The sequence below is a fragment of the Arachis hypogaea genome, chromosome 2 (assembly GCF_003086295.3).
Source record: "Arachis hypogaea cultivar Tifrunner chromosome 2, arahy.Tifrunner.gnm2.J5K5, whole genome shotgun sequence".
Classification (NCBI taxonomy): domain Eukaryota; kingdom Viridiplantae; phylum Streptophyta; class Magnoliopsida; order Fabales; family Fabaceae; genus Arachis; species Arachis hypogaea.
The window spans coordinates 66,366,689-66,510,867 of record NC_092037.1 but is presented as its reverse complement, the minus strand read 5'-3'; the positions used below and the strand labels follow the sequence as shown (position 1 = coordinate 66,510,867).

The 144,179-nt window shown below is 34.5% G+C and overlaps 4 protein-coding genes, 1 long non-coding RNA gene, 1 other non-coding gene and 2 pseudogenes across 10 annotated transcripts; 4 read left to right on the top strand and 4 right to left on the bottom strand.

Moving 5' to 3' along the window:
* The first annotated feature begins 11,621 nt into the window (after positions 1-11,621).
* Positions 11,622-23,007, top strand: LOC112746630 (bZIP transcription factor TGA10). 3 transcript variants are annotated; one of them, XM_025794958.2, is made up of 11 exons: positions 11,622-12,021; positions 12,131-12,231; positions 12,903-12,994; positions 13,334-13,456; positions 13,641-13,709; positions 13,823-13,882; positions 14,768-14,845; positions 14,990-15,065; positions 15,990-16,261; positions 17,945-18,184; positions 22,705-23,007. In XM_025794958.2, exons 1-11 carry the CDS (start codon positions 11,771-11,773, stop codon positions 22,852-22,854), a joined length of 1,512 nt encoding a protein of 503 aa, XP_025650743.1. In that variant the 5' UTR covers positions 11,622-11,770; the 3' UTR covers positions 22,855-23,007. The 3 variants fall into 3 exon arrangements, with proteins under 3 accessions (XP_025650743.1, XP_025650746.1, XP_025650742.1); XM_025794961.3 differs by having other exon boundaries at positions 12,900-12,994; positions 22,709-23,007; XM_025794957.2 differs by having other exon boundaries at positions 12,900-12,994.
* A 14,172-nt stretch (positions 23,008-37,179) lies between these two features.
* On the top strand, positions 37,180-42,596 carry LOC112746676 (uncharacterized). Of its 3 annotated transcripts, none has more exons than XM_025794963.3 (8): positions 37,180-37,583; positions 37,695-37,966; positions 39,228-39,310; positions 40,920-41,021; positions 41,112-41,175; positions 41,496-41,592; positions 41,753-41,854; positions 42,228-42,596. In XM_025794963.3, exons 3-7 carry the CDS (start codon positions 39,236-39,238, stop codon positions 41,754-41,756), a joined length of 342 nt encoding a protein of 113 aa, XP_025650748.1. In that variant the 5' UTR covers positions 37,180-37,583; positions 37,695-37,966; positions 39,228-39,235; the 3' UTR covers positions 41,757-41,854; positions 42,228-42,596. The 3 variants fall into 3 exon arrangements, 2 of the variants coding, with proteins under 2 accessions (XP_025650748.1, XP_072074484.1); XR_011872971.1 differs by having other exon boundaries at positions 37,250-37,583; positions 40,671-41,021; XM_072218383.1 differs by having other exon boundaries at positions 41,496-41,854.
* A 21,762-nt stretch (positions 42,597-64,358) lies between these two features.
* On the bottom strand, positions 64,359-68,256 carry LOC112746614 (FT-interacting protein 1). Its single transcript, XM_025794956.3, has 3 exons — positions 67,950-68,256; positions 67,209-67,857; positions 64,359-66,473 (listed from the first exon to the last, which is right to left on the bottom strand). The coding sequence occupies exons 2-3, from the start codon at positions 67,716-67,718 to the stop codon at positions 64,605-64,607; spliced, it is 2,379 nt and encodes a 792-aa protein (XP_025650741.1). The 5' UTR covers positions 67,719-67,857; positions 67,950-68,256; the 3' UTR covers positions 64,359-64,604.
* Positions 68,257-70,763: 2,507 nt separating this feature from the next.
* Positions 70,764-80,489, top strand: LOC112726418 (uncharacterized). Its single transcript, XM_025775801.1, has 5 exons — positions 70,764-71,732; positions 71,817-72,332; positions 72,449-72,522; positions 72,629-72,927; positions 80,482-80,489. The coding sequence occupies exons 1-5, from the start codon at positions 70,764-70,766 to the stop codon at positions 80,487-80,489; spliced, it is 1,866 nt and encodes a 621-aa protein (XP_025631586.1).
* Positions 80,490-93,848: 13,359 nt separating this feature from the next.
* LOC140177891 (uncharacterized) lies at positions 93,849-94,915 on the bottom strand. Its single transcript, XR_011869468.1, has 2 exons — positions 94,356-94,915; positions 93,849-94,266 (listed from the first exon to the last, which is right to left on the bottom strand). It is a non-coding gene; the product is annotated as an uncharacterized lncRNA (long non-coding RNA).
* A 9,372-nt stretch (positions 94,916-104,287) lies between these two features.
* Positions 104,288-107,415, top strand: LOC112726408 (LRR receptor-like serine/threonine-protein kinase ERECTA; annotated as a pseudogene).
* A 5,096-nt stretch (positions 107,416-112,511) lies between these two features.
* LOC112746595 (3,9-dihydroxypterocarpan 6A-monooxygenase-like) lies at positions 112,512-116,156 on the bottom strand (annotated as a pseudogene).
* A 4,845-nt stretch (positions 116,157-121,001) lies between these two features.
* Positions 121,002-121,105, bottom strand: LOC112763663 (small nucleolar RNA R71). The gene has a single exon (XR_003182915.1). It is a non-coding gene; the product is annotated as a small nucleolar RNA R71 (small nucleolar RNA).
* Positions 121,106-144,179: the final 23,074 nt, after the last annotated feature.

Below are 144,179 nucleotides of genomic sequence, written 5' to 3'. Positions count from 1 at the left end.
TTCAGCCAGAATTTACCTGAAATCACAGAAAAACACACAAACTCATAGTAAAGTCCAGAAATGTGAATTTAACATAAAAACTAATGAAAACATCCCTAAAAGTAGCTCAAACTTACTGAAAACCATATAAAAACAATGCCAAAAAGCGTATAAATTATCCGCTCATCACAACACCAAACTTAAATTGTTGCTTGTCCCCAAGCAACTGAAAATCAAATAGGATAAAAGAAGAGAATATACTATAAATTCCAGAATATCAATGAATATTAATTATAATTAGATGAGCGGGACTTATAGCTTTTTGCTTCTGAATAGTTTTGGCATCTCACTTTTTCCTTTGAAGTTCAGAGTGATTAGCGTCTCTGGGAACTCAGAATTTCGGATAGTGTTATTGACTTTCCTAGTTAAGCATGTTGATTCTTGAACACAGCTACTTATGAGTCTTGGCCGTGGCCTAAGCACTTTGTTTTCCAGTATTACCACCGGATACATCAATGCCACAGACACATAACTGGGTGAACCTTTTCAGATTGTGACTCAGCTTTGCTAGAGTCCCCAGTTAGTGGTGTCCAGAGCTCTTAAGCACACTCTTTTGCCTTGGATCACGACTTTAACCACTTAGTCTCAAGCTTTTCACTTGGACCTTCATGACACAAGCACATGGTTAGGGACGGCTTGATTTAGCCGCTTAGGCCTGGATTTTATTTCCTTGGGCCCTCCTATCCATTGATGCTCAAAGCCTTGGATCCTTTTTACCCTTGCCTTTTGGTTTTAAGGGCTATTGGCTTTTTCTACTGCTCCTTCTTTTTCTTTCTATTTTTTTTTCGCCACTTTTTTTTTCGCAAGCTTCCTTTTTCACTGCTTTTTCTTGCTTCAAGAATCAATTTCATGATTTTTCAGTCATCAATAACATTTCTCTTTGTTCATCATTCTTTCAAGAGCCAACAATTTTAACACTCATAAACAACAAGATAAAAAATATGCACTGTTCAAGCATTCATTCAGAAAACAAAAAGTATTGCCACCACATCAATATAATTAAATTAAATTCAAGGATAAATTCGAAATTCATGTACTTCTTGTTCTTTTGAATTAAAACATTTTTCATTTAAGAGAGGTGAAGGATTAATGGATTTTATTCATAGCTTTAAGGCATGGTTACATACTAATGATCATGAAATAAAGACACAAAACATAAATAAACACAATACTAAAAACCGAAAACAGAAAGAAATAAAGAACAAGGAATAAATCCACCTGAGTGAGGGTGGCGCCTTCTTGAAGGTCCAATGGTGCTTTTTGAGCTCCTCTATGTCTCTTCCTTGCTTCTGTTGAATGATTCCTAGTAATTTTGGTGTTTCTACCCTTAGTTGCTTCCAATATTTGTGTGGAGGACAACGTATCCCCTGAGGTATCTCAGGGATCTCTTGATTTGCAGCCACATGTTATACCACTGAGCTATGACGGCTTATATGAGTCTTTCCATCTCCCAAGACTCAGAGGTGGAAGCTTTTGTCTTCCCTTTGAGGTTTCTCTGGCCTTGGGTGCCATTAATGGTAATGGAAAAGCAAAAAAGCTATGCTTTTACCACACTAAACTTAAAATATTGCTCGCCCTCGAGCAAGAGAAGAAAGAAGAGAAGAAGAAGAAGAAGAAGAAAAATGGAGGTGAGTGAGGGGAGATGGATTCGGCTATATGGGTGGGATTGGGTGGGAAAAAAAGAAGTTGAATTGTAAAGGTAGGTGGGGTGTATGGGGGAGAGTGGGTAGATGTAGGTGGTGAATGAAAAACAGAAGGGATGACCATGAGTGGAAAGAGAGAGGGCGAGGTAAGTGGGGATCCTGTGAGGTCCACAGATCCTGAGGTGTCAAGGAATTCCATCCCTGTACCAAATAGGCATATAAAATGCCTTGGCACACCATTCTGGCGTTTAAACGCCCATTGGTGCACATTCTAGGCGTTCAACGCCCATGTAAAGCATGTTTCTGGCGTTGAACGCCAGTTTCATGCTTGTTACTGGCGTTCAGCGCCAGTTTTTCCTCTCTGGGCACATTTCTGGCGTTCAGCGCCAGGATGTTGCTTGTTTTTGGCGTTCAGCGCCAGAATGGTGCTCTGTTCTGGCGTTGAACGCCGGCCAGATGCACCTTACTGGCGTTGAACGCCAGCCCGTGCGTCCTCCAGGGTGAAAAATTTTTTTCTTCTGTTTTTGACTCTGTTTTTAATTAATTTTTTTTTATTTTTTCGTGACTCCTCATGATCATGTACCTAATAAAACACAAAATAACAATAAAATAAAAATTAGATAATTAAAATTGGGTTGCCTCCCAACAAGCGCTTCTTTAATGTCAATAGCTTGACAGTGGCTCTCATGGAGCCACAAGGTGATCAGGTCAATGTTAGTGTAGTCCCAACACCAAACTTAGAGTTTGGATATGGGGTCTGAACACCAAACTTAGAGTTTGGTTGTGGCCTCACAACACCAAAATTAGAGTTTGACTGTGTGGGCTCTTCTTGACTCTGAACTGAGAGAAGCTCTTCCTGCTTACTCTCTTTTGTCACAGAGGGATGGCCATGTGCTTTAAACACAAGGTAGTCCCCATTCAATTGAAGGACTAATTCTCCTCTGTTGACATCTATCACAGCTCCTGCTGTGGCTAGGAAAGGTCTTCCTAGGATGATGCATTCATCATCTTCCTTCCTAGTGTCTAGGATTATAAAATCAGCAGGGATGTAAAGGCCTTCAACCTTTACTAGCACGTCCTCTACTATTCCATAAGCTTGTCTCAATGACTTATCTGCCAATTGCAATGAGAACAAGGCAGGTTGTACCTCAATGATCCCCAGCTTCTCCATTACAGAGAGTGGCATAAGATTTATCCCTGACCCCAGATCACATAGAGCTTTTTCAAAGCTCATGGTGCCAATGGTACAAGGTATTAAGAACTTGCCAGGATCTTGTTTCTTTTGAGGTAGAGTTTTCTGAATCCAAGTATCTAGTTCACTAATGAGCAAGGGAGGTTCACTTTCCCAAGTCTCATTACCAAACAGCTTGGCATTCAGCTTCATGATAGCTCCTAAATATTGAGCAACTTGCTCTCAAGTCACATCTTCATCCTCTTCAGAGGAAGAATAGTCTTCAGAGCTCATGAATGGCAGAAGGAGATTTAATGGAATCTCTATGGTCTCTAGATGAGCCTCAGATTCCTCTGGATCCTTAATAGGAAACTCCTTCTTGCTTGAAGGACGTCCCAGGAGGTCTTCTTCACTAGGATTTTCGTCCTCCTCCTCCCTAGTGCATTCGGCCACTTTGATCAAATCAATGGCCTTGCACTCTCCTTTTGGATTCTCTTCTGTATTGGTTGGGAGAATACTGGGAGGAGTTTCAATGACTTTCTTACTCAGCTGGCCCACTTGTGCCTCCAAATTTCTAATGGAGGATCTTGTTTCATTCATGAAACTGAAAGTGGCTTTTGACAGATCAGAGACAATATTGGCTAAATTAGAAGTGTTTTGTTCTGAATTCTCTGTCTGTTGCTGAGAAGATGATGGATATGGCTTACTATTGCTCAGCCTATTGCGTCCACCATTGTTAAAGCCTTGTTGAGGCTTTTGTTGATCCTTCCAGGAGAAATTTGGATGATTTCTCCATGATGGGTTATAGGTGTTTCTATAAGGTTCACCCATGTAATTAACCTCTGCCATGGCAGGGTTCTCAGGATCATAAGCTTCTTCAGAAGCTACCTCTCTAGTACTGTTGGATGCATGTTGCAATCCATTCAGATTTTGAGAGATTATGTTGACCTGTTGAGTCAACATTTTGTTCTGAGCCAATATGGCATTCAGAGCATCAATTTCAAGAACTTCTTTTTCTGAGGTATTCCATTATTCACGGAATTCCTCTCAGAGGTGTACATGAATTGGTTGTTTGCAACCATGTCAATGAGTTCTTGAGCCTCTTCAGGCGTTTTCTTCAGGTGAATAGATCCACCTGCAGAATGGTCCAATGACATTTTCGAAAATTCAGAGAGACCATAATAGAATATATCTAATAGGGTCCATTCTGAAAACATGTCAGATGGACATCTTTTGGTCAGCTGCTTGTATCTTTCCCAAGCTTCATAGAGGGATTCACCATCTTTTTGTTTGAAGGTTTGAACATCCACTCTCAGCTTGCTCAGCTTTTGAGGAGGAAAGAATTTATCTAAGAAAGCAGTGACCAGCTTATCCCAGGAGTCCAGGCTATCCTTAGGTTGTGAATCCAACCATATTCTAGCTCTGTCTCTTACAGCAAAAGGGAAAAGCATGAGTCTGTAGACTTCAGGATCAACTCCATTCGTCTTTACAGTCTCACAGATCTGCAAGAACTCAGTTAAAAACGGATAAGGATCTTCAGATGGAAGTCCATAAAACTTGCAGTTTTGTTGCATTAATGCAACAAGTTGAGGCTTAAGCTCAAAGTTATTGGCTCCAATGGCAGGAATGGAAATGCTTCTTCCATCAAACTTGGACGTTGGCTTTGTGAAGTCACCAAGCATTCTCCTTGCATTATTATTATTATTTTCGGCTGCCATCTCCTTCTCTTGTTCGAAAATTTCTGAAAGGTTGTTTCTGGATTGTTGTAATTTAGCTTCTCTTAATTTTCTCTTCAGAGTCCTTTCAGGTTTTGGATCAATTTCAACAAGAGTGCCTTTTTCCCTGTTCCTGCTCATATGAAAGAGAAGAAAACAAGAAAAGAAAGAGGAATCCTCTATGTCACAGTATAGAGATTCCTTTATGTTAGTAGAAGAAGAAGGGGGTAGAAGAATGAAGAAGGATGAATTCGGATTTTTGGATGAAGAGAGGTGAAGAGAAGTGTTAGTAATTAAATAATTAAATAAAAGAAGAAAAGAGAAGAGAAATTTTCGAAAATAATTTTTAAAAAAGAGGTTAGTAATTTTCGAAAATCAAAGACAAAATATAATTAAAATTAAAATTTAAAACAAAAAGAATTTTTGAAAAAGAGAGGGAGAATTTTCGAAAATTAGAGAGGAAAAAGTAGTTAGGTGGTTTTGAAAAAGATAAGAAACAAACAAAAAGTTAGTTAGTTGATTGAAAAAGATTTGAAATCAAATTTTGAAAAAGATAAGAGGATAAGAAGTTAGATATGATATTTTGAAATCAAATTTTGAAAAAGATAAAATTTTTGAAAAAGATAAGATAAAAGATAAAAAGATAAGATAAAAATTTTAATAAAAAGATATTTTGAAAAAGATTTAATTTTTAAAAAGACTCAACTAACAAGAAACTACAAGATAAGATTCTAGAACTTAAAGATTGAACCTTTCTTAACAAGAAAGTAACAAACTTCAAATTTTTGAACCAATCACATTAATTGTTAGCTAATTTTCGAAAATTTGATATAAAGATAAGCAAAAGATTTTGAAAATATTTTGAAAAAGATTTTTGTAATTTTCGAAATTTATAAAAAAAATGAAAAGGATATGATTTTTGAAAAAGATTTTGAAAAGATAAGATTTTTAAAATTGAAATTTTGACTTGACTTGTAAGAAACAACTAATTTTAAAAAATTTTTGACCAAGTCAACCCAAAATTTCGAAATTTTGGAGGGAAATAAGGAAAAGATATTTTTTTGATTTTTGAATTTTTAAAGAAAAACACAAAAATGACCCAAAACATGAAAATTTTGGATCAAGACACAAGATGCATGCAAGAATGCTATGAATGTCAAGATGAACACCAAGAACACTTTGAAGATCATGATGAACATCAAGAATATAATTTTGAAAAATTTTTGATGCAAAGAAAACATGCAAGACACCAAACTTAGAAATCTTTAATGCATGGAAAATATGAATGCAAAAGTGCACATGAAAAACAACAAAAGACACAAAACAAGAAATCATCAAGATCAAACAAGAAGACTTGTCAAGAACAACTTGAAGATCATGAAGAACACTATGAATGCATGAAATTTTCGAAAAAATGCAAGAAAAATTTTAAAAGCATGCAATTGACACCAAACTTAAAAATTAACACAAGACTCAAACAAGAAACACAAAATATTTTTGGTTTTTATGATTTTATGATTTTTTTGTATTTTTATTAAATTTTTTTCGAAAAACATTTTTTTGGAAAAACAAAAGAGAAAAGAAAAATTTTGAAAAAGATTTTTGAAAAGAAAATTACCTAATCTGAGCAACAAGATGAACCGTCAGTTGTCCATACTCGAACAATCCCCGGCAACGGCGCCAAAAACTTGGTGGACGAAATTGTGATCACTATTCTTTAAGTTGTATGAAATTATTATTGTGGCACCAGTTGAATTCACAACTCCGTTCAACTAACCAGCAAGTGTACTGGGTCGTCCAAGTAATAAACCTTACGTGAGTAAGGGTCGATCCCACAGAGATTGTTGGTATGAAGCAAGCTATGGTCATCTTGTAGATCTCAGTTAGTGAGTGGAATCATAGAGTCAAATGGAATTAAATTGGATAAATAAAATAAATAAAAGGGATAGAGTACTCATGTAGATTCATTGGTGGGAATTTCAGATAAGCGAATGGAGATACTGTATGGCTCAAGGACGCCTGCTCTCCCACTGCTTCAACTCAATCCTTCTTACTCCTTTCCATGGCAAGCTGTATGTAGGGCATCACCGTTGTCAATGGCTACATCCCATCCTCTCAGTGAAAACGTTCCTATGCTCTGTCACAGCACGGCTAATCATCTGTCGGTTCTCAATCAGGTTGGAATAGAATCCCTTGATTCTTTTGCGCTTGTCATCACGCCCAGCCTTCAGGAGTTTGAAGCTCGTCACAGTCATTCAATCCCAGAATCCTACTCGGAATACCACAGACAAGGTTTAGACTTTCCGGATCCTCATGAATGCCGCCATCTATCTAACTTATACCACGAAGATTCTGTTGGGGAATCTAAGAGATACACATTCAAGCTCGGTTGCATGTAGAATAGAAGTGGTTGTCAATCACGTGCGTTCATAAGTGAGAATGATAATAAGGGTTACTTATCATCACATTCATCATGTTCTTGGGTACGAATGAATATCTTGGAATAAGAATAAGAGAGATTTGAATAAAAGACAATGGAATTGCATTAATACTTGAGGTACAGCAGAGCTCCACACCCTTAATCTATGGTGTGCAGAAACTCCACCGTTGAAAATACATAAGCAAAAGGTTCAGGCATGGCCGAATGGCCAGCCCTCTCCATGATCAAGTGACCAATTGATCAAAGACTTAAAGTGGTCAAAAGATGTCTAATACAATAGTTAAATGTTCTATTTATAATAAACTAGCTCCTAGGGTTTACATGAGTAAGTAATTGATGCATAAATCCACTTCCGGGGCCCACTTGGTGTATGTTTGGGCTGAGCTTGATCAATTCACGAGCTGAGGCTTCTCTTGGAGTTGAACTCCGAGTTATGACGTGTTTTGGGCGTTCAACTCCGGATCATGACGTTTTTCTGGCGTTTAACTCCAGACAGCAGCATGAACTTGGCGTTCAACGCCAAGTTACGTCGTCAATCTCCGAATAAAGTATGGACTATTATTTATTGCTGGAAAGCCCTGGATGTCTACTTTCCAACGCCGTTGAGAACGCGCCAATTGGAGTTCTGTAGCTCCAGAAAATCCATTTCGAGTGCAGGGAGGTCAGATTCCAACAGCATCAGCAGTCCTTTTGTCAGCCTTCTTCAGAGTTTTGCTCAAATCCCTCAATTTCAGCCAGAATTTACCTGAAATCACAGAAAAACACACAAACTCATAGTAAAGTCCAGAAATGTGAATTTAACATAAAAACTAATGAAAACATCCCTAAAAGTAGCTCAAACTTACTGAAAACCATATAAAAACAATGCCAAAAAGCGTATAAATTATCCGCTCATCACATTTATATTTCCTTCCTGAAATTATTACATGGTTGAAAACTGCTTTCTAGAGACTTTTTAATTATGCATTTTAGTTCTCCTTTATCCCATTCGATGACGTGATCTGTGTGTTAAGTGTTTCAGGCTTTATAGGGCATAGATGAGTTGGAGATTAGGAAGGAAGCTAGCAAAAATGGAAGGAACACAAGAAATTGAGGAGGTAGTCAGCGAGAAGCGACGCGGCCGCATGGCTTACGCGACCGCGCAGATTGGAAAAGCACAAGTGACGCGGAGGCGTGGACGACGCGAACGCGTGGCATGGAAAAACGCGAACGACGCGTCCGCATGGACGACGCGATCGCGTGACGTGCGCGATCTGCAGAATCTGCAGATTCCGCTGGGGGCGATTTTGGGCCCTATTTTGACTCAGTTCTTGGCCCAGAACAGCAGACTAGAACCAGAGAACATGCAGAAACCAGAGACAACATTCATTCTACACAGTTTTAGTTTTTAGATCTAGTTTTTCTTTATACTTCTCCTCTAGGTTTTTTTCTCTACACATTGATAGTTTTTAGGATTTGATTTTTCTACCACTTTTTGCATTAGGATATTGAGTAGAGTTATTACCTCATCAAGACTTCGTCATTATAGTTCGTTTTCTTTACTTGGCTTTACTCTTCGATGTCCTTTGTTTTGTTAATTTTACCATTGGAATATTATTAGGATTTATTTAATACAAGGATTACTTTTATTTTTATTTAATTATTTTGATTTTATTTACAATGTCTTTCTTTAATTCCTTTTCATATGTTATGAATTTTACATTCACAATGAGCGAGTAGTTCCCCAAACTTGATGGGGAGTTGATTGAAAGGAACCAATTGAGTTGGAAAGCTTGAAAGAAAGATTGTAATTGGGTTATTGTTGCCATTTAGTCACTAACATCAATCCCTTTTAATTAAGTGGATTGCAACTTGTGAATAGGCATAGCATCCCAACTTGTTTAACTTTCCCTTACCTAGTAAGAGATAACTAAACAGGATAACCTTTAATTATCAATTAATCCAGAGAGTAATCCAACAACAGCGAGACTTCCAACTAATCAACTCCCAATCAAGGCTTTTATTTACATTATTCAAATTCTCCAATTTTATTTCCTGTTTACGCAACTCAAACCTTTTTTAAAATATTTGATTAATAAAATAGCACACTTTTCTGCAACTCGTTGGGAGACGACCTGGGATTCATACTCCCAGTATTTTAAAATTTAAATTTCTGTGACACCTTTCTAAATTGATAAGTGGATTTCTGGTGAGTTAAGAACTATACTTGCAACGTACACATTTTAATAATTTTTAATTCACCAATTTCTGCCTCATCACTAACTTTAAAGAAAGATAGAAAGAAAGAAGAAGAAGCCCAACGGAAGAAGAAGAAGAAAAAGGAGGTATTGTTTACAAGATTTGGGAGGGATAAAAAATGTTAGGGTTAAATAGAGAGGGAGGAACTAAATTGGTCCAATTTCACAATTTTGTTAATTAAATTAATCATTACACATTAATATAGCGTGATATATGATAACCACGTCAACACTGAAACAGCTGAGTCATCACAGAAAAAATGCTCATTATCCAAAGATTATTATGATATCCAAAGCTCAATCTGAAGGACCATTATAATAAAATTAAAATTTCGAAGACTAAATTGAATAATTTCATAAATATTATAGACTATTATAAAAAATTACTCAAAATATTTATGACTTTGGTACTTTGGTATCAATAATTTAAGAAAATTTGTTTTTTAGTCTTATATACAAAAGTATAGAGAACTTTTTTTTCAATATTATATAACTAAATATGCTCTTACCTTCTTAAAAAGAGAAGCAAATAGTGCATTATATTAAATTTCACGATATATAGACAACAAACTCTAAATCTTAATACTTATCAAAATCATGGGTTTACCAAACATTTTTATTTTTGATATTTCACCAAAACACAATAAGAGCGGAACCCAATATGAGGGCAACACAAGAAACCTAAGTCTTGTTTCCCATTATTACTCTCTACTCTTCAATGCAAAAGTGGTTTTTCAAATTAAAGTCATTTTTCTCTTCTCTCTTCTTCAATTCTATGGTTGTTTTTTTCCTTAACGGAGAAAGAGAAAGAAATTAAATCAAATACAGAGAATTAATGAGAAGAGCAGAGGATATCTTCATTGAACCGCTTTATCCATATCAAAAAGAACCAAAAAAACAAAAGAAAAAGAAAAAAAAGGTCTTAGTTAGGACTTAGAAAAAAAAAGTCATATATAAGGCACAACAATGATGAGAGAGAAAGTAGAAGGAGGAGAGAATAAGAGATATAAATATATTAAACAAACAGCATAAATTATTAAAATAGTATTTAAAAATTTATATTATTAATAAATATAATTTTAAATAGGATGAAGATCTTCTAGAATAAAAATACAGTGAAATTACAAAATGAGAAGTTAATTATGTTTAAATTAAAATGATGAGACTCACATAGAAATTACAAATTTAATGATAATTAATTTTTTATTTTATCATTTTACTAATTTTTTTCATTTTAGAAGATCTAACTTATTTTAAATGATATGAATAATAAATAAGTTTAAATTTTTTTTTTAAAATGACTATATATTTTTATATTAAATTATTTTTAAATTTAATTATTTTATTATTCTTTATAATTTTATCAAATTTTTTATTATATATTTATAGTTTAAAAATGTATCATTAAGTTTCTATATTATTAAAATAAAACTTTTAATTAGATATATTTTTAATTATTTTTTTTTAAAATATAATTTTATTTTGAAATATTTGTTTTTATGTTTGATGTAAAATAAATTATAAAATATTTCAAAAAATAAATATTTTAGAATTACTGCATGTTTTTTTCTCGAAAAATAAAAAATAATGTAAATCTAATTATAAATTTTTGTCTAATATAAATGTCTAATTTTAATATTTTAAATTGTAAATACCTAATTAAAATTTTGGTAAAACTATAAGAACTAATAGAATAATTAATAAAAAACTACTAAAATAGTATCCGAAAGTTCACATCGCTGATAAAAATAATTCCAAAAGATTCTAACAACAATAAATCTCCGAAAAGCTAAAAAAAATGCGATAAAAAATTATATATTAAATATATATTTTAAAAAAAAGATTTTAGAGATCATATTTTAATAAAATTATTTGTAAACATTATTAAAAAATAAAATCTTTTTATTTTTAAAATTTGATAATTTTATGTAAAGTGAATTTTTTTAAATTTTTTATTGTGAATGACTATATTCTTTTGAAAAATAAAAACTTTTAGAGATCAAATTTTAGTCTGAATTTTTTATATATTTTTTAAATATTTATTCAAATATTGTCACAAAAATTCAGATCAAATGGATAAATTATTTGTTAAATAAAAAAAAATTTTATCACTTATAAAAAGTATAATATTTATTTATTAAAAACTGTTTTATCAATAATATGTTAGGTACATTTTTGTCGGTATTTAAATTTTTCGAATACTAAATTAATAACTAGTACAATAATTAAACTTTATTTTATCATATTTTTAAACTTTTAAAATCTATTATTAATTTTTAAAATTATTTTTGTCAGTAATATAAATTTTTGACTTGATTGTTTTATATTAAAAAAGGCATTTGTCATTTTGTAATTTTCTTTCTCCCCTCCTTTGCATTCAATTCCATTTTCTCTCCTTCATAACCGACTCTCTCTCTCCCCTCTCTTCTCTCATCTTTCTTTCTTTTCTCTCGTTGCGTGTGGAGAGAGGAAATATGATTTTAAGTGCAACAAACAGCACAAGATAGAAGGCGGTTTCACCATTAATGGGATTCTCTATAGCTATTCAAGAACAAACACCACAAGAGGATCAAGAAGCAAAGCCTTTCATGGCTTCAAATAGTGGTAGTTTTAAGAGCATCAACTCAAGTACTACACCTACTCAACTTGAACCACTCCATCTTCATCATAATCATCATCATCATCATCATAATCAAATACAAGAGCAACAACAACACCAAATTTCCTTCGGAATGATGCCATCTTCTTCTTCTTCATCTATCCCAGGAAACTATCTGTGAGTATTAGTAGTAGTCAGCAGTTAGTTTCACTCATCATCGTTCATGATCATACACTTTTAGTTTTTTTATTTATTTGTTGATAATAATAATGAATTTATAATACAGAAACAGAGATTCCGGAGCTTATGATTTGGGTGAACTGGATCAAGCCTTTTTCATGTATCTTGATGGCCAACCTGACCCCTCCACTCTTCAAGACCAAAGACGTGAGCTTCTAGAATTTTCTTTTTCTTTCAAAAACAGCTGGTTTTTACTTCTAACAATTTGGTTGAAATTTTGAGAAAGCGAAGAAAACTTTTCTTCCTTGCTTTTTATTTAAGTTTTGGAGCGTCCTTTTTTTTTTTTTCAAATTTCTCATTCCACGGCGACTTAGATATTGTTTACTATCAAAATCGTTAACCTTTTTCTTATTTTCTGGCTTGTAAATACGTAGATGGATGTGAGAATATCTATATTCGGTTTTACGGGAGAATCTGAGAGGGGATATGGGTTGTTTATGGTTTGTTTTTGTTACAATAAAAACATGATCAGTAGAAGATACACACATATCATATCTGCCGTATTAGTACCTTCTTTGACCAGATCCCTCATGAAGAAGAATAAAACAAAAATAAAAATAAAAATTAAAGGTCCTTTTTTGCAATATGAATTTTACACACCTGCTCCCCTTGGCCTCACACCTCTCTTGCTTAGCTTCTTGCTTTGTGTCCTTTATTTCTCCATTAACTTTTAACATTATTATTAATAACATAAATATTAAGTACTATCAAGACATTTTAGTATAGTAAGTTGCTATTGTTAAAGTTAAATTTGATATATATTATAATTGATCATGCTGAACTCCTTATAATATATATTATTACATACGTCTCAGCAGAGAACTCATCATCTTCAGGAATGAGGCCACCAACTCTCAACATTTTCCCCTCTCAGCCTATGCACGTAGACCCCCCGCCATCCAATTCCAAGGTATAAAATATTCATATACTTATTAATTACTTCGCTTTAAAATATTTGTTTCAAAATGTTAAAAATACATTTTTTTTTTGAAATAAACCGTCTTTTGTATTTAATATCAAGACAGCATTAATCAATTTTTTTTTAAAATTCGTTAATTATATAGATGATTTTAAAAATGTACAATATTTAAATATTTATTTTTTGAGAGAACTACTAATTAGCAATAATTAATTAATTGTATATATATGATTCCATTTGCTAGAAAGCAGGTAAAAAGGTAATAGTAAATTAATGTAATTATGAACATTTAATTAATAAAGTGTATTTGTTTGTATTTGGAAAACACAGGCTACAACGGAATTGGTTTCTGCCCAAACCAATGGTTCCAAGAGACCATCAGAGCCGTCCATGGAATCAACCAACCCGCGAAATAATGCCGCTTCTGCTCCTGAACCACCCAAACCTATAAAGGTACTTTAATTTTAATTATTTGTTTTTATATACTTTATAGTTTATCTAAGCTCAATTATAATCTATGATTTTTCAATTAGTTAGAACAAGAAGCGGAGTTGGTAGTAGCATATTTGAAACCTGTTATTTTATTATGTATTTCACTTATTAATATTGTGGTGAATGTGCACGTGTCATGGTATAGCGAGAGAACAACCGCAAGGGCACAACTTCAAGTTCTGAACAAGAGGGACCAAAAACACCAGATCCTAAGGTTAACCATAAACTATTATTTTATTTATTTTCTCTTATCACTTCTGATGCTTTTTCTTCTAAATTTGAGTGAGAATTAATGGAGAGTATTTGCTTTTGAAACGTTATGCACAGACACTAAGAAGACTTGCCCAGAATAGAGAGGCAGCAAGGAAAAGCAGGCTGAGGAAAAAGGTGCAGTGAATTCCCTTTGATGATAGTTTTTATCTCAATTCTCAATTTCTATTGTTTTGCACATTTCTGGAAACATTTCTCAAACCGCACTCTATCTTATGAGAAACCTTTCACAAGTACTATGATCTCATTCTTTCATTTTACATATTTTTAAATGTTATAATTATTAAAAATATAGTTATTCATATAAACTTTTAATAGAAATAATTTTATAATATTATCTCGAATTTTTTATGATTAAAAATTTGAAATTCAATCCTTATTATTCCAAATAAATAATAAATAAATAAACCAACATTAAGATTATTTCTAAAGATAAGTTAAATATAATTTTAAAAAACATACCAACTAAACTTCTCCTATGTTTATTTGAAATATTTGCATACTATACTGAAATATTTTATGAATGTATGCTCCAAGAACAATTATATTGTTATTATTATTCATTCTCAATATATACTATTTTATGCAAACTTCACTGCTAATAAATTATCAATTATATCTCATATTCTTTTCTTCTCTTTCTTCATTAACTAAAGCTAGCTTATTTAGTAATATTATCTTTAAATTACTCTTTCTACTTTTAATAAGAATAATTATGTATTTAAATAATGTGAAATAAAAGACCGAGCATTTATCTATCCCAAAAAAAATAGGTATACAAATTTTTTTAATCAAGTGATCAATAACATGAATTTTATTCTTCAATAACACAATTTACTAATTAAAACTTAATTACGTATATACGATTTATAAATACATATTAGAGATATAATCATTAACATACTTTCTCTTATTAATTTAACTTTTTAAAAGAAGGGATATCATAACAAAACAATATAGGAGGGTCGTAAATTTACTAATTTGTTTATTTGTTCTGGTCAGGCGTATGTTCAGCAGCTAGAAACAAGTAGGATTAAGCTGAATCAGTTGGAACAAGAGTTACAGAGAGCCAGAGCTCAAGTAAGGAAGCAACCTCTTATTTATGGAATGGATCCACTTAATTACTTATTCATTGATGTAACACAATATGGGCACGACCACTGCTTTGGTTTAATATCATTTTGTAACGCTTGCATTGCAATTAATGCTTCTTTCTACTTTTAGGGCATTTTCATGGGTGGAAATGCACTTTTGGGAGGAGAACAAGGCCTTCCTCTTCCTATGACTACTATTACCTCAGGTCTCTCTCTTCTTCTTCTTATTATTTATTATTACTATACTTTACTCCTCACAACTCGCATGTACCTTCACACACACCAACCTTTTCGTTCTTTTCATTTTCATCATTTTTTATTTTTTTATTCGTTAGTTAGAAGAAAAACTAATGTCAACTTAATAAAAAAAGAAATTGGGTGTGCATTGTATATTTACCAAGTGTATGTAACGTAGTTTTCAACTTATCATAGACGTTAAAAGAAATTTTCGTGGAAGTTGAAAGATGCCATTTTCGGAATATAAATATTGGATGACAAATTTGAAAAAGGGGATATTTAATTTATATATGATATAAATTATTACTACGATTAATTATTATTATGTGATTGGAATCATCATTATTCCCTTCATTCTAAAATAATCATAAATTATATATGAATATAAATAATTTGAAAAAAGTTATATTTATATATGCACATAAATTATTAATATTATTATTTAATTAGAATCATCGTTATTATTGTTCCCTCTATTCTAAAATAATTAACACTTTGTCTAAATATATACTTTATAAGATAATAATGTAGCTACTGCATATATAGACAGATTGATTTTTTTAAATGAACGTATTTAGTCAAACCAATAATTATATATTTTGAATAAAGAGAGTATACATATACTACACGTATATCATACTATATTATATTAATACTACAACAATAAAAAAAAGTCTAACCTCATCAGTTAAATGACTTTTAATAAATGTTGAATAGAATTCCATGCATGGTTTACTTTATTTTATTTTCAAAGTCAAATACAATTATGTATTATGTCATCAGCACGTGTGTGTTATTACAATTAACTGTGTGAATAGATGGATTGTTATTTGCTAATTAATTATTTCCAATTGTTAATTATTAAAAAATAAATAATTAGTAAATAATTTCAGAGGCAGCAATGTTTGACATGGAATATGGAAGGTGGTTAGAGGAGCACCACCGTCTAGTGTGCGAACTAAGAGCAGCGGTGCAGGAACACCTGCAGGAGAACGAGCTAAGAATGTACGTTGAAAATTGCTTGGGTCATTATGACCAAGTGATGAATCTGAAGAGCATTGTGGCCAAAACAGACGCATTTCATATTGTTTTTGGAATGTGGAAAACACCAGCTGAACGCTGTTTCATGTGGATCGGTGGCTTCAGGCCTTCTGAACTCATTAAGGTACATTTCCTACTTAGGGTTTTAAATAATATTCTTTTTATGTTTACTATATATATTTTTGTTCATATATAATTTTTATATTTATAGCAGATACAATTGCAAATTCAAATGATTTCACTAATTACATATTTAAATTTTTCTGTTATAAATTTAAATTAAATTTTAAATTCAACCTATTATTTTATAATTACTTTAAATATATTTGTATTTGAGTTATATATATATATATTTAATAATTTTTTTAACCAAAAAAATTCGAACCCACAACCACTTACGTAAATATTTACGTAATTTCATATTGGAATGCATTAACTAAAACTGCTATTTAAAAGTACGATATGAATATAATAATAGTCCTATATATATATATATATATATATATATATATATATATATATATATATATATATATATATAATTTCCCAATTAACATTTTGTGCTATATATACTAAATAAACACCAAGATATAAACATATAGAATGGGTAAGAAAGGACTAATTAATAAGACTTTTCATAACTCATTAAGCTCTTGATATTTATTTATTAATCATCTTCATCATCAATCGTCAAAAGTTTAATTTTCATACTATATATGTGAATTTAAAATCCTTTTACATTATAATAATCAGGTATTGTCATATAGATAAAATTTTTATTTTAAATATTTTTTATGAACTTATTAGAGATAGTAGCATCTAATTAAATATAAGTATATGAATTATCTCACAATATACAGGAATTTTTATAAATTTATTACATCATTAACGCATAAGAACTCAAGTACATAGAATTAAAATTTGTCAAGATGTCCTTGGTAGCTAGGCCTATAATTTCTTATTAATTTTTATGAGAAACATTTTCTCCCTATTTTTCAAATTGAAATTTTTTCTTTTCTCCTATAGTATAAATTCAACGCCGAAAAGGGGGAGGATAACAAGGGAGAGTTATACAATTTTGTATTTAAAAGGAGTTGATAAAATAAATGCATTGACTCAGTAACTTTTGTCGGTGGGGCTACCAAAGATTTTTTTTTTTTTTTTTTGAGGGAAAATGTATGAATTTAATGTGATGAATGAATTAAGGAAGATGATAGAGGGTTTCCGGTATTGGGTATAGTTAGGCTTCATTCCCTTAAAGCCATACCTTTCACTTCAATTTTTGGTATATTGGAATCAAAATGTGGCCTAAGGAACCATGCATGAAAGAGAAACAAAGTGGCACGGGTCTCTTTCTTTCATTGTCTTATTTCCTTATGTTGTTTGATGGGAATAAAGTTTCTTCCTCCATACCCACCTCTCTTCCTTGTACTCTAGTTAATCAATAAACAACCTCTCAATAACCCTAAAACTTGTGTAACATACATATGACAAGAAAAACCTAATTCCTATCTACACCATGACCTAATCATTATATGCATGCCATGCACACTTATACAAAAAATATGCTTTAATTTTATCTATATATCCATCGTACATAATTTAATTTTGTTCGCATATCCTACGTGTATTATATGAAAACAAGCATAGAAATTAAAACAATATTTGATATAAAAAACATTCAATATAAATAATAACATAGAAAAAATTGTATAGAATATTGAAAATTTCAAATATCAACTAGATAGATCTATTATTGAGAACAAAGTTATTATTATTAAATATTAATGTATGTGCGTTGAATTAGGTTATTATGGGTCAAATTGAGCCTCTTACGGAGCAACAAATATTAGGGATATGTGGGTTGCAACAAACAACACGTGAGGCAGAAGAAGCTCTATCCCAAGGGCTTGAAGCTCTCAATCAATCACTAACAGAAACCATAACATCAGATTCATTGAGTTCTCCACCAAACATGGTTAATTACATGGGACAAATGGCTGTGGCCATGAGCAAGCTTTCAACTATCGAAGGTTTCCTTAGGCAGGTACGTTAATTAAATCAATCATTACAAGCTTTAATTAATTGCCTTTGACTAATTATAACAAATTCTTCCAACTTCCATGTCGCATTTATATATGATTGAAAATACCATAAAATACATATACCAATAATGTTTATTAATGCATGTTGAATTTTTGTTGTGGATGTGATTTGAGTAGTACAATGATTTGTGACCGTGTGATATTGATTTCCTAGTGTTTTTTTTGTGGTCCCCTATTGATATTTTTTACCAATAATAATAAATGTTTGTTTTTTTTTTTTGAGTAAATACTCTTCTTTTTGGTATCTAACTATTTGTTTGAAGAACAAAATATACATCTATAATTTAAAAACTTTAAATTAATTTCTAATCATTTAAGTAATTGATTTAAGTAGTTTTTGTAAATAATAACTTGCTAATGTGTTAGAGAATGCTTGGACTAGTTATCAATTATCTTCTTTTAAATTTTTAAAATAAATAGTCAGAATCGAAAATGATATTTATTATTATTTTTTTATATGAATGTTTTTATAACTGATCTCGTGGGGTTGGGGGGTCAGTATGTTCTAGTTTGATATTGGGTAGGGAAACCTACTCCAACCTGTCTCCGATGAACTACCTCTTATTACATGAATGTCTCACTCTCATGAGGTGGTTACATGGAATCTAGAATCATAGATTATAAAAATAAAATTTTCAAATTCAGTACGTGGAAGAGAGGAGATAGAGAGTGTTTGGCAATGTTGATTTTTCTTGAAAACGACTTCTTAATCATTTTCATTTCAGGTGTGTTTGGTAGATGTACTTCAATAATATTATTTTATAATAATAATAATAACAATAACAATAAAAAATATCTGTGCTGTTTTTATTTTATTTATCACAAACTTTTATTAAATATCTGTGCGTGCTTATTGTACGGCCATGATTTCAATTTAAAATTTTCGAATATGTGTTTCGTTTATAAATGTTTTTCCTTTATATTTCAGTGTAAGTTACTAATAATTATTACTTGTTAAATATATTTACATCAGATAAAAGCTTAAAATTTGATGGTTATCATTTCCCGTGTGCAAGGGTTCTAACTTCTAACTTCTAATCCATCTATGAGAGGCTATCATAGATTCATAGTTGATAATTTCATCTATTATAGAATACCTACGGTTTTTTCATACTTCTAATCCAACATAAATGTGATGGATCATATACACGTGAGACTAGGGCAGATCGGTGGTCCCTCACTGTTAAAATCCTCATTCCAAAGATACCCATTTGAACCCCATATCTATGTGATGTCATGGTCATAACCGTTTTACTCCAAGACACCACACAAGACCCTTCATAATAACTTGCCTTTTGACCACTTCAATAATAAAGTAATATCTAATTTATGATATTTAGACAGATTTCATATATAGTTGATTAGAGTTTTAATTTTTTAGTATAAAAAAATTAATTTTTTTTAAATTAAAAACTCTAAATAATAATGAGAGTCCTATATATTTTCAATTCATATAGATTAAAGCATATTAAGAATAATGGGTTTCACTAGTTGAATTATTTATAAGTTGTGATATATATATAGGCTCCTTTAAAATATCTCATTTTATAATTTATTTTTTCTGTTTGATATATCTTTTAATTTTATATTTTTGGTACAATATTATTTAGTAAATATTTTTTATAGTTATCCTCTATATAAAATACTTACTACCATTTGTACTGTAAATTAATTATCAATAAAAACGTATATGTTTCTAAATAAGTTTTTAACCAATTATGATTTGAATTATTTATTAATGTACAAATAATAAAATGATAGATGTTATGAATTAAACGGGTAACATGCTTTAATTACTATACCGAAATTTCCAGTTTATAATGTTGTGTTTTTTCTGTCCCTTTTTTGTAAAAAAAAAAAAAAAAAAATAGATAAGAGTCATATAAATATTTTATGTTTTCTACATTCTAGAGATAATAGTAAGAAAAATTAAAAATTTCTATCCTATAATTTTTTATCTTTTTTATACTAACTTAATATTTCTATCTCAAAAAGAATATATTTATAAACGCAACGTAATAAGTATACATCCATGTGATCCATATATATAAAATTTAATTATCCCATGAAATACAACTTGTAACGGAATTGGCAGATGTCTTAAGTTTCATATATATGGTAACTAGCTAGGTTGGGTGACCAACTTTGCTTAATTTCTATGAATGAATAATTAATCTTAATTATAAAGTCACTGAAGAACACAACCTCTTTGAATTTGTTCTAAGTAACCAACAAAAACAATCATTAATTGGCTTTAATAGGTCTCTTTCTTCTTCTTATTATTATTATATCAATAAGGAAACTTTAAATGATTTTGGTTATTATATTATGATAAAAAAAATGTTTGGGGTCATAATTTGAGAACCATATGTAGTTATAATTTGCTTGTTTTTTTAGCTTTTGTCTATATTTGTTAATTATTGTCACAATAAATACATAATAATAAATATAATAAGTTTGTAATTATAAATATTATACACATAAAATTATAAATATTAAATTAAATAAAATAAAATAATTTTAATTTATTATCTTTTTAATGAATATATATAGACATTGAAAGAATGAAAAACTTATCTTTGTTTCTGTTATGATTATCGTTTAGTTTTTTTAGTGAACAAAATAGTAGACAATTGCATTTCTTTTAAAACAAATTAAAAGACTTAATAATTAAAACAAGCAAACAGAAAAGTCTCTCTTAGTCTTAAGTGATAGTTATATTTCTTTCTTTCTTTTAAAAAAAAAATTAGTTGCATCATTAATTAATTAGTTTGGTTAATATATTATTTAAAGTAGGGATAGGAATAAAATTAAAAACAATAAAGCAGAAGATTTGGTTTGCCTAGCTAGTAGTATTAGGCAAAAGTTGTCTTGAAAATAAGAATTCCTTGGGTATGAATGGTCCAAGCTATTATTGTTGCCGCCATTTTGGATTCAGAAAATCGAAAGCTTTAAGAAGTTGTCATCAAGTTGATGAGTCACACAATAATTAACATCTTGGGAGACAATCGATTCCATCTCCAGATACGTAATGTCTAATTTCACTAAAAGAGAGGATTCATTGCCACCTTTTCTTTGAATTTTTTTCCATTAAACGTGTTCTAAAATTTGACTAGTTTTGAAACCTGATAATAATAATAATAATAATAATAATAATAATAATAATAATAATAATAATAATAATAATAATAATAATAATAATAATAATAATAATAATAATAATAATAGGAGAAGTATCAAAATCAATTTTTAAGTAATTAATATTAGTCAAATTTTTTATTATAAAATGATTTGTTTAATCTAACTTTTTGAAGGAGTTTTAGGAGTTTAGTGGTAAAATTTAAGGTTTAGAATTATAGTTTATGATTTGAATTTAATATTTTAAAAATTAATTGACATTAACTGAAAAAATAAAATTTTTAATTAAATTTATATTATTAATAATAATAAAATTCAACATTTCAGTGTGCGTTGGTTAGTGTTGCTGCAGATCGGGTTCATAATTTAGTTTCAAAGTTGGACTAAGAAAATAAGTATGATTGTTCTAGTAGTTTCACCTCAAAACCTTCTAACATATATACTTTGGATGTAGTCATATTTAATTTGCTCCAATGATCCAATTGAACTTATCATGGTAGAATTTTGCTAGGTAACTAACACCTAATTAATTAATTATTAATTAATTTTTTATTTATATATACTTTTCTATCGTGATATTAATATATAGTTGCCATGTGGGGTTGACAATTATTAATTATCTATTGCAGCTAAAGTTCCATGCAAAACAGACTTTTATCTTTTTTTATATATAAAATAAGATATTATAATAAATTTATAATGGTCTAATTATAATTTAGTAATAGTTTTTTTTTTCAGAATTAAAAATGAAATTTGCTACCTTTAGATAAGTATAAAAAAGCTATGTCATTTAAGTTATAGCTCGTTGGTATAATAACTTGTTAAATATAATAGTTCATAATTTTCTATTAAATTAGATATTTATAAATTATGAACGATGATATTAAGGATTTTATATTAATTTAAAATTACTCGGTGTTCTATTATCTATGTATACATCAAAATTAATGTTATGTTTATGTTTGTAATGTATTTGTCTAATTGATAATAAGAGTGTTTTCCAGCTTACTACAAAATGTGGAACTAACACTTTTTCCTTTGTCAAAAACAATTATATATAGTAATTCAGTATTAGAATTTATTTTTTCAGTAATAGTCATGTTTGAATTATGTTGCATTTACTACTATATATGTAAAAAATCACCGTCCTAATAAACTGTTTAGATTAAGTGTACTAGGACAATCAATTTCTTGTAAGATACTGATTTTGACTAAGAAAGTAAGAAGGAAAAAAGAAAAGGAAAATTGAAAAGTCATGACTTATGATACTTATATATTATTTTTGAGTTTGAAATAAATGAAGGTGGTTATTATTATTTTACAGGCAGATAATCTGAGGCAGCAAACACTGCACCGTCTGCATCAGATTCTAACAACACGGCAATCCGCAAGGTGTTTGCTGGCAATAGCGGAGTACTTCCATCGCCTTAGAGCTCTCAGTTCTCTTTGGATGTCACGCCCTCGCCAAGAATAATAATAATAATAGTATAGTGCCATATTCCATACATACATATATAGCTCTAAAGCTAGCTACCTAGATATATTTATATATAAACTATGCCCTAATTAATTGTAGCTTCAAAAATTCTCTTCATGTTTTAACTTAATCAAAATGTTATATTTTACATTTTATATATATATATATATATATATATATATATATATATTTAACAACTATATTTCGTATATACAAAAAATTAACCATTAAATTAGTTATCGTATAAAATACATATTAAAATATAAAATATATATTAAAAATAAATTAAATATTATATATATTTATATACAAATATATAATAACTGGATTAATAGTTAATTTGTCATGTACACATAATATTTTATATTTTGAATTACTCAATTAGAGGTTAGGGTTTATTTGTGAGTTGAATTAATGAGGGAAAAAGAAAAAAAAGTTATAGTGTTAACTTTTGAATTTTTACACTATAAGTCCTTTTATTTTTATCTAATTTGAAATTTCAACTGGCCATAAACAACATTTTAATTTTTAATTAGATAGTAGTTGAAAATAGGTTTTTAGTAGATAAATGGAGACAACATGCAAAATTAAAGATAAGAGTATACTATTGTTACTTTAGTATTTTGTTTAAATATATATTCTACCGTCTCTTTATATTTATGTTAGAGAGAAACTTGTAAACATTTTAAAAAGTCTTGTTACATGAAGTCAGATTCATACTAATAGAATTTGAGTGTGTTGATATAGTTTTATACGGAGAAACAGAAATGTTTTATTTTGTTAGGCCTCATTTTTTTGTACATATTGAACATGCTTAATATTGAATGACCTAAAATTATAGAATTTATTATATTTCAGCAAAAATCATGAAAAATATGAGAGCAGCCGATCTTGACTATGAAACAAGAGAGCACGTAGAAAGGAATAAACTGTTACGATTTTTGTGAAAGAGAATAAGGCTTTGATTATTATGATCAACTTCTTATAGTAGAAGATATATTTCATAATAAGACAAAAAGATTGAAGACAAAAATTAACAGAAGCGTGGGGTATTAGTGTTGAATAGGATCATCCATGTGGTCTTGAATGGCAGTATTCATAGACCACGATTTTAATCTATCATTGCCATTGAAAATCATTTTCTTGTGCAACCACGATTATAGTAGTTAATTAGGTTTTTTTTTTTCTTTTTTTCTTCCCTTTTCATTTTAAAGATTATAGTTCACAACCCTTATAGTAAATCTGACAAAAATGTCATAAGAAAAATTCTGACAATAAAATGCGACAGATTTGCTCTTGTTTTTGGTAGTGAATGTCGGACTACTTTACTTCTGTATGAGTGTGCTTTATTTTATTATTACTTTTTTTTCTATGGAAAACATTTTGAAAGAGACAAAACAAAATTGATTATTAATCTATGAAATTCAACTGATAATGGTTTGTTGTTGATAGTGCAATCAAACTTCATATTTATTTCATTTGCTTTTTCCTTAAAAATTTAAAGCGTTTAGTTTTATATTTGTTCATTATTCACATTATTTAAACAGTTGCTTAGTCAATCAATTTAATCCACCTACTCCTTTTGTTTGTCGTTTTTGTTTGCTTTTAAAACTTTGTTATTCTAATTATTTTGTAAGTAATTTTGATCTTGACACTTAGATTTATAAATGACCAATCGCTTGAGAATATTAATTAATGGATGTAATAAACTAATCCTTCCCCAAATTGTACTCTGAAATTAAGATTCTCAATTTTTTTATTGTAAAGAAAAATCATTTTAAATAAAATAACACAAGAACTACTCTTCCAACGATATCCCAAGGGATTAGGATCAAGATTTATCTCTTTTCAAAAATTTAAATTAATAAAAAGAGATAATATAAATATTTATATTTTTAATTTTTTTTAAATAAATATTTTTTTTGGATTTATTTATTTTTAAATATATTTTATTTTTTATTTGTTTTATGCTATTTTTTTTTTGAGATCTCAAGAATTGAATTTTAGATTTTTTTTTTTTTAACAAAAAATTTTAATTTTATGTTATAATACTACTATATATTTTTAAAAGATTAAAATAATAGAAGAAAAAGACAATATAAATATATATATTTTTAATAGGATTTAATGCTTAAATGTGTAACTTTGTGTATATGATGTTTCGTTTATAAGAGCATGACAAATGTTTTATATATATAGTTGATGCTCTTTTTATGTTTACTTTTCTATTTGTCATATTCACTACTTGATAATATAATGGGTTAAGTACTAAAATCGTTTCTAAGTTAAGGGGTAAAAATCAAATTCGTCTCCGACCTTTTTTTGTTATTAAAATCATTCCGAACGTTCATATTCACTTTAAAATCGTCCTCAAGTGCGTTTAAAAAATTTTAATTCCAAGTTTGCCCCTAAGCCCTTTAACGCTTAGTGTTTTACTCCCGCGAAACCAATTCATTATCTGAGTAACGTTACACAAAGGAACACTGATTCTTCACCTTCAATGATGTCCTAACAGAGTGAGTGCTGGCCTGAGGAGTAGCGTCACTGCGTTTGCATTGCGTGGGAAAGAGTGGAAGAGGAGCTCGTTGTCGTGACAGTCATCTCGAATCAGGTGTGTGTGCAGCATTTGTTTTGATTTTTTGGAGCTTGAACTTAATAATGTGTGAAGGGTATTTGGTGGCTAACGAATGGGAGTTGGGTGTGATTTTCGTTTGTAGGTTTTAGGTGATGGGAACCTTTAACCTGACTGTCTACTATAGTGGTAGATTTGGGTATGACAATGGTACATTGGAGTATATAGAGGGTGAAAGGACTGTGATCGAATATGTTGATATGGATTGCTGGTCTCTTTTTGAGGCATATGCTGATGTGGGACAGTTTGGGTACACAAAGAAAAAGATTTCAGCTGGTATAAGGACCCAAGTTCTGAATGGTTAGAGAATGATTTGAAGTTATTTGAGGGAGACAGAGATGCCATTGAGATGTGTAAAATAACAGGGAAGAGGGGTCATGTCGATCTGTACGTGGTCCATAAGGTTGAGGTTGATGAAGACTTTCCTGAAGTAGGGTTTCTTAATGTTGGAGGCCCAGGTGAACAGGTTCAGGAGGCAGAGAGGGCCAATGATGAAGAGGTACATAATCAGAATCAGTTGGTCATTTATCAGGGTGATGGGGGTCAGGAGGTGAAAAGGGCCAATGCAGAAACGGTTAAAGAGGGAGATAAATTGAACAAGGATGAAGTGGATAAATTGAATAGTGATGAGGATAGTGATGATGAGGATTTCATTCCATCTGATGGTGAGGTTGACAGTGCAGATGATGTGATATTTACAAATAGTGAAGAGGAGTACGATGATGAGAGCGGATTTGATTAAGTAAGAGGTGGGACGGATGGTGATCGGGTTGAAAAAGGAAAAGGGGTTGCAGGAGGTGATTTCAGTGATGAGGAAGGGTTCAATAGTGATGAAGTTGATGTGGATTATGAAGTGGGTGGTGGTTTAAAGAAAGAGGACAGCGAGGATGATGATGAGAATGAAGCAATTAGATATCCGATCCATAAAGATATGAAAGATATGACAAGGTACAAATGGGAAGTTGGCACTGTGTTTGCTTCAAGGGAGGAATTCAAGGACACTGTTATAGCTTATGCAGTGCATACAAGAAGGGGACTGAGGTATGCGAAAATTGACTTGGTTAGGGTGAGGGCTGTTTGTCAAGAGGATTGTCCGTTTTGGTTATACGCTGCAAAAATGAGTGAGGAGGAGACTTGGCAGCTTAGGTCAATGAACCTTAAGCATACTTGTGGCCAGTCACATAGGGTAGGGGTACTGCATGCTGGTTGGCTGAGTAAAGCATTTAGAAAGAAAGTGGAAGGTAACCCAAAGGTGAAGATAAATGACATGGTCAACAAGGCACAAAGGAAATAGAATTTGACAGTGACAACATCAATGGCAGCTAGGTCTAGACAAGCTGCATTGGATGAATCCAGAGGTGCTCAAACTGTGGTAAATTTGGACACAAGAGGGGAGGATGCAAGAGGCCATCCCTGGATGTAAGTGTATGTATATCATCAAATGCATGTAGGTTAGGGTGACAGTTTCATTTTTTCATCAAGTGCATTCTTTAATGTTTTTCAGGCCCAACAACCAAGGCAAGCTGCTAGCAAGAGGACCAGAGGAGGAAGGAAACCTTCATATATCAGACCCAAAACCAGTTCTAAGGCTTCATCCCAGCCTGAGAAGCAATCTGCAAGTGGGGGTTTGAGGAGGTCCACTAGGTCTAGAGCATCATCTCAGCCCCAACCAGCCACCACCTCTTCTCAGCCCAACTCAACCAATTCCAGGTCCAAGCCCACATCATCCTCAACTAGGCCCAAGAGTCCACCAGAAGGTACTCTCCACCCAAGGCCCAATAGAAAGCCCACCAGAAGCCTTACACAACAACTACCAGCACCAAAGGAAAAGGGTGCAGCCAGCTCCAGCTAACCAGCCAGGCCTATCTCCTTCAGTCACAGAATTCCACTTCATGTTTCTCCTAGAAAGCTAAGGCTCATGGCTAAACTTCCACCAAGACTTTGGGGAAAACTTTAGAATGTTCTGAGAATTTGTCTTTTGTGCTGTAATTAATGTACTGTTGCTTGAATTGACACAATGTTTGTGACATTTTTTTTGGTTTTTTGATAACTAGACAACATGGCTTATGATTAATCTTTCTTAGTGAGCAACAGAGTTGCAGTAGGTTTTTTGAATGTCCTAGACTATATTTTGTTTAGTCTCCATGTAATGGAATTGATGGTGACTCAAGTATCCACCGTTTGGTGTTATTTTCCTATGCTTATTATTGAATTACACTAGACTGTGTTCTGCCTAATGTTATTCTGGTTCTGTTTAACGAATTTTCACCTTTGAGTTGATTTTCTACAAAGTTGATTAACAGAACTCTTCAGTCACAATTTCCATGCTAACAGATAATTTTTTCATTCCAATTAATTGTCAGATTATAAGGAGATCATTTCACTCACAAAATTAATCACCAAAACCCTAAACCAAACCCAGATGTTCAACAATACTCAATACATCTCAATTTACATAACTCAGATCCAATCAAACAAATGCAAACTGAACACTAAATTCTCCCCTAATTTCATCAACCATACTTCAATGGCAGCACACACGCTACCCCCTCCCTCTGATTGAACCAAATCTGCGACCAGAAACAAAACAACACAACCCATCCAAAAATCCCTAACACTGTAGCAACCTTTAGCTTCCACTCAATGTCCCTCACTTTTGCTTTCAGGGTCGTAACTTTCCTCTTCATCCTTGCAACATGAGGATCCTCACTCTCTGCTTCTGGGTCTGCTCATCGGAAGAAACCACACTCCTCCTGGATCTGCAGCAACCCACCAGAATCAGAGCCCAGGACAAACAATACCTTGCCATCACGCACCTACAGAAACTTAAAACCCTAACCTCATAGTAGACACACCCCCAAAATCGTCGCCCAGGGTTGTTCTTCATTCCCAAAATTCTAAGCACGGGTCTCTCTCCATGTCCACACACAAGCTCTCTCTTCTGCGCAGACGACCGACTCCGACACGACCGTGAGCTTTCGGCGGCCATGACTCCACTCACCTTCGAAAGTCCTTCCTCCTTCTCTGCTTCGTTGGTTAGGGATGACTGCTCAAATTTAATCCCAACCCTCCCCAAATCAGAACTTTATATAAATAAATAAATAAATAAACAAATAAATTAACTTTATTTATTAAAACCTCCAACAGACACTAACGGCTAAAGGGAAAAAGTGTCCAAAAATTTTGTTTTGAGGGGGGAAGGACGATTTTAAAGTGAATCTGAGCGTTCGGGATGATTTTAATAACAAAAAAGGTCAGAGATGAATTTGATTTTCACCCCTTACCTTAGGGATGATTTCAGTACTTAACCCTAATATAATCATCTTGAAGAATGAATTTGATTGAATGATAATTAATTAGGCTATTGATGAGAGAGAGGTACAGTAGTTAACTTTTCAATTTTGATGAAAGGGTAACTATGAAAAATTTAAAAATTATTTTCGAAACAACAGAGAGATAACTATAATATTTAAAAACTAGGAACCGATAATTGTAATATTAAAAGAATTTGAGTGATGAATTATGTAATTTGCCGTTTATTCGGTTTTTGGTCAAGTTTGTTTAATTATTATTGTTATTGTTATTTTATACAGTTTTTATTCACTAATAAAAATCTATTAGTATTTTTAAGCAAATGTATACAACTATAAATAAGTTATAACAAATGTACATAAAAAATCAAACAAAAAAACTAATAATACTATCAAATAAAGTAAATCAAAATCCTAAATTTTACAATTCTAATAGTCATTATCGTGATCATTTTTTTATTTGTCTTGGCTCTTATGCAAAGAACGAGAAGCTCCTTCCAACAGTGTCATTGCCACGAATGGATATCTGCTCATACTACATCATCATCTATTATCGCATCTGCTAAATCTGCTATAGTTTTTATCTGAGCTCTTGCCTTAGGGATTCTATCTCTACATCGCGAGCATCTCTTGCTGTCATGCGTGCAAGGAGCTTGTTATATCTCTCCTTAGCCAGATGCAACTAATGACCTTGGTCTTGAAGGCTCTGACTAAGGCTGTGAACACGCTCTCGCAAATCGACGTCCTCAGGATCGGCAAGACTAGTGGATGAGGGGGACGAATCCTTCGAGATGGAGGTACGGAGGTTGCTGGCGAAGAATGACTCCAACTAATCCATAAACATGATTCTTGTATGTTTCGGATGCGGTCTCACGCCATATGCATCAAGATTGACAACATACAGAAGTAGCGGAGTTGTTGTTGTCCTCCCCACTTTGCTGAAATTGATGGGTTGCGACCTCGAAATTTTGCATGTAAGATTCCTATATATCATATTATATGCAAAAGTTATTAAGACGATAATTAATTGAAAATGAATATATATTATGAAATAAACCACAACGTTTACTCACATAATAATCTATAGGCCGCTAATAAGCAAATCTTTTAATTAAGTGTGAGTACACCTGAAGGTCTTCGCTATCGTTGCCTCATGATCCAACGACTTAAACTGCACACGTTGAAACAATAGATTAAATTAAGTGATAATAAATTTAAAAATCAAAGATAAAATGAACTTGAGATACTAAAACAACTTACATACCAGTAAGACCTTTGTCTTCATGGAGGTTATTAACCTGCCAGTATACGTAGCCGATTTGACTGATGCCCTATTGGTCTTGTTTGTGACTCGGTGATGTCTAAACCCCTTATTAGTCTCTCAATATAAGTAGAAGGCCTTCTTAATGTCCAGGCAGAGCCATTAAGTAAGGTGGTTCGCCTTTCACATACATCCTCAAGCATTTTCTGAAGCTGTCTAGCCATGCAATAGTAAAAAATCTTTTTGATAATGATATCATGAGTCTTCTTTCATATAAATTTCTTCTGCATAAGAAAATATTTAGCACTAGTTAATCAAAATTAAATACATAATTAAACGAAATAGAAGATAGTAACTAACTCAAGTTTGAATATGTAGAGATTTTATGCTCATTTATAAAATCATCACTCTCTGGTCTCAGTAGGGATCTTCTTATAGCTCGACCATAAGTGATCGTACATCAACTTAATGACATTAGTACAATCCTATCTATATACATGTATTGTTATCTGGTGCAAATCTATCAATAGAGAACTTAAAATTAGTAAACACAATTATTTAACAACTTCAAAATAAATTGCATTTTTACCAATTAAAAATAGTACTCATCACAAGGTTAAACCATCAGACTAAATTGTCATTCTAATTCAAAAAATCATTTAACTTAACCAACCTAACAAACTTAATTGATAAAAATATATTAATTTAAACTACAAATTTAATTCACCTAAAATAATCTAATTGCAATACAATGTTAACCCTAATAACTTAAGCTTATTAAATTCATTGGGTGAAACTAATTCAAAAAGTCATTTAACTTAACTAACCTAACGAACCTAATTGATAAAAATATATTAATTTAAACTACAAAACCTAATTCACCTAAAATAATCTAATTACAAAATAAAATTAACCTTAACAACCTAAACTTATTAAATTTACTATTTAAAATTAATTGAAAAAATCATTCAACTTAACTAACCTAACGAACCTAATTGATAAAAATATATTTATTTAAACTACAAAATCTAATTTATCTAAAATAATCTAATTACAAAACAAAGTTAATCCTAACAATCTAAATTGATTAAATTCACTAAGTGAAACTAATTTAAAAAATCATTTAACATAACTAATCTAACACACCTAATTAATAAAAATATATTAATTTAAACTACAAAACCTAATTCACCTAAAATAATCTAATTGCAAACAAAGTTAATCCTAATAACCTAAATTGATTAAATTCATCTACTAATTCAAAAAGTCATTTAACTTAACTAACCTAACAAACCTAATTAATTGATAAAAATATGTTAATTTTAATTACAAAATTTAATTCACCTAAAATAAAACAGAATTAATAAAGTATTAAAATTTGAATCAAATTTGTCAGATTATCTAATGGTTTTTAAATATCAACTTCATATGAAAATAACTGTATGTGAGTTTTCACCTATAATAATATAATAATACAATAAATATAAACAAATTAATAGTATTAAAATTTGAAAATGATAATTATTTTTATTAAAATAAAATAAAAGTACTTATAATAAAAAATAATTAAATTTTATATAATTATTTAATTATACCGGGTTAATCGGTTCGACCAGTGACTCACTAATTGAACCAATGACACAGTGACCCAGTAACCTACACCGGTTCGGTTCTGATGTTTATTAGGCTGATGTGGAGCACAATAATTTGCATGAGTTTAATGCAGGGTAGACTTATAATTACGTTGCCTAAAAGATATTTTTTATGTTTGGGTCTTGTATGTGAATAGTGACAATGGAGTCTCTCCTCACTTCAGCTGCTGGTGTGTGTGGTGTTTGATGAAGAATGAGGCCGAAATAATCTCATTTAAGTGTATTTATATGTTGGGCTTAGCCTAACTTGGGTCCGGTCTAACTGGATAGCATTTTTAACCCGTTTGGCCCACCTTGAGCCAAAACCTTTAGCATTAGTATCCGGTTTTCAATTCTAAAAGTTTTCCTAAATTTTTCCTACTGTTTTTATTATTCTCACACAGTATCAGACAGACTTAAGCCGGTATTGCCGGCTAAAAGTACCGATACGCGTTTTCACGCAATTTTCGTAGAAAATTACATTTTTTCCTCGAACCTATTCTAGGCGATTAAATCATTATTTTATATTATCCAAACGGTCGATTAAAATTACGGTTCTTACAGTTATCAAGCCAACCCGACAAGTCCAGTTGCTAAACCCTAGACTATCCCTAGTCGCGCATCCACAAGAGTCTATGCACAGCTTTTTCACACACACACACACACACACACACACACACATATATCAAATTGCTCAATGGGAGAACCATTCCCGGGAATTTATACGGGCTCGGTCACCCTTACGAGGTAGGGTCAACAGAGTATCGAGTCTCAACCTGGAACACGTGGTGGCAAGCCACGGTACTTTACCCATGAAAACTCGTATCTCAGATAGTTGAGTGCATAAGCCAAAAGCATTTATAATACTTGTAATCATTGCATAATCATTTTCGTTAAAGTCATAACACCATATGCACTCCAAGTATTCACATTTTCATAGATAGTTCATCAATTTCCGACCTGACTTTAACCCCAAGATACCTCCATTTCCTAACTCCATCGTATTACTAGAGTTACTACTATGATTTAGGGCTAAAAGAATGAAAATAGAGGTTTAGAAGTTTGAAATTAGGCTTAAAAACACAAAATTTAATTTCGCTAAAACAGAAGGCCATGCGTACGCGTGGGCGTGAAAAAATCCATGCTATCGTACGCAAGCACCCTGCTCGAGTATGCGAGAATCCCAACCCGAAAGAGTTGGTCGCGTCGCGTGCAGGTGGTTGCGTACGCAACCCCTTAAAAATCAGTGTTCGCATACGCAAACACATTGCTTGCGTATGCAAGCTGCCAAACCCGAAGAACTTGGTCGCGTCGCGTGCAGTGGTCTCGTACACAAGCTGCACAGAATCAGCAAAATGTTGAATGCTGCAGAATTTTCAATTTTGCCCTCCAAATTTTCGACGCGCATAACTTTTTCGTTTTAAAATATTTTTTATTTGTTCTTCAAACGGCGTAAACTTCATGGACCCAATTTTCATATGAAACAAGTTTGAAACCATTTGAGGATCTAGAAGCCAAGTTATGCCTTGCTAAAGTTCAACCAAAAATTGATTTTACACAAAAGACTTCAAACCTCAATTTTCTTTGAAGCCAAACTCATATCCACAATTTTAAAACTGTATTCATCACAATAACATGTCTCAACACACCAACACAACACTACATTCTTCACATCACACCACCTTCAACCATAATTTATATTTACAAAATTTCAATCTAGTTTCCACATTTTACATCAACAATAACATCAACTACTTACTCCATAGATATAATCATATTATCACCTCTTTCACCACCAACTCATCAATTAATATATTATTATCAACATAAACAACAATCATTCAATACATATTCAATTCACATCAATCTTCATCAAAGGTGCTAAGCATTAAATATTTTCATGCATTTCAACATATCCTATGGTCATCTAGACTAAAGTTTCACAGAACATTATATATTAAATACGTAAAACCTAAACCATACCTTGGCTGATTTCTCGTATAACTCGAGACACCACCAAAGGCTCCGAACACAGCCCCAAAGTTCCAAGATCTTCAAAACTATAACACCCAACCTCCACCAAGCGTCAAATGTCTACAAGTCAAGCACCAATTTACATACATACACCTAAAGTCACATTATCACATATATATATACCCAAAATTTAATACCGAACTCATAAAATCAAAGAATTAGTTAGAGTTCTAGAATTTTCACCTTACCCAAGCACCAATGAGGCAAGATTGAATGTTTTCCTCAAGCTGATTGGACCATATAGTAGAAAAGAACCAAAATTTCAACACCCACATACATGATTTTTGAAAATCATGGGAATTGAGAGGATGAGATGAGAGATAAGACTTACCCATGAAATTGTTTCAATAAATTCGTAAAGCTCAATTCAGCGGTCGCGTGGCCGCAAACGGTGTGGCGATCGGAGCTCGGAGTGGGAAGTTGTGGTGGTTTGGATTTGGAACAAGGGTTTGGGAAAGTGTTATGTTCTTCCTCCTTCTCCAAATGGCTTGCAGCGTGAAATGAAAAGAAAGGAGAAAGGGACTGGGTTTTGTTTAAGTGTGGCTGGGATGAGTTGGGTCTTGGGCCCATTTTGGGTCCAGTTCGATCAGTTTGGTCTGTTCGGTCAAATCTTGGACCAAATTTTTTGAAATTAGTGTCAAAATTTTTGTTTTAATTAACTCTATCCTATTTTACTATAAAATTTATATTTTTAATCTCTTTTATTAAAATTTAATTTATTGGTTAATTATTCGCTAATTTTACGGGGTTTAAAGAAAAGACTGGAAAATGTCTTGTAATATTAGTACAATTCACGTAATTTACTGATCAAGATCCTATAACTTTGGCATAATTTCTATAACCAAGTTCTCTTATGAGAATTTTTTTGAATTTCTCAAAAACTCAAACTCCATGCTTGGATCGTGATTTCATAGAGTCTTGTGATCATTCAGTGTCGCCCATGACCATGATGAGTCATAAAAGATCTAGTGTGGTTGGATCGTTGAAAATTTTGAAATTGAAGAGACTATAGTAATATTAATACAATTTGTGTAACCTAGCCTGCTAATTAAGTTTTTGTAACTCTGACATATTTTCTATAACCAGATTCTCTTGTGAAAAAATTTCTTGAAAGTTTTATGACATTAAAATCCATGCTTAAAAGGTAATTTCATGGAATTTTGTGATTATTTTGTATCATCTACAATGAATCACAAGAAATCTAGTATGGTTAGAATGTCAAAAATTATGAAATTGAAGGAGCAGAAAAATATCTTGTAATACTAGCATAATTTTTGTAACTACTTATTTATCAAGATCATATAATTTATGAGAATTTTTTAAAATTTTTTATGAATTTAAAATTCTGACATAAGATGATAATTTTATGAAATTTTATGACCATTTAATATAATTCATGATAGGTGAATTCTATGGTGTAGAAAGGAAGATTCTTCTATACTTGTATGTTTGTGTTGTTAAAAGGGTAGTGTGACAAGTATTTAGAAAAAGAGTAGTTGAAGAGACAAGATTTAACATGTTGCAGGTAAAATGTAGTGCACTTTGTTTTATGCAGCATGTGAATGATGTATTGATTAAATAGGCTAAGAGCAACTCCAACGCTGAGTGCCCGTGTTACTTTTTCTGACACATTTGAGTCTCTAATCGTTGGAGAGAAGCTCAAGTTGGTCCCTGCACAGTTTTCTATAGATCCAAGTCTCTTTAAATGGGGACTTACTATAGCCAATAATAACTTGCCATTTGGCAAGTTATTATTTAAATATATAATTATACAAAATTTTAATTAATTATATTAAATAATTAAATAATAATTAATTTAGTAATAATTATAATAATTAATTATATTAAATAATTATATTTTTATTTAATTAATGATTTATATTAATTATTTAAATAATAATTAAATCGTAATTAATTTATTAATAATTATAATAATTAATTAGATTAAATAATTAAATTTTTATTTAATTATTAATTTATATTAATTATTTATGTCATAATTAATATTGAATATTATTTATATTATTATATTAAATTAGCCGTTGTAAAATTAGCTATTACAAAATTAGTCGTTGGAAACTAGCCGTTACTATATAACCGTTATTATTAATAAATTAATATTTTGTTACTCTATATATACCACTTAGATACACTTCTATTCTCACACTCTCTACTACTCTTCTTCTTCTTCCAAGTTTACGAAATCAAAGTTCTGCTAATATTATTTTTTGTTCGAAAAAATGGATCCAAACTAACTCAACTCTTTCTTCAATTATTTACAAAACTTTTCTCAAATTCCAAATACCCAACAGTCTCAAACCTCAAACTCTCAAGTTCCAAATCAAAACTTCACACTACCAAATACATTTCAAAATCTAAATTCACAAAATCTTTCTAATTTCAATTTTCAAACTCTTTATAATAATCAATTTTCTATATTCCAACCGTAAAAACAAAATTTACAAACACCACATTTTCCATTTTCATCCATATTTAACCCTTCTATCGGAAATGTTACTCCAAATTTCTTACCGTTTCCAACTCAATTCAGTGTATCAAGACATAACTCATCTGGTGTTGGTGGCTCTTCTAACTCATCCTCTCAGACTCCTATACAATCTAGTCCAAATTCGCAATATTCAAATTTTTTCAAGTCTTGTAGATTAGATGCTATCGACCTCAATGATGATGAAATTGAATATCGGAGGCAAGATAGTGTTCAACACTGGCATTGGAAAGAGGATGAGATGCTGATCAGTGCATGGTTAAATGTTTCAACTGACACTATAGTTAGTACCGATCAAAAGGGAGAAACATTTTGGAGTTGAATTCTTAGCTACTGTGTAGAATTTTGCTCCGACATGACAAGGGGAGTAGTTGCATGTAAGAAACGATGGTATAAGATCAACAAGGATGTTGCACAATTTGCTGGTTGCTATGATCAAGCTAGTCAAAATATAATGAGTAGTTCAAACGCTGATGATATAAAGGAGTTGGCCTATAAACTTTATTCCACAAATTATGGTAAAAAATTCACTTTTGAGAGGCATTGGAACATGCTTCAGTTGGAGCAAAAATGGAGAATCAAGGTTAGTGCAACTGGAGCATACTCATCCTTATCAAACCCAGAAATACCGTTGGCTGACGAACCCGGTGTTGACTCTCCCGTTCGCCCACAAGGATCAAAGAAGAGCAAGCAAAAAGGTAAGGAAGAAGCACAAATGTCTAAAGATTTTAGCAAAAGGAAATCATCGGTTGTTAAAAAATTATCTCTCATCACTACAAAAAAATACCCATTCAGCCACACTTTTTTTAAGCTACATTTGAAAAGCGTAGCCTATTCTATGAATAGAATAGGCTACGCTTTTAATATCAATAGGTTCACTTTTCGTATCAAAGGGGACACTTTTAGAGAGTAGCCTATTTATTAAATTTTGAGTGCATTTTAAAAGTGATGCCTAATGTGTCTAGAGCAAAAAATTTGACACTTAGTAAATTTTTTCCTTCCTCTTAACTTTTTCCCGGTGTAAAGCACACACACTCTGTAAGCTCACACTTAGTGAAAATTTTCATTCCCTCCAAAGCTCAGAAGTCACCCTTTCGGTAGAGAAGAAAACCCTCCAAGTCCAAAACACGAAGAAAACCATGCCTCCTGCACCGCGCAAAGATCGTGAAGCCTCACCGTCGCGAAGATCATCGCACCCCAGTCTCTACTCACCACGCAGCGCCACACCGTCGTGAAGATCGTAAAGCTCACACCATCGTGAACCCTCCTGCACTGATCGTCGCGCACCGCCCATACCATCGTCGATCTCTGCGCTTCTCGTCGTCCTCTCTGTGCTTACGTCGTTGATTAGGTAAGTATTAATTTCCATTTGATTCTGAAATTTGAGGGGTTTAGGGTTCCGATTTTAGAAAACTATTGAGATCGATGTACCGAGTTATAAATTTCTCTTCTTTCTCTGAAGACTGTACCGAGTTGATATGAAGCCCTAGCTTGGCAAGTCCATCTATGCAGAAATTCCCCTCTCTCCCAGTCTCTGGTTAAGAGGCCGCGAGATTCATCAATAAGAAGTCTATTGGGCTCAAGCTCTCTATCCGTCGAGTTGCTGATGCCTGAGGGGCTACTACGCTCACCGACACTTGCATCACCACCTGAGCTTCGCTTCTGTTTCGGCTCTACGACCTCGCAAGGCGCTACTGTAGTGCTCTTTAGGCCTGCCGCTTTCTCAATCGCTTGGTAATCAGAAACACAACAATTATGCTCTTCTTTATTTCTTGTATTTCAATTAGAATGTTGAAATCTGAGAGTGACCAAGTTAATGCATGAGCCAGATACGCTATTTTGTTGCTGAAATCGTATTTGGGTCCGGTGACATTTTAAGTTGATTCCATGGAATACCCAATTCTGCATACGAAATTATTGTCTTGCTGTTTAAAGTTCCAATCTTTATGGATTAATTGAAATGAGTTTTTGGTGTTGTTGCTATGTTAATTTTCATTTTTGCTTTATCCTAGCTCATTGTTAGTTTGGGAAATTGGTTCTGAGTTTGGAAATTTGAGCTTTGTGCTATAAAAATACTAGATTTGAAGCCTTAGAATCGCCTAAATTCCATGTAAGTTAGGTTTTGTGTGTGACCCATTGGTCAATGGAGTAAAATTGATGATCTATTTAATCCTAAATTTGTGTTGTGGGTTGGCTACTTGATTGTACATTGTGAGATATATTGAAGCTTTGCAAGTAACTGCTTGAATGTGCTTTGTTGTAAAGGGTTTTTGAATTGATGACATGGTATTCGTGATTGAAATCAAATAAGCCTTTAGTAGATTATCTTGTTACTAGAAATTGTTGATTTTTTGTGCCCCTCACCAGTGCAAAAATAAATGGATTAAAGTAATTTATCTTATACTTTCCTGCATTTATTGTGTATCTTGGTCCGAGTTTCAACTAGTCCACCTGCTATTCCACTGTTGTGATGGCTTATAATAGGTTATATACTTATATATTTTATATTTATGGTCTGTGAGTGATTCAACACATCAAGAAAAAAAATTATCTAAACTTTTATAAAGCTTATTACTTACATGTCTAATCAATTAAGATTTGATTAATTTACAATAGTACAACAGAAGAGATAAGACATTATACTGTTTACCCCAAAATATAGTTAGAATTTTATAATTTCTTTTCTTTTTATATATACATAAAATAAGAAGAACCGACGGCATTACTCAATATTTAATTTTCTTGGATCATATTTAATTTCTCTCACTCGCAATACCGAACAAATTTAAATCGGTACAGTTGTTTTCAACGCTGGTATGTGCTTTTCTCCAATTAGTTATACTTTTGCGCTCAATATGAGTATGTTCTTAATGGGACACTCCATCATCACTTGCATAGTAACGTGAGTTTCACTTGATTTTTTCTTAGACAAAGTTGACGACCTCATTGATTTCTCCTCTTCTGTGATTTGGTTGTCATATGTGAAATGTTGCAGGAAGTGGAATGCTAGTGTTAACTTGGGACAAGAGGTGCAAGATCGCTATTGGTGCTGCAAAGGGCTTGGCATATCTGCATGAGGTATGTATGTATATCTTTGTATTTTGTTATTTAATTATAGATTCTTATAGTTAACGCTGAAGCTATTAGTTTACATCATGTGTAGAAAATCTTAGCGCGCGGTTTTAGTTTTTTAGTTCTTTTTGGGGATAATTTTTGCACAACTTTAGCATGAAATTGAAACAGAATTCTGGACTAAAGTAACATACAATTGATATGAAAAGTTTTGCCTTAGCTTAGCTATTTCAGAATTAGTAATAAATTGTTGTAGTCTTGGCTAAGAAATTTTTAATTAGTGATTGTTATTCAAGCTACTTTTAGTTTGATTTATTGAATGATGATGATGCTAAAAATTCTGTTTGTTAGAGTGCAGAATTTTTTGAAAGGCTAAAAGCCAAGTTTCATGATTGAATTAATTGATGATACATGCTAATGATTACTTGAGATGATGTTGGACTATTTGTTATATATGATGCAGTAAATTGATGATAATATATGTGAATTTTTTGAGTGATTTGTGGCTGGATTGTTGTGTTGAGTAATGCAGAAATTATTGATTTCATATGAGTATGCTTAAATGTGAAAACTGACCAAAAATAGTGATTTATTAATCCTGAGCACTTGGAGCTAATTTAATCTTTTCAACAAGTCACAATAAGTAAAAGAAAGTTAGAATGCAAGGTTAGAGTGAATGCAAAGCTAGGAATCAATTTTTGACCTCTCAAAACCCAAGGTTACATGTTACAGAATTATGCAGTTTCGGACAGCACTTTGTGAATAAAATTGGGAGCAATCTAGCCACTCAAAATGGGTGAAATTATTTTTCTATAAAATTTTGATATGTCTAGATTGTTCCTCTAAAATTTCAAAATTTTTAGATGTGTGGTTTGGGAGATATGATTTTTAGAAAATAGTCATTTTTTGTAGAAATATTGCTGTTCGAATTCTGGAACAGCAATTTCAAAACCACATATCTCAATACTTTGAAACTCTTTGGAGGTGAAACCAAAAAGGGGTAAAATATTAGGATGTCTTGTATTTTATGTCCAAATTTCAGTACAATTTGAGTTTTGTAGAAAAAGTTGTGCTTTCTGGAAGCAGGGCTGTTCACTGTTGTGACAGCATCCTTTCCTTAAAACAAAACCATATTTCAAGAGGCATAACTTTTTCTAGAGAAGTGAAATTCTCTTAGACTTGAACTAGGTGAAAGATGGGTAATTCTAGTTCAACCACACCAAAATTGAGGAGAATCCAACAAAAGATGGATTTTATATAATTTTTCTAAATTGGTTACTGCTTGTTGTTTTTTTGAAGTGTACCAAACAAGTACTTAGTAATTTTTGTTTCCTTTCACCAAATCACATACTACCATACACTCTAGGGTATGCACACAGCCCTCTTCTCTCAGCAGTCAGCAGCACAAGATGTAGCCATGCACCCTCGGTCCCCTTCACGGCTCACGAACGGTGTCACTAGCTTTCCTCTCTCAGCCCTCTCTCTGCCTCTCACCATCTGCCATCACTACCCTTTCCCTCTCAACCCTCTCTTTGTCTCTCACCATCTGCCTCTTTTTGTAGCTGTGAATCTATTAAGTTTTTTCTGAGTGTCTGATTTTGTTTCCTCTTATTAGTCTACATATTGCTCGAGTTTGTATGAACACTGCATAGCTACTCGGCACACAATGCATATTTATTCTCAAGTCTTGGAGAAGCTTGCCCCACACATTCAACAGGTTTGTTTAGTATAGCCTTGTGATTTAAAGCCTCAGGCACTTTATTGTTATTTTCTCTGTTCTTATATTTTCCTGCTTGTTTGAAATTAGGTCAGCATGAAAAGTAATAGAAAGGGAGTTTTGATTGATGGGGTACCTCTACCATTTGAAGCTGGTGAGACTGATTTTGGTAAACTAGGAACAAATAACATAGATAGAGATATTTTGCTATAATTTGTATTTGAATGTTAGTTTGTGTTTTTTTAACACTAATGTGTAGTTTTAATTGATTATTATGGTTGATGAGGACAAAAATTCATAAAAAAATTTCATGAAAGGGTTACAACTATGTTAACTAGATATTTACGTGGTAGCACCAGATTGGATTTTAATGTAAAAGTGTTTTATGTTGAAGGATGCATAGAATTTAAACTCTATTTTTTAGTTACAATCTTGTAGTCTAACCACAATTTATAATTGATTCGCTTCGTGCAGGTGAGGTAGGGAGGAATCATAATGATTCTATTGTTGATTTTATCAGAGGAAACATGAATTCAGAGGAAGCTGCACAAATTCCCAGAAGAACTACAAGGTCTTTAACTTCATCTTTTGCACAAAATTTTACTTCATCTTTAGTTAAATTTTGTTTATTTTCTATTTCTTTTTGGTCTTTTGTTTCATCCTATATTATTATTACTTAACTGGTTTCAATTTCGTTCCTTGGGTTTGAGTTTCTTCTCCAAAATTCCTAGTTAAATCATGGATAAGAGCATGTTAGCTAGTTTGGAATCACTTCTAGAAGCTGATCAGCAAAGAATGGCATCCATGATGGAATAGGTTTAAATTTGTGACAGGTACCTCCTTTTCACTCTATATGTTAACTAATTCCATGTGTTTTGATTTGAGCTTCATGTTCCTAAAATTCTAAGTTAGGTCAGCACAAATAGTTTCAGATCTTTGTGGTGCTTGTTGTTCTAAAGCCATAGTCAAGTTCTCTATTAAACCAATGTAATCACTTTTGAATGTTGCATCTGGACGTTAAGGGAACAACATTTTTAATTACTTAGAATGGTTGAAGAATTAAAAAAAGAAACAAAGACAACTAAAGTAATTCCAAGATTCATTTTCTCACATGGTGAAGCATTTTTATTAATCATCTGTATTTGAAGTTGTTCTGCAGAGAATTATATCTCTGATAAGCTTCTTATATAACTTTTGTTTGTGTAGATTCAAGCTGCATTTTGAGCAGACGAAATCAGAAAAACTCCTCTAACACCACAAGATGAGATGAGAGCAGGAATGAACAACTTCCACGATAAATGAAGAACATAGGGATAAATAAGCGGGTAATCAGAGAGTGACTCCTGAAGTGATAAGAGATGTTTCTTTACTAGCTAGAATGATGGCTGCTAATTTGTATTATTCCCAGATAAAAGATCTTATGTTTGAAGTAATTTATTTTTAGAGAAATACATTTTATTTTAGAGAAATAATTTATTATTCCCAAATAGAAGATTTTATGGCTACTAATTTATTATGGCAACCTAAATCTTGTTTAAGGATAATTTTTATTATTTAAAGAATAATTACATAGTATTATTATGTATTTACTTTTATTTTATAATGTTTCACTAATTTAATTAAAAATATAGGATTATATATATAATTATATTATTAAATATTAGGTTTTAGAAAAAAATTATTAATATATATATATATATATATATATACAGAAAAAAAATAACGAGAGACCTAAGGCTATACTTATATACAGTATCTATACTATACAAAAAAAACAAAGGACCTAAGGCTACACTTATAAAAAGTAGCAATGGTATACAATTTGGCTACGCTTTACAGGTGATGCAGTAGCGTTGAAAAACGTAGCTTATTCTGGCAAAAATAGAAGCTGAAAAGCGTAGTCTTTGGTCCTGGACAGCATCACTTGAAAAGCGCATCCTATTCCCAAACGCCAAAAGCGTAGCCCTTGGTGCAGAAAAGCGTAGCCTTTGAGAATAAGTAACGGCCGAATAGGAATCACCCCAAAAAGCGTAGCCGTAGCCCAGAAAGCGTAGCCGTAGCCTATGACTTCATTTTTTTTCACTTTTGGCTACACTTTTCAAGTGTACCTGAATGGGTATTTTTTCTTGTAGTGCATGGAAGATATTAAGAATGTTAGAGAAAAGAAACTAATGGATAGGGAAAAAGAAAGAGAAGAGGAGAGGAAACATAGAGCGAAGATTATGGCAATCAAAGAGAAGGAGTTACAAATTCAAGCGGCAATGAAAGAACAAGAATACAAGCTCAAGCGGCAATGAAAGAACAAGAATTACAAACTCAGAGGTATATTAAAGAAATGGAAATAAATGCAAAAGAAAGGGAAATGGATAGGACGGCCAAGGAAAGGGAAAGGGAAATGGATATACAAATACTTAATGCTGACACGTCTACAATGAGTGAAAAACGACGAGCTCTTCATGAGATTGCATGTGAGAAAATAATCGCCAAGTGGTTTACTTAATGGTTTCTTGTATTCGTAGAGTTATGTAGTATGTTCTTATTTTTATTGCGTATTACTAGTATGTGATATAGTTTGTTTATTATTTCTGATGTAATTTTTTAAATTAGTTTATATTATTGTGCCGTTATTGTTCTTGAAAGTGACCGTTGCAAAACTAGCCGTTGCAAAACTAGCCGTTAAGTAGCCGTTGTAAAACTAGCCGTTGAAGAGTAGGTACTTATTGCAGACACACTTATAAATATCAATTATCAATGACTTTGCAACTCCACTTCAACTCTTGTTTCTAATCTTGAAAGAGAACTAAAAATTACTTTTCTAGATATGGCTAGAAATTTTGATGATATGTTTGATGGTTTCAGTGGCTAAGAGAAGGGGAGGTTGAATCTTAGCCCCCTTTTTGCTTGCTAACACTTGCTGGACTTAGAGGAGACTTTTCTGTTTTTAGCTCGTCCTTAGCCACGAGACTTTTTCATTTTTTTTCGTCACTTGGCACGAGACATTTTTGGATTTTTCTCCTGTGCAGTAGAAATAGAAATGGAGTAGGAGAGAAGGAAGATTACACCCAGATATATCCTGGTTCAGCTACTAAGTGCAGTGCAGCCTACATCCAGTCTCCATCACAACAATGATGGAATTTTACTATAATCAACTTGATTACAAACTGTAAAGTGCTAACCCAACTTACAAGGGGATTCCCACAGAATCATGAAACACAACATAGATGAACAAAGGAACTCTAAGACATCTATGGCTTTTTCTTTTAATTTTGCACTCTCTGCCTTTTTTCGCTCTATGGCTTTTTCATACAAACCTCACTGTTTGCCTTTTTCCATGAGACTCAAGACATGACAAAATTAAACAGAAAAATACTAAATAGAATACATTGAAGGAGAAGAAAATCTGTAAGCTTAGGTAGCTATGAGACTTCTGTGCCTTGCACTCTTACTGCTTTCTCCTTGCTTCAAACCATGGTTGTTCACCCTTTTATAGAGAAGTGAAGCCTTCACAGTTGAAACACAAAACCGAGCTTAGCTTCTTTTCCTCCAAAACAAAATCGGTTCGGCCACAGAGAGAGAAGAGATAACTCATGCAAAACCTAACATGCAAATACCTTTAGTCCTTCCTTGGTCATCACTCTTCATCAATCTGAGCTCTCCATCCTTGGCTTGCTCTCCAAGATGGATTTTTGGCCCTTGATGCTTCATGATGATGATGGCTTCATCTGCTCTAATCTCTGCCTCTTCCATCACTTCGCCACTCTAGCTACTTCCTGTGGTGGTTGAGCAGAATCAGAGACAAGCCATGCCTCCAAGAATCTCACCTTACTGGCCGAATCTTCTTCTTTCTTTTTGAGCATGAAGAGCTCAAGATTACCTCACCAAATCTAACCATATTTGGTAAAAATCTCAGCCACAGCTTATTTTTATTTTAGTATTATTTCTTGCCATCATTGTGATGGTCTTGTAGAGTGTTCTTCCTCCACCTCGGTAGCTCCATTTTGCTTTCTTGGTTTCCTGGTTAATGAACGAAGAAGAGAAAGAGATGGATGAGAGAGAGGAAAGAGAAATTATGAATAGTGGTTAATAAAACAAAAGATAGAGAATAAAAGTGAAACAATTTCCCTTTCTCTTTGCTGACAAGCGTGTAGCCTTGGTGCTTGCAATCAAATCAATTTGTCAATTTCTCTCTCATAGTTCCCATGCAATAAATGATAGTTGAATGTAATTTGAAATCCAACACAAGTTTGAATTTTTTGATCCGTTGAAAGCAATTTTGCTTTCTTTCTTCCACTTGTTTCGGATCATGCATGAGGAATTAGATTGGGCTTAGTTGTTTCAATCATTTAATTCTGACCCAATAGTAACATTTGCTTTCCTTATAAAATTTTTGGAACATGCACAAAGCAAATAGGAAAGTATTTTCAACTTGGACTTGTAACCTTAATAGATTAAATTTGGCCCAAGTAACATAAAGAATCAATTAAGCCATATTCATCATATATTATCAAAACCAAAGGCTGAATGTAATTGGGCTTGCACCAGAAATATGTTTTTCGGCCCAATATTAAAACCTGTAACACAATTATTTAATCAATATATGTTAAATGAAAATGAGATTAATAATTTTGTAATTAATTATTTTTAATAATGTTTAGTCATCACAAATATTAATTTAGAGTTTTCCAAACTCATCAATCTCCCCCTTGATGACAAACATTATTAAAATTGAAATGGAAAGAAATTTTAAGATTGAGTAAATAATACTCCCTTTGAATTTGAATTTCTCCCCCTTTCAAATTGTCACATGGCTCCCCCTCAATATATGTCATTTTTATTAAGGGAAGCACTAACCTGTAACAATTTAATCAAGCTTCAAGTAACAATGTTATTCAACATATAATTTTTGAAATGTTGAATGCTTGATTTATGAGCAGAGTTTGGTGATATACAAAACTCATTTGTTATCAATAATTTGATTATCTGCTCAAACACACAAAATAATCAATCAAAATATCTTTGAAAAATAAGTTGTTGTTCAATCTGTTTTAAAAACATTTTCCAATCAACAAATCAGAGCAACACAGTTATGGTAGGAAAACATTTTAATCATGGCATGATCATTTCAATCACAGCAACTTTCAAAGATTTAATTTCCATATTAATGCTTAAAGGAACTGCCAAAAAATAATGTATTCAGCAAGCATGTTTACCAAGATAAATCAAAAGTATATTCCTAATCCAAAGCATATTCATCAAGGTAAATCAATTGCCTCCACAAATGCATATTTCTAATCAAACATCAGCAGGCACAGTACTAAAACAAATGCATTACAATGTATAACAGGGGTGATCATAAATCCAAACACAAGGATTTCATCCCCTGTTTTTATAATTTCAATTTTCAGCACTTTCTCCCCCTTTTTTCATCAAGGGATACTGCAAAATAAATGAAAACAACATACAAAAGGCAGAATATTTATTTTTCACCAAACCACAATGGTCCAGTCAGCACACATGCATTTGAGCAAATGACAATCAAAGCTCAACTCGAATTAATCCACTAACACAAAGTACTCAAAACAGAGCCAGATCAAAGCACAAAACAGAGCAAAACAAGTCTGTAAAATAGTGCAACAAATCAATGAAACATAACAGTTTCAATTCAGCCTTTTTTTGTCATCAAGAAGGGACCCTGCAAAAAAATGAGGAAAAAACAATGCAGTCCATACTAATTCAAGACAAGTGAAAAATAGTTCCTAGAATCAAGGTGTGAGGGAAGGATAAAAATTTAATTTGACAACTTCCCAAAAGTATAATTTAAAAAAATGAGGAACGGGTCAGAGTGAGGTTAAAGAGATTTGGTGGGACCCAAAATAATTAACTTCAGTTCAGTCTCCCCCTGTATCATAGCCCGTTCAACACATCCTGAAATTTGTCTCCTGCTTTCCTACGAGACAAAATCGAACAGAATCAGAATTTCACAAATTCTCAACAGAACTTAAATCAAACATTCCCAAGGTTTTTCTTAGTGAACAGAATCTGTCTTCATAGAGGGGTTTTGTAAAAATATCAGCAAGTTGATCTTCAGATTTTACAAATTGAATATCAATAGTACCCTTTTGCACATGTTCTCTAATAAAATGATATTTAATCTCAATGTGCTTTGTTCTTAAGTGCAAAACAGGATTTTTTGAAATACTTATGGCACTCATGTTATCACAAAATAATGGTATACTATTGATCTTTAATTTGTAATCTTCCAACTGCGTTTTTAACCAAATTAATTGTGAGCAACACGCAGAAGCGGATATGTATTCAGCTTCAGCTGTGGATAAAGCTACTGTGGCTTGTTTCTTGCTTGACCACATGTTGAGTGAGCTTCCAAGGAAGCAACACATGCCAGAGGTGCCCCTTCTATCCACTCTATCTCCCGTATAATCTGCATTACAAAACCCTATTGCACAAAAATCATCAGATTTTGGATACCATAAACCATAATCACATGTTCCCTTAATGTATCTAATGATGCGCTTAACAGCCGAAAAATGAGATTCTTTTGGGTGAGATTGAAATCTTGAACATACACCCACACTTTGAACAATATCCGGTCTAGAGGATGTAAGATACATTAGTGAACCAATCATTCCCCTATACCATGTTTCATCCACATCTTTGCCATCATCATCTTTTTCAAGTTTATTGTTTGGATGCATTGGTGTTCCCATTGGTTTAGAATTTTCTAGGCCAAACTTTTTGATACGTTCTTTTGCATACTTTCCTTGGTGAATAAAAGTACCACTAGGAGTTTGTTTAATTTGGAGGCCAAGAAAGAAAGTAAGCTCTCCCATTAAACTCATCTCAAACTCACTAGTCATGAGTTTTCCAAACTCTTCACACAAGGACTCATTGGCCGAACCAAACACAATGTCATCAACATAAACTTGAACTAGAAGAATATCATCATTAGATGCTTTAATAAATAAAGTTGTGTATGTGGTACCCCTTTGAAATTGATTTTCTAATAGGAAGGCACTAAGCCTTTCATACCAAGCTCTTGGAGCTTGCCTAAGGCCATAAAGAGCCTTTGAGAGTTTAAAAACATGATTTGGAAAATCTTTATGTTCAAAACCGGGGGGTTGAGCCACATACACTTCTCTATCAATAAAGCCATTAAGGAAAGCACATTTGACATCCATTTGAAACATTTTGAAACCCTTATGGGCAGCATAGGCAAGAAGCAACCTAATTGCTTCCATTCTAGCTACCGGAGCAAAAGACTCATCAAAATCTATACCCTCTTCTTGATCATAACCTTGGGCCACTAATCTAGCCTTGTTACGAACAACTTGTCCATCCTCACCAAGTTTATTTTTGAATACCCACTTAGTACCCGTTACCTTCTTACCATTCGGATGAGGTACTAAAGTCCAAACCTTATTCTTGTCAAATTGAGCAAGCTCCTCTTGCATGGTCTTGACGCATGATGGATCTTCAAGAGCTTGTTTGACATTGTTGGGCTCCATTTGTGACAAGAGAGCAAAGTTGCTAGGTTCGGTTTGCCTTTTGGTGGAGGATCTTGTTGTTACACCTTGAGAGGGATCACCAATGATGAAGTCATGAGGATAATCCTTCATAGACTTCCATTCTCTAGGCTTTCGGACAGGTGTAGAGCTTTGATGAACTTCTGGTGGTCTCACTGTTTCAGTTGCTTGTGCCTGCTCAGGAGACAAAATGAAAATGTCTCCTCCAATCTGACGAGACAAAACTGGACTGGCAAATTCTTCATTTTGTACAAATTTGGGATTTTCTTTGCTTGTTCCAGCTTTTTCACCATCTGAATTATTATCTATCACAGTACTGGAAATTAAGTTAGAATCACAAAAAGTAACATGTATGGATTCCTCTATGGTTCTATGCTCTTTGAGATAAACTCTATAGGCCTTGCTTGTGGTGGAATATCCAACAAACATTCCTTCATAGGATTTTGGATCAAATTTTCCAAGGTTTTCCTTATTGTTAAGTACAAAGCATTTGCATCCAAAAACATGAAAGTACTTAAGATTTGGAGGGGTTCCTTTCCATAGCTCATAAGGGATTTTCTTTAACCCTTTTTCTAATTATTGTTCTATTCAAAATATAACATACTGTATTTACAGCTTCAGCCCATAGAAATTTAGGAACTTCATTCTCACATAACATAGCCCTAGTCATTTCTTGAAGGCTTCTATTCCTTCTTTCAACAACCCCATTTTGTTGAGGTGTTCTAGGGCATGAAAAATTATGAGAAATTCCAAAGTCATCACAGAATTTTTTAAAGTCTTGGTTTTCAAATTCTCTTCCGTGATCACTTCTCAAATGAGTTACTTTTAAATCTTTTTCATTTTGAATTTTCTTGCAAAGGGTTGAAAAAGCATGGAAAGCATCATTTTTATGAGCAAGAAAAAGTACCCAACCAAATCTAGAGTAATCATCTACCACCACAAGACCATAGTGTTTACCTCCTAAACTTTGAGTTCTAGTAGGACCAAAAAGATCAATATATAACATCTCCAATGGCCTTTTGGTTGAGATTCCATCTTTTGATTTAAAATAGGATTTTACTTGTTTGCCCAATTGGCAAGCATCACAAGTAAGATCCTTATCAAACTTGATGTTTGGAATTCCTCTAACCAAATTCTTTTTGACTAGCTTAGAAATTTGGTACATGCTAGCATGACCCAACTTTCTATGCCAAAGCCATTTTTCAGATTCAAGAGATGTAAAGCATGTTACATTTTGTTCCTTTAAATCCTCAAGAGTTAATCCATACACATTGTTGCATCTTTTAGCTTCAAATAGAACATTCCCAGTTTTCTCACAAACAACTAAACAAACGGACTTCTTAAAAATAACTTCAAAACCCAAATCACATAATTGACTAACACTAAGTAAATTATGTTTCAAGCCATTGACAAGAAGAACATCATTTATACAAGATGAAAAGTTTTTACCAACTTTTTCAATGGCCACTATCTTTCCTTTTCCATTATCACCAAAAGTGACAAGTCCTCCATCATATTCATCAAGCTTTATGAAGAAGGTTGTCTTTTCGGTCATATGCCTAGAGCATCCGCTGTCCATATACCACATATTTTCCTTCCTCTTGGATGCTAGGCATACCTACAAAATAAGCTCAAGTGACCTTAGGTATCCAAATTTTCTTGGATCCTTTCATGTTAAACCATCTCTTATGTCCCAAATCATTGTAATAAAAAACAACCTTGTAAACTTTATCACCGATCATTCTTTCACCAAAGAAACATTGAACGGGAAAATGACCACTTCGGTTACACAATCTACAAAACCTTGGAGTTGCTGTTTTGTTAAAGTAGGTGGGATCTTGAAACCTTGTGTCATTGGATGAATAAGCTTTATCTTTAAAGGAAGGTTTCTTGTCAGATTTATAAAATCCCAAACCAGCTTTATCAAAGAGTGGTTTTTGACTAGCCAAAATTTGACTTAGATTTTCAGAACTTTGAGTAAATTTAGCTAAGTCATTTTCAAGATTTTTAACCTTTTCCAGCAACTCTTCATTTTCTTTAAAACAGTTTACATATGCAACTACTGAGTGATCACTTTCACAACTTCTAAGTTGGGCTTTGAACTGCTTATTTTCTTCCACAAGATCACAGGCAGTTTCGGCCTCCCTTAGCTTTTCTTTGAGAAAATCATTTTCAGCTTTAAGAATGAAAATTTGTTGTTCAAGATCTTGATTATCAGTCAGAAAACATCTTATTTTTCAGAAAGGTGATCTATCATGAGATGAAGGTCTTCAGTGTCAGGGTTTTGAAAAGGTACCTGATCTACATGATTTGCCATGAAACAAGGCTGTGACTTAGTTTCAGATTCTTTATCACTGTCCGAGTCATTTTCTAAGTCTTCCCATGATGCCATCAGACCCTTCTTCTTTCCTCCTTTTTTCTTCTCCTCCCTTTTCAACTTGGGACAATCAGATTTGTAATGCCCCATTTCCTTGCAATTGAAACAAGTCACTTTGCTAAGGTCTTTCTTCATTTTCCTTGAGCTGCCGCCTTTTCCTTTGAACTTCATCATTTTCCTGAATTTTTTGGCAAACAACACAAATTCATTTTCAGAGGAGTTATCACTGGATTCATCATCCAGAGGGTTAGTTACAGAAGAAAATGTAATTCCTTTCTTTTTTGACTCTTTTTTCAAATAAGTGTTTTCAAAAGCAAGAAGGTTTCCTCTCAAATCATCAAGTGTCATGGAATCAAGATTACTGCTCTCAGAAATGATTAAAGCTTTTGTTTCCCACTCTTTAGTGAGACATCTCAGCACCCTTCTCACAAGCACAGAATCAGAATGTGTTACTCCCAAAGCATCCAAGCCAACAGTGATAGTGTTGAACCGTTTGAACAGTTCATTAATGGATTCTCCTTCCGTCATTGTAAACATTTCATATTCCCTGTTTAACATGTCTATCTGAGTCTTCTTCACAATGGTGGTTCCTTCATAAGTGATTTGTAATTTATCCCAGATTTCCTTTGCTGTTGTGCATCGTGATACCCGTCGGTAATCCTCGAAGCTAATAGCACAATTGAGTAGATTTATGGCCTTGGCATTTAGCTCCACTTTCTTCCTATCTTCTTCGGTCCAGCTTGCTTCTGGTTTAAGAGTGACTACTCCTTCAGCACTTGTGTTAGTAGGAAACTGTGGTCCTTCTAGGATGATCTTCCAAAGCCTGTAGTCTACTGCTTGCACAAAGATCTTCATTCTCTCCTTCTAATAAGTATAGTTTTTTCCATTGAAAAGAGGTGGCCTGTTGCTTGACTGCCCTTCTGTGAGATTGTATGATGCTAGATTCGAGCCACTACTTTCTGCCATGAGGATCTTTTCTCCAAGCTGCAAAGCTTGATCTCTTTGAGACCAAGCTCTGATACCAAGTGATGGTTTCAGTGGCTAAGAGAAAGGGGGGTTGAATCTTAGCCCCCTTTTTGCTTGCTAACACTTGCTGGACTTAGAGGAGACTTTTCTGTTTTTAGCTCGTCCCTAGCCACGAGACTTGTTCATTTTGTCTCGTCACTTGGCACGAGACATTTTTGGATTTTGCTCCTGTACAGTAGAAACAGAAATGGAGTAGGAGAGAAGGAAGATTACACCCAGATATATCCTGGTTCAGCTGCTAAGTGTAGTGCAGCCTACATCCAGTCTCCATCACAACAATGATGGAATTTCACTATAATCAACTTGATTACAAACTGTAAAGTGCTAACCTAACTTACAAGGGGATTCCCACAGAATCATGAAACACAACATAGATGAACAAAGGAACTCTAAGACATCTATGGCTTTTTCTTTTAATTTTGCACTCTTTGCCTATTTTTGCTCTATGGCTTTTTCATACAAACCTCAATGTTTGCCTTTTTCCATGAGACTCAAGACATGACAAAATTAAACAGAAAAATACTAAACAGAATACATTGAAGGAGAAGAAAATCTGTAAGCTTAGGTAGCTGTGAGACTTCTGTGCCTTGCACTCTTACTGCTTTCTCCTTGCTTCAAACCATGGTTGTTCACCCTTTTATAGAGAAGTGAAGCCTTCACAGTTGAAACACAAAACCGAGCTTAGCTTCTTTTCCTCCAAAACAAAACCGGTTCGGCCATAGAGAGAGAAGAGATAACTCATGCAAAATCCAACATGCAAATACCTCTAGTCATTCCTTGGTAATCACTCTTCATCAATCTGAGCTCTCCATCCTTGGCTTGCTCTCCAAGATGGATTTCTGGCCCTTGATGCTTCATGATGATGATGGCTTCATCTGCTCTAATCTTTGCCTCTTCCATCACTTCACCACTCTAGCTACTTCCTGTGGTGGTTGAGCAGAATCAGAGACAAGCCATGCTTCCAAGAATCTCACCTTGCTGGCCGAATCTTCTTCTTCCTTTTTGAGCATGAAGAGCTCAAGATTACCTCACCAAATCTAACCATATTTGGTGAAAATCTCAGCCACAGCTTATTTTTATTTTAGTATTATTTCTTGCCATCATTGTGATGGTCTTGTAGAATGTTCTTCCTCCACCTCGGTAGCTCCATTTTGCTTTCATGGTTTACTGGTTAATGACCGAAGAAGAGAAAGAGATGGATGAGAGAGAGGAAAGAGAAATTATGAATAGTGGTTAATGAAACAAAAGATAGAGAATAAAAGTGAAACAATTTCCCTTTCTCTTTGCTGACAAGCGTGTAGCCTTGGTGCTTGCAATCAAATCAATTTGTCAATTTCTCTCTCATAGTTCCCATGCAACAAATGATAGTTGAATGTAATTTGAAATCCAACACAAGTTTGAATTTTTGGATCCGTTGAAAGCAATTTTGCTTTCTTTCTTCCACTTGTGTCGGATCATGCATGAGGAATTAGATTGGGCTTAGTTTTTTCAATCATTTAATTCTGGCCCAATAGTAACATTTGCTTTCCTTATAAATTTTTTGGAACATGCACAAAGCAAATAGGAAAGCATTTTCAACTTGGACTTGTAACCTTAATAGATTAAATTTGGCCCAAGTAACATAAAGAATCAATTCAACCATATTCATCATATATTATCAAAACCAAAGGCTGAATGTAATTGGGCTTGCACCAGAAATTTGTTTTTCGGCTCAATATTAAAACTTGCAACACAATTATTTAATCAATATATGTTAAATGAAAATCAGATTAATAATTTTGTAATTAATTATTTTTAATAATGTTTAGTCATCACAAATATTAATTTAGAGTTTTTCAAACTCATCAATGTTTAATGAGGCTTTGTATGGCAAAAGAAGACGGCAAGATAACACAGTCATAGATAATTGGATCGATGAGTATTTAATCGAAGATTCAGAAGAAAAAGATATCGATAGAAGCTCTATCCCAACTCCTTATAGATGGATCAACAGAGATCGAGAACCAGGACATGATGGCCTTTTCAAAGATTACTTTGCAGATGAATCGGTGTATAATGCTGACATTTTTCGATGGAGATTTCGAATGAGAAGACATGTGTTCCTTCGAATAGTAAACACTCTCTCAAACTCTATCCATATTTCCAACAGAGGGTTGATACAACTGGAAGAAGAGGCTTGTCACCACTCCAAAAATGTACTAATATGATACAGATGTTAGCATATGGCATAGCATCTGATGCTGTAATGATTATGTGCGCATAGGCTAGAGCACTACAATTGAAATCTTGGAAAATTTTGTTGAAGATGTCATTTCGGTGTTCGATGTAATACCCGGTCTAACAGAAATTAATTGAATAATAAGTTAAGTAGGAGAGAATATGGTTGGAAGATTTGGAATTGGAATTTGATGATTTAAATATGATATTTGAATTCAGTGAATTTTTCCGAGTTGGAAGACATAGTTTTCTGCGTAAAAGCACGCATTAGAATTTTGACCGGCAGTACCGGCTGAGACCTGTCTGGTACTGCAGCTGAGAAAATTGATTATGAGGAAATAAGATTAAGAAATGAGGAATTATAATTAGGGGAGGTAGAAATATTTAAAGTGCGATTTAGAGCGCTAATCTTAAAGGTTTTGGTCCAAAATTGGGCCAACGGACAAAAATAAGTGAATTGGGCCTAAGTGGGCCCAAGACCCAACATATATAAACATTAGTTATGAGCATTTCAGCTCATTTTACCTTAAAAGAGAGGTTGGGGCGCTGAAATAGAGAAGAGAGAAGAGAAAAGAGAAAACCTAACTCTCTTTGATCTTCAAACCACCATAACTTGAGCTACGGAGCTCCGATTGACGAGCCGTTTGTGGCCACGCATCGCTCTTCTCATTCTCTACAATTCTATCTAAGTTTTGTGGTGAGTAATCCACTGTTCTCTGCCCAGGTTTTATTTTCCTCTTCAAATTCGAATTTGATTTGGGTTTTGAGGAAACCTTGTGATTTTGGTTATTTAGGAGTGCTCTAGTATGAGCCATGGGTGATATTCATCACAAACTTCAGTGGGTTAAGGTAAGAAACCCTCCAACCCTTGTGATTTGTCACTTTTATGAGCCCTAGGTTGATGTATGTATGTGATATTGGTTATGTTAGTGTATTTGATGCTTTTGGTGCACAATTGAGAGATTGATGTTTCTTGAGGAGCTTTGGTGAGGCTTGGAACTAGGGTTGGTGGAGACTTCCAAAGAAGAGGCTCAATTGGTTTGGTTACAAGAGGTACGGTTTAAGTTTCATTTAAGTACCGTGTGGTGTGATGAAAATTCCTAGGCTAGATGCCCCTAGGATTAAGTTTAGATTGTGTAAATGGTTGGTGCTAATATGCATAGTTGGTATGTAATGTGAATTGATGATTGGGTTGAGAATTGTGTGGCCTTGTATGCTTGGTGTATTGAAAATTTAATGTATTGGGTAATGAGTATTAATTTGTGGTTTATGCATTTAAATTGGGAAATTGGACCGGAAGCCGTAAATTTTGGGCCGGAGGCCGGAAAGAGGTAAGGAAGGTAAGTTGATGTGTGCATTGTATGATGACACAAGTGATTGGATGAATTTCAGATAATGAATATATGAATGATTGGGTTGGTTATTGAATAATGAGGTTTGAGGAGTTGAAGTGTGGAAATTGGTAATTTTGGGTGAAATTGTATAGATGAGGTATGTTTGATTTTGGTTGAGATATATTATGTGGTCATATATGTGAGTATGATTATTGATGCCTTGATGGTATGATAATGCATGAGAGATATGTATGTTGTGATATATGCTTGAGGAATGATTAAGGTTGATTTGGGGGTGAAACCACGTGATGGTGAGTATGATATTGATTATGTATAATGATGGTTGATTGGAAATAGTATTGTTGGAAATTGGGATGAGGAAGGATGTATGACATGTTGATATGTTTGTAATTTAGCCATTTGTTTGAAATGGGTAAAAATGGTTATATGGCGGTTTTGTGAATCGTGGTAAAGTGTTAATGTATGTGTTGAGGAGGCTTGATGTTGATTTTGGTATATTTTGATTGGTTTCAAAAAGGGTTGAAATTGGCATGTTTTGGTTGATTTTGAAAAGAGTTGAAAATGACTTGTTTTGAAAATGGCACTTTGTGATTTTGTATGAAAAACATGGTTTTTGGGCATACTTTGACGAGACATAACTTGGACTACGGATCTCTGTTTTGTACCAAATTTAATTAGAAATGAAATTAGATCCGGAATGTCCATGTCGTTCGAAGAACGGGTGAAAAACGATTTAAAATGAGAAAGTTATGTCTGTTGAAAGATTGGGGGTTGAATCTGTGAATTCTGCAGCTTTTAACATAGAAAATTTTTAGCAGAATGACCCCTCGCGCGTAGGCGCACTTGGCGCGTACGCGCTGTTCTTTCAGAAAACGTCATCCACGTGTGCGTGTGGTGTGCGCGGGCGCGCCGATGTGCTGCACCCAAAGCCCAGCCATTTTCCAGAGGGTTGTACCTGAACTGTGCCTGTTTTGTGCCTGGGGCACGAGGGCACCCACGCGTTCGCGTGGTGGACGCGTGCGCGTCGCTTGGGTATTTTCAATCCACGCGTTAGCGTGCATGACGTATATGCACCGATGAATTTTGTGGCCATCCACGCGTGCGCGTGGAGTACGCGTATGCGTGGCCCTGTTTTCATGCCAAAGTTGATATTTGAGTTTTAAAATCCAAATCTCATACTTTTAAGCCTCCGATCTCACTCCTTATGTAAAATCATTATGATATGCTTAGTAATGAGAAAGGAGCTAGGGGATGTGGTAACTTACGAGTGAAGCAAGGGGAAAAGTTATGATCAATAATGATCAACGATGATTATATGAGATATGGAGGATGACGGTAGAAGTACCGTGTATGCCATGAGCCGAAGGGCTATATTTATTGAGAAATGGCTGGTTCTTGATTGAACCATGAGCCGGATGGCTGAGTTATTGCCGGGTCACGACAAAGCCATTATTGATTATGGCTGAGTATAAATGCATATATGATTAATGAATGAATGTGTTAAATGGATAATAGTTGAAAATGTTGAAATGTGATGTGTAACCCCGGGTAGTAGGCAGTGGCGTTGTCCACTTGCTCCGGGTATGAGATGGAAAAGGATGTTTATGATAAATGAGTTAATTATGGAGTTTTGAATGAATGTAACTCTGATACCTGGGTAGTAGTAAGGGTTGGGGTTCGTCCCACTTGCTCCAGGTTAATGTTTGAGATTTGATAACAATGAGGATTATAATATGAATTGAGATTGAATGAATATATGTTTGAGATACCTGGGCAGTAGCAAGGGTTGTGGTTCATCCCACTTGCTCCATGTCAGAGATTGTGACGCCTGGGTAGTAGCGGCAGTAGTGGTGAATCCACTCGCTCCAGGTTGAGCTTTTAAACACCCGCCTGGGTAGTAGCCACAGTAGTGGTTGTTCCACTGGCTCTGGGTTGAGCGGGTAGTAGCAAAGGGGTTGTAGCTCAAACCTACTTGCTCCACAAGTGGTGTTTCTGTCCAATGGTTAGCTACCAGGACATGTCGGGTTGGCTATATAACCGACAGATGATATCATCAGCCATAGGGCAGGCATACATCATTTGCATATGTTTGAATTGTTTGGGTTTACCCATTTGTTTTGGATTTCTATATCATATATGCTATGTTACCTGATTATGTGCTACTTGTTCTACTTGTACCTTATTTGTGTATTACTTGTCTGTATTGCTTGTGTTTGTACAACTGAGAGATCCCTCATGTTGGTGTCGGTGGATGTTGAGGGTTGTTCTTGATGAGATGAATTGATGATGCGATTGCATGATGATGATGATTTTTTGTATGAGATAATTTGAGCCCCCTAGGTAGACGCAGTGATGTGATTTCACTAGCTCCAGGCGAGGGTATGATGTATTGATATAGAGTTGTTGAGGCAGAACAACTGGTGATGGTTTTGCTTATGATTCTGAGTCTAATTCGTGGAAGAATCAGCGAGTTGGGAAACATGTGTAACGTGAACTAGATTTAGTATCCCCTTACGACAGATGCCTATTTATGGATTAGTGAGAATCTAGGCTGGATACTTGGTGAAAAGGAGTTTAGGATGCTTAGTGGATTTTTATTGCAGTGCATTGTATTTATTTGGCACTTTTACCGTACTGGAAACCCATGGGCCCGGGGTTCTCATTCCGTATATATCTCTTGTTTTTCAGATACAGGTCCAGGTGCTCAGAAGTGAGCTATGGTTCGTCTGAGAGACGGCGAAGATCTTTATTTTCTCTACTTTGTGTTTTGCTTAGAATCTCTCCATCTTTGTTTTGAAAAGATTATATTATGTATTGAACTCTTTTGAACTTGCCTATAGAGGCTCTCGTGTTTCCTTTGGGAGAGATTAGGATATACTGTTGTCAACTACTTTCATATTGTACCCTAGCCGGCCTAAACTTCGCGGGTCGCGACTAGTGGCTATTTACTTATGTTATATATATCTATCTGTTATCTATCTCTTAATCTCCTTTATGCCTTGTCCGTATATCGCTTTCGGCTTCACGTTTTATCTTTTCGTTGTCGAAACGTGAGTGATACGTCTTCGCGATTTTATTTCTACTCTTTTCAGGCTTCTCGATTAATACTCCTTTCAAAATTACCTATATTTATATATTAAAAATCCACCCGAGAGTCGTACCACCGTAATATCATTGACTTATGACTCGAGCATAAGGATTTGAATATTAAGGTGTTACATTCGAGGATGAATACTTGTGAAAACCAAATCCAAATGACATACGACGCCTAGTACAAATGGCGGAGGGTCGTGGCTTTTCTGGCATGTTGGGTAGCATTGATTGCATGTATTGGCAATGGAAAAATTGTCCAAAGGCGTGGAAAGGTATGTACATGAGTGGTTATTGTGGGGTTGCAACCATAATACTTGAGGTTGTAGCATCTTCAGACCTTTGGATATGGAATGCGTTCTTTGGAGTTTCTGGTTCAAATAACGATATCAACGTATTAGATCGTTCTCTAGTGTTCGATGATATTCTAAATGACCGTGCTCCAGAGGTAAATTATACTATTAATGGTAATAATTATACTATGAGGTACTATTTAGCAGATGGTATTTATCTTGAATGGGCCACATTTGTCAAATCAATATCAAAGGCACAAGGGGAGAAACGCAAGTTATTTGCACAATACCAAGAAGGGCAAAAAGAAAGATGTGAAACGAGCATTCAGAGTGTTGCAAGCACACTTTGCAATTATACGTGGTCCAGCTCGCTTTTGGAAAAAGAAGAAGCTTGCTAACAAAATGAGAGCTTGTATTATATTGCATAATATGATTGTTGAGGATGAAAGAGACACTTATGCAGGAAATTTTGCTCAAGGTTTAGAGTATGGTGATGTCAAAAATGGCTTATCACAACCTCAGCTGGGAAAAGAAGGTTTTGCACCATATCATCAATTTCTCCAAAGAAATGCCCAACTTCAAAATAGGCAGCAGCATAGACAATTAAAAGAGGACTTGATTGAACACATATGGCGATTTCACAATGCTTATCTTCAACTATAGAGCTTAATTATGTTTTTCTTTGTATTAAGTAATTTTACAAATTAGTGTAATCCCGAATTATATATTGTGTATTATTGTTATATATGAATTTATTTAATATTAATATCTTTTAATAGTGAATTATTTTTAAATTTATAAATTTAAATTATATTATTGAAAAAAATTAATTATATTAACTTTAAATATTTTAATTTATTAATTAAGTAAAACCACAATAGGGACTAAAATTAGTTCCTCCTAATGGAGAAGAGAGAGATGCTTTGAGTTTCTATTTACTGTTTATGATGCAAAAGTTGATGTAGAGTTACTTTTATGATAGGTGGGCTATAAATAGGAATTGGGATGAGTTTCCTACTGGAGATGGCCTAATTATATTTATGTTAATTAGTTATTAAAGATAATGTTGGGCCTGGTATGATTTTTTTTTTCTTCTTTGAACTTTTTGAATGTACACTCTCTCTCCCTATATCACAGTAACAACTAAAAAGAAAATTTTTGAACCAATAAATTTAAGTTAAAGTTAATATAAAAAGAAATCTAAGCTAATAATTTTTCTTCCAACTCATGTTACTTGAAAAAGAAAATTCAATTAATTACTTTTATTTACATAATAAATATCATTTGAAAAATTAATTTTTACACACAAAAATTTATTAATATTTATTTTAAATTAAATTAATGAATGTATAATATATATTGGAAAGTTTATCATCCTTCTTTAACACACCTCTCAAAGAGAAACTAATCGTATAGTTTTGTTAAATCCGTTCAGACATACTTTTTTCGTTTAATAAAATAACAAATATTAAATATTCACTCAATAACATAGTTTATTCATTGTAAAATTTTAATAATTTAATTATAGATAATAGGTTGCATCTAAAATGTTCCACTGGAGTATTTAATATTTTTTTAGACAATTTTTTTTGGAATATCAATTATTAAAAGATTTTTCTTTTTTTAGTATTTGAAATTTTCTTTTAATTATTTCTTATGAACAACTGTAAATAGATATTTTAATGCAAACAAAATAACAAAATAGCGTCTACATAATATCGAAAAAATAACTATGTTTTCTTATATTTTTTTGGTGTCTACCATGTTTAATTTTGGGTGCACATATTTTTAGTGAGTTTAATTTTGATATATTGATGGTGTAAAAATGTGTTTTACACAATCGTATAATTATATTTAGTTTTTTGGATGACAATTCACACTGTATAAAAAATAATTATTTTTGTTAATGTAGTGTTACGTCATTAGATGTAGATATAAAATTATTTTATACTAACACTGCAATAAAATTAAATTTATTTTTAATTTCCCTTTATAACAAAAAGCAAAGTCTCTTGTTACAATTTTCATTCTTAAAAAAAAATCAACTCTCCCAAAACATATATTCTCTCTTTCTATACTATAAAAATGGCAGTATTACAAATGCTGTTTCAACATCAATATGTTTTAAACAATTAAATATAATTTTTTTGTTTTATTAATTAAAAAATAATTTAAATATATAAATAATTAATAACAAACTATTTTTATAAGATGTGAAGAATATATGGTGTTTGAATAATATTTTTTTATAAATATATATGTACACAGAATAATATTGATAGATATATTGATATAATATTTAAATTAAATATATATAAATATTATCGTTAATTTAAATATATGTAAATACGTAAAGTTGAATTTTTTTGTTGATTAAAATATGTAGATACATTTTTATCTTTGTGAAACTGAATATATCTAAGTCATAAAAAAATATATATATTAAAATAAATAAATATTAATAAATTTTTGTATGTAAAAGTTAAATATTTTTAGAGAGAGAACGTACATTCAAAAAATCCAAAGATAAAAAATTATACAAGACCCAATATTATCTTTAATAATTAATTAATATAAATACAATTAATCTACTTAATCAATACATCATTCACATACTGCAAAAGACAAAATGTACTATATTTTATCTGCAATATGTCAAATCTTATCTCTTTAACTATTCTCTTTTTAAATACTTATCATATTATCTTTTTAATAACACAAACATATAAATGTAGAAAAATCTTTCTTTTTACATTATAGAATTCATCTTAAAATTATATAAAATAAAAGAGTTTAACTCTTATATATTAATAATATGATTTTTTTTCTTTAACTGAATCAAATTCTTTTCTTTTACTGAATCAACTTTAAAGCACGGGGACATACAGAGCAACATTCTTTTTTCTTTGTTCGGAACTTTCACACTAATTTTGTTTAGAAGAAATCATGAGCTTGACTTTGGAGGTTTTAACTTTGGGTGTTTGGAGCCATAATGATCAACAAGTTGGTTTTAATTTGCAAAAGCTAGGCCTGGAAAAACGAATTGAAACAACATTATGAAGAATCCTAATACAAACACTACATAGTTCTAAATTATATATTTATGGGTACAAAATATACCACAAAAGCATCCAGAGTTAAAAAGGCCACCACAAACACTTTTTTTGTTGCTTAGCACCATAGTTATTAAAACTAAATCGGTAATTGATTTGATGAATTACTGGATCACTAGATTAATGGTTTAACGGGTAAATCACTAATCGAACCATTTGATTCAATAATAATTAAATAAATACATAAAATTATAATAAAATTAAAATAATTATCTTTTATATTCATAATGTAAATGGTCATTTTTATGGGAGTGAATTAAAATTAAATTATAAAATTAAAAAATATAATATTATTATTGAAGAATAAAAATAATATTTTACATTATTTAACTTTATTTTTTTGTTTCTTTTTAATACAATTGATGTTTTTATGTTTATTGATGATAATTGAGTTGTTATTATTATTTTTTTAAATTTGGTAGTCATAAATTTTATTAATTTATGCAATTTATGATGCTTTATTTATATGCCTTCTAAGTGTTTGATAAAATGTTTCACCTAGTTATAAAGTAGAATTTTATACTCTTAACTTGGGATTGAGGACTTAGGTAACCTTGAGTCATTGATGCCCGACATTTATTGGTAATTTAGGGTTGTTAGTTGATTTGGTTTCTACTAACGCTATCCTTTCACTAAGCCTAATTAATGAGTTGGTTAGGATTTATGGATTGAGATCAATTATACCTATTTGACTTATCCCTAATGTTAAGGATTGACTAAGTGAGATTAACTCTTCATAATTGCCATGTTTGTGATAAATAACTACAATAGAAAACCTTGACTCTCAACCCTTGCCAAGACCTTTTTGTCATTTGAATTTCCTTTCATTTACCTTAATTGCCTTTATTTTAAGTAATTCCCTTTGTCTTTTACTCATTGCTCATTATTTACTTGCAATTTTAATTCCAACTTCGATCTCTCATAGCCAATGATACGCACATCCGACTGCAATTCCATAGGAGAACAACTCGAGATTTAAAATTTTTGGTGATTTTATTTGAATTGTGACAATCTTTCAAACTTTGATTGAGAGTTATTTGCTAGTTTAGAACTATGTTTGCAACAAAATTCGAGTTTTTAAACTTGTGAAATTCTAAACTGACACTTATCCCCCATCAAATTTTTGGCGTTGCTATTGGAGAATTCTAAATGTGGGTCATATTATTAGTTGTTGTTAATACGTGAATAGTTTGCTCTTGGGTTAGTTCTTGATTTTTGTTAGTAGTTAGAAGTATGTTTTTATTTGTTTCTTGATAGCTTTTATTTTTATTTCTTCTTTTTTCTATGAATTTTCATCCTTTTGTCCTTGAGTTTGGTTGTAACTATGTTGTAGAAAATAATAACTTCAATGATAGTTCACAGTATGGGATAGAAAATCAATTGAGGGAGGAACCATATGCATATGAACAACTTTCATAGTAACAACCTCCTCCATGTCACTATTACCACAATCCTCCTATGGTGCATACCAATCCAATAGATATGGTGGGTCTTACTACAGTTATGAACCTCAACCAACATATGCCTACAAACCACCTCTTTAACATCACCTTCAACCACAATACTCACAAGTCCTATTTTATAACCAAACACCTTCATATGATCCTAATCTATGTCTACCATATTTCCAACTTTATGTGCCACAAGAACAACCATATGAGTCGTATGAACTACACTTCGAATCATCACCATTCTAACACCAATACTCTCAAGTCCCTCTTGACCAATTACCTCCATATATACCACCTCAATATCCTTACCAATATGAACCATCTTCCATATATGAAGATTTTCTTTCAAATGATGAATTCTCTTTTTCTCTACAAACCTCAATAGAGAAAGCACTTCAAGTATTTCTCCAAGAGAAAGAAGAGATCCAAAAGAGCCAAGGAAACATCATGGCTACTTTAGTCGAACGTTTATCTTGCTTGGCATCAATACGCTCTTGCAACAATCCATGGATGAATGTGAAGAAATTCAAAGAAAAAAAAAGAAGGAGAAAGAGGAGGAAAAGGAGGAGGAGTGGTGATGACAATTACAATAATGATATAACAATAACGTTGATGATGGAGGAGGAAAAGAAAAAAGAAGATCGAAGAAATTTAAATAAGAAAAAAAAAGAAAAAAAAGAAGAGCATGCACGTGGATGTGAAACACGTTATAACATTTTGGTTGGACTTGGTTAAACATTTTGTTTGGTTTTGGTGATAGATAAAGATGTTAAAGATTAATACTTAGTTTTAAGTCATAATCCCAAATCAACACGAATTAAACTTTTACAAGAAATAATCTTATGACCACTCTGCATCACTAGTCACCACAAAGTAGGAACCAAAAAAATGATAATTCAATGATACAATCATAAAAGAAGCTAATCTGCATAAATGTTCTCTCTTTTGCATAGTGTTGGAGCCTTCAAAGCATAGTTACCTTTGATCTCCCATTTCCACCTATTACATAATGAATTTGTTCTAAAACAAAACATGTAACTAATCACAAAAAGCAGTGAACTACATACCAAAACAAATTGCATCCCAGTCCTGTACTGAATTTCTAGAAACTATACATGCTTCAAAGCATGCCATCGGCGCGAGATGGTAACCTCTTGAAGAAGTTGCTAGGCAGAGAGGGTAACTTACTTCTAAACTTGGGGTGCCGGAGCCAGAATATTCCGGCAACAACAGAAACCATCTTGAACGGCGTTATGTATAGCGCCACCGCAGCTATAAGGCAGAAAATCACAAACAAACTTGTTGCTCTTGGATCCCTCCAACTCAATAATGCTTGAAGCCTCTCACCTTGAGTTGCAATGTCTCCAACAACCGTTTGTATTCTTCCGGCTACACTTCTTAGCCTATCATACCTCATTTTGACCACATCCTGTGCCTTAGAAGTTGGAAAAGTATCGAACTCCTCATCGAGTTCATCCGGATGTGCTGCCTCCGCCCACGAAAGCTTGGTGTCCATGTGAGGCGGATGCCTCGGCCGGAACCTAAAGTTCCATATTCCAATGAGGAACATGTAGAGGAAGATAGTAGGGAGGATCAGTTCAGGGTAACATATCAAAATGAAGAACAGAACATGGACTAGAATTGTTGTAATTGGATTCTTCCATTGTTGAACCTCACCAAGCCACCTAGTCATAGAAATTGCACCTGAAAAAAGGGACACAATTCTAAAGAAATTTGCTTTGCTTCTTCTCAAGCTCCATATATGAGAATCCACATCAAGCATGTATTCCACAACCTCTTTTCTCAATGGTGGTTCAGCTCTACCAAGTCTCACAGCAACAATATTCATAGCTTGGTACCTCAATCCATCTAACTGGTTTACTGTGAATGGATGCAAGTAATGCATTTTTGGTAACAAAGGGTGTCCATAAAGGTAGATTATGTGAGCCAAAGAGAGGCATGTAAATCGAATCGCCAATTGAACTTCCCCCATTTTCTTCAATCCTTTGGGACTAAGAACAAGTAAAGGGTAAGAGTTTGTGTAGATTCTATCCATTTCCAATGTTGATAAACGAATCCTCACTTTTCCAATTCTTGAATCATTTTTTGATCCACTTCCTCCACCCAAATGGCAGTTGTCAAAAACACCCAAGGTTATGACAGTGCAAGGATCATAAACTTCCCAAGTGTATTGCTCATTCCATTTTGGATTGAAACTCTCTGTTATTGTCCTGGTTCTCACCCATTTCTGTCCATATTTGGCAACACAATAGGCATCCGTTGAAGACTTTCCCTCGTTCGTCTTCATCGGCTGCAAGCCTTGAGCACTCAGTATTCCAACTTCAAGAATCCCAATAGGCTGCTTCCAGAGCTGCCGCGCAGTAGGCCGCGTATCACTAATGTACATAGTTGATTCATCAAGCACATGGTATGCACCTTCAAGACACACTCTGAGGTGAATCCTACTTGAGAATTTGAGCTCATGCCTCTTATCACCCTCAAGAACACCAAACCCAAACCTCTCAAGATTGAACCAACGCGAATGCACCGGCCTATGGTCGAGCCGGACCTCAAACTTGTTCAATGGCACGCATAACCTCCCAACAACCTCGTCTTTCGCTGGCGTAGACTTGTTCTCCACGGTGATCACAAGCTGCTCCTCAAATGGCTCTGCTGCTACAAACACAAGATCTTCATTCCACATTGGATTCGGCGTCTTCGTCGGTGAAAGCTTAGTCTTCAAGACTTGTTGTCCCACCTGAGCCTTCACAAAAGCTTGTGGTGGCTGGCTTTTGTCCTGCGGTTCAATGTCTTGCGCTTCAATGACATTGACTCTAACATACCATAACTTTGGATTAACATAAACCTTTGATCTTATTGTATATACTCCTTCTCCATGAACTGAAGCTGAATCTGAATGCCATGCTTCAGGGAATGCTTCATCAGCTTGTGTCCCCATCCATACTGCTAGCATGATTTCTCCCCTCACCTGCTTAGCACAAACACAGATACACATGAATACATGTAGTTTGTTAGTTGATAAGACACTAATAAGATCAAACACATTTATCTTTAAGAACCAATTTTACTCCTAATGCAAAAGATGATGTTGGTGATGAAGTTGATGAGGATAGAAAGCGGAATTTTAAAAAAATTTTATGGGATAAAATTATAAAAAAAAACTCATGTCTCATGTCTAATATTTGTGTTTCAACTTTTTAGTAAAATGCTAAATACATGTATTTTATATATAGTTATGTGTCAGCATGTCCTTACAAACAATGAATATTTGTCACCGTATTCATGTCTCCGATCAGCATGGATAGCAACCAAACTCAGCCATACAGAATGAGTATGATAAGTACATTCCACAATTCTCACGTTTGAGAATTTTCACTGCATTTAAATAGTGTTTAGATGGAGATAGTAAATATAAGAACTTGTTTGATTGTTTAGACAGAGATAGAGACACAAAGTCTGTCTCTTATCGTTATGTCTATTTCTATGGATAGAAAGAATTTAACTGCAGTAATAGGAGAACAATGTTAAATGATCAATAACATTTATTATTTGGGGCCTAATATTTGACCAACACTCTAAACACTAAATATTAAATTTTAAATCCTAAATTGTTGGTTAATATTGACAGAAGTGTTGGCTCCCTGTTTGAGGCGATACGATTAAGTGAATAAAAATGAAGAATTTGTATATCATAGTGGCTCACCTTGGGTTCACCCCTTCTACCCTCTAATCTATACCATTGAGGAGCTAAAGGGCTATCTGGTGGAACCCTCGTTGGAACTTCATGCATGTCAAATACAACTTTTCCAATGTAATCATCTCTAGCAACCATTTCTTTGTCCCTTACATAAACCTCAACAACAGAGGATTGTATCTTGTCCTTTGAGAATGCAAAGACTTGTTTCCATTCAGGGTTGCTTTTCTTCTCAAAGTGTCTTGTTTTCCCTTTATAGTTGCCAACTTTTACTTCCACATAAGGATCAACACTTCCAGTTACTTGGTTTGGAGGCAAGTCCTTCGCCTTTTCGACTCGAACGTAGAGGTAAAACATCTGTTCCACAAGGTCGTATGTGCTTGTTGCTCTCTCGGTGTAGATCCATCCGCTTCCGCCACGTTGTCCTCCGTGTGGCCACCGTTCTCCGAGCACCGGCTTTGTGTCTTTCAGCTTGTAGTCATCCTGGTTCGCCTTAGGTGGAGCAGATTGTGAACCCATTTTTGACTAACTTGCAAGCTTCACCCTCCTTTTTTTTTCCTTTGAAAAAACTTAGTGATAAGTGAAAGTGTGTAACTTCTATGATATGTTCCAATCTCATTAACCTCTAAAATTTTCACAGGAGTTTTTAGTGAAGCACCTGAAATAGAAGAAGTGGAGTGAGATAGTAAAAATCAGAGAGACAAAGATATGAATAATTGAGAATATAAAATTTAAGACTTTGTGTTATACCTTTTAAGGTCTGACATGAAACAGGGTCTTTTTTTACAAATGCTTATCATTTTGTGATGATGACTCCTTTGTTGTTTACTGTCTTTGTTTCAATATTTTACTATGCAGCTTTGGCTTGCTTTTCTCTCTGAATGAAATGATTCTCTTCAGCTTCCACTTCATATAAATCTTAAAGTTGCAATTTCAAGACACTTTAGCAGATTGGGGTTGAGGAACTTGGTGCCAAAGGTGCTCAAGGCTAACACACTCAGTCCCTTTATTATTTCTTGTTTCTTTTTTTTGAACCAAAGAATATATACGAGTGTCTTATTAGTTTACTACGAGATTTAATTCAAACATATAATGCTGTTAAGCAACAATATTTATTCTCTATGGTCACAATTTGAGTGAACAGAATATTTTTATATATTAATGGATTATAGTGTTTTTTTTCCCCCTTCAAGCTACTTTACATGAAGTAATATTTTATTTTTGATATTTTACCATTAGTTACTAATTCTATATACTTTTGAAAATTTGAGATACAATGTCGACGCACTTTATAACTTTACTGGCGGAGCATAGATGCTATACTTGCATTTGCTTAATTTAAACGCTTTGATAATTAGGAGAAGCCACTTTTTAAGATTCCACAACTTCGTAAAGGTTATATGACAAAGATAGTCTTTATTTTTTTTTCTTTTTTGGAAGACAAAGATAATCTTTTAGAATGAAAAAAAAAATTTGTGGTAGACTAGCACATAATGGCTGCCCGTTATATTGCTCACTTAACACTTTCCTAGATACTAGATTCGTTTGTCTTTCTTCTATAGCTTTCCAGAGGATGGCAATTTTTCTTGTGGAAAAGACTAATTCATCACTCTCAAATATTTGTAGCGTATGAAACGTAATGGTCATTTTGGTAATTGCATTAACATAGAGGCGGGAAAGACAGTTAGTAAATAAATAAAGAAGTTTAAACAATTAAAGCTGCACGTTGAGGCCAAAGTAAAGGAGAAAGCGTATGAGGTAAGTGAGCCTTCAAAAGATGCTTTAGGAGATTATATTATTCCTTCATCTTTATTCGTCTCTAACACGATGTTAGCTGAACTTTTTGGAATTTTTGACAAGTGGTAACTGGAGGATCAAAAATTCCAAAATTCAATGAATTATAATCGGTAATGTTACGATGAAAAAATATTTTTCACTAAAAAAAAAGTGAAAATTGTTCTTTTTACAATAAAAATATTATGTGTAATGCATATTTGTTTAAAAAATTTAATTACATATTTATATTTGATCTAACTCTATACTTCACAAAATAAATTTCTATTATAATCTAATATATTTTTCTTAGATTCTTCTACTTTCTTTTTAGGATAAAGGACAAATTCGTCCCTAACCTTTTAAATCGTGAACTTTTAACTCCCTCAAGATTGGAAAATACAAAATGACCCCTCACCCATCAAAACGTCGTACAAATCGGTCCTCCCATTCAATTTGGTGTCCAACACGTAACGGAATCTGTTTACCTGGCGCCTATGTGGCGTGTATATGCGCACGTGTCTTCAGGAGGGTGGTAACGGGGCTGACGTGGTGCTAGTGGAGAAAGTAATGGGACATTGTAGTCTTTGGGCACTCGGACGACGTCGTTTCTGGTGTGTGTTTTGCAGTGGTGAGTGTGCGTTATAAAATATGCCAATGCTGCCCATATCAGTGAGAAAGAATTACAAGAAGACCTGCACTACTAAGCTTTTCCCTCCAAAAAATACAACACTTCGTCTCCGCATTGTCGTCGTTGCAGTTCCGTGGAGGAGTTTCATATTGAAGTTCCGTGGTTATACCTGCGTCTGCCGTAGAGAGTGGTAAGTACATTGATGTTCAATCGTTCTGCTTATGGCCATTTGTTTGCTATCAATGTTGTAGGGTGAGACTAATAAGGATTGTAAGTGATTCTGATATGTGATTAGTTGTGGGGTTAGTCATTTGCCATGTGTTGTTTAGAGAGATTTTGGTGATTTATATAATAAGGGGTGGTTTTATGGTTTGTTGTGGATTGAAAAATTTTGCAGATGGTTGATGTCTTTGGTGTTCCCGTGTTCCATTATGGGGGTAACTTTTCACGGAGGGTTGGCGGTGAGTTAGTGTATGTTAATGGTCAAGTTGAGAAGTTTCCTCCAATGGATTTGGATTTTGTCAATTTCGGCGATCTGGTCACGATGTTCAAAGGACTAGGATATCAATCCTATAAGGAGGCTTACTGGTATGATCCAAAAAGTAAAGATATGGAGTCAGGGTTGCATGTACTGAGGGGGGACGCAGGGATCAACCAAATGCGACAGGCTAAGTTGAGGAACAAAGATACTGAAGAGTTTTACATTTTTTTGACCATCCTGTTGACGAACCTAAGATCGCAGATGATGATTTTGAGGAAAATGTTGAGGTTGAGGAAGAAGTCGATCCAAATGACTTGGAGAAGTCGGATGGCTCATCTACCGCCGTTGATAGCACTGACAGTGATGAAGATGAGCCGTATAAACCACCTCCAACTGGTTATGAAAGTGGGAGTGATACTGGTGAAGATGATGAGGGCAGAAGGGTTAGAGCTGCCAAAGGGAAGAGGAAACATGTGTCTCCATCGTCGAGGAAAGGGGTTGATCCTAATGAGAAGCCAAAAAACAAGAAACACATGAATGTAAAAGGGAGATATTTAAAGCAAGAAGGGTGGGCTCAGCTGGTGAAAGTTCCTCAAGGTCTACTGGGCCTGCTAAACAGCCCAGCACTAGTAGGCCTGGAAGTCAGCCCAATAGATCAAGGCCTGCTAGGGAGCCCAGCATGAGGCCAGCCGTTACAGACTATGTCAGTGATGTAGACACTGATAATGAAGACATTGTGTTTGAGTATGAGTCTGAAGAGCTGCATACCACTGTCTCATCAGAGGATGAAGGGAACAAACCACACTGGCTTGAGTTTGATGAACACAATGGCTTTGGAGAAGGCAGATTTGAGCTAGGCACAAGATTTGCTACAATAGAGAGGTTCAAGGAAGTTGTGAAGGATTCGTTTATTGCTGAGGGGAGGGAGTTGGTCTGGATTAAAAATGATAAGGAAAGGGTTAGAGTTGGCTGCAACAATGAGAATTGTCCCTGGATTGCTCATCTATCATACAATAAACAGCTGCAGTGTTTCCAAGTGAAAACCTATAGGAGTGAACATACATGCGCAAGAGATCTGGGAAGCAACGCGGCTGACCAACACTGGATCAGCAAAAAAGTGGAGAAAAGGATGACCACCCATTCCCATATGAACACACATGAGGCCATTGATTTTTTAAAAGAAGAGTTTGATCTAGTACTACATCCTAAAATGGTTTACAGAGCTGTGAGGGAAGCCAAAGACAGGATCATGGGAAAGGAGGTAGAACAGTATGGGAAGCTTAGAGACTATCTAATGGAGATACATAGAAGCAATCCAAGGTCTACTGCGTTGTTGGACGTTATTCCCCAGCCACAAGCGCTCCCAACATTCGACAAAATGTATATATGTTTTGATGCCTGCAAGAGGGGATTTAGGAGTGGATGCAGGCCGTTGATTCACTTGGATGGAGCATTCCTCAAGACCTATCATGGGGGCCAATTGCTGTCTGCTGTGGCACAAGATGCTAATAACCAGTTTTATGTCATTGCATTTGCTGTGGCAAGGTCTGAGTCGAAAGAGTCATGGAAGTGGTTTCTGACCCTATTACAAGACGACATTGGAGATGTGCAACAACATGGTTGGAATTTTATGTCTGACATGCAAAAGGTTAGTAAGTCAGATTCTCTATACTTAATTTAAGTACATTTGATGCAAAATGATGAAAGTCCTTCTTGAACCATTCTGTTTCAGGGACTGATGCCTGCATTGAAGGAGATAATGCCGAATGCACATGTGCGCAATTGTGTCATGCATATGTGGAAGAATTTCATCAACCATTTCAAGGACTTATATATCAGAAAAATTGTGTGGGACTGTGCAAAATGCACAACTGTGGCTGAGTTCAAGACAAGAATGGAGAGGCTGAAGGAAGTTAATCAGGATGCCTGGTCATACCTGATGAAATTTGAACCTGCAACATGGGTAAGGGCCTATTTCAGTCATGGTCCAAAAGTGGACAACCTGACTAACAATATGTGCAAGTCTTTCAACTCCAAGATCACCAAGTACAGGTGCAAGCCTATACTCACAATGTGCGAAGAAGTGCACTACTACCTCATGAGGCGTATGGTTCAACACAAGAGACTGATAGATTGCCATCATGGAAAGCTTGCATCGGTTCAGGAGAAAAGGTTGAAAAAGCTTGTTAAGCCAAGTAACAAATGGACTGCAGAGTGGATTGGTGATAACGAGCGCAAGCGATTTGAGGTCACACAAAAAGGATCTAAGTTGGATGTGGACCTGATTAAACATACATGTACATGTAACAGATGGCAATAAACTGGTCAGTGTGTAATTTTATTTCTCTAAATGTTTCTTGTTAGATTTGCCTGCCTGCTGTTGCTGTTATTTTACTTATGACATTGTTTCTTGTTGGATTTGCTTGCCTGCTGCTACTGTAATTATATTTCACTAATTATTTCTTGTTGGATTTGCCTGCGTGCTGCTGCTGTTTCCTTACTTGCATATGTCCAATTGTTATCCTCAATTTGTATATGTCTAAGTTGTATATGTCTAATTGTTATCCTTAACTTTGTTGGGTTTGCTGGGAAAGGGATGCTGTGCACCCATGCAATTGCAGCAATAAGAAAAAGACATGACAACATGAAAGATTATGTGCATCCATGGTTATGCATGGAATCACTGAAGAAGACTTACGAGCACTTTATTCAACCTGTTACAAGTGAAGAGTTCTGGATACGGTCTGATCAGACTAGGCCTGCTGCACCTATCATTAAGCGGCCAATTGGTCATCCAAAGGTACATAACAGGCAGAAGGACCCAGCAGAAACTTTTATCGAAGGTGAAAAACTGAGGAGAAGTTTCTATGTGACCTGCAGCAAGTGTGGTCAAACAGGGCACAACTATAAGACTTGCAAGGGTGCGCCATCCAACCCAAATTGGAAACCTAAGACTAGAAAACCAAGGAAGAAGACCCAAGACAACCTTTCTCTTGTGGTTATACCACTGTCACAATCAGCACCTGATGAGTGGATAATTTATACGCTTTTTGGCATTGTTTTTATATAGTTTTTAGTATGATTTAGTTAGTTTTTAGTATATTTTTATTAGTTTTTAAGCAAATTTCACATTTCTGTACTTTACTATGAGTTTGTGTATTTTTTGTGATTTCAGGTATTTTCTGGCTGAAATTGAGGGACCTGAGCAAAAATCTAATTCAGAGGTAGAAAAAGGACTGCAGATGCTGTTGGATTATGAGCTCCCTGCAGTCGAAGTAGATTTTCTGGAGCTACAGAACTACAAATGGCGCTCTTCCAATTGCGTTGAAAAGTAGAAATCCAGGGCTTTCCAGTAATATATAATATTCTATACTTTGCGCGAGTTTTGATGACGTAAAATGGTGTCAAAACGCCAGCTCTCTTGCCTTTTCTGGCGTCAAAACGCCAGACCTGGCATAAAAGTTGGAGTTAAACGCCCAAACTAGCACCAAACCTGGCGTTTAACTCCAGGAAAGGCCTATGCACGTGAATGCTCCAATGCTCAGCCCAAGCACACACTAAGTGGGCCCCAGAAGTGGATTTCTGCACTACCTATCTTAGTTTACTCATTTTCTGTAAACCTAGGTTACTAGTTGAGTATAAAAACTACCTTTAGAGATTTATTTTGTACCTCATGACATTTTCACGTCTTACATTGTATCTCTATGGCATGAGTCTCTAAACTCCATGGTTGGGGGTGAGGAGCTCTGCTGTGTCTCGATGGATTAATGCAATTACCATTGTTTTCTATTCAATCACGCTTGTTTCCATTCTAAGATATTCGTTCACACTTAAACATGATGAATGTGATGATCCGTGACACTCATCACCATTCTCAACTTATGAACACGTGCCTAAAAACCACCTCCGTTCTATCTTAGATTGAATGTGTATCTCTTGGGTTCCTGGTTCACGACTTTGAGTACCTCTCCTGACAATAGAGTGTTCGAATTCGTGCATCCAGAGTCTTCGTGGTATAAGCTAGGATTATTGACGGTCATTCCTGGGATCTGCAAAGTCTAAACCTTGTCTGTGGTATTCCGAGTAGGATCTGGGAAGGGATGACTGTGACGAGCTTCAAACTCGCGAGTGTTGGGCGTAGTGACGGACGCAAAAGGATCATTGGATTCTATTCCAACATGATCGAGAACCGACAGATGATTAGCCGTGCGGTGACAACGCACATGGACCATTTTCACTGAGAGGATGGGAAGTAGCCATTGACAACGGTGACACCCTACACACAGCTTGTCATGGAAGGAGCCTTGCGTGCGTGAAGAAGAAGATAGTAGGAAAGCAGAGATTCATATGACAGAGCATCTCCAAAACTCCAACCTATTCTCCATTATTGAACCACAAGTACCTTTTATTTCATGATATTTTATTATATTGCAAACAAAAACCCTTTTCATTATTAATCTCCTGACTAAGAGTTACAAGGTAACCATAGCTTCCTTCAAGCCGACAATCTCCGTGGGATCGACCCTTACTCACATAAGGTATTACTTGGACGATCCAATGCACTTGCTGGTTAGTTGTGTGGAATTGCAAGTGTGATTGCAATTTCATGTACCAAGTTTTTGGCGCCGTTGCCGGGGATTGTTTGAGTTTGAACAACTGACGGTTCATCTTGTTGCTTAGATTAGGAAAATTTTGTCTTTTGGGTCAGAGTCTTTTATTTTCTTTTCAAAATTTTTCAAAAAAAATTATTATTATTTTTTCTTTTAGATTTTTCTGTTTGAGTCTAGTTGCATGTTTTAAGTTTGGTGTTCTCTTGTTAGTTTTTATTTAAATTCCGAAAATTTATTTTTGTTTTTCTAAAAATTTTAAGTCTGGTGTTCTTTTTATGTTCTTGAGTCTTTCTTGTGTTTTGATCTTAAAATTTTTAAGTTTGGTGTTCCTTGGTGTTTTCCTCAAATTTTCGAAAGTTTTGCATTAAATTAGTCATCAATTTTCAAAATCAAATCTTTTTAAATTGTTTTTCAATCATATCTTTTCAATCATATCTTTTTTTTCAAAACTTACTAACCACTTTCTCTTTCTTCTTTTTTTTCGAAAATCCTCATAAAAAATTTTCAAATCTTTCTTTTTATTTTTTTAGTTTCCAATTATTATTATTATTATTCCGAAAATATATATATATATATATATATATATATATATATATATAATAAAATAAATAAAATAAATCAACATCATCTCCCTTTCTCCATCATGGAACTAAGTGGAAATGAACAGTCCAGAAGGACTCTGGGGTCATATGCTAACCCCGCTACTGCTTCATATGGGAGTAGTATCTGTATACCCTCCATCGGAGTCAGTAGTTTTGAGTTGAATCCTCAGCTCATTATCATGGTGCAACAAAATTGCCAGTATTCCGGTCTTCCACAGGAAGAACCTACTGAGTTTCTTGCACAGTTCTTACAAATTGCTGACACAGTACATGATAAAAAAGTAGACCAGGATGTCTACAGATTATTACTGTTTCTATTTGCTGTAAAAGACCAAGCTAAGAGGTGGTTAAATAACCAGCCTAAGGCCAGTATAAGGACATGAAAATAGCTGTCAGAAAAATTTCTGAATCAATATTTCCCTCCCAAGAGGATGACACAGCTAAGGCTGGACATCCAAGGCTTTAAGCAAGAGGATAATGAATCTTTTACAACGTCTGGGAGAGGTACAGAGAGATGCTGAGGAAATGCCCCTCTGAAATATTTTCAGAATGGGTGCAGTTAGACATCTTCTACTATGGGCTTATAGAAAAAGCTCAGATATCTCTAGATCACTCAGCTGGTGGATCTATACACATGAGAAAGACAATTGAAGAGGCTCAAGAGCTTATAGATACTGTTGTTAGAAATCAGCATCTATACTTGAGCAGTGAGTCCTCCATGAAGGAAGAGGCTAAAGCAGTATCTACTGACCTTAGTCCTCTAGAAAAAGTTGCTGAACTCAACCAGCAATTACTTACTCTGATAAAATAGTTAGCAGAATTTAAAGAAATGTTACAAGATACTAGGGATGCTAATAAGAATATGGAAGCACAACTTGACCATACAAGACAACAGTTATCTAAACAAATAACAGAAGAATATCAAGCTGTTCAATTAAGGAGTGGAAAAACATTAAATACATCAACTCAAAGTAGCAGAAAGCCAAGGAAAGAACAGCTGACAGAAGACGAACAGTATGCTACCCAAAATCTCTCTGAGGACAATAAGAGCCCAGAGAGGAAGGATTCTGGCGTTCAAACGCCAGAAAAGGGTGACAAACTAGCATTAAATGCCCAGTGGACACCCAGTTCTGGCGTTCAAATGCCAGAAAAGGGTGAAAAGTTGGCATCAAATGCCAATTCCATGTTCAATTCTGGCGTTCAAACGCCAGAACAGGGTAGGAATCTGGCGTTAAACGCCAATCCAGCACCCAATCCTGGCGTTCAAACGCCAGTAAGGGATCATACACCTGCAAGTGCTGATAATAACTCCCTCAAGAAGGCGTCTCAGCCTGCTTCTATAGGAAATAACCCTGTAGCAACCAAGGTTGAAGAATATAAAGCCAAAATACCTTATCCTCAAAAACTTCGCTAAGCAAAATAGGATAAGTAATTTGCCCGCTTTGCAGACTATCTCAGGACTCTTGAAATAAAGATTCCGTTTGCAGAAGTACTCGAGCAAATACCCTCTTATGCTAAGTTCATGAAAGAAATCTTAAGCCATAAGAAGGATTGGAGAGAAACTAAAAAAGTTTTTCTCACTGAGGAATGCAGTGCAGTCATTCTAAAAAGCTTACCAGAGAAGCTTAAGGATCCCGTAAGCTTTATGATACCATGCACATTAGAAGGAGTTTGCACCAAGATAGCTCTATGTGATCTTGGGACAAGTATCAACCTAATCCCTGCATCGACTATCAGAAAGCTTGGTTTGACCGATGAGTTCAAATCAACCCGGATCTATCTTCAACTTGCTGATGGCTCCATTAAATACCCATCAGGCATAATCGAGGAATTGATTGTCAAGGTTGGGCCATTTGCCTTTCCCACTGACTTTGTAGTGCTGGAAATGGAGGAGCACAAGAGTGCAACTCTCATTCTAGGAAGACCTTTCCTAGCAACTGGGCGCACCCTCATTGATGTCCAAAAGGGAGAAGTGACCCTGAGAGTCAATGAGGATGAGTTTAAGTTGAATGCTGTCAAAGCTATGCAGTATCCAGACACACCAAAAGACTACATGAAAGTAGATCTTATTGACTCTTTGGTAGAAGAAGTCAATATGAATGAGAGTCTCGAATCAAAGCTAGAGGATATATTTAAAGATGTTCAGCCTGATCTGGAGGAGCTAGAGGAATTAGAAGAACCTCTGAAAACTCCTCAATTAGAGGAAACACCCCCCAAACTAGAGCTCAAACCACTGCCACCATCCCTAAAATATGCATTTCTGGGAGAAGACAATACTTTTTCTGTGATCATAAGCTCTACCGTAAAGCCACAGGAAGAGGAAGCGCTGATTCAAGTGTTAAGGACACACAAGACAGCTCTTGGGTGGTCCATAAGTGATCTTAAGGGCATTAGCACAGCCAGATGCATGCACAAGATTCTCTTGGAGAATAATGCTAAGCCAGTGGTTCAACCACAAAGGCGGCTGAATCCAGCCATGAAGGAAGTGGTGTAGAAAGAGGTCACTAAATTACTAGAGGTTGGGATTATTTATCCAATTTTTGATAGCCCCTGGGTGAGCCCTGTACAAGTCGTCCCCAAGAAGGGAGGTATGACAGTAGTTCATAATGAGAAAAATGAACTGGTTCTCACAAGAACAGTTACAGGGTAGCGCATGTGTATTAACTACAGAAGACTCAATACAGCCACCAGAAAGGATCATTTTCCTTTACCATTTATAGACCAGATGCTAGAAAGACTAGCAGGTCATGATTATTACTGCTTTTTGGATGGATATTCAGGCTACAACCAAATTGTAGTAGATCCCCAAGATCAAGAGAAAACAGCATTTACATGCCCATCTGGAGTATTTGCCTACAGAAGGATGCCATTTGGACTGTGTAATGCACCTGCAACCTTTTGGAGATGCATGCTCTCTATTTTCTCTGATATGGTGGAAAAATTTCTGGAAGTCTTCATGGATGACTTCTCAGTATATGGAGACTCATACAGCTCCTGTCTTGATCACCTGACACTTGTTCTAAAAAGGTGCCAAGAGACTAACCTGGTTTTAAACTGGGAAAAATATTACTTTATGGTGACTGAAGGGATCGTCCTTGGGCACAAGATTTCAAACAGAGGAATAGAGGTAGATCAAGCTAAGGTAGAGGTAATTGAAAAATTACCACCACCTGCCAATGTTAAGGCAATCAGAAGCTTTCTAGGGGCATGCAGGATTCTATAGGAGGTTTATAAAGGATTTTTCAAAAATCGCAAAACCTCTAAGTAATCTGCTAGCTGCTGACATGCCATTTATATTTGACACAGAGTGTCTGCAGGCGTTTAAGACCCTGAAAGCCAAGCTGGTCACAGCACCAGTCATTTCTGCACCAAATTGGACATTACCATTCGAACTGATGTATGATGCCAGTGACCATGCCATTGGTGCAGTATTGGGACAAAGGCATGACAAACTTCTGCATGTCATTTACTATGCCAGCCGTGTCCTAAATGATGCACAGAAGAATTACACAACCACAGAAAAGGAATCGCTTGCAGTGGTTTATGCCATTGACAAGTTCAGATCCTATTTGGTAGGATCAAAGGTGATTGTGTACACTGACCATGCTGCTCTTAAATATGTACTCACAAAGCAGGATTCAAAACCCAGGCTCATAAGGTGGGTGCTGCTTCTACAAGAGTTTGATATAGAAATAAGAGACAAAAAGGGGACAGAAAACCAAGTGGCAGATCATATGTCCCGGATAGAACCAGTAGAAGGGGCGTCCCTCCCCATCACTGAGATCTCTGAAACCTTTCCAGATGAGCAACTCTTTGCCATTTAGGAAGTACCATGGTTTGCAGACATTGCAAACTATAAGGCTGCAAGGTTCATACCCAAGGAGTACAGCAGGCAACAAACAAAAAAATTAATTTCTGATGCAAAGTACTACTTGTGGGATGAACCATATCTCTTTAAGGGATGCGCAGACAGAATAATCCGTAGATGTGTGCCTAGAGAAGAAGCACAGAGGATCCTTTGGCACTACCATGGATCACAATATGGAGGACATTTCGGAAGTGAGCGAGCAGCCACAAAAGTCCTCCAATGCGGCTTCTACTGGCCTACTCTCTATAAAGACTCCCGAGAGTTTGTACGAAATTGTGACAGTTGCCAGAGAGCTGGTAATCTGCCTCATGGATACGCCATACCTCAGCAAGGGATCTTAGAGATTGAATTGTTTGACGTATGGGGTATTGACTTCATGGGGCCTTTCCCACCTTCATACTCAAACACCTATATTCTGGTGGCAGTAGACTATGTATCTAAATGGGTAGAGGCAATTGCAACACCCACTAGTGATACTAAAACAGTGATAAAGTTCCTCCAGAAACACATCTTCAGTAGATTTGGTGTCCCCAGAGCAATAATCAGTGATGGAGGCACTCATTTCTGCAATAAACAGCTTTACTCTGCTATGGTCCGATATGGAATTAGCCACAAGGTGGCAACTCCGTATCATCCACAGACAAATGGGCAAGCTGAGGTCTCTAATAGAGAACTAAAGAGGATCCTGGAATGGACTGTAATGGCCCGTAGAAAGGATTGGGCAAAAAGCTTGGATGATGCTCTGTGGGCATACAGAACAGCATTCAAGACTCCTATAGGAACTTCTCCATACCAACTTGTGTATGGTAAGGCCTTTATTTGCCCATGGAACTGGAACACAAAGCCTACTGGGCAACCAGACTCCTAAACCTTGATGCTAAATTAGCTGGAGAGGAAGGATTGCTCCAGTTGAATGAGCTAGAAGAGTTCAGACTCAATGCTTTCGAAAATTCAAAAATTTACAAGGAGAAAGCTAAAAAGTGGCATGACAAGAATTTATCATCCAGAGTGTTTGAACCGGGACAAAAAGTCCTATTATTTAACTCTAGACTCAGACTATTCCCCGGGAAATTAAAATCTCGATGGAGGGGACCATATATGATTACAGGTGTGTCACCATATGGATATGTGGAGCTTCAGAATATTGATTCTGACAAGAGATTCATTGCTAATGGGCAAAGAGTCAAGCACTATTTTGAAAGCAATATTGAGCAAGAGTGCTCAAAACTGAGACTAGAATAACATTCAGTGAGGTCCAGCTAAACTATGATGCTAAGGTTGTGAACTGTTATCAGACTGCATATCATGTTTTGTTAGGATTGTAATCTTTCGAACTTAAACTTTGGTTTAATGTTAAATGATCCAAACTATTTAATGTCTTTTTCATTCTAATCCCATCAACATCATATTACATATACCCACCCAACTCCAACACGTTACAACAACAGCATATTATCATTCATCAAAGGATAATTTAATACAACAATTGTGTTCTAAAAGCATAATTTAAACTCTTTTTCCAATTTTTAGCCAAGTTTGGCAACAACAGAACCCAAAATTACACTAACCACAACAACAATAACAAAATACAAATTAACATTCTTCTTTCTCTCTAGATGCAACATCTTCTTCTCCAAATCAGTGAGTCTCTGTTCCACTACCTTTTTTCCAAGATACAGTTTCAGATCATCAATCTCGTTCTCAATCATAAACTTGTCCAGAACACTTACTGTTGAAACATGTTCATCCAACCATAAGAAGAACTTGCAGTGACTGGAATTTTTCAGCTGCATGTTCATGATGGCAAAACCAAAAATCACCAACTTATAATAAAAAAAAAATAACTTCTTCTTATGCCGGTATAATCAAAATCAATCAAATAAAACCACCAACTTACCTTAAAGAATGGACATCCAAAGAACAATCTGTTGGGGTTCGTTGTTGTCCTTGATTTGTACAATATGGCGTACACTCCACATCTACACCTTGAAGCAATGTCGTCTTTCTCCTCTGCAGCTTTCACGCATTTCACGGTCGACGATAGTAGAACGCGTCTTGCGCTGGATGAAGCTCCATCGCTGGCCATTTACCACTCCGCAGTACCACTACCCCCAAGCTCTCACACAAATCACAACAGCTATGGCGACAGGGTTCCATTTGAAGAAATAGGGCACACACCAGAAACGACGTCGTCCTAGTGCCCAGGGACTATAATGTCCCATTACTTTCTCCACTAGCACCACGTCAGCCCCGTTACCACCCTCTTGAAGATACGTGTGCATATACACGCCACATAGGCGCCAGGTAAACAGATTTCGTTACATGTTGGACACCAAATTGAACGGGAGGACCGATTTGTACGGCTTTTTGATGGGTGAGGGGTCGTTTTGTATTTTCCAATCTTGAGGGAATTAAAAGTCCACGATTTAAAAGGTCAGAAACAAATTTTTCCTTTACCCTTCTTTTTATCTTTGTCTTTTATTAATTTATTTTATTATTTTCAGCTCTCTAAACGTAAACATACTACTATGCATATGACCATCACCGATGGCTCGCCTTAGCTGATTAATTAGTGATGAACTAACAGTAAAAAAATCACATGACTATTGTTAAATTGAAAATAAGAAAGTCTATTTCACTAACAAATTACAAACTGCTAACTACTATTTTGTACAAAGTCCATTTTTTCCTTCCCAGTGCGGACAGAAATAACACGCGTTATTCTTAGTCAATTGAAACCAACACCTATTTTATCTCTCTCTTAACTTACTGTTTGATTGTCTTCTATCTAAATTCAAAAATTTTAAGTGATAATCGCCAAAATAAATTCCCATAAACATCTCTGTCTCTCTCAAATTATACTCTGATTTTTACTGTATTTTTTTTGCCCACCAAACCCGAGTCTCCATCATTTTTAATTTTCATTCATTCACTGTCATTTTACATCATTTTTCCCATTCTAGTATTTTCTACCAATCTGTCGTTCCTCGAAAAGTTTCCAAGTCACTCCCTAGTCACCGGCGATTGAAGGGGAAGAGTTCACCAGCAGGGTTTATGAGGATCTTCATGGGCCATGCATAGCTTCTCCATACGTCGTGCAAGTACCTCCACGGAGAAGGTTCCTGGAATCACAGGCCGTATTTCTCGTATCCTTCCCTTGGAAATTTCTCTCTTATTGTTGTCACAAGAGCTAGGCTGTGTGGCTTTTTTCGTTGTTCGTAGGAAGTCTACAATAACAAGTATTGCTCATTGTCGCAATTAATTATGGTAAGTTTGTCACTTCACTTCTCCTTCTCATTGATGCCATCTCCTTTTTTGGGTTCTTCTAGAATTAGACTTAACTTTGATACACTGAAACTTCAACTTTAATGTAGATTTAATTTTTTTTCTTTTTTTCCTGGTCTAAAGGATCTAAAATGATTAATGGAAGAATTCAAAATCATACTTAATTGTTGTGTTGCTCTTTTTATTGATATTGTTGAAATTAAATTTGTATTTATGCATTCTGTTTCAATCAATTTTTTGCTGTGTGTTGTTATTATAATTTAAAATTAAATTTCTATTTGTGCAACTTGTTGCTGTTATCGTGATCTGTGACATGAACTTGTTGTGGGTAAGGTAATTTATTTGAGACTTGTTTACATATAATTTACTATATATATATTTGCTATATATATATATATATATATATATATATATATATATATATATATGGCCAACTCTAATTGTTCTTCAAAGTTCTAATATAAATAGAATAGCTTAATTGTAGTCCTACATACATAATACAGAACGCAAGTCACATATATAAAGCATAGAAATAGACTTTTATAGAATATCATGTTCACATTAATTTTATCATTTGTAGAAATATAATTATAGTATATTGCTAGTTTTATATTGTCTTTAAAAAAACTATGAAATATGAGTTAATGAATCATTCTTTTTTGTATACATATTCTATTCCTCTATCTCTAGCAACTTAAAAGTGCTAATGCATTAAAAATGTAAAGTAGTCTTGATTTTTCTCTAAATTAAGAGAGTGTAATTGATATATTAAGACTAAGATTCGTGAAAGGGTATAGTCTTAATGTCTATTCAGAACATCTTTATGCATGTTCCATTATTTCGTTGTATATTGTCTTAGTGTTTAACAGATACATAGCTTCAACAAGGACTTTTCTACAGTTTTTACAATTTGATTATACAATCCACTTATATAATAAAATTTTATTCTATAATGATGAGCTGTTGTGTTTACTAGATGCTAATGTACTAAAACTCTCAATAGATATTTTTATTGATGCACAGAAAGTGATTATCCAAACGGCTGAACAGTTGTTATCACTAGAGCCGTGATTATCTTAGCTGAATATTGATGATTCTTGATAGATTTTGTAACCGTTGTTCTCCTATCTAGATAGAAATTGTTTGCCATGAATTGGCTTTGATTGTGAGTATTTTATTCAATGTTTGATAATATTAGCATGATGAGTTATCTTTAATCAAATTATTTTAAGAAAATGAACATATGGCTTGATGGCCTCAGTGTGCTTGACAAAGATCTTCTCGTAAGGAAGTAGATTATTGTAGTCATTATTTGTCAATGTTATGTTTTTATTATGATTTTAATGGTATGCTTTGGTTGATGACAAAATGAGGTTGTTGATATTGCAGATTATGCGAAGGTAGCGTAGGATGCACATCATAATTTGAAAAAGACAATTGTGTAGCAAGAAAGATGCAAAGGTCATGTGGAATAAAAAGTAGGTTTGAGCTATGGGTTTTAGAGTGTTGGATGTACTAACTTTTATTTGTAGGTTTAGCTTAGTTACAAGTTTTATTATTATTTGTGTTTTCAGAAATTTCGAATAATTGGTATTACATTGGTGTAAAAGGGAGCTTACAATTGAGTCCAAATTTTTTGGTGTATATTGGCCTATTTTTGCTCAATTCTTTATGTGTTATAATTATCCATTATTTTTCATGACCTTTGAACACTTAATTATAGGTGAGAGATGACACCAATTGGTCGTAAAAGAAAACACTTTTACCATCCAGCCCATGACTTTTGATTTCATGAAAAATTCAACAATTCAATCATATAAGGAAAAAATTTTCCTCAATATTTATGTCAAAGTAGCGGTATGAAAATCAAAATGTTAAACGGAAATTTTTTCCTAATTCTATAGGATAACGCCCAACCTGTTCAAATTCAATCCAAAACAATTCACAAAGAGAAGGCCTCTTATGCCTCATCGTGAAACCATAATCATGCGATAGCAGTAGAGAGTACAAGGTGAAACCACTTCACTTATTCCTTCTAGTAGGGGTTTTTCCCTTCGTCGAAGACACCGCACCCGGCGAGCTGGGTTCCAACCTCCGTCTACTATTAGTTTGTCTTGGCCTATTCTTTACTCGAGAAGCTATCCCCAACTACTTGATGTGCATTTTAACAAGAACTTCAATGAATATTCCTCTCAAATAGGTTTCATGAAAATACTCCTCCACATAGCCACGGAGAACATCCCGGTTAGTGTTCAACCTACTCAAAGCGCACGATAGGAGGAGATCTTTCCGAAAACTCAGAACTTCTTCCTAGAAATTCGAGAGACGAAAAATTTACAAAAGTAAAATGTTAAAACTATTCTAATTGTATTATAGCTCAACGAAACGACAATGTCCACCTGCTTGTAAGCCGGCAATAAGGCTTTAGGTGACCATTGCTGAAGATACTCATACACGAAAACTCCGCAGTCATCACTGAATCACGAATACACCAGGGTCAGTTACCGCCAAAACTGGTAACATTATACTAACTACCTCAAAAATCCATGTGAGGACGAATATAACACTCTAACCTATTGTGTTGCCTAGGTACAGGGAAATAAATAGTGCAAAGTCCAGAATCGGTAGGAACGTGGCCAGGGTCTAACAATGAGAGGATCTGTTCCATCCTTCTCGACTATACATAATCAATCACCAGTGTAACACAAATAAAGGTTAACTTAATAGATACATAAGTTGACAAAGTTTACATATCATACTCACCACCGGGGAGTCTAGTTGCCTCCTTTCAAACTTCGAACACTTCCGATGGATGAAGTCAAGCACGTAGACACAAATAAAGGTTAACTTAATAGATACATAAGTTAACAAAGTTTACATATCATAATCACCCCCGGGGAGTCTAGTTGCCTCCTTTCAAACTTTAGACACATCTGATGGATGAAGTCACGCACGTAGACTACTCTACTCCTACGATCGAGTACGTAAGCCCACCAGTGCTGGTTCCATAAAAAGGGTCCCATAATCTAGAAACAAATACCCACTACATGGTCCAAAAAAAAAGAAGTGTTCACAATGCATGAAATGACGGGAATTATGGCACGTTTACCAAATTTTTGTTTGCTATCCGAATGCGCCTGAAGTAAGGATGATCTTCTACTCCCTGCAGCGGTTGGTATGTCCCTGACTGATATTGGCTAAGGTCCGATGCAAGTGACGCCTTATACACCCAAATTAAATCTTTAGGTCAAACGTCAGCATTAATGATAAAGCTAGAGAATTGGAACAAAGAGTTTCGGACAACGATTACCATCAAGTACAGGCTAAGACAAACACATTCTTCCAATCGAGCGTCCGAGCCTTCGATATTAAGAACCTCGGTGACAGAATGCATAAGCTAACATAGCAGAAGAAATTGTTTCCAGTGGAATGCAATGCAATGACGAGACAAACTAAATTCTTTTTATCAATACTTACATGGTTGCTTATCCAAAGTCCAGGTTTTGCACTTGTGGTATCCGCCTGAGCCAAGTAGTGGTCAAATCCAATCGCAATCACCCTAACATAGGAAAAAAATACTCTTTAGAAAATGTGACCCAATTAAAAGGAGTTCTCCAACATGGAATTGATATGATTAATCGTGATTACTGAAAACACAGCAAAAGCAAACATACGCAGTAGGTTCAAGCCTCATGATTGATGAACCATCATCCGTGGCAACACAATATACATAAACCTTGTCTCTCAGCTCAGCTGGAGAACGATCTAAGGCCTCGTAGAGAACCAACTCTCATGACACAGGGCGACTTCCGTTGCAATGGGTGATAATCATTTATCTTCTCCTGTTTTGCTTGCCTTGTCATTAGCCACGAAAATGCGTGTTACATCATCACCTTCCGAGCTAGATACAGAGTTGTTGTCATCATTAGACGCAACATTCTCTCTGCTATCCCAAGAAGCCATTTTACCATCCACGGGAGCCTTATCACTGTCCTCAGAATGACGGTCAATATCATCATCTTGAGCCTCCTTATCATTCTTTTTGGGTCCTCATCGATAATCTTTTAAATATTCTGCCTCATAACCTCATTGTTCTCCTTGCCATATTCACTTACCTTGCTTCGGACAACATGCTTCTTTGGCCGCTTGGATCCCCTACTAACAACAGGGCCTGCTGACTTAGCATCCTCTTTCATCAGCCTGATTATCTTCTCCTCAAAGATGCAATGCTCGTACTCGGCCATACAACGGATCAACTAAAACAAAAACAAATGGACACTTTAAGTCATCCTACATCCATAAAAAATATGTACATCAAAGTAGGTTTTAACCAATTGGATTCTTCCACTGCGAGGGGACGAACAAAACAGACTCAGCATCCTTACCAATCGAATACAAGAATCCCTGCAAATAAGATTCAACTTCCAATTATTGACACTAGGTTTTATCCAGCCAACTTACTAGTATGTGAAAATATAGACTTTGATGGAGTGATATGAACTAAAAATGCTCACCATGGGAGACAACTTATCAGTGTGTATCTATTTCCTCATCAGCTTGTTATTCTAAAAGTGTACAAGTGAAAACTTACCTCTACCAATTGTTGCCTCGAACCTTTGCCACTGCAAGTATAGAGCCTGTAAATAAAAGTTTAAAGAAATAAACTCCTGTGTTAAACATGGTTAACTGTTACATCTGCATGAATCGCCTAATAGAGAACTAACAATGTATTTGATGGACGTAGATCTGCTTCCAACAATAGGAACAAACATCCTCCTTTGGAGCTGGGCTTTGGAGACCTTCTCTGATAACTAGACATGGCATCCATCAACTACCGGTGGATTAAGAAGCTCCAATTGTACTTTCTGCACCTCCTAACGTGAAGCAAAGCTCCCAGCAATTTGGTGCTTGGCTTGTTCTTACTTGTCGGGCATAAAAAGGCTCCAAGGAGATGCAACAAATAAGCACGCCTCCACCGATTGTCCTCTCCTGCTTCCTGTATGATCCGGCTTAGAATAGGAGTATCAAGATGCTTAAACTTCACCAACTCAACCTTCTCTGCCGGATTCAAGTTTTTGAATTTTGGAACAGCTAGACCTAACAATCTGCACATTACTCATCATGCTCTTAAATGCCAAAAAAACATCTCACAACTGTCTTATTGGATGAGTTCTAACAACAAAATTCATACACTAAAGTGGAATATTTACCCTCAGTTGGAAATTCAAAAACATGAAAAATATCGTCCACTCTCACAGGGATTGTGAGTGAGTTACTTTCGATGCACATTTTTTTCAAGCAAAACGCCTCCACAATGTGGAGTAATAAATGTAGATCCATTCTTTTGACATCTAGAGAAAGCAGGGCACCAAACCCCATTTTCTCCACAGCCTCCCTCTGCTCGGTGCTAAGGTTAATGTTCACCAGCATCATCCGAAGTGCGGAACACCTAGTCATCAACATGGACTAAGAATAAAAGAAATTTATCAACACCACAGCATGCAAAACATGCGAATAATGGGGTTTAATTAATACAATTTGCTTACCTCTGTATGCTTACTTCCTGTAGCTTCCCCTGAATGCCCTGAATCATGAGATAAACCAGAACTACTTTACCCATCTTCATTCCACACAATAGGAGAAAAATAAATTACTTTAAAAATTTTTTTAGTAAAATCAATCCATAAGTTCAGTCAATGATCCTGCCTACAGATACAAAAAGCACAGTTACTTCCTCTGTGATGAGTCCTCCGAATAGGTTTTTTATGGGTCATGTGTCAACAATAAATCTTAAAAATTATACAATTAACTGAGATCATTACCAATATACAACAACAACATGAGAAGTCACCACCTAAGTAATACATGTACTAACATTTATCTGTTAACACATGCAATAAGGAAAAGTGACAAAGATTAAAGCATAAGTTCAACATCAAATGAAATAGGGAGTTAAATGTTAGCGACGGAATTGATGAAGGCCAAACGTTAGTTTAGAATTTCTCAAAAAGGATTGCTTCATGAATAGTATAGTTTCAAACTAACAAATGACCCTAATCAAAGTTTAAATAAAGATTGTCACAATACAAACCAAAATAACTAGGAGTTTTAAATCCCGAATCATTCTCCCTTGAAATTGCAATCAAGTGCTCAATTATTGGCTATAAGGAAATGGAGGTTTTGGTTGAAATAAGCAAGAACTGTAAATAGTAATAAATTAAACAAGCATGCAAAGAATTAAACTAAAGGAAATTAAAGCAAAGAAAAGGAAATTCAAATACTAAAAGAGTCTTGGAAAGGGATGAGAATCAAGGTTTCCTATCCTAGTCATTGACCACAAACATGACAATTATGAAGAGTTAGTCCCACTTAGTCGACCTCTATACATTGAGAAAAGTCAAATAGGCATAATTGAATTCAATCCACAAATCCTAGCCAACTCATTAATTAAGTTAGTGAAAGACTAGCGTTAATGGAAACCAAATCAACTAACAACCCTAAATTACCAATCAATAATGGACATCAATGACTCAAGGTCACCTAAGTCCTCAATCCCAAGCCAAGAGTGTGAAAAACTACACTAGAACTAAAAGAGACATTTTATCAAACACTTGGCATGCATAAAAGGAAAAACATAGTACATTGCATGAATAATAAAATCTAAACTCCCAATTGCAAAAAAAAAAAGAATAATAATAACTCAATTAAGCAACAATAAACACAAAAACATCAAATTGCAATAAATGGAATCAAAATTAACAAGGGTTCATAAAACTAAAATAACAATAATAACGTATAAAAAATACTATTTGTTTATCAATTTTACAAATTACTTTCAATAAAATGTTCAAATCCAAAAATTAGAGATAATATAATTAATTTCTCTATTTTCCAAAATAGAAGTATTAATATTTTAGAATATTAAGTAGTTAGTTCAAATCATATAAAATTCTTATTATTTCATTACTGACGTTATAATTTAAATATAGGAAATAACTCAATAATTATGAAATTAAGTAAAATCTTAATTTTAATTATCAAAACTTGATTTAATCATTCTCAATGAAATAATTTCAGAAAGAAAAATCTCTAATAATAAATAAATTTGAAATCAGCTCATAATATGGTTCTTCAAAAATTCTGGGTCTTACAGTCAATCCCCACCATGAGGTATTTGACTTGTCTCGGAGCCCGGAAAAATGGTCCGAGGAGATCGAGTCCCCATTTTTGCAAATGGCCATAGGTAGGTGACGCTAATAAGCTCTTCAAGAGGTGCTACATGAAAATTGGCGTGCTTCTGGCAAGGCAGGCACTTTTTAACAAACTCGGCTGCTTCTCTTTGTAAGGTCGGCCAGAAGAAGCCGGCCTGGATCACCTTCTTGGATAGTGATCGAGCTCTTAGATGGTTCCCACATATGTCATTGTGTACTTATTTTAGGACCTCCTTTGTGTTAGAGGACGGATGCATTTTAGGAGAGGTGTTGATGTGCCTCTTTTATATAGGACATTGTGGACCAATGTATAATTTTTTGCCTCATTTATAAGTCTTCGAGCCACTTTTCCGTCCTTAGGGAGGACATCAAATTTAAGATAATTGACTATAGGAGTCAACCATCCTAAATTTTGGTTAGATATAGTCATCACATCTGAGTTGTCATCTCTCTTTGATATTGATGATGCATAGAGAGTCTCCTGGATGAGGTTTCTATTGTTGTCCCCTGGCTTGGTGCTGGCTAGCTTAGAGAGGGCATCTGCTCAGGCATTTGATTCTCGAGTTATACATCGGATCTCTCTTTCTGAGAACTGTGCTAGTTGTTCTCGTGCTTCATTTAAGTATTTCTTCTTGTTAGGATCTTTGGCTTGATAAGTGCCATTAATTTTTTAAGTCACCACTTGAAAGTTACTAAACACTATCAACCTTTCTACTCCTACTTCTTTAGCTAGCTTCAGACCAATAAGCAAGGCCTCATACTCTGCTTGATTATTAAAAGCAGAAAACTCGAATCTTAACGAGAGTTATATTTGAGTTCCTTGCTCGCTTTCCAAGATGATCCCTGCTTCGCTGTTGGCTTTATTGGACGAACCGTCTATGTATAGGCTCTATATTGTTGGGATTTCCCGACTTTTAGTGTATTTCGCTACGAAGTTGGTGAGATACTGAGATTTGATTGTTGTCCAAACTTTGTATCTCAAATTGAACTCGGATAAATCTACAACCCATTGTAACATCTTTCTCGCTAGGTCAGTTTTTGGAAAAATGTGTTTCATTGATTGGTTGGTATGGACCTTTATAGTGTGAGCTTGGAAATAAGGTCGGAGATGTCGAGAAGTGAGGACAAGAGCATATGCAAACTTTTCTATCTTTTGATAGTTTATTTCTACTTCTTGTAATGCTTTACTGACAAAGTAGATATGTTGTTGTCCGTTCTCATCTTCTCTGATCAAGGCCGAAGCTATAGCTCGACTCACCATTGCCAGGTAGAGAACGAGCTCTTATCCTTCTATAGATCAGTTAAGTATGGGGGGTTGACTTAGAAAGGCTTTGAAGTCTTGAAAGACTTGCTCGCATTCTGGTGTCCACTCGAATTGTTTCCCCTTTCTAAGAATCGAGTATAGGGGTAATGATTTCAATGATGGCCCTGCTAGGAATCTGGATAAATCTGCCAACCTTCTATTCAATTGTTGAACTTCTTTAAGACAAATCGGGCTCTTCATGTCTATTATAGCTCTACATTTATCCAGGTTTGCTTCTATACCTTTTTGAGTGAGCATGAATCCTAAGAATTTTTCCACCACTACTGCGAAGGTTCATTTTGAGGGGTTTAATCTCATCTCATGCTTCCTTATTATAGAAAACACTTCGGAGAGGTCGGACAAGAGAGTTGATTCTATCTTGGTCTTAACAAGCATGCCATCCACATATACCTCCATAAGTTTCCCCAGGTGGTAAGAAATAACTTGTTCATCAGTTACTAGTATGTTGCTCCGGCATTCTTTAATCCAAAAGACATTACTACGTAACAATAGTTAGCCTTTTAAGTGATGAATGAGGTCTTCTCTTGGTCCGATTTATACATCAAGATTTGGTTATATCTCGAGTAAGCATCCATGAAGGATAGGTATCGATAGCCTGAGGCTGAGTCGATCAGAGCCTTAATGCTAGGGAAAGGGTATGTGTAGCACCCTAACTTTTAACACCTCATGATCGCACTAAAGCTCCGGGCATTACCTGACTTTACTCCTTGAATTTCATACTTTATTTGTTTAATATTGAGCCTTTACACGTTAACTTGTTATAGTTTTTAAGAAAAACAAATTTTTTTTGTTATATATTTCAAGCTAAACTATGTCAGATAAACATATACTCACATAATTACTATTAATACATAATAATTGTTCATGCAAGACTCAATTACAAACCTACCCTCTGTAAAAAATATAACACTCTAGAAACATCAAGGGCGAGGGGACTAAACCCAGAAGCAACTAGCCAAATAAGTCTTCTATTCATCCGTAGCTTTCTAATTAGTCGTCCTATCTGTACCTTTGAAAAGGTTTTTGAAAAACCTTTGGGGTGAGAACAAAGCCACACGTTCTCAGTAGGGAACGTGAACGCCATAATAAATAGAGTAAATACAAAATAGTTAATTCATATCATAAAAACAATTTTACTTAGAAATAGTTTTAACTCCATTTCTTTAAATTACGTTACTTAGACAAAATCTCAGTCTCATTAACAATTCCTTATATGTAAATAACATTCCTCAAGTTACTGCAATATCTAAATAAGCTAGCATCACAAATAATATACCTAAATCCAACATATAAACATCAGTCCTCAGTACATTATTAAGACCACAGCACAAGTAATGTATCAAATCAAGCACACAAGGAACTCACCAAAACAACACCACAATCACAAATAAACAAAATAAAACAAACACAATCAAATGTAAATGTGCAAATAAGATGATGCATGCCTGTTCCTAGTGCAAGCCATGAGCTCATGCGTTGGTTGTCTACCCACAACCTGACGTTACTCGGAGTGAACCCCGAATACGGTTCCTTTACTGTGTCAGTTAGACACCTTGGCATCACGGTTACCCGTGTCAGTTAGGCCTCATCATAATAGCATTTTAATGTGCATCACAGTAAAAAATAATACTATCAATTAGGCGAACATTCCCGCATTAGCAATCTCAAGCTATCAATTAGCCGTGCACTTTCGCATTAGCAGTTTGGCGCAAGACCCGTTTAACATATAATTCTCAATTATTTATTTCATTCTTTACTTCCCTTTTCTTTTCATCTAAGTACCACGTCCATTCTTTAATTCTCACTTTCTTTTCTTTCCATTATGCCTCCACTTCACCTTACAGCTAAGCATACTTCCGCATCACCAAGAAGCTTGAAAGTACCTCCACATCACCGTGAAACTAGGCGTACCTCTGCATCACCACTTAGCTTTAAACATGTCCTAGGGATAACATACACACTTTTGTTTAACTAAGCTGTTACATTCTGCCAAATTTGGACATATCTTTTGGATCTAAATTAAGTTTTACCACGTTTGGATTAGAATTGAATCCAATAGCCAGCTTAATAAAATCTGCTGCCGTACTCAAGAGAATTCAGAAAAAATACAACAAGCAGCTCTGTTTTTGATAAATTCATAATAAATCCAATTTTAATCCGACACTTACATATTTTGGTGAGAATACACTTAACACCCCCAAGGTTAAGGACAAACAAATTCCAAATCCATAGCACCTCATTTGGTTAATTAAATATCAGTTCAAAGTGCTGCCCTGTTTCTTTAAATTAGTTATGAATTTCCTATGAACAGCCCAACTTCCAAGAGACATAACTAACTCTACAAAATAGTAATGGATATGAAATTTGTACTCACTTAAAATAGACTGATAGATATTTAAAATTCTATTAGAAGCAACTCAAAATTCTAAATAAATCAAAAGTTATAGTATCTGGAATTTGGTACTGTGGAACCAGAAAACCAGAAAATTCTGAAGCAACCACTAAACTTCAAAAATTTATATCTTCCAAACCACTTGGCCAAATTCCCTTAAATGTTTATGGAGAAATCTTGACCTCTTGAAGTTTGACAGAAAAATAATTTGGATTGAAAATTATGTCTATATTGCTCCCATTTTTTATTTTAAATTTCTGCCAATTATGCAGAAAATTTTGTATTAAGTAATTTTAACAACCCTTCATACCATATTTTATATTCAATCCTAAAATTCCTCTAAAACCACAATTTTAACTCTCTTTGGACTAACCAAATTTGTCCAAGAACACTTAATTCAATATATCACGATTTCATATCATAGGTGCAACATAACCATATTATCACAGCATCCATTCTTTAGCATCTCATCTATAACAATATATCTCAAGTTATGATTCATCAAATAAATTTTCAGCAGCCATATCAATATTCCATACTGAAAATCATCATTAACAATTACTAACAGCAAGTATAAATTCAAAATACACAACATCATCAATAATTACTACATGAAATTATTAAACCAATCACCAATCACAGCTATGATTCAACTCAATTCTAACAATTATTCACACAAAGCAACCATAAACTATTTGCAATTACTCATTTAATTTTATTGGTATTCATAATTTAAAACCTTTATTTTTTAAACAAATCTCCTACCTCGTTTGTGATTTAACTACATGACAAAACCTTTGAAATTCTGATTTTGCAGCGACGGCATCAAATCCGACCATCCCCGTAGCAGTGGCAGCTTCAATCGCGACTCGAAATATCCGGAACTCGATCTATGTTACAAAACCTCAAAATCTCAAATAAATTCATAACAGAATTCTTATACACTAGCAGTGAGGGTTTCAAGGCTAGAACAACTTACTACGGTAAAAAAGAAACAAGGCGACGGAGCGGCAGTAGCTCCAACGATATTTTTCGGCAGCCAGGCACGACGGCGGGGTTTTCTCCTCCTCTGGCGAGTGTCCCTGCTCTCAGTTTGCATTCTGCTTGTTTTATCTCCTTCAAGCAACTGTGACCCTATCCAGTGCCGACCCGAACAGCGGCGACGGCAACTGAGCTTTGGCGGTGGCGATGGTGGCAGTCCTGACGGCAAGCTCGCAGCAATAGACGTCATGCTGAACAGCTCCTCCTCTCACCCGTGCAAACTCTCCTCCCAGTGAAATCAACTATGACGAAAACCCAACAGTAGCAGTGACGGGTCGGTGGCACTCCACAGATGGCGATGGATGCGAAGAAGATAACAGCGGCGGCGCGAGACAAGGCATAGCGCGATGGTGGCGAAGCAGCAGCCCTTCCTTGGCCGGTGCGATCTTCTCCTCTGATTCTCTCTTCCTCGTCAGAGCCTCACTCTCAGATCTCTCATTCTCTCTTTTCTTTCTCTTCAGATTTCTACTGCTGCTATGTTAGCATTTTGAAAGAAAAGGAAACGGTGTGGCGGTGAAGGAATTGAAGAAGTTAGGGTTTCATTTTGGGGGTTAGGGTTTTGTGTATGAAATTGGAGATTTTGGGTAATTTAGTAATTTTAATAAAATTAAAGGGTAATATAGTAATTGAAAACTAGTTTTGAATCCAATAATAATATCTATAAAATTATCATTTAATCATCAATTTAAAAATTATTTTTAACTCAATACTCTAATTTAATATTTGGAGATAATCAAATTAGTTTTCTTTAAATTATAAAATAGAGCTATTAAATTTAATTATTCAAATTAAAACATATAAAATTCTTATTATCATTCAATTAATAAACCTTTAAATCATATATAAAAAACTGCTTAATTGATATATAAAATCTCTTAAGAATTTAATCTCAATTAAATATAATAAATTATAAATAAATTTCTTACTTTTTTTTAAATTTGGGGTCTTACAGTATGGATCTTTAGGACAAGCTTTATTGAGGTATCCTTCACTTTCTATTTTGTTTCTTTACCAAAATTACATTGGTCAGCCACAATGGATACTTTATCTCTCTTATGAACCCTGCTTCTAATAGGGCTTGCATTTGTTCTTCCACGACCTGTGTCCTTGTTGGTCCAAGTTTTCGACACTTTTGTTGAATAGGTTGAGAATCTGAGTACATGGAGAGCTTATGAGACATTAGGTCGGGATATATACTAGGCACGTTAGAGGCTTTTCAAGCGAAGAGGTCGGAATTATATGCTGCAAGTCGGTTCAAGGTTGTCCAGCCTATTAGGACATTATATGCTGAAGTGACATCGTCCATGATGTAATCGATGCTTAACGTCTTTGACTTCACGCCTTTTTCAGAAGTAGTGTATAAAGAGATATACCCCAAAGGCCCGATCGGCGTGTCCCCCCCAATCCGAAGATGTTATTTGGATGCCTTAAGATCCTTTTTCTCCAGCTCGAGTTTGTCAAAAGTAGTTTTAAACAATATATATTCCGAGCTACCTTGATCTATAAGGGTTCTATGGAGGTTTGCATTAGCGAGGATCATTGTTATCACCATTGGATCGTCATGACCAGGTGTTATCCCTTGAGCATCTTCTTTAGTGAACGAGATGGTTGGCAAGTCGGGAGATTTGCTATCATTCCCGATTTGGTATACCTCTTTAAAATGCCTTTTTTGTGATGATTTTGATATTCCTCCTCCAATAAATCCCCCAATAATCATGTATATGTGTCACTTGAGAGTTTGAGGTGGACATTCTTGTTATCCTCCTTCTTCATCTCTTTTTCTTTTCCTTTGATTGTCTAACCTATCTGCCAAGTACCTATCTAGTCGACCTTCTCTTGCCAACTTTTTAATGACATTCTTTAAATCATAGCAATCGTTGGAAGAATGCCATAGAGTTTATGATACTTACAATATTTTGTCTGACTTCCTACCTTTTTGTGTTTGATTGGACGAAGAAGAGGAAACTTCTATTTAGTATATAAAAATGATAGAGTAGCGTGTGGTGCCTCTGACATTGACACTGATTCCAGATTCAAACACCCTCTTATCTCGAGATTCTTGAGATTGAGAAAGGCATCCAAAGAAAACGAGGTTAGTGAATTACAACTGGCTTCTATTTGTAGGTCTTCCAAATCATACTTGTGCTGTTGTTGCTCCAAGAATTCAAATTTTGGGCAATTTAGATTTCCAGCTTTTGCAGAGATTTGGGTAAACAATTGTTCGAAAAGGATACAGCAGACAAACAATAAGAAATATACACTTCTTTGAGACAACATAGATGGTTGATGCTCCTAACGTTAAATTCAAAATTCACCAAGGATTGACATCCCCTTATTGATAAAGCATCCCCACGAGATAGAATCTCATTAGACCTTTTTTCATGATCTCCCCGTATTTCCAGTTTGCGAATTTTAGAAGCATCTGACAAAGAAGAAACCATTCTCAAGAATACGCCATTAAGCATATCTCCCTTTAACATTGGACAATCTTTTATTCGAAGTCTCTTAAGTTGGGGAAAAGCTTTTTAGTCAATTACGTGCCACTCCTGCAAGCATAAAATGTTATGAAATTCCAATGTCTCTAGTGAGGGAAATGGTGCAGTAGGCGATGAATCATGATATCTTTCATTCTTGTAAAACTCATCACCAATACGCTTAAGCTGATCAAAACCTTCAATGCGGAGGGTGTAACACCTTCACTATCAGAATGTCACGCTTCCGACTGTGCCATTATGATAGCAAGGGTGTTACGTTATCCGGCTACGCCACTCTGATAGTGAGGGTGTTACAAAGGGACTTAAGAGATGACAACTATCCAAGTGAAGGAAACATGCAGCAATTCTTGCAAGACTCTAGAGATACATAAGTCATATTATGAAATGGGAGAAACTTTGCCTGTTGTGAAACATTTTATAAGCCAATTTATTGCTGCAGGTCTAAATGTAGATAACCAAGTCAAAGGCCTACTTCTTCAAATGCAACAGAGACAGGTAAATACTAGTTTGAATTCAACTACACAACATCCTAGAATCCTTTCCTATCTTTCCCCTTCTTGGTTGAGAGAGTGGTTGCTGCGTGCAGTGTTTTTTTTACATTTTTTTAGATTCTGAAGTATCTTGATGAAATTGAGGAGATGAAATGTTGAGATATATCCAAATAATAACAACATTTATTAAAATCCTGATGAATGGTTTCAGATTCCTTCTTAGGGATATTTCAAATAATAATATAATTAGCTCCATTCCTTCTTCCCTCGGTGACTTCGAACATCTTCTAAAGCTGTGAGTACTGTAGCAAGTTTCTTGTTATTTATTTGTTTTTCAAATCTGGTAATTTCTCTTTTACTCATGGCTATTATTTGATTTTTATAGGAACCCGAGCAAAAATCATATAACTAGATTTATTCCAACAGAATTTGCTAATCTTAGAAGTGTTATGGATATGCAAGTCATTTATCTTTTTTTTCTCTTATGAAATCTATTTTATCCTTTGTTTACTTCCCTTTCTTTTCTATTTGCTAATTGGTTTTTGTTTTTCTATGTTGTAGTGACTTGTCAAATAATCAACTCTCTAGCTTGATTCCTCAAGAACTTAGTCAGCTTCAGAATATGGTGTCATTGTAAGTTTAGATGCTGAAAATTAATAATTTATTATCTGTATTAGAACAAAAATTTTTGTTAATGATCTTAGACTCTTGGAGTGTTAAATAATTATCAATGATTATCTCTATTAGCATTTTTAATTTTATTTTTTGAAAATGTTATATAGGAGGCTACAAAATAACAAATTATCCGAGGATGTAACGTCACTTGTAAATTGCCTTAGTCTCTCATTGTTGTAAGTTTGTATTTTTTTAATTTTTTTATATAATTTGGTAGCATAGTTCTAGGGATTGGACAACACACTACAACATTTTCAGGTTGAGGCAACATTTAAAAGTGTTGCCTAAAAGCTAATAAAATGTTGCTTTTGATCTATGGCAACACCTTTGGACCTAAGGAAACATTTTTGGGCGGCGTTGCATATGCAGCCGTTGCCTTAGATCAAAGCAACACTTTTTTGTTTCAAAAGCAACGCTTTTGAGAGCAACACTTGGTAAGTGTTACCTTTAGTTGAAAAACAACAACACTTCAAAGGTGTGTTTAAGACAACACTTTTGCAGTTTTGTCTCTTCTCTCGTATTTTGGTCACTACTAAAAAGTGTTGCCTATTTGCAATAAAATACAACTCTTTTACGTGTTGCTTATAAGTTGGAATTTGCAATCCTTTGAAGTGTTGTCTATTAGTTTTGAATATTCAACCCTTTAAAGTATTGCCTTTTCTTTTGGATATGCAACCTATACAAGTGTTGCCTTTTCTTTTGGATATGCAACCTATTCAAGTGTTGTCTAATATTCAAAATATACAACTAATAAAAGGTTGGCCTTTTAATAAAAATAACAATTATTTTTGTAATAAAAATACAAAAAAATAAAATTTACAATAAATTTTTTTGTTCATTCATGTGTAATTATTTTAATTAATAAATAAATTTGTGCACAATAAAAAAATTGTAAGAGACAAAACAACTAATAATAAAATTCTAATTAAAATAGATATTAAAAAGTTCAATTAGTATTTCAAATACATGTTCATCAACAATTCTCAACAAAATAATAAAATTTTTCTCTAACAATAATTGTCATAACAAAATAGTAATTAATATTTATAAAAAAGATGTCAATCTACTTGCATATTTTATATCCATGCTTGACTTGTCCTATATGCTAAATCTGCAAATAATACACAACAAAAGATAAGCAACTTATCATTAAAACTGAAAAATTATAATAAAAATTTCTTTATGATATTAAATACTATAGATATAAAAGCAATAAATAGGTCTAAAAAATTCCTTCTAAATAACAAGAGTAAAGGGTAATAGAATCTATGACAAACACAAAGCTCTTGAACAATTGATTCTATCATATTCAGTATATATTAATCAAATCAATTGACTCTATCATATACCTCAGAAATACACATATATGTGACATAGCCATAGAAAAAAGCTAGATGCAGATCTTGCAAATTTATATCAGATCAGAGTCCAAACAGATAGTTCTATTCTTTGGAACCATTAACTGGGGACATATTAATTAGAGGATAGCCTTGAACTGTTATCTTCTCCAACTTCATCTTCAGGTTCATCAAATGGATAGAAGTAAGGTTTAGGAGACATTTTTAGCAAGTCTTCATCTTGTACTAGCATCTCCACAACTCACAAATAGATAAAAGTAAGGCATACGAGGCATTTTTAGTTGACTATCACTATCAGACAAGTCCACTCACTAGTCATCACCATTAATTTGTTCACGTAATATTATCACTCTTTTATGAATCACATACACACACATATACATTAAGATAGCCAGGTAATAATACTTAGACTCATTCATATATAAGGGGATGTTTCATATATAATTTTTGTGCAACTTATTTTAAATTCAACTACAATAATCAACCATAAGCTTCATGTATTCTTATCATGCAAAACTACAACTAAGTAGAGTCATCTTTTTAAATAAAAAACTAAGGCAATAGATTAAGTAAGAGAACCTGCAAGGTCAAGATGTGTCCGACTAAGCTTAAGCCAATCCATTTGACTATATTCTTTTTCAAAAGGAACTTTGGTCCGAGATGCTGGCTTTGCAACAGGACTCTTCAGTTGTGGAGACCTCTGAATCAAATTCATCCCATCACTCGAGAGAAATGAATGTAGGAGAGAAGGGAGATCATCATTATATCCAGTGCTATAGAAAATTCTAGACAGAGGGCAATAAACAAGGGCTAGCAGAAATAATAAAATTTTGACTTCAGCAATACTTGAAAATTATTCTTTTTCAAACAATTTCAACAATGGAAATTTGCTATTTTGTTTATATAATAACTTGAATGAAAAAGAATCACATTAAAATTTAACAATTATAAAATAAATATAGGAACAAAGTATATAAGAATGGGATATTATAAAGCTTTTAATCCTTTTTAAGTGAATTTTATAATTTTGAATTTTCAAAAATAAAAATAAATGCTTACATGACTTGTTTCCAAGTAAATTTTTCATTACAAAAAATATTTTCCAAAAGAGAATTGAAGGAAACAAGATCTTATGGATTGCTTTGACCAAGCACTATTGAACCGTTGGATTAGTCTTAGAATTGAGTAACAAAATTCATGGTATCAAACTATTTAGAAAGATTCATTACCTTCAAGGTGGTCCCCACTTCCCACATGTTACAACCATTGTTTTTTTTTGCATACACTGAATCATGATTCAGACTCAAAACTGGTTCCAATTTTTGTTGAAACTGTGCATGCAATAGCACTTGCATATTTTGGGTCTAGCATTGCATATTAAATAGTAATCAGTGGATTTTTCATACCCGACACCACCACAAAAGAAAGATGAACAAGGAAAATCCAAATTCCAGAAATCGAGATCTGGATATGCCACTGCTATATAAAAATTAGTTACCAGGTTCCAAAGAATCAGCATTGTGTCATTCTTCAATAGTATGAAGCCTCTACATGAACCGATAATCCTAGTGCTTTCATACTTATAATTTCATGAAGATGAACCCTATAATCATTATGAATTGATGTTCCTGCTATTTTTACACGAGAAGCATTAGAATAATCACCGGATAAATCACGGGACAAATATAAGAGCTTATTATTAATATTGTTGGTAAGATCAAAATGCAATTTTGCAAAGTGGAAATCAAATAACAGAGAGAGCCATTGCTTAGAGACGCATTTGAATTGAAAAACGGATTTCACTGGTAACCTTAAGAAAATTTCTCTTAACAATTTCGTTGGGAGATCCATAGGAGAAAGCTGCTGCTTTTTTTTAGTGTCCATTTATGGTTTGTTTCTGAAATGCAAATGAATATATACAGACATACATATAGATGAAGACCAATGAGCCCTTAAATAGACATCAAATCTGTTGTGGATTAAATCAACAAGGAGCTGAAGTTTAATTAGATTTTGTTTTAGACAATTCAAAATACCTATTTTTTAAACCTTATAATTCATCTATATAATAGATTACCTATTTTTTAAAATTATTCTTTTCCAGGAAATTTAAATTACCTACAATGATATACACATCGTGTTCAAATTTCACTTAATCCTCGTTTCAGTATAGATCCTAAGCTATTCATTTCACAGTAGCTTAGTAGCAAATGGATTATTATATATAGATTGTTAACTCTCCAAAACAAAATCTTTTCAGAGACATTCAGAGAAGCTCAAAACTTTCATCTTCTATTTTTTCATTTGCCCGGATTTAGTCACTACTATTATGCTTGAAAGTTGAAACATTTCAAAATAAATAAATAACATTAATGACAATTATGATAACTAATAAATAATAGTAATTACTAAAACAAAAAACACATTGTTAGTGATAGAGCAAAGTAAAACAGATTTCATTAGTAGTAAAGACAGCAAGAAGCACACACCTTGTTGAAGAAATACATCTCTTCTGCTACCATTTTTGTTTTTCTACAAACAGACCAGCATGAATTTTATAACTACCGTTTTTTATAAATTTTATGTATAGCAAAATAGAGAAGGTTAGAGAGTTTAAGGTGGGAAAAAGGCTTGTATGAAGAGTAAAGACTTGTGAAAGAAAATACAAAAGTACAAGATCAGTAAGTAAATTGGAAGTGGTCCTTCCATTATTTTTCTCAAATAAGTTCAAACTCACTATAACAAGTCACCAAGATTAGAATTAGGGATCAAATCACCAAAAACACTAGAACAAAAAAGGGAAAGGAAAGAGGCAGCATTATATCGACTATGATGGCGGTATAGATGAACGCAAAAAGAGAGGAACACGATTTTTGCCATCTCCGAACTACTTTTTCAGCCCCTTATCCGATGTCTCCCATTCCAGTCGCCAAGATTTCCGCAATTCCGTGGCCTTAGCAATGATGCCGATTGTGAAGCTGGTGCTGCCTTCAAACTATACAACGATGATGGTGACGGAAGCGATTTACAGCCTCTGCTGCCAGCTATTACAAAATTTCTGTTAGGTTCATGATTTGATTGGCTTTTGGAGTAGTGAGAGAAAGATTAAAAACAAGTTTAAAATTAATATACACAGCAACAAGTTTAACCAAAAATTAGGATTCAAAACATAAAAAGATGCTAAAATAGAATAGAGAAAGAACAGTAGAATCATCTGTACCTGCAGAATAATGCCAAAAATGAGAATCTTACAAAAAACACGAGCAGTGATAATCGAACAGTGACCGGCGATGATGAACACGAGCAGAGAGAATCGAAACTCAATGAGAAGAGGAGTACAGGATTGAACCTCAACGAGCAGACAATTGAAGCTCAACGAGGAGCAGAGGATTGAAGCTCAATGAGCAGAGAATCGAAGCTCAACGAGCAGAGAATCGAAACTCATTTGCGAGCAGAGAAGATCGAAGCTCATTCGCGAGCAGAGAAGATCGAAGCTCAACGATCGAATCACATTCGCGAGCAAAGATTGAGATCGAAGCTCAATAAAGGAACGCGCATCATCATCGAATTGATTGAAGAACCAGAGAGGAACGAATCATTTGGAATGGATTGTGGTTATGGATTTCATTAAGGTTGGGTTTTGCTAGGAACGAGAGACTCTTATTTCTTTCTTTTTTCCATTTTTCTCCACATAATAGTTAGCCTTGTCGTTTGGGTTATTTTTATTTTTTTAAAAAATATTAAAAATTTTAGACAACACTTGAGAAGTGAAGTTTAAAATAAATTCAAAGACAACTCTTAAAAAAAGCAAGATATTATTTTTATAATGATTGTTTTTGTACATTTAATAGAGCAACACTTAATAAGTGTCTCCTAATTTATCAATAGCATCACTTATAATGTGTTGATTAAAAATTCATTGTTATAATGCTATTTTATTACTACTAGTATAAAAAGTTACCTATATATATATTAGGCAACATTTTTTAAATGTTATCTTAAACATATATTGCAATAGCCAATAAATATTGTAGTGACATCACTTTTATTTTAACTAATAAGCTAAATATCTTGAATCTTGTAGTAATGTATCGTATAACAAACTAGTTGGTGTTATCCCCACAAGCGATAACTTTTCAAGGTTCCCTCCTAACAAGTAATGATCATTTACACTTGATTCTTATGTAGTAAATGTGGTAATCACCATGTTTTCTTCCCCTCATTGATACAAACTTCTTTTGACAGTTTCATTAGAAACCCTGATCTTTGTGGCAATTGGTTGAATTCACCTTGTCGTGTTAATTGTAAACTCCGGGTAATTAGTAAATAATTAACCAATAAATTAATTATTATTTAAAGAAATCAAAAAATAAATTTTATAGTTTAATGAAGTAAAAATAATTAAAATATGAATTTTGACACTAATTTTAAAGATTTTGGCCTAAAACTAGACCAACAGGCCAGACCGATTGAACCGAACCCAAACCAACCCAAGGCCCATCCTATAAACCACCAAAAAGGAGATTTCTCCCTTTCTCTCCTATGAGATATATACTCTGAGAAGAGAGATTTACGTAAAGGAAAAAAGAACCCTAACGTCTCCGAAATTCAATCGTCTGTAACTTTCAATCTGGAGTTCCGATTGACAAGTCGTTAGTGGCCACGTGTTTGTCTCAGAATTCTCTTCAATTCTATCTAAAAAAAGTGGTAAGAAATTATCATTTCTCTCCTAGTTCTCCCTCTTCTCAATTTTGTGATTTTAGGGGGTTTGGGTATTGAGGAATTGAATGATTTTGATGGTTTAGGTGAACTCTAGTAACAGATAATCACTAGGATTTGTTTAATAGATCCATGGGTAAGGTAAGAAATTGTTAAACCCTTGTGAATCATTAAATTAGTGAATTCTATGATGATTATAGTGATATTATGTGAAATAGATTGTGTTCTGGTTGATTTGGGGTTCAATTAGGTAGCTTGGAATGAAATCCGGGTGATTAAGCTTGAGAAATTGACATTTGAAAGCTTGAAGCTTGTGAAATGAGAGGTTTTTGAGGTGTTCTGAGTTTAGGGAGGAATCGGGTAAGGTATGGTCTTGGTTTCTCATAGATAATATATAATATTTCGTAAAAACATCGGCTAGATGACCATACGATAAGTTGTATGATATGGAAGGTTGAGATTTAGTAATTCGTTGTTGGAAATTATTGAGAGGATGGTTGAAATGCATGATGAATGATTATTAGTGATTATGAATAATGATGATGAAAATGATATTGGATTATAATGATGAACTTTGAAATGAATATTGAATGTGATAAATAATATTGATAGTAAATGATGATGAGTGGTTTGGATGGGACCCGAGAAAGGTGGCTAAGTCCGAGTTTTAGGGGAGGTGCTGCCGAAATTTTGTGAGAATTTTGGGAAGTTTTGTATTGGTTAATTTGGATGGAAGAATAGTTTATTTGATTAAGATTGAATGAATGTATGCTTGTGATACCTGGGCAGTAGAAATAATAGTGGTTCGTCCTGCTTGCTCCAGGTCAATGTTTGAGATACCTGGATAGTAGCAAGGATTGTGGTTCGTCCCGCTTGCTCCAGGTTAAGCTTATAAACACCTACCTGGGTAGTAGCAGCAGTAGTGCTTATTCCACTTGCTCCGGGTTGAGCGGGTAGTAGCAAATGGGGATTATGGCTCAACCCCACTTGCTCCGCGAAGGGTGTTTTTGTCCATGATTAGCTATCAGGACATGTTGGGGTTGACTATATAACCGAGAGATGATATCATCAGCCATAGGGCAAGCATACATCATATACATATGTGTGTTTTGTTTGATTTTGCATTAATTGGGCTTGCCTAAGTGATTATTATGCTTACCTGCTATATTTGCTACCTGCTGTATCTATATCCTACTTGTGTTTGCTTTGTCTATATTGTTTGTCTGTGCATCGGGGTTTTGGGGGACTGGAGAAAGGTGAAAATTAGGGCTTAGGTTTGAAAGGAATTAAAAATAAGAACCTTAGATAACCTACCCTATTTATGGCTTTCAATTTATAAACTTTAAGATTTAAATCTGAGTGTCGAAGTTCTAGAAATGCCTCTGGCTTTCATGAGACTTTATATATTATATATGTAGGCACCATTACCATACTGAGAACTTCCGATTCTCATTCCATATCTATGTTGTTGTTTTCATATGCAGGTTGAGATGTGCCTCAGTGAACATCTGGAGGTTTCTCTGGCAAGCAAAGTTGGGAAGTTATATTTTGGGATTGTCTATTATGTCTTTTTTGTTCATAGATTCTCCTATGTATATATAGAGATATATGATCTTTAATCCTCTTAAAGACTTTTTGGAGAACTAGATATTTTCTTTATGCATGTTGGGTTATCTTGGGATATATATACTTATGCTTATATATGTATTTATACTCTGGCTAGCCTTAGCTTCGCAGGTTGAGTTCGGAGCTTGATATTCTATATTTTGGTACTCAACTCTTTGTATATACTCATGTCTTACCCTTATCTTTTTTCTGGTTTTACGTTTACGAGTGTAATGCGTTTTTCTTTTTGCAATTTTTGCTTAAACCTTTCTTCAAGGCTCTTAGTTACAAATTTCTTCAACTATATCTACGTATATATTTTATTCTTAGAGGTCATAATACCTTACCACCTCTATTTTATGACTTAATCGTAAAGTTCTGTGTGGTAGAGTGTTACATTAATCACCCTACGGAGCAAGGTAAGAACAACTTCCTAACAGGAAATGTAATTCTTTAGAAGATATTCTTTGATTATTGTACCTTGGTTAGTAGTGTTTTGAGATTTCGAGTTGTTTGTAATAGATTGTGATCTTAGTATAATATCATTGATCATATTTCTATGTTTGTTTGGTAGCTGTTAATCATGTGAAAAACATGTGAAATAAGCTAATATATGTTATTTATCACGCAACAACATTATCTAAGGCAGCTATTCTAGGAATTACTCTTGGTGGCCTTGTAATCCTCCTTATGATATTGCTCGTAGCATGTCAGCCATACAATCTATCTTTTTCCGGATGGATCACTCAACAAACTAGGTAAATTCATCTTAGTTGAGTAGATGATCGAAATTTCATCTTAGTTGTAAATTGGCATGGCTCATTTTATGAGTGTTTGTGATGATTAATGTATAGTGATAGTGTTTTTATCATTCTACCACTGACACATAAGCTTAATTGGTAGTTAGTTTCTCTCCTCCAAAACTAGTGATTCTTCATATGAATATGGCACTTCATGTGTACGAGGATATCATAGGATGACTGAAAACCTGAGTGAGAAGTACATTATTTGATATGGTGCATCAGCACAGTTTACAAATGTGTTCCAAAAAATTGCAAGACAGTGGCTATCAAGAGGCTCTATTCTCACTATCAACAATGCTTGAAAGAATTTGAGACCGAACTGGAGACTGTCGGAAGCATTAAGCACCAAATCTTGTTAGTCTCCAAAGATACTCTTTATCCCTATATGGCACCTTCTGTTTTATGACTACATGGAAAATGGTAATCTGTGAGATCTTCTTCATGGTAATCTGATAACAAATTCTTTAGAAAATGCTTTTGGTTCATGCTGTATGTGCTTACTTTGTTATGTTTATTCTTTTCAGGAGCTAGCAATGCAAGAAGAAGAAGTTCAATTGGGATATGCATCTAAAGATAGCGCTTGGAGCAGCACAAAGGCTTGCCTATCTACATTACGATTGTAGTCCTCGGATCATCCACAGGAATGTGAAATTATCAAACATTTTGCTGGATGGAGACTTTGAGCCCCATCTCACTAATTTTGGCATAGCCAAAGTTCTTTGCCCCTCAAAGTCGCATACTTCGACTTACATAATGGGCACAATTGGCTACATAGACCTTGAGTATGCTAGAACCTCCTGACACACCGAGAAATCCGATGTGTATAGCTATGGTTTATGTTTTGAATTATAATAATTGATGTATCAATACATTTTGTTGATGTATGGTTGTTACTTATTATTATAGTTGATGTATTAATACACTTTGTTTATGTTTTGAATTATATTGACTTACTTGTTTACAGTACTTTTCTTTTAGTTTGATAATACGATGAACTTGTTTAAATTTATATTTATTTTGGATGAAATCAGGTTTATTTTGTAATAAAACAATCTAAAAAAATGCTATTTTACCTTATTGACGGATTTACAGACGGATTTTTCGTCTGTATTTCAGAATTGGAAATGCTTTTCCAGGCTCAATTACCAACGGAAAATCTATTGAAAAATCAAACGGTTTAAACGAAATTGAAGTGACGAATACCGAGAAAAATCTGTCGATAATGAAAAAATCTGTCAATAAATTATCGACAGAAAATATGTTGAAAAATCTTATGGTTTTTTGGCAAAAGAAGGGACCATTACCGAGAAAAATTTATCGTTAACGGAAAAAAATTTGTCGATAAATTACCAACAGAAAAAATCCGTTAGTAAGTAATTTTCGATGAGACTTTTATAGAAGGATAAAATCTGTCAATAATTTTATCGATAACAAAAAATTCATTGATTAAAGAGACTAAATTTATCTATAAATTTATCTGTAATAAATAATTTTATCTGTAATAAATAAATTTATCTGTAATAAATAATTTTTTAGTTATATCTTAAAAGCTTTATGTAATTTAAAAACATATTAAAACTTATCATCAATCAAATATCAAGATATTGTTATAATTTGTCTAAAAAATAATATATATACATATATAGCACGTTCTCATATTTCAAAAATAAAATTAAAATTAGTGTACCATGTATTCTTTGTTATACTATGTCCTATCTCTATATCGTGCTTAATAGACTACTGCATACCTAACAAATAATAATAATAATAATAATAATAATAATAATAATAATAATAATAATAATAATTTTATTATTATTATTATTATTATTATTATTATTATTATTATTATTATTATTATTATTAAGAATTTGATCATAATTATTGAATTCATAAAAAATTAGTAATTCTATAATTTATTGGAATAAACAAGCTGTTAAGTTTATTTAAATATGTAAATTTTTTAATTTGCGGTACACTGATAACAATGAGGTTGAATTTACACTTATAATACCATGCCTTCTAAATTTATTACGATAAGGGTATCTAATGAAGTGAAATTTTTAGTTTTATTATTTTTATTATCATATTTTATAATTTTTATAAACACTCAATTTTATTATTTTCTTCAAGTGTCTCTCTTCCAAAATTTATGGATTTCTATTCCAAAATTTTTATATTTATTTTAAAAATTTTGTTTTTTTTATTTTTTTCTTTTATTTGTTTTTTTTTTCACAAGTTTTTTAAAAATATAAAAAAAAAATAAAAAAAGATAATATGTAGAAGAAGATGTGAAAAAAAAAGACATAAAATAAAAGACGAGGAAAAGAATACACAACGAAAAAAAAAGAAGAATGAGAAAAAAACAGAAGTAGAGTACATGGTTGATTTTTAATTGGTTGGTTACATTGGATGAAACACATATGTCAAAGAAAAAACAATAAATGATAATTATAAGGTGGAAATTCAGGTGTATTCGACTTTAGGTGAAGTTAAATATTGAGAGCTATTTGATAAAAATTTAGTCAAATAAGTCAAATCATTTAACGGTTCTGAATTATCAAGTTCACGTAAAGTATAATACACCTGAATTTTCACCTTATTATAAATATTTGGTTAAACTTAAATAAAAAACTGATTTGGTCACGTGTTTGATCGAATTTGATTAAAAGAAAGGACAGTGTCAAAAATAGTCAGAGGCGGAGCCTGATATATCACAAAGAGGGCAATGGCCGTTTCCAATCATCAATTTTTTTTTAATAAATTATACATCAATTTTAGTTTAGTTTTTTTTTATTTTTATTAACTATAAAATTTTTTTTATCCCTCCTTTAAAGTTAGTCTAATTTCGTTCCTAAAAATAATATTGTATGCATAAAATTATTTTACATACCAATTTTTCAAGGAATAACAAAATTTTGTATTGGTATGGATGCATTTATCCTTATAATCTCATGCATCTCAGAGTATTGGCACATGAGCCAGGGAATAGGTGATCCAAGCTTTTTGTGAAGTGATGGATATTCTTAGGAAAGTCTTTGTGGTGTTCATATACAACAAAGAAAGCAAAGTGTCTTTTTCATACACTTTTCTCATACTCATGCACGATTCATGAAAGTATAAATCTATTATTGAATTAATCTCAAGATTATTCACCCACATAAATAATATTATTATATTTTTTATTTTTTAAATTTACTAATACATTTACAAAGAATAAAAGAATATCTAATAACCATTTAATACATTTTTTCATTCATTTGAAAAAATAATTAAAGTATATGAATTTTAAGTCCGTTGAGTTTGAAAAACTTAAAATATAATGATGATTAAATATTATTAATTAAAAAAATTGTTAATTTGATTTTTGTTTTCAATTATTTGTTTAATGATTTTGTTTAATGTGCATAGTTTTGTTTATTGGACCAAAGTCACATAAGCCTAAATTGATGTATGATTTAATTTGTTTTGTGTCAAATTGGATCATTCAAATTGTTGAGGTTTGAATTGAAGAAAAGCCCAAACTTCAGGCCCATTTTGATAAAACAAAATGATGAAGAAAGTGGCCCAAAAATATCATACGTTGATCACAAAACAAAGAGGTCCAATTTTGTTGAAGCATGATTTGGTTATCTATTCACTTTGGTGGATTCAAAATTTTAATTAAATTGAATGCATGTATTGGTTAATGAATTTAAATTATAATTAAAATAAAACTCATGCATTGGTAACCGAAAGAGTGAATTAAATTTGATTTAGCAAGCATTGAATGCTCCAAATGTTATTCTATTCCATGTGGAATGTGAGTGAAATTTTAATTCATTTAATTATACTTTGAAAGCTTTTTTTTTCTTCTCTCTCCTCTCTCTCTTTGTTTTGGTCATGTCAATAGAAAAGAAGAAGATAGAAGTTATCAGAGAAAGGCAGTGAAGTTATGAAAAAACAAAAAGGATAGGATAATGACCTTTGCAAAAAGAAGATCTAAAGTATGGCGTGGATAAAATCTTTGTCTTTGAAGGAAAGATTTCAAGCAGAAGCTTCAAAATCTTCATGCCAAGAATAGAAGCAATCGGCCTCGGTCAGAGAAGAAGATCTCAGTGGTAAAGCTCATTTCCATTTTTGTTCATTCAAGACAGGAGATAGCTTCTGGAGCTACGTGGAGGAAGAAGCAAATATGGAAAGGAAGGAGCTATCAATGATCAAGGATTCATCAAGGATCAGAATTCATTCTTGGGGCCAAGTCAAGATGAAAGACTCAAATTGATGAAGCTTGATGAGAAGGGATAAGAGAGAGGTACATACATGTTGATTTGCTTTCAGTTTTCCCTCTCTTTTTTCTCTGTCCGAACCGGCTTTGTGTTGGAGAAGCAGATGGTGGCTTGGTTGAACCGGTTTCAACCTTGGAAGTTTCCCCTTCTATAATAAGGGTGAATGGCCAAGGCTTGAGATAAGGAGAGAAAGCACAGAGTTCTCATAGCTACCCTAAGCTAACAGAAGTTGTTCTTCTTCAATGTGTTACATTTTGTTTTCTTTTCTTTAGTTTTGTCTGTCTGAGTCTCATGGTGAAAAAGACAAACAGAGTGGGTTTGTAAGAAAAAGCCAGTGAGAGAAAAAAGACAAATAGTACAAAATTAAAGAAAAAGTCATAGATGTCTAAGAGTTCTTTTGTACATCTGTGTTGTATTTCATGATTCTGTGGAGATTTCCTTGCAAGTTGGGTTAGCACTTTGAGGTTGAAAACTTGGCAGTTGTCCAAGTCAAGTTCAGTTTTGGGAATAAATTCTGGACTTGTCCCGGATAGGAATGGGTAGTTCATAGGGAAGAATTGGTGTATGTAATCAATTGATTGTAGTAAAATTCCGTCATTGTTGTGATTGAGACTAGATGTAGACTGCATTACACTTAGCAGCTGAACCAGGACACTTTTGGATGTGATTCTCTCTTCTACTCCATTTCTGTTTCTGTTGCGTAGGAGACAAAATTAAAAAATATCTCCTAACCGGTTACGAGACAAAAAATGTCTTTTGACTTGTTATAAGACAAAAAGCAAAAATATCTCCTAAAATTATTTTAAAGAGCAAAAAGTAATTTTTAAAAAAAGAGGCTAAGATTTAACCCCCTTCTCTTAATCATTGATTACCATAAAAGTCTTTATATAAAAAAAAAATATGAGAACATACTTAATTATTAAAAAATTATTATTGACTATGATCAACTAAGTATGAGTTATAATAGAGTTAATAAAACTTTTAAAAGGTTCAACTTGCTAGTTGCTACATTAGTTTTTTTTATAAACTTAATGACTCATGAGTATAATATATATCTAGTAACTATTGTTGATTACTTTTAACTTATTTTTAGTATATAGTCAAATTTTGTAACTTATATTTAACTATTAGGGAAAGTATGAGAAGGCAATGGAATATTTGTATAATGTGTACAATGGAGGTTTATGGAGTATTAAATATATAATCATTATTGTTATCTTTTCTCATCAGTTGAAGCTTTTGGGATAAGTTATATCATGACATGGTATTAGAGTGTTAGATTCGAAAAGTCAAGAGTTTGATCTTTGGTGAACCCAAAGTCAATTTAAATTTTTGGAATGATGTTTATTATCCATAGTACTCAGATGTTTATTCTAGATAGTATGAGGGATATTCATTTTGTAACTCAATAGTTCATTGTTATTCTAAATAATATAGGAGATGTTCATTTTATAACTCAATAGCTCATTGTACAAATAGTCCATTGTCTCCCTAGCGGATCCTAACTATTATATTCTAAACGCTTCTACTACGTTGTAAGCAACTTGTAACATTTTTAAATTCTTTAAGATTTTATAAAAAATACCATGATTTATCATTTGATCATCATTATCCAAATTATATTTTGACTTTTAAACTTGGCAACGAAGATGTTTTTCGGTTCTTCTAACATGATGGTGATTATGCAAATTGATTTATTGATTATTGCGATGATTTCATAATAACATGTTCTAATTATAATTAAAAAAACAACTATTTTCCAAATTCTTATTTTGCACTAAGCACAATAATCATCTACACAGAATCAATAGAAGGAAGGACATTAAAGCGAGGCACAGGGACACAAATTAAAGGATGAGCTCTTGGAACTGTCATGCCAGGTTTCTCTTCCATACTAACAACCCCATCAACCTTCCATTCAAAACACTGAATCATGGCAGCAAGATTACTAGGCACAATTTGAAGTGCTAGTGAAGCTCCAGGGCACACTCTTCTTCCAGTTCCAAATGGCATTAGTTGAAAATATTGCCCCCTGACATCCAATTGTCTTTCTTCAATGAACCTCTCTGGCCTAAACTCCAGAGGGTTCTCCCAAATCTTAGGGTCCCTACCCATAGACCACAGGTTAATAAACAATAAGGACTTTGATGGAATTTCATAGCCGCAAACATTAGAGATTTCAGTTGATTGCCTCCCTAAAAGTGGTGCCGGAGGATGAAGCCTTAGTGTTTCTTTAACTATGGCTCGCAAGTAAGGAAGGTTTGGAAGATCTGATTCTTCTATTATTCTGTTTCTTCTTGTTACTGAATCAATCTCTTGTCTTGCTTTTTTCATTACATGTGGGTTGTTGATTAACTCAGCAAAAGCCCATTCAATGGTGATAGCTGAGGTGTCTGTTCCTGCCATGAATAAGTCCTGTATACACCACATACATACTATGTATAAATTAAAATTTATGTATAAGATAATTATCTACTTCTATATGAGGTTTTTTATGATAGGAATATATTCTATTTCAATCATGTTAATCTATATATTTTTTAGTTATATTAAATATATATTAAAATCAACTATTAAAATCAGTTATTAGTATGAAATATATATTAGAATATAAATATATATTAAAAATAAATTAAATGATACATATATTTATATATAAATATATTAATAGTTAATTTAATTTTAGTATATAAATAATAATTTTTTTCTATTTTAACCATTAATAATATATATAAACGACCTTAAGCTTCCTCATTATCTATGTCATTTTCTTTCGGTGAAAATGAAAAACTTTAAGTGGTTTCTTCTTCATACATGATGTAGTTTTTGTTTGTATGTACCGTTTTTGTTTATAGTTTTATAATTAACCATTTATATATTCCCTACCTTTTACATCATATAATGGAGTGGGGCTCTCCTCCATAAATAGTCTGAGTTACATGACGTAGTTTTTATTTGAACCATTTTGCGTGTGTGAATAAATTTGTTTTATTAATAATAATAATAATAAAAAGACAATTCAATATAGTGGCAATTATTGCGTACTAAATTGCTAGTATCACTTCAAGACAAGAGTTTATCAATCGTTTTGTTTTCAAGGGCCGATTCTAAGAATCGATTTGCTAAAGGTTTTTTCTTTTTGAAAGTAAAGTAGCTTATTAAAATTGATTTCATAAGGATAATTTTTTAAAAATTACAACATATATATTTAGTAAATTAAATTAGAAATAATTTTTAATAAACATAAATAACAATAATTATGTTTAATAAAATCATTTTTAGAATTTAAATAAATTTAAATCAATTATATTACGTATACACTAAAATTAATAATTAAAAATAACTACTAATATAATATATATTAGAATAAAAAATACACATTAAAAATAAATTAAATAACATATATATACGTTTATACATAAATACATAGTAATTAATTTTAGTAGCTAATTTTAATATACAAATTAAATAATATTTTTTAATCTAAATAGATACAAATATAAAGTTACAAGTACAAGCACAAACAAGTGTAAATGATCTTTTTAATCAACTAAACACACAGATGAAGCATTTGTTGTTTTCGAAAGTATTTTTTTTTAAAAAACTTTTACCAAACTAAATTTAGCTAATTCATTATATATAATTTTTAGTATTTTTTATATTTAGTGATTGAAAAAATATCACGCAAGTATTTTGTTGGTCATCATTAATGGTTTAGAATAATCTACAATTATTTTTACAGATTTTAACTACAAAAATGTTATTTGTATTAAATTTTTATGTATGTTTTTCCTTTTTTACTATAAGTTTATAATTAAATATACACTTTTTTATATTAAATATAGTTTTTCGTTATACTAATTAACTTATTTGTTAAAAATATATAAACATAATCAGGAGCAGAGCTATGTAGTAGGAAAGAAAAGTATTAAACTCCCTAATTTTAATTTTTTACATGTAAATTATATATAAATTTTAATTTAAATTCCTTTTAAAATTTAATTTTATTTTTATTTTATTATATAAATATTTTTTATTTTCTCTAATATTTCATCTAATTCCGGCGCTAAACATAATACTTATATTATCTTTTGGTCACCTTAACCTATATACACCTCAGTTTTTAGAAAAAAGAAAAGAAATTATATCAAAATGAAACTCTAGATGAAAGCTATATGTAAATGAAAATAATTGTTAATGGAAGTCATAATATATAATAAAAAAATATTATTTATATAATAAAATTAATTACTATATATTTATATATAAATATATATTATTTCTTATTTTATTATATATTTTATATTTTAATATATATTTATATTAGTGACTTAATTTTAATATTCAGCTAATATAATTGTATATAATAAAATATGCTTACTTACCAATATGAAAGCTTTGATATTTTCTCTGCTCAATTCTATCTCGTCATTCCTCTTATCTTCATATATTTCCAGCAAAATATCAAGCAAGTCCCTCACTCTTCCACGTTCATCACTTTCTCCTTCTTCTTTCCTTTTCTTCCTTGCCAATTCATGCTCCTTTATTACCCTCTCTATCATCGAATCAAACCTATCCAAAATCCCCTTAAGCCTCTTATTCATCCCTTGCAAGTCCCAATTCTTAAACAACCAAATAAAATCCGAAACATTAAACTTTCCAGCAAGCTCAGCAGTGTCTTTCACCATCTTCCTCATAACTTCTGCATCATCACCGTTCCCACCTTCCTCGCAACAAGTCACGCTCATGGTCATTCTCGAAATTACGCTGTTGGTGAGAGACAAAAGCTCGGCACCAACATCCATGGCCTCGCCAGCTTCTCCCTTTTTCTGCAAGACTCTGAGGAGTCTCCTGCTTTCTCAAAAGGAGAAGCTGGTCGAGTGTTCGTTGACCGAGAAGCTCTGACATGCAGAGCTTCTTCATGAACTTCCAGAAGCTTCCATAAGGCGCAAACAAGAAACCCTTTGAGCCGTAAGACAAGTAATGAACGGCAGAGCTTTTGAAACGATTGATGAAGGTAGTTTCGTGTGTTTTGAGGAACTCTTTCGCGATTTCCGGGGTGGTGACCACCACACAAGGGAGTGAGCCGAGGTAGATTTGCATGATGGATCCATACCGGGATGAGAGGCTGTGGAAGCTTTGGTGTGGTAATGAAGAGATTAAGTGAAGGTGTCCGATGATAGGTAGTGATGGTGGACTTGGTAGTAAGTTTTGGTGACCGTTTTTCTTGCGGTTTCTTGTGAGAATGACTCGAACAATAATGGTGGAGATAAGCCAGATGAGGAAAAGTTGGATGTAACCTTGGAAATCAAAAGCAACGGCCATAGATGAAGCTCTCTTGGAATGGAAGAAAATGTGAGAGCGAGTTTGATATTGGTATGATGATAAGAAAAAAGAGATTAGGATTTATAATATTATAAGATATTATATCATGAAAGTAACTACATGGAAATAGAAACGAAGACTTCACTGTATGCAATAAAATAATCCAATAGAAACAAAGGATACTCTTACTTGGGATATTGTATATGAGATTTTCTTTTAACGTGTGAAGATAAATGAATGCCCGAGCGAGTGTCTAATAAACGTGATGTGACACAAGACCGAATCTAGTTATATAGTAATTAAAAAAAAAAAGAGTAAAGTGCCAAATTCGTCGAATTTTTATTTTAATAAATAAAATAAATATGATAATTACTGAAACAAATATTTTTAAAAATATTTACTAAAATAATTTTTTTTATCTTGTTCACACTATAAACGAAATAAGATACGTAGACATGACACGTGTATATCTTATTTATAGTGTAAACGAGATAAGGTACGTAGACATGACACGTAAACGAGATAAGGCTTGGAGACGTCTTTAAATAGATGTCGTTCACAAGCTTTGACCGGGTCTTAGTTTAAACTTTTCAACAATTTTCTCGTCTCTTTTACTCCTTTCTAACCATATTATCAATAAATACGATGATGGCGCGCGCAATTGGTAACAATGGAGATATCAACAGGTTGAAGGAGACTTCGCATTATATCGAGGCAGCCGACTTTGAGGTTAATTCTTTTGTATTGAATTTTGTACAATCCTATTGATGAGCGGATAATTTATACGCTTTTTGGCATTGTTTTTAGGTAGTTTTTAGTATGATCTAGTTACTTTTAGGGATGTTTTCATTAGTTTTTATGCTGAATTCACATTTCTGGACTTTACTTTGAGTTTGTGTGTTTTTCTGTAATTTCAGGTATTTTCTGTCTGAAATTGAGAGACCTGAGCAAAACTCTGATAAGAGGCTGACAAAGGACTGTTGATGCTGTTGGAATCTGACCTCCCTGCACTCGAAATGGATTTTCTGGAGCCACAAAACTCCAAATGACGCGCTCCCAACGGCGTTGGAAGGTAGACATCCAGAGCTTTCCAGCAATATATAATAGTTTATACTTTATTTGAGATTTGACGACGTAAACTGGCGCTCAACGCCAGTTCCATGCTGCATTCTGGAGTCAAACGCCAGAAACACGTCACGAACCAGAGTTGAACGCCCAAAACACGTTACAACTTGGCGTTCAACTCCAAGAGAAGCCTCAGCTCGTGGATAGATCAAGCTCAGCCCAATCACATACCAAGTGGGCCCCGGAAGTGGATTTATCCATCAATTACTTACTTCTGTAAACCCTAGTAGCTAGTTTAGTATAAATAGAACTTTTTACTAGTGTATTAGTAGTCTTTTGACCACGTTACATCTTTGGTCTCAGTTTTATTTTATTATTCATCTTAGGAGACTATTGATCACGTTTTAGGGGGCTGGCCATTCGGCCATGCCTGAACCTCTATCACTTATGTATTTTCAACGGTGGAGTTTCTACACACCATAGATTAAGGGTGTGGAGCTCTGCTGTACCTCAAGTTTTAATGCAATTACTACTATTTTCTATTCAATTCGATTTATTCCTATTCTAAGATATTCGTTGCACTTCAACTTGATGAATGTGATGATCCGTGACACTCATAATTATTCTCACCTATGAATGCGCGTGATTGACAACCACTTCCGTTCTACCTTAGGCCGGGCGCATATCTCTTGGATTCCTTAATCAAAATCTTCGTGGTATAAGCTAGAATTGATGGCGGCATTCATGGGAATCCAGAAAGTCTAACCTTGTCTGTGGTATTCCGAGTAGGATTCCGGGATTGAATGACTGTGACGAGCTTCAAACTCCTGAAGGCTGGGCGTTAGTGACAGACGCAAAAGAATCACTGGATTCTATTCCAACCTGATTGAGAACCGACAGATGATTAGCCGTGCTGTGACAGAGCATTTGGACTTTTTTCATTGAGAGGATGGGATGTAGCCATTGACAACGGTGATGTCCTACATACAGCTTGCCATGAAAAAGAATAAGAAGGATTGAATGGATGCAGTAGGAGAGCAGAGATTCAGAAGGAACATAGCATCTCCATATACCCATATGAAATTCCCACCATTGAATTACATGAGTAACTTTATCTTTATTTTATGTTTATTTACTATTATTTGATTTTCGAAATTCCATAATCAATTATTATCCGCCTGATTGAGATTTACAAGGTGACCATAGCTTGCTTCATACCAATAATCTCTGTGGGATCGACCCTTACTCACGTAAGATATTACTTGGACAACCCAGTACACTTACTGGTTAGTTGTGCGGAGTTGTGACAAAGTGTGATTCACGTTTGAGAGCACCAAGCCTTTGGAGCCATTGTTGATGATCACAATTTCGTCCACCAAGTTTTTGGCGCTGTTGCCGGGGATTGTTCGAGTATGGACAAATAACGGTTCATCTTGTTGCTCAGATTAGGTAATTTCCCTTTCAAAAACTTTTCAAAAATCTTTCAAAAAAATCTTTTTTATTCCAATTTTCGAAATTTTTTTTAAATAAATCATTCTATGGCTTCAAAACATTTAAGAATGGATTCCAGAGTTTCATGAAGCATGTTGAATCCTGGCTGGCTGCAAAGCCATATTCAAACTACTTTAGAATTGGTCTTCAACTAATCACCACAATGCATGTAATTCCATCCTAAAGCTGACTGGCTATTAAGCCATGTCCAACCCTTTAATTGGAGCTTTGGGCTAATATTGAAAGATTCCTGAAATTCTTCTTAAAGATTTTGAATTTCTTATTTTCTTTTTCTTTTTCCTATATGTTTTTCGAAAAAAAAAAATTTTCAAAATTTTTTCCCTTTATTTTCGAAAAATTTAGTAAGAAAATCCAAAAAATTCAATAAAATCATAAAAAACCAAAAATATTTTGTGTTTCTTGTTTGAGTTTTGAGTCAATTTTTAATTTTGGTGTCAATTGCATATTCATATTGTTCTTGCATTTTTTTCGAAAAATTCATGCATTCATGGTGTTCTTCATGATTTTCAACTTGTTCTTGGTAAGTCTTCTTGTTTGATCTTGATGTTTTCTTGTTTTTCATTTTTTTGTTGTTTATCATTGCATTTTTCGTTTGTTAGAGTCCATGCATTAAAGATTTCTAAGTTTGGTGTCTTGCATGTTTTCTTTGCATAAAAATTTTTTCAAAAATATGTTCTTGATGTTCATCATGATCTTCAAAGTGTTCTTGGTGTTCATCTTGACATTCATAGTGTTCTTGCATGCATCATGTGTTTTGATCCAAAATTTTCATGTTTTGGGTCATTTTTATGTTTTTCTCTCTCATCATTAAAGATTCAAAAAATCAAAAAAATATCTTTTCCTTAATTTTCTCATAATTTTCAAAAATTTGAGTTGACTTAGTCAAAAATTTTTAAAATTAGTTGTTTCTTACAAGTCAAGTCAAAATTTCAATTTTAAAAATCCTATCTTTTCAAAACTTTTTCAAAAATCAAATCTTTTTCATTTTTATCTTATTAATTTCGAAAACTTTAAAATTATTTTCAAAATATTTTTCTTAATTTTATTTCAAATTTTCGAAATTACACTAACAATTAATGTGATTGATTCAAAAATTTGAAGTTTGTTACTTTCTTGTTAAGAAAGGTTCAATCTTTAAATTCTAGAATCATATCTTTTAGTTTCTTGTTAGTTAAGTAATTAATTTTAATTTTAAAAATTAAATCTTTTTCAACCATATCTTTTTATCATATCTTTTTCAAAATTTTATCTTTTTCAAAAAATTTGATTTCAAAATATCTTATCTAACTTCTTATCTTCTTATCTTTTCAAATTTGATTTTAATATCTTTTTCAACTAACTATTTGACTTTTTGTTTATTTCTTATCTTTTTCAAAACCACCTAACTACTTTTCCCTCTTTAATTCTCGAAAATATCTCATCTCTTTTTCAAAAATTCTTTTTAACTGTTTTAAATTTTAATTTTAATTATATCTTATCTTTAATTTTTGAAAATCGTTAACTACTTTTTCAAAATTATTTTCAAATTCTCCTTCTCTTCTCTTATTCTATTTATTTATTTATTTACTAACACTTCTCTTCACCTCTCTTCATCTCCAATCACTGCCTCTATCCTCACCTTTGTGATTGGATTCTCCACTTTTATTCCTTTCTTCTTCTACTAATAATAAGGATCCTCTTTGTCCAAATATAGAGGATTCCTCTTCCTTTTCTTTTTCTCTTCTCTTTCATATGAGCAGGAACAAGGAAAAAGGCACTCTTGTTGAAACTGATCCTGAACCTGAAAGGACTCTGAAGAGGAAACTAAGAGAAGCTAAATTACAACAATCTAGAGGTAACCTTTCTGAAATTTTCGAACAAGAGAAGGAGATGGTAGCTAAACCCAACAACAATAATGGAAAGAGGATGCTTGGTGATTTCACTAAACCAACGTCCAAGTTTGATGGAAGAAGCATCACAATTCCTGCCATTGGAGCAAACAATTTTGAGTTGAAACCTCAATTAGTTGCTTTGACGGAACAAAACTGCAAGTTTCATGGACTTCCATCTGAAGATCCTTATTAGTTTTTAACTAAGTTCTTGCAGATTTGTGAGACTGTTAAGACAAATGGAGTAGATCCTGAAGTCTACAGGCTCATGCTTTTTTCTTTTACTGTAAGAGACAGAGCTAGGACATGGTTGGACTCACAACCAAAAGATAGCCTGGACTCAGGGGATAAGCTGGTCATGGCCTTCTTGGACAAATTCTTTCCTCCTCAAAAGCTGAGCAAGCTTAGAGTGGATGTTCAAACCTTCAAGCAAAAAGATGGTGAATCCCTCTATGAAGCTTGGGAAAGATACAAGCAGATGACCAAAAAGTGTCCTTCTGACATGTTTTCAGAATGGACCATATTAGATATATTCTATTATGGTCTATCTGAGTTTTTCAAGATGTCATTGGACCATTCTGCAGGTGGATCCATTCACCTAAAGAAAACGCCTGCAGAAGCTCAAGAACTTATTGACATGGTTGCAAATAACCAATTCATGTACACTTCTGAGAGGAATTCCGTAAATAGTGGGACGCCTTAGAGGAAGGGAGTTCTTGAGACTGATGCTCTGAATACCATATTGGCTCAGAACAAAGTGTTGACTCAGCAAGTCAATATGATCTCTCAAAGTCTGAATGGATGGCAAAATGCATCCAACAGTACTAAAGAGGCAGCTTCTGAAGAAGCTTATGATCCTGAGAACCCTGCAATAGCAGAGGTAAATTACATGGGTGAACCTTATGGGAACACCTATAATTCATCATGGAGAAATCATCCAAATTGCTCATGGAAGGATCAACAAAAGCCTCAACAAGGCTTTAATAATGGTGGAAGAAACAGGCTAAGCAATAACAAGCCTTTTCCATCATCTTCTCAGCAACAGACAGAGAATTCGGAGCAGAGCCACTCTAATTTAGCAAATTTGTCTCTGATCTGTCTAAGGCCACTTTAAGTTTCATGAGTGAAACAAGGTCCTCAATCAGAAATTTGGAGGCACAAGTGGGCCAGCTGAGTAAGAAAGTCATTGAAACTCCTCCCAGTATTCTCCCAATCAATACAGAAGAGAATCCAAAAGGAGAGTGCAAGGCCATTGATGTAATCAATATGGCCGAATGCACAAGGGAGGAGAAGGACAAAAATCCTAGTGAGGAAGACCTCCTGGGACGTCTCTCAAACAAGAAGGAGTTTCCTATTGAGGACCTAAAGGAATCGGAGGCTCATATAGAGACCATAAAGATTCCATTAAATCTCCTTCTGCCATTCATGAGGTCTGAAGATTATTCTTCCTCTGAAGAGGATGAAGATGTAACTGGAGAGCAAGTTGCTCAATATCTAGGAGCCATCATAAAGCTGAATGCCACGTTATTTGGTAATGAGACTTGGGAAGGTGAACCTCCCTTGCTCATTAGTGAACTTGATACATGGGTTCAACAAACTCTACCTCAAAAGAAACAAGATCCTGGGAAATTCTTAATACCCTGTACCATAGGCACCAAGACCTTTAACAAGGCTCTGTGTGATCTAGGGTCAGGCATAAACCTTATGCCACTCTCTGTAATGGAAAAATTGGGGATCATTGAGGTACAGCCTGCCTTATTCTCATTATAATTGGCAGACAAGTCAGTAAGACAAGCTTATGGATTAGCAGAGGACGTGTTGGTAAAGGTTAAAGGCCTTTACATTTGGTGGACGAAATTGTGATCATCAATGTTGTACTCTTTGTTATTGTATGGAATATATTTCATTATAATGGCTCTTTGCTATGTGTGGACACAACTCCGTTCAACTAACCAGCAAGTGTACTGGGTCGTCCAAGTAATAAACCTTACGTGAGTAAGGGTCGATCCCACAGAGATTGTTGGTATGAAGCAAGCTATGGTCATCTTGTAAATCTTAGTCAAGCGGATTTAAATAAATTATGGAATTTGGAAAATCAAATAATAGTAAATAAACATAAAATAAAGATAAAGTTACTCATGTATTTCCATGGTGGGAATTTCAGATAAGTGTATGGAGATGCTGTGCTCCTTCTGAATCTCTGCTATCCTACTTCTTCCTTTTTCCTTCTCATCACTCCTTTCCATGGCAAGCTGTATGTAGGGCATCACCATTGTCAATGGCTACATCCCATCCTCTCAGTGAAAAAAGTCCAAATGTTCTGTCACAACACGGCTAATCATCTGTCGGTTCTCAATCAGGTTGGAGTAGAATCCCTTGATTCTTTTGCGTCTATCACTAACGCCCAGCCATCAGGAGTTTGAAGCTCGTCACAGTCATTCAATTTCGGAATCCTACTCGGAATACCACAGACAAGGTTAGACCTTCCGGATTCCCATGAATGCCGCCATCAATTCTAGCTTATACCACGAAGATTCTGATTAAAGAATCCAAGAGATATGCGCCCGGTCTAGGGTAGAACGGAAGTGGTTGTCAATCACACGCGTTCATAGGTGAGAATGATGATGAGTGTCACGGATCATCACATTCATCAAGTTGAAGTGCAACGAATATCTTAGAATAGGAATAATTCGAATTGGATAGAAAATAATAGTAATTGCATTGAAGCTTGAGGTACAGCAGAGCTCCACACCCTTAATCTATGGTGTGTAGAAACTCCACCGTTGAAAATACATAAGTGAAAGGTTCAGGCATGGCCGAATGGCCAGCCCCCCAAAACGTGATCAATAGTCTCCTTAGATGAAGAATAAAATAAAACTGAGACCAAAGATATCTAATACAATAGTAAATTATCCTATTTATACTAGACTAGCTACTAGGGTTTACATGAGTAAGTAATTGATGCATAAATCCACTTTCGGGGCCCACTTGATGTGTGTTTGGGCTGAGCTTGATCTATCCACGAGCTGAGGCTTCTTTTGGAGTTGAACGCCAAGTTGTAACATGTTTTGGGTGTTCAACTCCGGGTCGTGACGTGTTTCTGGCGTTTTACTCCAGGCAGCAACATGGAACTGGCGTTGAGCGCCAGTTTACGTCGTCAATTCCCGAATAAAGTATAGACTATTATATATTTCTGGAAAGCTCTGAATGTCTACTTTCCAACGCCATTGAGAGCGCGTCATTTGGAGTTCTGCAGCTCCAGAAAATCTATTTCGAGTGCAGGGAGGTCAGATTCTAACAGTATCAGCAGTCCTTTGTCATCCTCCTATCAGAGTTTTGCTCAAGTCCCTCAATTTCAGCCAGAAATTACTTGAAATCACAGAGAAACACACAAACTCATAGTAAAGTCCAGAAATATGAATTTAACATAAAAACTAATGAAAACATCCCTAAAAGTAGCTTGAACTTACTAAAAACTACCTAAAATCAATGCCAAAAAGCGTATAAATTATCCGCTCATCACAACACCAAACTTAAATTGTTGCTTGTCCCCAAGCAACTGAAAATCAAATAGGATAAAAAGATGAGAATATACTATAAATTCCAAAATATCAATGAATATTAATTCTAATTAGATGAGCGGGACTTGTAGCTTTTTACTTCTGAACAGTTTTGGCATCTCACTTTTTTCCTTTGAAGTTCAAAATGATTGGCTTCTCTAGGAACTTAGAATTTTGGATGGTGTTATTGATTCTCCTAGTTAAGTATGTTGATTCTTGAACACAGCTACTTATGAGTCTTGGCCGTGGCCCTAAGCACTTTGTTTTCCAGTATTACCACCGGATACATAAATGCCACAGACACATGACTGGGTGAACCTTTTCAGATTGTGACTCAGCTTTGCTAGAGTCCCCAGTTAGAGGTGTCCAGGGCTCTTAAGCATACTCTTTTGTTTTGGATCACGACTTTAACCACTCGGTCTCAAGCTTTTCACTTGGGCCTTCATGACACAAGCACATGGTTAGGGACAGCTTGGTTTGGCCGCTTAGGCCTGAATTTTATTTCCTTGGGCCCTCCTATCCATTGATGCTCAAAGCCTTGGATCCTTTTTACCCTTGCCTTTTGGTTTTAAGGCTATTGGCTTTTTCTGCTTGCTATTTCTTTTTCTTTCTATTTTTTATTTTTTTCGCCATATTTTTTTTCGCAAGATTTTGTTTTTCACTGCTTTTTCTTGCTTCAAGAATCAATTTCATGATTTTTCAGATTATCAATAACATTTCTCTTTGTTCATCATTCTTTCAAGAGCCAACAGTTTTAACATTCATAAACAACAAGATAAAAAATATGCACGGTTCAAGCATTCATTCAGAAAGTAAAAAGTATTGTCACCATATCAATTTAATTAAACTAAATTCAAGGATAAATTCGGAATTCATGTACTTCTTTGTTCTTTTGAATTAAAAACATTTTTCATTTAAGAGAGGTGAATGATTAATGGAATTATTCATAACTTTAAGACATAGTTACTAAACACTAATGATCATGAAGTAGAGACACAAAACATAGATAAACATATAATATAAAAACCGAACAGCAGAAAAGTAAGAACCTCACATTTTCTAGTGTAGGGGCGTTCATCTCCTTGCATCATGGGCAAGTAGAATGCCAACCTCACATTTTCTGGACTAAAATCTAAGTATTTCCCCCAAACCATTGTGAGATAATTCTTTGGACTCGGATTCACACTTTGATCATGGTTCCTAGTGATCCATGCATTGGTATAGAACTCTTGAACCATTGAGATTCCGACTTGTTGCATGGGGTTAGTTAGGACTTCCTAACCTCTTCTTCAGATTTCATGTCGAATCTCCGGATACTCATTTTTCTTGAGTTTGAAAGGGACCTCAGGGATCACCTTCTTCTTTGTCACAACATCATAGAAGTGGTCTTGATGGCTTTTGGAGATGAATCTTTCCATCTCCCATGACTCGGAGGTGGAAGCTTTTGTCTTCCCTTTTCCTTTTCTAGAGGATTCTCCGGCCTTAGGTTCCATTGATGGTAATGGAAAAACAAAAAGATTATGCTTTGACCACACCAAACTTAAAATATTGCTCGCCCTCGAGCAAGAGAAGAAAGAAGAGAAGAAGAAGAAGAAGAAAATATGGAGGAGAGTGAGGGAAGGTGTTTCGGTCAAGGTGTAGAAGAGAGGGTTTGTGTTGTGTGAAAATGAAGTAGAATGGAAGGGTATATATAGGGAGGGGAGTGGGTGTAGTTTCGGTCATTTAGGGTGGGTTTGGGTGGGAAAGATTTTTGAATTTTGAAGGTGGATGGGGATCCTGTGGGGTCCACAGATCCTGAGATGATCCTGTGGGGTCCACAGATCCTGAGGTGTTAAGGATTTACATCCCTGCACCAATTAGGCATGTAAAATGCCTTTGCACACCATTCTGGCATTTAAACGCCGAAGTGATGCACACTCTGGGCGTTCAACACCCATGTATAGCATGTTTCTGGCGTTGAACGCCAGTTCCTTGCTTGTTATTGGCGTTCAGCGCCAGCTTTCCTCAAGGCACATTCTTGGCATTCAGCGCCAGAAACATGCTCTGTTCTGGCGTTGAACGCCAGCCAGATGCACCTTACTGGCATTTAAACGCCAGTAAGTCCTTCCTCCAGGGTGTGATTTTTCTTCTGCTATTTTTGTTTCTGTTTTTAATTTTAGTATTTTTTTCGTGACTCCACATGATCATGAACCTAATAAAACACAAAATAACAATAAAATAAAATTAAAATTAGATATATAAAAATTGGGTTGCCTCCCAACAAGTGCTTCTTTAGTGTCATTAGCTTGACAGTGGGCTCTCATGGAGCCTCACAGATATTCAGAGCATGATGAGGGCCTCCCAACACCAAACTTAGAGTTTGAATGAGGGGGCTTCTCAACACCAAACTTAGAGTTTGGTTGTGGCCTCCCAACACCAAACTTAGAGTTTGACTGTGGGGGCTCTTTTTGACTCTGTACTGAGAGAAGCTTTTCATGCTTTCTGTCCATGGTTGCAGAGGAAGGTCCTTGAGCTTTAAACACAAGGTAGTCCCCATTCAATTGAAGGACTAATTCTCCTCTGCTAACATCAATCACAGCTTTTGCTGTGGCTAGGAAAGGTCTTCCAAGGATGATGCATTCATCTTCTTCCTTCCTAGTGTCTAAGATTATGAAATCAGCAGGAATGTAAAGACCTTCAACCTTTACTAACACGTCCTCTACTAATCCATAAGCTTGTCTTACTGACTTGTCTGCCAATTGAAGTGAGAATAAGGCAGGCTGTACCTCAATGATCCCCAGTTTCTACATTACAGAGAGTGGCATAAGATTTATGCCTGACCCCAGGTCACACAGAGCCTTGTTAAAGGTCATGGTGCCTATGGTACAGGGTATTAAGAATTTACCAGGATCTTGTCTCTTTTGAGGTAGAGTTTTCTGAATCCATGTATCTAGTTCACTAATGAGCAAGGGGGATTCACCTTCACAAGTCTCATTACCAAACAACTTGGCATTCAACTTCATGATAGCTCCTAGATATTGAGCAACTTGCTCTCCAGTTACATCTTCATCCTCTTCTGAGGAGGAATAGTTTTCAGAGCTCATGAATGGCAGAAGGAGATTTAGTGGAATCTCTATGGTCTCTATATGAGCCTCAGATTCCTTTAGGTCCTCAATGGGGAACTCCTTCTTGTTTGAGAGACGTCCCAGGAGGTCTTTCTCACTAGGATTTTCGTCCTTCTCCTCCCTTGTGCATTCGGCCATATTGATTACTTCAATGGCCTTGCAATCTCCTTTTGGATTCTCTTCTGTATTGCTTGGGAGAATACTGGGAGGAGTTTCAATGACTTTCTTACTTAGCTGGCCCACTTGTGCCTCCAGATTTCTAATGGAGGACCTTGTTTCACTCATGAAACGTAAAGTGGGTTTTGACAGATCAGAGACTAAGTTTGCTAAATTAGAGGGGCTCTATTCAGAATTTTCTTTCTGTTGCTGAGAAGATGATTGAAAAGGCTTGTTATTACTGAGCCTATTTCTTCCACCATTGTTAAAGCCTTGTTGAGCCTTTCGTTGATCCTTCCATGAGACATTTGGATGGTTTCTCCATGATGAGTTATAGGTGTTTCTATAAAGTTCACCCATGTAATTAACCTCTGCCATTGCAGGGTTCTCAGGATCATAAGCTTCTTCAGAAGCTACCTCTTTAGTACTGTTGGATGCATTTTGCCATCCATTCAGACTTTGAGAGATCATGTTGACTTGCTGAGTCAACACTTTGTTCTGAGCCAATATGGCATTCAGAGTATCAATTTCAAGAACTTCCTTCCTTTGAGGCGTCCCACTATTCACGGAATTCCTCTCAGAAGTGTACATGAATTGGTTATTTGCAACCATGTCAATAAGTTCTTGAGCCACTTCAGGCATTTTCTTTAGGTGAATAGATCCACCTGCAGAATGGTCCAATGACATCTTGAAAAATTCAGATAGACCATAATAGAATATATCTAATATGGTCCATTCTGAAAACATGTTAGAAGGACACTTTTTGGTCATCTGCTTGTATCTTTCCCAAGCCTCATAGAGGAATTCACCATCTTTTTGCTTGAAGGTCTAAACATCCACTCAAAGCTTGCTCATCTTTTGATGAGGAAAGAATTTATCCAAGAAGGCCGTGACCAGCTTATCCCAGGAGTCCAGGCTATCTTTAGGTTGTGAGTCCAACCATGTTCTAGCTCTGTCTCTTACAGCAAAAGGGAAAAGCATGAGCCTGTAGACTTCAGGATCTACTCCATTTGTCTTAACAGTCTCACAAATCTGCAAGAACTCAGTTAAAAACTGGTAAGGATCTTGAGATGGAAGTCCATAAAACTTGCAGTTCTGTTGCATTAAAGCAACTAGTTGAGGCTTAAGCTCAAAATTGTTGGCTCCAATGGCAGGAATGGAGATGCTTTTTCCATCAAATTTGGACGTTGGTTTTGTGAAGTCACCAAGCATTCTCCTTGCATTATTGTTGTTGGGTTCGGCTGCCATCTCCTTCTCTTGTTCGAAAATTTCAGAAAGGTTGCCTCTGGATTGTTGTAGTTTAGCTTCTCTTAGTTTCCTCTTCAGAGTCCTTTCAGGTTCTGGATCAGCTTCAACAAGAGTGTCTTTTTCCTTGTTCCTGCTCATATAGGGAAGAAGAGAACAAGAAAAGAAAGAGGAATCCTCTATGTCAAAGTATAGAGATTCCTTTATGTTAGTAGAAGAAAAAAAAGGGCAGAGTAGTGAAGAAGAATGGGTAAGGATAGAGGATGTGATCTGAGATGAAGAGAGGTGAAGAGAAGTGTTAGTAAATAAATAAATAAATAGAAGAAGGAGAGATAGAGAATTTCAAAAATAATTTTGAAAAAGTGGTTAGTGATTTTCAAAAATTAAAGATAAGATATAATTAAAATTAGAATTTAAAACAATTAAAAAGAATTTTTGAAAAAGAGAGAGGTATTTTCGAAAATTAGAGAGGGATAGGTAGTTAGTTGGTTTTAAAAAAGATAAGAAACAAACAGAAGTCAAATAGTTAGTTGAAAAAGATATTAAAATCAAATTTGAAAAGATAAGAAGATAAGAAGTTAGATAAGATATTTTGAAATCAACTTTTTATGAAAAAGATAAAATTTTGAAAAAGATATGATAAAAAGATAAGATAAGAAGATATGATAAAAAGATAAGATTCTTAAGAAAAAGATATTTTGAAAAATATTTAATTTTTAAAAATAAAAATTGATTACTTGACTAATAAGAAACTAAAATATAGGATTCTAGAATTTAAAGATTGAACCTTTCTTAACAAGAAAGTAACAAACTTCAAATTTTTGAATCAATCACATTAATTGTTAGTAAAGTTTCAATTTTTTTTTTTGAAAAAAAAGATAAGAGAAAGATTTTGAAAATAAATTTTTAAAATTTCGAAAATTATTAAAAAAATGAAAAAGATGTGATTTTTAAAAAAGATTTTGAAAAGATAAGATTTTTAAAATTGAAAATTTGACTTGACTTATGAGTAACAACTAATTTTAAAATTTTTTTGACTAAGTCAACTTAAATTTTCGAAAATTTGGAGAAAATTAAGGGAAAGATATTTTTTTGATTTTTTGAATTTTTAATGATGAGAGAGAAAAAGACAATTATGACCCAAAACATGAAAATTTTGGATCAAAACACATGATGCATGCAAGAACACTATGAATGTCAAGATGGACACCAAGAACACTTTGAAGATCATGATGAACATCAAGAACATATTTTTTGAAAAATTTTTGATGCAAAGAAAACATGCAAGACACCAAACTTAGAAAATTTTAATGCTTGGAAAATATGAATGCAAAGATGCACATGAAAAACAACAAAAGACACAAAACAAGAAATCATCAAGATCAAACAAGAAGACTTACCAAGAACAACTTGAAGATCATGAAGAACACCATGAATGCATGAATTTTTCGAAAAAATGCAAGAGCAATATGAATATGCAATTGACACCAAACTTAAAAATTGACTCAAGCCTCAAACAAGAAACACAAAATATTTTTGGTTTTTATGATTTTATGATTTTTTTGGTATTTTTCTTTATTTATTTTCGAAAAAAAGGAAAAAAAAATTTGAACAATCCCCGGCAACAGCGCCAAAAACTTGGTGGACGAAATTGTGATCATCAATGTTGTACTCTTTGTTATTGTATGGAATATATTTCATTATAATGGCTCTTTGCTATGTGTGGACACAACTCCGTTCAACTAACCAGCAAGTGTACTGGGTCGTCCAAGTAATAAACCTTACGTGAGTAAGGGTCGATCCCACAGTGATTGTTGGTATGAAGCAAGCTATGGTCATCTTGTAAATCTTAGTCAGGCGGATTTAAATAAATTATGGAATTTGGAAAATCAAATAATAGTAAATAAACATAAAATAAAGATAAAGTTACTCATGTATTTCCATGGTGGGAATTTCAGATAAGTGTATGGAGATGTTGTGCTCCTTCTGAATCTCTGCTTTCCTACTTCTTCCTTCTTCCTTCTCATCACTCCTTTCCATGGCAAGCTGTATGTAAGGCATCACCGTTGTCAATGGCTACATCCCATCCTCTCAGTGAAAAAGGTCCAAATGCTCTGTCATAGCACGGCTAATCATCTGTCGGTTCTCAATCAGGTTGGAGTAGAATCCCTTGATTCTTTTGCGTCTGTCACTAACGCCCAACCTTCAGGAGTTTGAAGCTCGTCACAGTCATTCAATTCCAGAATCCTACTTGGAATACCACAGACAAGGTTAGACCTTCCGGATTCCCATGAATGCCACCATCAATTCTAGCTTATACCACGAAGATTCTGATTAAGGAATCCAAGAGATATGCGCCCGGTCTAGGGTAGAACGAAAGTGGTTGTCAATCACGCGCGTTCATAGGTGAGAATGATGATGAGTGTCATGGATCATCACATTCATCAAGTTGAAGTGCAACGAATATCTTAGAATAGGAATAATTCGAATTGGATAGAAAATAATAGTAATTGCATTGAAGCTTGAGGTACAGCAGAGCTCCACACCCTTAATGTATGGTGTGTAGAAACTCTACCATTGAAAATACATAAGTGAAAGGTTCAGGCATGGCCGAATGGCCAGCCCCCCAAAACGTGATCAATAGTCTCCTTAGATGAAGAATAAAATAAAACTGAGACCAAAGATGTCTAATACAATAGTAAATTATCCTATTTATACTAGACTAGCTACTAGGGTTTACATGAGTAAGTAATTGATGCATAAATCCACTTCCGGGGCCCACTTGGTGTGTGTTTGGGCTGAGCTTGATCTATCCCTGAGCTAAGGCTTCTTTTGGAGTTGAACGCCAAGTTGTAACGTGGTTTGGGCGTTCAACTCCGGGTCGTGACGTGTTTCTGGCGTTTTACTCCAGACAGCAACATGGAATTGGCGTTGAGTGCCAGTTTATGTCGGGCAATTCCCAAATAAAGTATGGACTATTATATATTGCTGGAAAGCTCTAGATGTCTACTTTTTAACGCCGTTAAGAGCGCGCCATTTGGAGTTCTGTAGCTCCAGAAAATTCATTTCTAGTGCAGGGAGGTCAGATTCCAACAGCATCAGCAGTCCTTTGTCAGCCTCCTATCAGAGTTTTGCTCAAGTCCCTCAATTTCAGCCAGAAATTACCTGAAATCACAGAAAAACACAAAAACTCATAGTAAAGTCCAAAAATGTGAATTTAACATAAAAACTAATGAAAACATCCCTAAAAGTAGCTTGAACTTACTAAAAACTACCTAAAAGCAATGCCAAAAAGCGTATAAATTATCTGCTCATCAACATTCCTGCTGATTTCATAATCTTAGACACTAGGAAGGAGGAGGATGAATGCATCATCCTTGGAAGACATTTCCTAGCCACAGTAGAAGCTGTGATAGATGTTAACAGAGGAGAATTAGTCCTTCAATTGAATGGGGACTACCTTGTGTTTAAGGCACACGGCTATCCTTCTGTAACAAGGGAGAGTAAGCATGCAGAGCTTCTCTCAATACAGAGTCAAACAGAGCCCCCACAATCAAACTCTAAGTTTGGTGTTGGGAGGCTGATGAGCGGATAATTTATACGCTTTTTGGCATTGTTTTTATATAGTTTTTAGTAAGTTTGAGCTACTTTTAGGGATGTTTTCATTAGTTTTTATGTTAAATTCACATTTTTGGACTTTACTATGAGTTTGTGTATTTTTCTGTGATTTCAGGTAAATTCTGGCTGAAATTGAGGGACTTGAGCAAAACTCTGAAGAAGGCTGACAAAAGGACTGCTGATGCTGTTGGAATCTGACCTCCCTTCACTCAAAATGGATTTTCTGGAGCTACAGAACTCCAATTGGCGCGCTCTCAACGGCGTTGGAAAGTAGACATCCAGGGCTTTCCAGCAATATATAATAGTCCATACTTTATTCGAAGAATGACGACGTAACTTGGCGTTGAACGCCAAGTACATGCTGCTGTCTGGAGTTAAACGCCAGAAAAACGTCATGATCCGGAGTTGAACGCCCAAAACACGTCATAACTCGGAGTTCAACTCCAGGAAATGCCTCAGCTCGTGGATTAATCAAGCTCAGCCCAAGCATACACCAAGTGGGCCCCGGAAGTGGATTTATGCATCAATTACTTACTCATGTAAACCCTAGGAGCTAGTCTAAGTATATATAGAACATTTATCTATTGTATTAGATATCTTTTGACCACTTTAAGTCTTTTATCATTCGGTCACTTGATCATGGAGAGGGCTGGCCATTCGGCCATGCCTGAACCTCTTTTGCTTATGTATTTTTCAACGGTGGAGTTTCTACACACCATAGATTAAGGGTGTGGAGCTCTGCTGTACCTCAAGTATTAATGAAGTTCTATTTTCTTTTATTCAAATCTCTCTTATTCTTATTCCAAGATATTCATTCGTACCCAAGAACATGATGAATGTGATGATAAGTAACCCTCATTATCATTCTCACTTATGAACGCGCGTGATTGACAACCACTTCCGTTCTACATGCAACCGAGCTTGAATGTGTATCTCTTAGATTCCCCAACAGAATCTTCGTGGTATAAGCTAGATAGATGGCGGCATTTATGAGGATCCGGAAAGTCTCACCTTGTCTGTGGTATTCCGAGTAGGATCCTGGGAATCCGGAAAGTCTAACCTTGTCTGTGGTATTCCGAGTAGGATTCCGGTAATGAATGACTGTAACGTGCTTCAAACTTGTAACCTGCTGGGCGTTAGTGACAGACGCAAAAGAATCAAGGGATTTTATTCCAGTAGGAGCGGGAACCAACCGGTGATTAGCCATACTGTGACAGAGTGCGTGAGCATTAGTTTTCACTGCGAGGATGGGATGTAGCCATCAACCATGGGTGATGCCTCCAGACGATTAGCCGTGCGACTGACAACCGCATAGGATCATTTTCCTGAGAGGATGAAAGTAGCCACAGTTGATGGTGAACCCCTATACAAAGCTTGCCATGGAAAGGAGTAAGAAGGATTGAGTAGAAGCAGTAGGAGAGCAGGCGTCCTTGAGCCATACAGCATCTCCATCTTCTTATCTGAAATTCTCACCAATGAATCTGCATAAGTCTTCTATCCCTTTTATTAATTCTTTTTATTATTAATTATTCGAAAACCCATAAACCAATTTAATCTGCCTGACTGAGATTTGCAAGGTGACCATAGCTTGCTTCATACCAACAATCTCTGTGGGATCGACCCTTACTCACGTAAGGTTTATTACTTGGACGACCCAGTACACTTGCTGGTTAGTTGAACGGAGTTGTGAATTCAACCAGTGCCATAATAAAGCTTTCATTCAAAATCCAAAGAACGTAGATCACAATTTCGTCCACCAAGTTTTTGGCGCCGTTGCCGGGGATTGTTCGAGTATGGACAACTGACGGTTCATCTTGTTGCTCAGATTAGGTAATTTTCTTTTCAAAAAACTTTTTCAAAAATTTTTCTTTTATTTTTCGTTTTTGCAAACTTTATTTTCGAAAAAAATTAATAAAAATACAAAAAATTAGAAAATCATAAAAATCAAAAATATTTTGTGTTCTTGTTTGAGCCTTGTGTTAATTTTTAAGTTTGGTGTCAATTGCATGTTTTTAAAATTTTTCTTGCATTTTTTCGAAAATCCCATGCATTCATAGTGTTCTTCATGATCTTCAAGTTGTTCTTGACAAGTCTTCTTGTTTGATCTTGATGATTTCTTGTTTTGTGTCTTTTGTTGTTTTTCATGTGCATTTTTGCATTCATATTTTTCATACATTAAAGATTTCTAAGTTTGGTGTCTTGCATGTTTTCTTTGCATCAAAAATTTTTCAAAAATATGTTCTTGATGTTCATCATGATCTTCAAAGTGTTCTTGGTGTTCATCTTGACATTCATAGCATTCTTGCATGCATTCATTGTTTTGATCTAAAAATTTCATGCATTGAGTATTTTTGTTGTTTTTCTCTCTCATAATTAAAAATTCAAAAATAAAAAAAATATCTTTTCCTTATCTCCCTCTAAAATTTCGAAATTTTGGGTTGACTTGGTCAAAAATTTTTAAAATTAGTTGTTTCTTACAAGTCAAGTCAAAATTTCAATTTTAAAAATCTTATCTTTTTAAAATCTTTTTCAAAAACCATATCTTTTTCAATTTTTTTATCATTTTCGAAAATTTCAAAATTATTTTTCAAAATATTTTCAAAAATCTTTTTCTTATCTTTATATCTAATTTTCGAAAATTAACTAACAATTAATGTGATTGGTTCAAAAATTTGAAGTTTGTTACTTTCTTGTTAAGAAAGGTTCAATCTTTAAGTTCTAGAATCTTATCTTGTAGTTTCTTGTTAGTTAAGTAATTTTTAAAATTAAATCTTTTTCAAAATATCTTTTTCTTAAAACTCTTATTTTATCTTTTATCTTATCTTTTTCAAAATTTTATCTTTTTCAAAATTTGATTTCAAAATATCTTATCTAACTTCTTATCTTCTTATCTTTTTTTTTTCAAAATTTGATTTCAAATCTTTTTCAAATCAACTAACTAACTCTTTGTTTGTTTCTTATCTTTTTCAAAACCACCTAACTACTTTTCCCTCTCTAATTTTCGAAAATTCTCCCTCTCTTTTTCAAAAATTCTTTTTGTTTTAAATTTTAATTTTAATTATATCTTATCTTTAATTTTCGAAAATTACTAACCTCTTTTTCAAAATTATTTTCGAAAATTTTCTTCTCTTTTCTTCTTCTATTTTAATTATTTAATTACTAACACTTCTCTTCACCTCTCCTATCCTTACTCTTTAAACAGACTTTTCATTTTTTCTTCATTCTTCCCCCCTTTCTTCTTCTACTAACATAAGGGAATCTCTATACTGTGACATAGAGGATTCCTTTTTCTTTTCTTGTTTTCTTCTCTTTCATATGAGCAGGAACAGGGAAAAGGGAACTCTTGTTGAAGTTGATCCAGAACCTGAAAGGACTCTGAAGAGAAAATTAAGAGAAGCTAAATTACAACAATCCAGAAATAACCTTTCAGAAATTTTTGAACAAGAGAAGGAGATGGCAGCCGAAAATAATAATGATAATAATGCAAGGAGAATGCTTGGTGACTTCACAAAGCCAACGTCCAAGTTTGATGGAAGAAGCATCTCCATTCCTGCCATTGGAGCCAATAACTTTGAGCTTAAGCCTCAACTAGTTGCACTAATGCAACAAAACTGCAAGTTTTATGGACTTCCATCTGAAGATCCTTATCAGTTTTTAACTGAGTTCTTGCAGATCTGTGAGACTGTAAAGACGAATGGAGTTGATCCTGAAGTCTACAGACTCATGCTTTTCCCTTTTGCTGTAAGAGACAGAGCTAGAATATGGTTGGATTCACAACCTAAGGATAGCCTGGACTCCTGGGATAAGCTGGTCACTGCCTTCTTGGATAAATTCTTTCCTCCTCAAAAGCTGAGCAAGCTGAGAGTGGATGTTCAAACCTTCAAGCAAAAAGATGGTGAATCCCTCTATGAAGCTTGGGAAAGATACAAGCAGCTGACCAAAAGATGTCCATCTGACATGTTTTCAGAATGGACCCTATTAGATATATTCTATTATGGTCTCTCTGAATTTTCGAAAATGTCATTGGACCATTCTGTAGGTGGATCTATTCACCTGAAGAAAACGCCTGAAGAGGCTCAAGAACTCATTGACATGGTTGCAAACAACCAGTTCATGTATACCTCTGAAAGGAATTCCGTGAATAATGGGATACCTCAGAAGAAAGGAATTCTTGAAATTGATGCTCTGAATGCCATATTGGCTCAGAACAAAATGTTGACTCAACAGGTCAACATAATCTCTCAAAATCTGAATGGATTGCAACATGCATCCAACAGTACTAGAGAGGCAGCTTCTGAAGAAGCTTATGATCCTGAGAACCCTGCCATGGCAGAGGTTAATTACATGGGTGAACCATATGGAAATACCTATAACCCATCATGGAGAAATCATCCAAATTTCTCCTGGAAGGATCAACAAAAGCCTCAACAAGGCTTTAACAATGGTGGACGCACTAGGCTAGGCAATAGCAAGCCATATCCATCATCTTCTCAGCAACAGACAGAGAATTCTGAACAAAACACTTCTAATTTAGCCAATATAGTCTCTGATCTGTCAAAGGCCACTTTCAGTTTCATGAATGAAACAAGATCCTCCATCAGAAATCTGGAGGCACAAGTAGGCCAGCTGAGTAAGAAAGTCATTGAAACTCCTCCCAGCATTCTCCCAAGCAATACAGAAGAGAATCCAAAAGGAGAGTGCAAGGCCATTGATTTACTCAAAGTGGCCGAATGCACTAGGGAGGAGGAAGACGAAAATCCCAGTGAGGAAGACCTCATGGGACGTCCTTCAAGCAAGAAGGAGCTTCCTATTAAGGATCCAGAGGAATCTGAGGCTCATCTAGAGACCATAGAAATTCCATTAAACCTCCTTCTGCCATTCATGAGCTCTGAAGACTATTCATCCTCTGAAGAGGATGAAGATGTAACTGGAGAGCAAGTTGCTCAATACTTGGGAGCTATCATGAAGCTGAATGCCAAGCTGTTTGGTAATGAGACTTGGGAAAGTGAACCTCCCTTGCTCATTAGTGAACTAGACACTTGGATTCAGAAAACTCTACCTCAAAAGAAACAAGATCCTGGCAAGTTCTTAATACCTTGTACCATTGGCACCATGAGCTTTGAAAAAGCTCTATGTGATCTGGGGTCAGGGATAAATCTTATGCCACTCTCTGTAATGGAGAAGCTGGGGATCATTGAGGTACAACCTGCCTTGTTTTCATTACAATTGGCAGACAAGTCAGTGAGACATGCTTATGGAATAGTAGAGGACGTGCTAGTAAAGGTTGAAGGCCTTTACATCCCTGCTGATTTCATAATCCTAGACACTAGGAAGGAAGATGATGAATGCATCATCCTAGGAAGACCTTTCCTAGCCACAGCAGGAGCTGTGATAGATGTCAACAGAGGTGAGTTAGTCCTTCAATTGAATGGGGACTACCTTGTGTTTAAGGCACATGGCCATCCCTCTGTGACAAAAGAGGGTAAGCATGAAGAGCTTCTCTCAGTTCAAGGTCAAGAAGAGCCCACACAGTCAAACTCTAAGTTTGGTGTTGTGAGGCCACAACCAAACTCTAAGTTTGGTGTTCAAACTCCATATCCAAACTCTAAGTTTGGTGTGGGGACTACACACTAAAATTGACCTGATCATCTTGTGGCTCCATGAGAGCCACTGTCAAGCTATTGACATTAAAGAAGCGCTTGTTGGGAGGCAACCCAATTTTATTTATCTAATTTTATTTTATTTTGTTTCTTTGTTATTTTTGTGTTTAATTAGGTACATGATCATGAGGAGTCACGAAAAAATCAAAAAAATTAAAAACAGAGTCAAAAACAGAAGAAAAAAAATTTTCACCCTGGAGGACGCACGGGCTGGCGTTCAACGCCCAGAAGGTGCATCTGGCCGGCGTTTAACGCCAGAACAGAGCACCATTCTGGTGCTGAACGCCCAAAACAAGCAACAACCTGGCGTTAAACGCCAGGATGGTGCACAGAGAGGACAAACTGGCGCTGAACGCCAGGAACAAGCATGAAACTGGCGTTCAACGCCAGAAACATGCATCACATGGGCGTTGAACACCCAGAACATGCACCAATGGGCGTTTGAACGCCAGAATGATGCATGAAGGCATTTTTCATGCCTATATGGTGAAGGAATGGTATTTCTTTTCACCTCAGGATCTGTGGACCACACAGGATCCCCACCTCAGGATCTGTGGACCCCACAGGATCCCCACCTACCATATTCCCACCTTCCCTCCTAATCCTATTTTTGTGATTTGAATTCCCCATGTCACAATTCCCAATCTTCTTCATTAATCACCTCAAATCCTCTTCCCAATCACCCCATTCACCATTCACATCAACCTCCTCTTTCCCACCCAACCCCACCCATATAGCCGAATCCATCTCCCCTCACTCACCTCCATCTTCTTCTTCTTCTCTTCTTTCTTTTCTTGCTCGAGGGCGAGCAATATTTTAAGTTTGGTGTGGTAAAAGCATAGCTTTTTGCTTTTCCATTACCATTAATGGCACCTAAGGCCAGAGAAACCTCAAAGGAAAGACAAAAGCTTCCACCTCTGAGTCTTGGGAGATGGAAAGACTTATATATAAGCTGGAATAGCTCAGTTGGTTAGAACATGTGGCTGCAAATCAAGAGATCCCTGAGATACCTCAGGGGATAAGTTGTCCTCCACACAAATATTGGAAGCAATTAAGGGTGGAACATCATGAGCACTCCATCATTCTCCAAGAAATAAGAGAAGATCAAAAGAGTAATGAGGGAGGAGCAACAAAGGCAAGGAAGAGACATAGAGGAGCTCAAAAAGCACCATTGGACCTTCAAGAAGGCGCCACCCTCACTCAGGTGGATTCATTCCTTGTTCTTTATTTCTTTCTGTTTTCGGTTTTTAATTATTGTGTTTATCTATGTTTTGTGTCTCTACTTCATGATCATTAGTATGTAACCATGCCTTAAAGCTATGAATAAAATCCATTAATCCTTCACCTCTCTTAAATGAAAAATGTTTTAATTCAAAAGAACAAGAAGTACATGAATTTCGAATTTATCCTTGAATTTAATTTAATTATATTGATGTGGTGGCAATACTTTTTGTTTTCTGAATGAATGCTTGAACAGTGCATATTTTTGATCTTGTTGTTTATGAGTGTTAAAATTGTTGGCTCTTGAAAGAATGATGAACAAAGAGAAATGTTATTGAGGATCTGAAAAAAATCATGAAATTGATTCTTGAAGCAAGAAAAAGCAGTGAAAAAGCTTGAAAAAAAAATGGCGAAAAAAAAAATTAGAAAGAAAAGACAAAGCAAGCAGAAAAAGCCAATAGCCCTTAAAACCAAAAGGCAAGGGTAAAAAGGATCCAAGGCTTTGAGCATCAATGGATAGGAGGGCCCAAGGAAATTAAATCCAGGCCTAAGCGGCTAAATCAAGCTGTCCCTAACCATGTGCTTGTGTCATGAAGGTCCAAGTGAAAAGCTTGAGACTAAGTGGTTAAAGTCGTGATCCAAAGCAAAAGAGTGTGCTTAAGAGCTCTGGACACCACTAACTGGGGACTCTAGCAAAGCTGAGTCACAATCTGAAAAGGTTCACCCAGTTATGTGTCTGTGGCATTTGTGTATCCGGTGGTAATACTGGAAAACAAAGTGCTTAGGGCCACAGCCAAGACTCATAAGTAGCTGTGTTCAAGAATCAACATGCTTAACTAGGAAAATCAATAACACTATCCGAAATTCTGAGTTCCCAGAGACGCCAATCACTCTGAACTACAAAGGAAAAAGTGAGATGCCAAAACTGTTCAGAAGCAAAAAGCTACAAGTCCCGCTCATCTAATTAAATTAATATTCATTGATATTCTGGAATTTATAGTATATTCTCTTCTTTTATCCTATTTGATTTTCAGTTGCTTGGGGACAAGAAACAATTTAAGTTTGGTGTTGTGATGAGCGGATAATTTATACGCTTTTTGGCATTGTTTTTATATAGTTTTTAGTAAGTTTGAGCTACTTTTAGGGATGTTTTCATTAGTTTTTATGTTAAATTCACATTTCTGGACTTTACTATGAGTTTGTGTGTTTTTCTGTGATTTCAGGTAAATTCTGGCTGAAATTGAGGGACTTGAGCAAAACTCTGAAGAAGGCTGACAAAAGGACTGCTGATGCTGTTGGAATCTGACCTCCCTGCACTCGAAATGGATTTTCTGGAGCTACAGAACTCCAATTGGCGCGCTTTCAACGGCGTTGGAAAGTAGACATCCAGGGCTTTCCAGCAATATATAATAGTTCATACTTTATTTGAAGAATGACGACGTAACATGGCGTTGAACGCCAAGTACATGCTGCTGTCTGGAGTTAAACGCCAGAAAAACGTCATGATCCGGAGTTGAACGCCCAAAACACGTCATAACTCGGAGTTCAACTCCAGGAAATGCCTCAGCTCGTGGATTAATCAATCTCAGCCCAAGCATACACCAAGTGGGCCCCGGAAGTGGATTTATGCATCAATTACTTACTCATGTAAACCCTAGGAGCTAGTCTAAGTATATATAGAACATTTATCTATTGTATTAGATATCTTTTGACCACTTTAAGTCTTTTATCATTCGGTCACTTGATCATGGAGAGGGCTGGCCATTCGGCCATGCCTGAACCTCTTTTGCTTATGTATTTTTTAACGGTGGAGTTTCTACACACCATAGATTAAGGGTGTGGAGCTCTGCTGTACCTCAAGTATTAATGAAGTTCTATTTTCTTTTATTCAAATCTCTCTTATTCTTATTCCAAGATATTCATTCGTATCCAAGAACATGATGAATGTGATGATAAGTAACCCTCATTATCATTCTCACTTATGAACGCGCGTGATTGACAACCACTTCCGTTCTACATGCAACCGAGCTTGAATGTGTATCTCTTAGATTCCCCAATAGAATCTTTGTGGTATAAGCTAGATAGATGGCGGCATTTATGAGGATCCGGAAAGTCTCACCTTGTCTGTGGTATTCCGAGTAGGATCCTGGGAATCCGGAAAGTCTAACCTTGTCTGTGGTATTCCGAGTAGGATTCCGGTAATGAATGACTGTGACGTGCTTCAAACTTGTAACCTGCTGGGCGTTAGTGACAGACGCAAAAGAATCAAGGGATTTTATTCCAGTAGGAGCGGGAACCAACCGGTGATTAGCCGTACTGTGACAGAGTGCGTGAGCATTAGTTTTCACTGCGAGGATGGGATGTAGCCATCAACCATGGGTGATGCCTCCAGACGATTAGCCGTGCGACTGACAACCGCATAGGATCATTTTCCCGAGAGGATGAAAGTAGCCACAGTTGATGGTGAACCCCTATACAAAGCTTGCCATGGAAAGGAGTAAGAAGGATTGAGTAGAAGTAGTAGGAGAGCAGGCGTCCTTGAGCCATACAGCATCTCCATCCTCTTATCTGAAATTCTCACCAATGAATCTGCATAAGTCTTCTATCCCTTTTATTAATTCTTTTTATTATTAATTATTCGAAAACCCATAAACCAATTTAATCTGCCTGACTGAGATTTGCAAGGTGACCATAGCTTGCTTCATACCAACAATCTCTGTGGGATCGACCCTTACTCACGTAAGGTTTATTACTTGGACGACCCAGTACACTTGCTGGTTAGTTGAACGGAGTTGTGAATTCAACCAGTGCCATAATAAAGCTTTCATTCAAAATCCAAAGAACGTAGATCACAATTTCGTCCACCAGAGGCCACAACCAAACTCTAAGTTTGGTGTTGGGACTATACAACATTGACCTGATCACCTATGAGGCTCCAAGAGAGCCCACTATCAAGCTATTAACATTAAAGAAGCGCTTGTTAGGAGGCAACCCAATTTTTATTTATCTAATTTTATTTTTATTTAATTGTTATTTTGTGTTTTAGTAGGTTCATGATCATGTGGAGTCACGAAAAAAATATTAAAATTAAAAACAGAATCAAAAACAGCAGAAGAAAAATCACACCCTGGAGGAAGGACTTACTGGCGATTAAACGCCAGTAAGGAGCATCTGGCTGGCGTTCAATGCCAGAACAGAGCATGGATCTGGCACTGAATGCCAGAAACAAGCAACATCCTGGCGTTTGAACGCCAGGAATATGCCCTGAGAAAAGCTGGCACTGAACGCCAGTAACAAGCATGGAACTGGCGTTCATCGCCAGAAACATGCTACGCATGGGCGTTGAACGCCCAGAACGTGCATCACTTCGGTGTTTAAACGCCAGAATTGCATGCAAAGGCATTTTACATGCCTAATTGGTGCAGGGATGTAAATCCTTGACACCTCAGGATCTGTGGACCCCATAAGAACACCTCAGGATCTGTGGACCTCACAGGATCCCCACCTATCTCACCCTCTCTCTCTCCATTCATGATCATCCCTTCTGTTTTTCATTCACCACTCACATCCATCCATTTTTCCCCATACACACCATCTACCTTCAAAATTCAAAATCTCTTTCCCACCCAAACCCACCCTACATGGCCGAATACACCTCTCCCCCTCTCCTCCATAGTTTCTTCTTCTTCCTCTTCTCTTCTTTCTTCTCTTGCTCGAGGGCGAGCAATATTTTAAGTTTGGAGTGGTAAAAGCATAAGCTTTTTGTTTTTCCATAACCATTGATGGCACCTAAGGCCAGAGAAACCTCAAAAAAAAAAAAAAAGAAGAGAAAAGGGAAGACAAAAAGCTTCCACCTCCGAGTCATGGGAGATGGAGAGATTCATCTCAAGGGTCCATAGCTCAGTAGAAGAAGCATTTGACTACACATCAAGAGAGCATGAGGAATTCCCTCATCAAGAGATCCCTGAGATACCTCAGGAAATACATTCTCCTCTACACAATTATTGGGAGCAACTAAGGATAAGAGCACCAAAATCATTAGGGATCATGCAACAAAGGCAATGAAGAGACATAGAGGAGCTCAAAGCACCATTGGTTCTTCAAGAAGGCGCCACCCTCACTAAGGTGGACTCATTCCTTGTTCTTATTTCTCTGTTTTTTTATTTTTATGCTTTATGTTTATTTATGTTTTGTGTCTCTACTTCATGATCATTAGTATTTAGTAACTATGTCTTAAAGCTATGAATAATTCCATGATTCCTTCACCTCTCTTAAATGAAAAATGTTTTTCAAAGGAACAAGAAGTACATGAGTTTCGAATTTATCTTTGAAATTTAGTTTAATTATATTGATGTGGTGACAATACTTTTTATTTTCTGAATGAATGCTTGAACAGTGCATATTTTTTATCTTGTTGTTTATGAATGCTAAAATTGTTGGCTCTTGAAAGAATGATGAACAAGAGAAATGTTATTGATGATCTAAAAAATCATAAAATTGATTCTTGAAGCAAGAAAAAGCTGTGAAAGAATAAGGCTTGCGAAAAAAAAAGAAAAAAAGGAGCGAAAAAAATTAGAAAGAAAAAGAAAAAGCAAGCAGAAAAAGTCAATAGCCCTTAAAACCAAAAGGCAAGGGTAAAAAGGATCCAAGTCTTTGAGCATCAATGGATAGGAGGGCCCAAGGAAATAAAATCCAGGCCTAAGCGGCTAAATCAAAGCTGTCCCTAACCATGTGCTTATGGCATGCAGGTCCAAGTGAAAAGCTTGAGACTGAGTGGTTAAAGTCGTGATCCAAAGCAAAAAGAGTGTGCTTAAGAGCTCTGGACACCTCTAACTGGGGACTCTAGCAAAGCTGAGTCACAATCTGAAAAGGTTCACCCAGTCATGTGTCTGTGGCATTTATGTATCCAGTGGTAATACTGGAAAACAAGTGCTTAGGGCCACGACCAAGACTCATAAAAGTAGCTGTGTTAAAGAATCAACATACTTAACTAGGAGAATCAATAACACTATCC

Excerpts from the sequence above, each read along its gene's own strand:
- LOC112746630 (XM_025794957.2), top strand. The coding sequence starts at position 11,771 with ATGGGATTCTCTATAGCTATTCAAGAACAAACACCACAAGAGGATCAA. Across the intron at positions 14,846-14,989 it reads TACAGAGAGCCAGAGCTCAA|GGCATTTTCATGGGTGGAAA; the intron begins GTAAGGAAGCAA and ends TTCTACTTTTAG. Across the intron at positions 18,185-22,704 it reads TCGAAGGTTTCCTTAGGCAG|GCAGATAATCTGAGGCAGCA; the intron begins GTACGTTAATTA and ends ATTATTTTACAG.
- LOC112746614 (XM_025794956.3), bottom strand. The coding sequence starts at position 67,718 with ATGGGTTCACAATCTGCTCCACCTAAGGCGAACCAGGATGACTACAAG. Across the intron at positions 66,474-67,208 it reads GTAGAAGGGGTGAACCCAAG|GTGAGGGGAGAAATCATGCT; the intron begins GTGAGCCACTAT and ends TGTGCTAAGCAG.
- LOC112726418 (XM_025775801.1), top strand. The coding sequence starts at position 70,764 with ATGAGGCCAGCCGTTACAGACTATGTCAGTGATGTAGACACTGATAAT. Across the intron at positions 71,733-71,816 it reads TTATGTCTGACATGCAAAAG|GGACTGATGCCTGCATTGAA; the intron begins GTTAGTAAGTCA and ends ATTCTGTTTCAG. Across the intron at positions 72,523-72,628 it reads TTTGCTTGCCTGCTGCTACT|TTGTATATGTCTAATTGTTA; the intron begins GTAATTATATTT and ends TATATGTCTAAG.
- LOC112746676 (XM_072218383.1), top strand. The coding sequence starts at position 39,236 with ATGCTAGTGTTAACTTGGGACAAGAGGTGCAAGATCGCTATTGGTGCT. Across the intron at positions 41,022-41,111 it reads TTGCCCCACACATTCAACAG|GTCAGCATGAAAAGTAATAG; the intron begins GTTTGTTTAGTA and ends GTTTGAAATTAG. Across the intron at positions 41,176-41,495 it reads ACCTCTACCATTTGAAGCTG|GTGAGGTAGGGAGGAATCAT; the intron begins GTGAGACTGATT and ends CGCTTCGTGCAG.